The 143,646-nt window shown below is 39.6% G+C and overlaps 7 protein-coding genes, 1 long non-coding RNA gene, 2 other non-coding genes and 1 pseudogene across 20 annotated transcripts in view; 5 read left to right on the top strand and 6 right to left on the bottom strand.

Moving 5' to 3' along the window:
* Window positions 1-2,936, bottom strand: part of LOC105040622 (protein SAWADEE HOMEODOMAIN HOMOLOG 1) — a 9,185-nt gene extending 6,249 nt beyond the window's left edge. The window contains exons 1-4 of the mRNA XM_019852318.3: window positions 2,549-2,936; window positions 1,093-1,169; window positions 860-905; window positions 661-778 (exon numbers count right to left, since the gene is read on the bottom strand). Of these exons, the coding sequence (XP_019707877.3) occupies window positions 661-778; window positions 860-905; window positions 1,093-1,169; window positions 2,549-2,611 (304 nt within the window). The 5' untranslated portion in view covers window positions 2,612-2,936. The remainder of the gene's footprint in view (window positions 1-660; window positions 779-859; window positions 906-1,092; window positions 1,170-2,548) is intronic.
* An 8,944-nt stretch (window positions 2,937-11,880) lies between these two features.
* Window positions 11,881-25,056, top strand: LOC105040615 (kinesin-like protein KIN-14C). Its single transcript, XM_073252886.1, has 23 exons — window positions 11,881-12,122; window positions 12,347-12,530; window positions 12,656-12,813; window positions 12,939-13,052; window positions 13,257-13,515; window positions 13,988-14,115; window positions 14,212-14,295; window positions 14,469-14,546; window positions 14,624-14,716; window positions 14,808-14,837; window positions 16,627-16,968; window positions 17,032-17,122; window positions 17,251-17,346; window positions 17,448-17,627; window positions 17,825-17,931; window positions 18,066-18,245; window positions 18,548-18,711; window positions 18,795-19,048; window positions 19,238-19,401; window positions 22,258-22,447; window positions 22,546-22,732; window positions 23,920-24,017; window positions 24,764-25,056. The coding sequence occupies exons 2-23, from the start codon at window positions 12,500-12,502 to the stop codon at window positions 24,829-24,831; spliced, it is 3,096 nt and encodes a 1,031-aa protein (XP_073108987.1). The 5' UTR covers window positions 11,881-12,122; window positions 12,347-12,499; the 3' UTR covers window positions 24,832-25,056.
* A 3,283-nt stretch (window positions 25,057-28,339) lies between these two features.
* LOC105040608 (ABC transporter G family member 42) lies at window positions 28,340-42,333 on the bottom strand. The gene is made up of 23 exons (XM_019855523.2): window positions 41,972-42,333; window positions 41,393-41,602; window positions 40,697-40,781; window positions 40,465-40,624; window positions 39,917-39,993; window positions 39,706-39,759; window positions 37,495-37,585; window positions 36,285-36,586; window positions 35,312-35,593; window positions 34,895-35,211; window positions 34,608-34,768; window positions 33,786-33,895; window positions 33,360-33,510; window positions 32,287-32,391; window positions 31,960-32,138; window positions 31,434-31,766; window positions 30,854-31,144; window positions 30,652-30,735; window positions 30,278-30,411; window positions 29,863-30,090; window positions 29,594-29,765; window positions 28,960-29,214; window positions 28,340-28,820 (listed from the first exon to the last, which is right to left on the bottom strand). Exons 1-23 carry the CDS (start codon window positions 42,316-42,318, stop codon window positions 28,551-28,553), a joined length of 4,398 nt encoding a protein of 1,465 aa, XP_019711082.2. The 5' UTR covers window positions 42,319-42,333; the 3' UTR covers window positions 28,340-28,550.
* A 1,928-nt stretch (window positions 42,334-44,261) lies between these two features.
* On the bottom strand, window positions 44,262-44,334 carry TRNAF-GAA (transfer RNA phenylalanine (anticodon GAA)). Its single transcript has one exon. It is a non-coding gene; the product is annotated as a tRNA-Phe (tRNA).
* Window positions 44,335-44,494: 160 nt separating this feature from the next.
* Window positions 44,495-44,567, bottom strand: TRNAF-GAA (transfer RNA phenylalanine (anticodon GAA)). Its single transcript has one exon. It is a non-coding gene; the product is annotated as a tRNA-Phe (tRNA).
* A 3,784-nt stretch (window positions 44,568-48,351) lies between these two features.
* On the top strand, window positions 48,352-50,707 carry LOC105040599 (protein LATERAL BRANCHING OXIDOREDUCTASE 1). Its single transcript, XM_010917193.4, has 3 exons — window positions 48,352-49,050; window positions 49,249-49,600; window positions 49,988-50,707. Exons 1-3 carry the CDS (start codon window positions 48,524-48,526, stop codon window positions 50,213-50,215), a joined length of 1,107 nt encoding a protein of 368 aa, XP_010915495.1. The 5' UTR covers window positions 48,352-48,523; the 3' UTR covers window positions 50,216-50,707.
* A 1,189-nt stretch (window positions 50,708-51,896) lies between these two features.
* LOC105040571 (uncharacterized) lies at window positions 51,897-72,195 on the top strand. Of its 7 annotated transcripts, XR_003800826.2 has the most exons (4): window positions 51,957-52,126; window positions 54,216-54,974; window positions 67,576-68,381; window positions 68,486-68,703. It is a non-coding gene; the product is annotated as an uncharacterized lncRNA (long non-coding RNA). The 7 variants fall into 7 exon arrangements; XR_012139198.1 differs by lacking the exons at window positions 67,576-68,381; window positions 68,486-68,703 and adding an exon at window positions 51,897-51,950 and having other exon boundaries at window positions 52,048-52,126; window positions 54,216-55,211; XR_831180.4 differs by lacking the exons at window positions 67,576-68,381; window positions 68,486-68,703 and adding an exon at window positions 71,962-72,195.
* A 2,671-nt stretch (window positions 72,196-74,866) lies between these two features.
* Window positions 74,867-81,913, top strand: LOC105040552 (putative ABC transporter B family member 8). The gene is made up of 9 exons (XM_010917122.4): window positions 74,867-75,209; window positions 75,325-75,379; window positions 75,485-75,663; window positions 77,841-78,298; window positions 78,420-78,960; window positions 79,161-79,340; window positions 79,456-80,736; window positions 80,821-81,236; window positions 81,333-81,913. The coding sequence occupies exons 1-9, from the start codon at window positions 74,964-74,966 to the stop codon at window positions 81,682-81,684; spliced, it is 3,708 nt and encodes a 1,235-aa protein (XP_010915424.3). The 5' UTR covers window positions 74,867-74,963; the 3' UTR covers window positions 81,685-81,913.
* On the bottom strand, window positions 81,895-87,402 carry LOC105040560 (pseudo histidine-containing phosphotransfer protein 5). Of its 2 annotated transcripts, XM_010917135.4 has the most exons (6): window positions 86,376-87,383; window positions 84,819-84,949; window positions 84,647-84,715; window positions 82,894-82,965; window positions 82,193-82,265; window positions 81,895-82,099 (listed from the first exon to the last, which is right to left on the bottom strand). In XM_010917135.4, the coding sequence occupies exons 1-6, from the start codon at window positions 86,433-86,435 to the stop codon at window positions 82,049-82,051; spliced, it is 456 nt and encodes a 151-aa protein (XP_010915437.1). In that variant the 5' UTR covers window positions 86,436-87,383; the 3' UTR covers window positions 81,895-82,048. The 2 variants fall into 2 exon arrangements, with proteins under 2 accessions (XP_010915437.1, XP_010915447.1); XM_010917145.4 differs by lacking the exon at window positions 82,894-82,965 and having other exon boundaries at window positions 86,376-87,402.
* A 3,744-nt stretch (window positions 87,403-91,146) lies between these two features.
* Window positions 91,147-97,092, bottom strand: LOC105040543 (B3 domain-containing protein Os01g0723500-like; annotated as a pseudogene).
* A 7,125-nt stretch (window positions 97,093-104,217) lies between these two features.
* LOC105040528 (uncharacterized) lies at window positions 104,218-120,655 on the top strand. 4 transcript variants are annotated; one of them, XR_012139196.1, is made up of 12 exons: window positions 104,218-104,454; window positions 107,333-107,415; window positions 107,514-107,591; window positions 109,113-109,225; window positions 109,328-109,393; window positions 111,475-111,501; window positions 111,601-111,702; window positions 111,798-112,356; window positions 114,130-114,335; window positions 114,563-114,726; window positions 119,343-119,626; window positions 120,319-120,655. XR_012139196.1 is itself a non-coding variant. In XM_073252884.1 (12 exons), the coding sequence occupies exons 2-12, from the start codon at window positions 106,915-106,917 to the stop codon at window positions 120,452-120,454; spliced, it is 1,599 nt and encodes a 532-aa protein (XP_073108985.1). In that variant the 5' UTR covers window positions 104,316-104,454; window positions 106,808-106,914; the 3' UTR covers window positions 120,455-120,655. The 4 variants fall into 4 exon arrangements, 3 of the variants coding, with proteins under 3 accessions (XP_010915392.1, XP_010915397.1, XP_073108985.1); XM_073252884.1 differs by lacking the exon at window positions 119,343-119,626 and adding an exon at window positions 106,808-106,979 and having other exon boundaries at window positions 104,316-104,454; XM_010917090.3 differs by lacking the exon at window positions 119,343-119,626 and having other exon boundaries at window positions 104,220-104,454.
* The last annotated feature ends 22,991 nt before the right edge of the window (window positions 120,656-143,646 follow it).

The raw sequence follows: 143,646 nt of genomic DNA, 5'->3' as shown, positions 1-143,646 counted from the left end.
GGCAACAATAATAAAGATGAGGTTGAGATCCATTCAGTATGGAGAAAGGTTAGCAAAGCGGAGGGGAAGGACAGAGGAGTAAGACTAAAGAGTGGAGATGATTGGTGGTAGTGGTGGCAGCAACTATGATGATAACAGAGAGGAGAGTGGGATTCATATGGTGTGGATAAAGAAGATAAGGTTTAGGGGAAGCAAAGAGGAGGGAGAGAGTCGAGGGGATAGAGGAAGGAGCAAATGAAATAGTGGTGATGGTGGTGGTGCTGATGGAAAGGAGGGCAGGATCCATGTGATATAGAGAAATAGAATCGAGGAGTTGGAGGGAGGGGAGCAGATTTTCATAGAAATCTAAATTCAAAAGAAGAAGAGGAAGAAGAATTTTTTGCTTTCACTTTGTAAGAAATCATGATAATAGTTTCCATATGTAGAAAATAATAGTACACAATATGCTTTTGTCTCCATGTTCGTGTTTTTATTTATAAAAACAGAAAATAGGGGGGAAAGCAATGCCAAATATGGCTAAGCATGGCATTTATTAGAAGATCAACATGTTATCATCCAACACAAATCCCTTATGTCTTACTTGAGACTTAAATAACAGATGTCAGAAGCTTACGTGGTGCAATGCAGATCTAAAATAAGAAAGAATGATGTATAAAGCACCTTTAGCAATATCTGAAGAACTTTCAGGTGCACTGTTAATGAGTTCTTTTGGAGAACTAGGTGAGGACGTAACATCATTTGCTTGATGTTTCTTCCTGCTCTGGAACCACTTCTCCACCTGATACATGGTTCATAAGCAGACATTAATGTGAAATAGCTCATGCACACCAAGCACAGTGATTAGAGTGTGGGCAAAGACCTGTTTCATCTGTATAGTTCTGCTTCCCGTTCGACCTGAAGCAACACTGAAACAAAATTCCTTGAATAAGAAAGAACGTTGTCAACATGAAGCAAAAAAAAAAGTATATCTAGAAGAAAACATCTAGAAGTTCCCTCCAAGGATAACTGACTACTACAAATAATAAATGTCCAATAAAGCTGTGATCAATAAATAGAACACTTGAGAGAATGCTAAGATAAAGTAGAACTCACTTCAATTCTTCGGTAAGCTTCTGAAGGAATTCCTGCTCTACATCTTTTTTCTCGAGTAAATTCTCCATCTGCCTGATCTGTTAAGGAAAAGGGAAAAAAAAAAAAAAGTAGTAGGTGTTAACTATTGATGACTGGTAAGGTATTAACTTCCAACAAGCATTCTAAAAACATAAGAGCCCATTTATAATTGAACATACTACGAGACATCTCTGGTCATTTCAGTAAATAAGAAAGTAAATACAATAAGCATTCATTTGTAACTGCAAGAGGGATCAAGTTCCTATTATATATTGGCTCTAATCAGCTGCAAAATACAACCTTAAAATAAAATAGGAGAAAATATCAGCGCAGCAATGAAGGAGTTTCAGTAAACAAAAACACTCAACAAAGCATCGCACCAGTGACAAACCCTGGGAAAGGCAGTATTTATTCGAGTTTGCTTTCATGGGCTGCCATTTGCAGAGAAATAACATGTAATAAACGGGCATATGCAGTTTCTTCAACCTTGGGCATTAAAGGAATGAAAATTTAGAACTAAATGGTAAGAAGGACTGCAGAAGAGCATATATAACAGGATCTTCCATCAACAAAAGCAGGTTATTGCTGTCTACTACATTACGGTGGATTGCTGCTTCCAACTGATGCATTTCTAGGCTGCATAGTCCATAAAACTATGATAACATGTCAACAAAAGCACGCATTTATATCTTAGGGTGCACGTGAAAATTTAGCAAGAAGAGGCGGAGTAAAAACAAGCATGGAAAGGAAAAGAGAATAAATGGAATATTAATTTTCATGCTGTAGCCTTCTGCAGCTTGCAGTGTCCAAAAAATATTAAACATGGCGATTGCCAAAACAACATAACCAAGAACACAACATTATGGTGGAATTAGCTATAGAAAAAAGAAAGTCCACCAAACAATTTTGCTTGGTTGGATTACTCAACAAACAGAGAGAAGCCGAATAAAAATTTATGAAAATTTAGTAATTTACCTATTCGATCTTTATATATATATATATATATATATATATATATATATATTAATGGATTCGGCATTTCCAAGCTGGGAATTTTTGAACCTATTGAATAGCAAAATTCTTACAATACAAAGAACAAGACAAAAATCTCATAGAAGAACAGTTCCATCATCAACAAACATCTGCCGAGTAAAAGAAAGAAGTTCCTCTGTTCCGCTTCTCGATCACCAAACCAAAACCCTCTCCAGGTTCATACATTGATTGAGAACCACATTCCACTATCAAACATCTGATCAATCCAAGATTGCTAGGAAACTCCAAAACAAAAGCATCACAGCCGCTCCGAACAACAACCTAAAGCGTACGAATCAAATACAAATGAAAGAAAGCATCCATAAAAGAGAAGCGAAGCAGATACCTCGGAAAAAGAGATGGCTCCAAGAAACCCACCAAGATAAGAGGGAGACAGAGAGATTACCTCGGACCTCGTGAAGCGAGTCCGCTGGCTACGCGGCCGCCTGCTCCGACCCCGTTTCCCCATGTGATCGGAGACCCGAGGAGAGGAGATGAGATCAAGAACGGTCAGGACGTTCGGAAGGAGGGACTTTTCTGAGCTCTTGAACGCGAAACCTTCGGTTCCTTCGACGCGAAGGAAGAGAAGGAGAAGAAAAGGAGAGGAGATAAATAGGATAAGAAGAGGAGAAGGGGAGAAGACGAAGGCCAACGGATACCTGGTTTAAGAGAGTTAAAGAGGGTAGTGGAGGTCTCGCAGGGGTTGCATCGCTTGCCGTTTTTAGAAGGGGAGGGAGGAAAGAGAGCGCATTCAAAATCGAGAAAAATAATGAAGTTTTGGACGTGTTATAGAGAACCTGTTTATCTACGGATTTGATGTACGCATTGAAATCTCTAGAAATAGATGCGCGCAAAAGGTGGTTTGAAAAAATAAATGTCATCTAATATTTTGTCGAAATTATATATAAAGCCTTATCTTGTTATTATTTACAAATCAATCTAAAAAAGGTGGCCAACAAATTTAAAACAAGGTCCTTCTAACCATTCCACCCCTGGCTTCATGAGAAAAAACCTATTCCAAATCCTTTTCCTTTTCTTTTTGTTTTGTTCGATTCCGGAACAGGAAATGGCGAAGATTGGTGGATCCAAAGGAAAGTATCGAGGAGAAAGTGGGACCAGAGATTGAAAAGAGAAGCTTCGAGCGAGTGGCCGGGTGGCGAGGAGCCTCGACACTGCCTACTAGCAATTAAGTCCGTTGCCACACCTCCTCTTATCACCATCCTCATCGGCTGTCACGTTGTCAACAGCCCCATACAAGTCTTTGCATGTCATTGCCATCCTTTTCTTTGGTGGTTAAGAGACCCTCACTTATGTTGCTAGCATGCATAGTCAAGCATCCCAACACTACTAAGTGTCATGGGCTATCCAGTCTTGATGTTGATGTTAATGAGTGCACCACCAACATGGCAATACATAGCGTTAGACTTGGTAGCAAAACACCGAATTCATCATCCATCAAGTGGGAGGAGCAAGGATGGTAGGGATCGTGGAGGTCCTTGATGCATGGGGGAGTTGCAATTTGTTTCAAGTGGAGGAAGCACTGCAGTAATCTAATGCAGTGCCTTTATGGAGAACATGACTTGCCCAGAGTTGGGTGCATGGAAGTTGCCCAGCGTGCTTTGGACTTCATGAAGATGATGCCCATGCTAGTGATCTAGCATTCATTGTCGGAGTTTGGGAGCAATTTGCATTGTTGGTGGTGGATCCAAGCCTCGGCAAAGGGAGGAAATTATTTAGAATGTTGGATAATGGATGAAGACGGGTGGAGTGGCTATCGGGAAAAAGCTTCTTTGCAACAGTGCTATTACGTCATATTTATCACAATTCAACGAAAATATTTGTATTTCATCAATTATCGTGTATTTCATCGATTTTCATGATGATATCCCACACTGTCCCATCGATTTTCAAATTTTGATTGGGTTGTTATAAATTTGACATGATATCACCGTTGCAATGAAAACTTTCTCGTAGTTATAGGGGATAATAAAGGAGGTTGATGGTGATAGTACTGGCGAGATGGTCGGCAATGGCTGCATGGCTTAGGAGGGATGGAAGAGGGAGGATAGGAGCTAAGGTGTCGAGGAAGAGCGAGACTATTAAAGTCTTCGGATCGGAAAGAAAAGAGAGGAAGATGAATGCGTTATTTAGCTGTTTTTTTTTTTTTTTGTTAATTTGATTTTAAAATTACCCCTTATTTGATTGAAATTATCTAGTTGAACATCCAAGACACTTCAAATGGAGGGATAAAGGCAAGATGAATTTTACTGTAGTGCTTCAAACGGTATTTTAATTTTTTTTATTATTTATATATTTCTAACTGTCAGATTAAATATAAATTATTTGGATTTCAACTAATTGAAATGCTAACGTAGCTGATATGATAAATATTTCAAAATTAAACTAAGATTATTTTAATATTGAATTGATGTCAAGTTTCATAATTAAATTGAACTTCATTTTTCTTTCAAAAAGACTTCTCCATGGGCCACTGCAGTCGGAGGAGCCGTGGATGGCTCGGGGGATGGAAAAATGGACCGAGGGTAAAGGAGCCACAGGCACACGGGGGGAGAGAGAGTGATCGTGAGTGGGTGTGCAGGGGCAGGGGGCATGGAAAAGTTGTAAGCGGAGGGCCAGTGAAAAGGAGGGGGGTTGGCATGGAGAAGCTACATATGAAGTAGGTGAGTGGCATGAAGAAGCTGCAAGCACTGGAGGAGGGGAGCATAGAGAAGCAGTAGGCGAAGAGAGATGAAGGAGCCACGAGCAGAGGAGCTGCAGGTGGTCTCAGGGAGGAGGGGGTGGGCATGGAGAAGCTGTGGATAGAAGAAGATGAAGAAGTCGAGGAGGAGGAAGAAAGAAAAAGAATATAAAATATATTTTAAAAAAATAAAATATATAAAAATAATAATATATAATATTTTAAATGTAGCTTATAATGAAATATTATAAAGAAGCACCATAGCAAAATATAAGTAAGATTCATCGATGCGATACTGAATCCCATAACGATATCATCCTATATAATATCGATATACGGCTTGGTACAATATAAGACAGCACACCGATATGGATGGTATGAAAAATTATAGAAGATGGGTTTCATTATCGAGCATGAACTTCTAGATAGTAAAGAGGGTTTAAAATGGAAGAGAGATCTACAAGTAATTCCATCTCTAAACTTAGAATGATTCATCCAACTATTCAAACAAATGACCGTCTACTAATTAATTTATTAGAGTAACGTTAATTCAATATGTTCGTTGCAATTAAATCGGCATTTGGTGGAGCTGTAAATAGTCACAATGCAAGATTTTATCACAATATTAATAGAATATGGAATGCAATTTAAAAAAAAAAAAATCCTAAAAGAGTTTATAAAAAAAAAAAACCTAAAAGAATCGCAAAATACTTTTTTTTTTCTTTCTTATTTTTCTTTTTAGCCGGAAAGAAAGGTATTGATTATCACAATATTTCCATGCAAGAACGTGGATCTGTTTAGTGCGCGAGATAGTTACCACCTACCCGCGTCATGCGAGCATTGTTGGTCCATGCGTGCATGCTATATAACACGAGTGGTCACCCCGTCGTGGGCACAGAGAAGGAATCCGTAACCCTCATGAAATCACTAATTACAACTTTTCTCGATCAACTTGGGAATCTGGCTTTCAAATGTCTAGGTGTATGGCACCACTCGGAGAGGCAAGTTGTAGATTGATTTGTCTCCATAAAGATATGAAATAGCCATTCAATGGATGAAGCGAAAAATACGATATGCCTCATATAATAAGATCTAGCATACGGAACTCTTTAGGATATAGTTTCTTGTTTTTGTTTTTCTTTTCCTTGGCACCCCACCCCACAAAAATAAAAGTTTGAGGGAAACCCCGAGCTGATTGCCAATCGGCCCAATCCCAAATTAGGAAACACAACTATTATCCCAACTGTATGGACCATCAAAACCAACCTTAAAGGTTGGACACATATAAAGAGAAAGGTGTAATACTTGTTATTATTATTATTATTATTATTTATTTTGGATGACCATATAGTAAAACAATACATGTATCTTGGCACCAAGTAATGCCAAGGGTTTTCAATTCATGCATACAAAAAGGTTCTCATGCCATGTGGACTGAGAGAATTGGTAGAACCTGCGAGTATTTGGTGCAATGCCAGGACAACATTTATTAGCTCGAGAATTTTTCTCGTGTGCACTTAAAAGGCTGCAATGCATGCATCTTGTTCAATATAATCAAATATTAATTGAATGGCTATAATATCAGTAATTAATTTATACTTAAAATGCATTTGATAAATATATTTCCAATTAATTAATTGCAAGCCTTTTCTTCTCTCTTTACCCGTGTCAAAGATTGTGTGGATGAGTGTATTCGACGGGAGTGGGGATATTGAGAGGGAAGGGATAGGTGCATGTCCCTAACCATTATCTCTACCATTATAGAGTGAAAGGCTTGGAGTTGGGTCGCAGGTACTCTTGGACTTGGCAGCATTGAAGGTTTTGCCTTTTCTTTCAAGGAAAAGTCAATTTTAATTTTTATAGTTTTCGTTACTTGGAAAATATATTTCACGTATCGACTAGAGAATGCAGGCCATTCTTAGTGTAGGCCTTTCTATGTATCCTCGATGATCAAGTTAATAGCAAGTTCAATACCCTCCACCAAGGATCTAACCATATATGTATGTTCATAGTGTAAGCACGTACAAAGTTAGAGCAAAAATTGGATGGAATTGAAGTAGATCAAATAAATGTCGAATAAGTTGCGCTTGAAATGATAACAAATATCTGTTTGTGCTATTTAGTAAGTGATTGAGAGTATCATCCTGTCAGATTTCAGATAGACCATCTCAAGGTTGTGCAATACAAAGGATCTATTCCTACTCTTTTACTATGCACTGCGGCGGTCATCGAACGTGTCCGGGGAGAACTGCAACTTCTCCCTTACAACTCGAGCATTAGCTCAATAATGGCCATACCCCTCCAGTCTACAAGTAGAGGTCCGAGGTTTGATTCCTAAATGGGATTAGCTCTTGGATTTGTCCCCAAGTATGAGCGGACATTCCCCCCTCCAAGTGAAAACCATCAGTTCGAGTCTCAAACCAACCCAGATACTAGTATACAAATGGAATTCTTCTCCTAGCCTTAAAAAAAAAAAGGGGTTCCTTGTTGTTTTGTAATGGCTAACGTATCAAAACTGTAAACTTGCTCATCCCACGACCAGTTTCCATGACTCTCGTGATCCTTGACCTCAGCTATTTTATGCTCGTGATTCAACTCGCTTTTGCTATATATATATCTTAGCATATTTTACATCGTTGTCTGCTGATATATTTTTCGTCACTTGGTCCCAGTTGTATTTGGAGTCAGGCAGAATTGCCATGGGGCTGGGGATCATGTAGGACATGTTTATGGTTGATGCCTTCACTCCCAAGAAAAAAGAGAAAGAAGACGAAAATTCCGTTAAGGGGCGGCAGTTAGTTTTGTTTTGTTTTGTTTGGCAAAAAGTGATGGGCAGACTTGGACCAGAGCAAATGACCGGGGTTGGTCTCTTTGTTATTAATTGAATATTGCATTATCGTTGCCAATTGTTGCGTCCTTGCACATCACACCAGCCCATGTCATACGGAAAACTACCGTTCTATTGAGCTCGTTTTGAACTTGCAATCAAATAGGCCATTCCATTGTCTAAACACGATCATTTATTCCATCATATATTACATGTATCGTTGATGGTTTTATGTAAAATTTGTGCGTAAGTAGTTTCGTACAAAATTCTAACTTAAAAGCAAAATCAAAGTGCTCCAATTTTTTTGTGGATATTTGAGATCAAAACACATCTACTTACCGAGGATGCTGATGATAAATGCCTCTACATGCATGGCTACCAGGAGTAAATATTTATTGCAATGGTAATATCACGTCAAATTTATAACAAGTTAATAAAAATATTTTCATTTCATCCATTGCTGTATACTTCACTGATCTCTATGATGATACCTCATGCTGTCTCATTGATTTTCAATTTTTGATTAGTTTGTTACAAGTTTAATACGGTATCACTGTTGCAACAAATATTTATTCGGCTAATAGGAGCATTCTAATTAGACCAAGAGGATCATGTTCTCATATACAAGTAATCTCCTCCATTCACCCCAGATAAACAACCTTGTATATGTATTTTTTTGATGTATAAAATGATCAGGAACGAACAAAATTGTCTGCACTATTCAAAAAATATCGTAAAGTGCTGTGCATGATTAGATGCCATCTACCATAAAATGGATGGCCATCCAAATTATTCAAATATTCTAAAAATTTATACATTCTTTTTTTTTTTAATTTTTTTAACACGTGTGCGCGGTCGTCTATTTTAAGATAGACGATATCTAATCATGCACAACATCCTACGATACTTTTTGAGTACCGTAGAAGATTTGTAGTCAGGCTGAGAAAGCCACCCAACAATTATTGATAAAACTACCGCAGAGGATTTCCGCTCGACTTGGAAAGCCACCCCATAATTATTGATCAAGAAGATAATAAGATACAAGAGTGAATAATAATTTATGGCACACGTTAATCTGTGTTATCCTGAAGGTTACAGAGTCACATAGACGATAAACAAACAAACAAACAGAGGATTCTTCAAATAGAAAACAACATCCAAACAACCATGCATTATCTTATCAAAAAAAAAAAAAAAATCTATTGCGGCCAACTCTCTATCGCCTATCATCGATGATGAGCACCTATAAAACAGCATCCTCACAGATCGAAGTTGTATCCGACGAGAATCTTCCGATGCTTAAGTCAGAGAGGAAATTGGTGAACAGTAGATTTAAATATCGAGAGTAGCAGAGCTTTTACTCAAAAGTATCTTACCGATATTGTTCACTTATCCTTCTTTTATAAATGATTCTGATGTAACTATTGAGCACGTGGTCCCGCTTTTTATATCGCTAAATTATCGGACCATAATTGTGGAGTTAGTGGGTCGTTAATTTTCACTAATTACCATGATACGTAGTCGATAACCATTTATGACGGTTACAGTATGTTGTGCAGATTGGCCGACTATATATTGATAATATTGATATGTCGGTGGAATGTCCGAGTGATCATCGGCTAGTAGTTTTGATACGTCAACGGTCTTTAGGTCGGAAGTTATTCAAATTATCTACTGTTGATCGGTAGTAGTCGAATGTCAATTGATCAGCCGATCATGAGTCGGTATAGTTTATTCAGTCGGTTGATTTTTGTTGAGTCGAAGTCAAAGATCGATTGATTTTAGTCGGAAATCGATTAACTTACCCTAATAAAACCATACATTTGAAAAACAGCCCCAACATCTGGACTGTGGAAGACTGTACCTTATCAGTCACTTGAGTCACTTCTTTGAGCACATCCTAAATTCTGATATCTTGAAACTGATGATGGAGGAACCGAGAACCATCACCAAAATGGTATGGTGCATAATTTTGTACCCCAACAGTCGTCCATAATCGACAGACATAACCCGTGCTTCTACAAAAATCAGGCTAATTAATGGATATCCTCTGGACACCATAAATCACCCATGTGGAATTGAGAAACACAAGCAAAGCTTGCACGAGAGGCAAGGAATGTGAACGAGGTATCCTATGGTCGCAAATATAAGTGCTTTGTCTTGATGAAAGTGGAATTAACTGCTTCAGAAAGGGGGAGTATCTGTGAGTAGTTGCCCACCTAGTCACCTACTAAGACTTCGGCAAGAAAAGGTGTTGCCTACACAGTCATTGTGGGAGACATCATAGCCAGCAGATCGAGTGTCTTTAAAGGGAGAAAATTCCAGCTTATCCTTTTACCTTTTATTCATCAAACAATTAATTTAACTTGGTTTCTCTATGGATATTGGATACATATCATCTGGGCTTATTGATGAAGCTCTTCAGAAACTGGATTTACGCAGACTAAGAAATTATGATGCGATATGTACAAGAGAAACCTTGATGAGCAAGCTTGGTGGTTGGATACTGTTAACCAAGTGTGGACCAGAGAGATGAGATAACCGACTTCGCAAGAGAGTTTTGTCTCGCCACATTAATTGGAGGTACAAAGGAGATAATTTGGTCATTCAAAAGAGGGTCTGGAATTGCCCATAGATTTGGAACGAACAAACTTACGGGGTCAATTGCCATAGAGAGCCACCTTTCCAATCTTATAAGATGATGCATGTTTATAAGAGCTTAATAATATGCCTGAATGTACAGCGATATATATTGCTAATTATGCGGAAAACACCCTCTGATATGCTTCATTGGCTATTTCTTTAGTTTTTTCTTTTACATATTTTATATTTTGATTCATGCAAATGCATTTTCATGAAAATAATTTAATAAATCCGGTTCTATCACAAAAAAAAAAAAGTGCCCACTTGCTCATGCTAAACAAGGTGGGAAGGTTCTCATATCAACCAATGCAAGAAATAGAACTACACGCCAGTGTTTTTATTAGGCATAGCCAGCACGAGTGAGTTCATTTCAGCAAAGTAAAGTCCCGCTCGGTCCTTTTATACTAAATCAAATAGGTTCCTAAGATCCATTTGATTGGATTATGCCGGGTTATGGAGTAATTTTATAATTTTTCAAAATTATTTATTAAAAAAATAATTATAAAAAAATAATTTTTATTATATTTGATTGATTAAAAAATTATTTTTGAAAATAAAATTAAAAAAAAAAACGACGTCCGGTTAGACATAGATTTATATAGAAATATGATTAAATTTATAAATATATTTTTTAATATAAAATATTTTTTTAATTTTTTAATATTAAAATAATATAGTTATTTTCAATTAATTTTTATATAATAACTACAATAATACAATCCTATCTTTATTTTAATTTTTTGATAAAATTTTTTTATTAATATTTTATAATATTTATTTTATTTTTTTAAAATAAATAAGAAATTCATTATTTTTATATTTTTTTTGATATAAAATTTATTTTTTATGCCAGATCATCTACGGCCAAATGGACCTCCAATATCTTTTGGGACCGCCGTCTCATTAAGGTGCTGATCTGAACGTACTCATGCCAGCACGGTCCGAACCTATATAACACCTAAATCCGACCAGCTTGACCTGCACCGACTACTGACCAATTTGAAAAAGTTGCGGTGATCACACCAACGGTGTTTGAAGCCCATTAAGAAAGCGAAAGTAGCGTCCCATCGCCCCGTGGCCAGAAACCCTTAGGCGGGAATACATTGAAAAGGTTTCGCAAAGGCCAACGCCGTCAAACGTTCGTGCCGGCCAGCATAAAAAACGATCCACCAGATCCCCTTCTCGCCGTCCCCTACTCACCAAACCTACCGCTCTTTTACTCGTCACCCCTAGGATCTAATAAATTTACATACATACCACGCCCCGCAATAATCCAATGAAATCAGAAAGCATAAATAGTGGCAATATCGTCAATTTATACAAAAATAAGTCTCAATGTTCTCGCATTTGAAGCTTCAAAGCGTCCATGTTTTTTCCCAGTGGAGTCGTTCGGTCGGCCGTTGCGACTTAGCGAAACTACTTAACGCCGTCAAGAAAATAAAAGGCGAAAAAGAGGAGGGACAGTAAATGAAAAGCTCCCGTTTTCTCGAAAGAAGATCTAAACCCTCTCGCTTCCGTTAATCCCCAAACCCTTCTCTCTCTCTCTCTCTCTCTCTAGCGCTGAGCTCTGCCGACGGAGCTCTCCACCGACTACTATAAATACCAGCCGGCGGGAGTCGAGGCGAGGACGAAGGAAGAGACGAAGAGAAGAAGGAAGGAGCAAGAGGGGAAAGAACCCATCAAGCCCGGAGATTTCGCACGACTCCAAGAAAAACCCCGGCATTCTCCACCTTGCTAGGGTTTCCACGTTCCGAGCCCGGGAGCTGCCCGAAATTGGCGAAATCTCGTGTTTCCGCCGGCAAAGCAAGACAGGTGATGGTCTCTGCGAAAACTTTTGCCATGATTCGAGTCGTGTTTGTGGTTTTGATCCGTGGTTGGATCAAGATCCGATTTGATCCAGCTGCCGCGCTGATCCAGGCCTCAGTTGGTCGCGGATCAGTGAATGGCAGTTCTTGGAGGATTTTTTTTTCTTTTAATTAAAAGTTTTGGGTTAATTGAGAGATTGATCCCTGATTGCTGCGAGAATTCGAAACCAGGGGGTTCTGCATTGCTTTGAAGATGTTTGGATTCTTTAGGTCTAACCGTTTATTAGGGAGGATTCCTGTCTCCTGAGGCGATAGAATTCATGGCGTTGTCGACTTGGTAGTTCTACAGTAAATCTTGAAGTGGAGAGCCGGGCAAGATACGGTATGGGCAGCGAAAATCTTGAGGCCGAGGCGGGTAGGGGAATCTTTCTTCTTACTTTTGCCCAATGTCTTCTGTTTCCTTCTAGCTGTTTTCTTGATTTTTAACGGGAACCTGGTTGCAATCAAGATTACAATCTTTTTTTATTTATTTTGTATTAGTTTTAGCCAAGAAGCGAGCGGATGTGGTAGTATGGTTGAACAGCTTGTTCCCAGACTTAAACATGACCAAGGAATCCTCAGAAGAAGAGCTGAGAGCACGTTTATTTGATGGCGCTGTTCTATGTCGCATTCTGAACAGGATGAATCCCAGTTTACTGGTAGTAATTGAATCTTTGGCAACTCATTGCTCTTCCAAAAGTGGTCATAACTCTATAAAGATATTTTCGTCCTGGTGTAGTGTGATTCTGGTCTACATGCATTGTAATCCGAATTTTCGTTACAGAGTCCACGAGGGGTGTATGTTTCCTCGGAGCAGCGGTTGACTGATGTCAAGAAGTTTCTTTTGGCTATGGACGAAATGGGACTGCCAACTTTCAAAGTTACGGATCTGGAGCAGGTAATCTTGTACTCCCTAGAAAATTAAGGTTCATGTTCATCATTCTTGATGAACCTATAAGTATCTAAATTCTACCTATTAAATAATTAAAAAAAAAAAAAAACTTCATGTCCTGCGTTCACTGCACATGTGTATCAATGTAACACCAATTTACTTCCTCTTCAACTCACTTGTTCATGGTCATGCAACCCTTTATGGGTTCAGGGATCTATCTCTGCAGTTGTGGAGTGTCTTCTGTATCTCAGGGATCACATAAATTCTGAACCTGGAGAAGATGGTATTCATGACGTGGGCAAGCCTGGAAGCCAGTTAAGGAAGAGATGGAGACTTCCAGAAGGTGATTGGGCAGCTGCTTTTGGAAACCATATTCAACGTGGCCAAAATTCTATGGTTTTTGGAGAGGGGGGAAGGAGCTTTGCAGAATCAAAGTTACAGCATGTTTGGGAAAGTCCTGTTATATCAGGTATCATCATAGTCGTTGCTATTATAAGCTGTATTTTGTTTGAACATCTTTTCATGTTGAACACCCCATATAACCTATAATTTCAAAAGTTCAAAATAAACGATTCAGCACATTAAAGTATAGCAAACTGTCCTGGTAGTTTTCTTTTGTTTTTACCAATTTTTCTTCTTTCTTTTGCCAGTTAATGAAATCAATTTGTTCTACTAGAGGATCCCTGATGTTGTTACCTTATAGAGGGATTATACTGCTAATAACTCGTCTCTGAATGTTAATAATGATATTTCGTACTTTGTTAGTTTTTCTTGACCAATAATTTTCAATAGTTCGTAAACATTCCATATGTCATGATGAATCAATGTTCATCTCTATCATGCTTTAGCTCTACCATATTGCTCTGAAACATTTTTAACTCTATCCTTGGGTTATGAGAAGGGGGTTTAACAGTGATTTACTTTCTGATTTATTTGGGTAGATCCATCAACTGCATTGTCACATCAGGTCGGGGATAAGTTCCATGAGGTGTTTCAATTAAAACATGGGCATTATTCTGATCATTCCACCGCTAAGATTTCAGAAATGATGAAATCAAACAGTTTAGAAGTAAGTATTTTTGTTTTTTGCTTTGAAATGTCTTCAGTTCTATTGTGCTATTAATTTTTCTTTGAGCTCTTTATGTTCATCCTTTCTTGGTTGCAGAATGCCCCAACCCTGTCACTTTTTAGTGTCATCAATGGGATTCTTGATGAAAGCATTGGTAGGAAGAATGGGGAAACACCTCATGTATGTTAATTAGAGTGTATGCTAAAAATACATTTTATTTTCTGATTTTGAACTTTTGATCTGTACTTTCCTGCTTCAAACTCTTGGTTACTCTTGAAGATTGTATGCTCTTTTCCTCTGAATTGTTTTTTTTTTTTGCTTTGTGTAACATTATATTTATTCTCTTTCCCCAGCGCATAGCATTAATATTGAGAAAAGTTGTACAAGAGATTGAACGGCGTGTTGCAACTCAAGCAGAGCATAATAGAAATGTAAGATAAGATGCATCCAAAAATGTATTATGTACATTATTTAATGTTACACTTTTCTTATAGATGTTTGTCTGTAGCAAAATAATCTTATTAAAGCACGGGAGGAGAAGTATCAATCAAGAATCAGAGTGCTGGAGACACTAGCCAATGGGACAAATGAAGAAACTCAGGTGAGTAAGCAACCACATCCAATGAGTTGCTTTGCAATGCTAAGATAGTTCTGCTTATGTGACAAAATTAATTTTGTGCTTATTGTTTCAGATTGTTATGAACCAGCTCAAGCTGATGAAGGTTCATTTCTAATCTATCCATTACCTGCTTTGTTATTCGTAAAATTATATTAGAATATCCTGTCTCTTTGTAATTTTTTATTACTTAATATTTCATTCTGAGTAATATATTTCTTATCTATCTCTACTCACTATGTCATTCATTAGATTATTTTAGAATATCCCATTTCTTCATCAGTTTTAATTACTCATTATTTCATCCCATCACTAGCAAAGACATTCACACACTTCATGCCCCTTCAAAATTTTTTGTTAAGGCCCTAGTATGCTGCTTCATATAACAGGGGCAATTTGGATGCTTCATGTTTTCCACGACAATATCCAACGTGAAAAGGCATTAGACTGCAGATCTCATCCATTAAACTGGCCGACTGACTCGAGCAATAATAATTTGTAATGATTGGGCAACAAAGTGGAGAAAACTAGGAGTGTATTAGTTTAAGTTGATTGGAGGAGCAGCATATCTACAGTTTCCTGATTTGATTAAGAGGCAGCAGACTATGAATATATCTAGTCACTAAGTGGGATATGTCCTCTAATATTTATTATGTATTTACCTGTGATATCATGTGTCTCATCTTGCATTGTGGGCATGTGGCATGCATCCATGCAGGAGAAAAATCCTGGGTTGTGGTTCGAACAATCCTGGATTATGGTTATATCCACTTGTTGTGTTTATTTACAGTCCTCTTCGTGGCTGGGCAACTGCCAATTATGATTATATTCACTTAAATATTATAAATGAGTATTTATTAATTCTCCTAAATCTTGGACTTGTGTAAAAGGATGAAATGCTAAGGGAAGACACCTTATGCTTAATAAGGGAGAGAAATGAAAAATTGTGCTTTGTATGCATTATTTGTATTACTTATGATTCGGTTGGAACTACTCATATATCATACAAAATGGATTAATATCCTGATAACTGGTTGGCTACAGTTCAGGAAGAATGGGGATGATGAATTTTGATTGTTGACTGGTGGTTTGAGCACGTGATGAAGAAGAAAATAGGCTGAGTGGGCTATGAAAGTGGATGATAGCCCACAACTCATCTCTTGAATATCCGAGTTTCCAGGAAATTTCTGGAGCTTGTGGGCCCCAACAATTGTGCGTTGGTGCAGTTGATCTTGTGATAATCAAACATATTTTTTCTCACCAAAAAGCAAACATATTTTTTTCTGGGTTGGGTTATTAATCACTAAGGAATACCATGCATGCTGCATGCAGGATTCTGTAAATAAGTTATTTCTATCAATATTTCTCTGTTTTGAATTTTCTGCTGTTTACTTTGATATGCGTCCTCTTCAAATATTAAACTACATAAGTTTGGAATTTTGCTCTGCCTTTTTTTTTTTTTTGAAGGAATTAAGAGGGAAGAATGCTTTTCTTCCAGGTATTCTCGTGGTGAATATTATTTTCAAAGAACAACCATATTAGATAAATCTACAAATCAACTAGCAGTTTGTAAGTTCACTTGGTGCATGCATCAGATTATTGCCAACCTTCTGATATCTTAATAGTTATTCAATAAATGATAGGATGGAACCTATACAGCTTCCTTGATCCTTGAATGGTCAGTACAGGTGGGTCCTGCTTGTTGCATTAATGTCTGGTTCATGTTTCACAGCAGTGTTGGATATGTATCATTTAAAGTGGCAGTCCTGGGGCAATTCTTCATGGGCATTCCGTGCTATCATATTCGCTAATTTATATTCTTGCTTACTAGGATTTCTTCTTAAAAGTTATAACAATGTTCTCTCCTTATCTTTATGGCATGCATGTAATTGCAGATAGAGAAGTCAAAAGTCGAAGAGAAAATGAAACTTCGAGAGCAAGATGTAGGTAGGCTGATGAAGGAGAATGAAAATAAAGATCAGACCATTGCAGAACTTAAGCAGGAACTGGAGATGACAAATAAGATGTATGAACATCGTTGTCAGCAATTGGAGAGCAAGGCAAAGGAAACTAAATTACACTTAGATGAGAGGATAAAGCAGGTTGAATTCCTTCTAGCAGAGTCAAAGAAGAGGATAAAAGAACTTGAGTCAGCTTCAGAATCAACACTTCAAAACTGGAGCAAGAAGGAACACATCTTCCAGAATTTCATAGGTTTTCAACTTCAGTCAATGCAGGTTTGTTATGCTTGGTCTTGTCGTTAGTTGCTGCTATTATTGTAGTCAAATTGAGAAATACAGCTCTGTCAGGATTTGAGAAGGGCATCACAATCTATGAAACATGAAGTCATGAATTCTCAAAAGAGATGGTGGGAAGAAATATCTAACATAGGTAAGCATTCACAGATTTTTCTCCCACTCAAAAAAGAAACAGATTGTGCAGATTTTAGATTTTTTTTTTTTTTTAACTGGGTTTGAACTTTGATGACCCGTGGATATTTTTGTCCTTGTGTCATGCAGGGCTAAGGCTGAAAGTGTTAGTAGATGCTGCTGAAAATTATCATACAATTCTTGCAGAAAATCAGAGGCTGTACAATGAGGTTCAGGAATTGAAAGGTATCTATTGGTAACAAAACCGGCATATTAGGTAGATAATTGTTCTGTTGCTATCATCTTCACATTTTCTTACTTTGAATTGGTTTGACAATCTTTGTTAGGAAACATTAGAGTATATTGTCGCATCAGGCCATTCCTTCCTGGTCAAAATAAAAGGTCAACAACCATAGATTTCGTTGGTGAGAATGGTGAGCTTCTTATTGCAAATCCCTCCAAACAAGGAAAAGATGGGCATCGAATGTTCAAGTTTAACAAGGTCTACAGTCCAGCCGCTACTCAAGGTTTAGCTTTTGTAGCTAAGACCTTTTTAATGCTACTATGTGCCGAATTTCTTTCCAAAGTTGCACCTACTTATTTATCAGTTTCACATATTAAAGATGAATTTAGTAACTAATATAAGAATAGAAGTTTATAAATATAAGATGCATTTTTCTAATTTTGTAGTTCCTGCATCAATTTTTTTTTTGATTTTTGACAGCTGAAGTGTTCTTGGATATTCAACCCCTAATACGGTCAGTTCTTGATGGCTACAATGTGTGCATCTTTGCATATGGCCAAACTGGTTCAGGGAAAACCTACACCATGGTATGATAATTTCCTTTCTTTCCTCATCATCCATGACATGTTACTGTCAGTTTACCTCAAATTTATTGTTTCTGATGGAAATATGCTTATTTATATTTTTGTCTTGTTTCTTCAAAATTCTGCCTTTGCTTAAGAGTGGACCTAATTCAGTGTCAAAAGAGTATTGGGGTGTCAACTATCGAGCTCTGAACGATCTTTTTGACATCTCCCGGAATAGGAGAAACACTTTTTCATACGAAGTAGGAGTTCAGATGGTTGAAATATACAATGAACAAGTGCGTGATCTCCTCTCAAATGATGGTTCACAAAAGAGATATCCTTCCATGTGTATCTTTTATTTATCTTTTGCTTTCCAAACCTTTTATTATTTCTTATGAAAATTATTCAAGATTCTATTTGTGACATAATTTCTGAATATATTGGGAAAATTGATGTGCAAATGATAAAAAGAGATCCCCATTATTTTTTTAAAGAAAACATTATGTGACAAAATGTCACACGTTACATAGTGTCAATGTTGAGATACCTGTTGCCATCAGAGCAATCCTTTTGTTAGTCTGAACATGGAAAATTGACATTTTACTTGTGAGAATGTCTTCTCTTTAACATGCGTACACTTGGGATCTGGAGTACTTCCCAACCCAATGGACTTGCAGTCCCAGAAGCAAGCATGCTCTCTGTAAAATCAACGTCAGATGTCCTGGAGTTGATGCAAATTGGACAAGCTAATAGGGCTGTGGGTTCAACTGCTTTGAATGAAAGAAGTAGCCGGTCTCACAGGTCTTCCTTTTTGAATCTTTCTGATGTATGTGCTATTTCGAAAAAGAAATTTATGCTTGTTTTACAATTACTCCATGCTGCAGTGTTCTGACCGTTCATGTTCGAGGTGTGGAATTAAAGACTGGATCTACTTTGAGGGGCTGTCTTCATTTGATAGATCTTGCTGGAAGTGAGAGAGTTGAACGCTCTGAAGCAACTGGAGACAGGCTTAAGGAAGCAATGCATATTAACAAATCTCTGTCTGCACTAGGAGATGTCATATTTGCTTTAGCTCAAAAAAGTTCTCATGTTCCATATAGAAACAGCAAACTTACACAAGTCCTTCAAAGTTCATTAGGTATCAGCCGTCTTATTTGTTTCAACTCAAATTTCCTTAGGTGTCACCTGTTTTATTTGTTTCAACCATGGACAATTGAATAAATTGAGTTACTAGTGTGTCTAATTGCCAGCGGAGGTACTGAATTACATACCACTGACGCATTTTCAACTTGAAACTAATTTGATTTTATATTCCCTTGTACTGCAGGTGGACAGGCTAAGACACTCATGTTTGTACAGATAAATCCAGATGTTGAATCATATTCAGAGACTATAAGTACCTTGAAGTTTGCTGAAAGGGTATCTGGCGTTGAGTTAGGTGCCGCGCGCAGCAACAAAGAGGGCAAGGATGTTAAAGATTTAATGGAACAGGTTATTTTTCTGGATTTCTCCCATTTACTTTTCTATGGGGATTGTCTTCTGTGTTTCGCAACACTCAGTTTCTATCAAGGTACACAGAACCAACCTGCTGTCCTGTTCAGGGCATACGGACCAAACCAACACGGTATCAGGTCGAGGTTCAGCAGTTTGGCTTGGTAAAGTGTCAGAACTGGGCCGAACCAGCATGAACCTAGTGGAACCACCTGGTTCCGCTTGGTTTGGAGCGGTTCAGGGCTTTTCGGCCCCCTTATCCTATTTCTTTCCCCTTTTCATTCTTCTCTCTTTCATTTTTTTTCTTTTTTTTCCTTCCTTCTGTCCATCCTTTTTCTTCTCTGTTCCTTTCCTTCTTTCCTTTCTTCTCCCATTCTTCCTTTCTTTCCCTTTCTTCTTTTTTTCTTTCTTTCCTTTCCTTTCTTCTTCTTCTTTCCTTAGTTTCCTTATTTGTTTTTTCTTCTTCTTCCCTTCCTTTCTTTTCTTTTCTTCTTTCTTTCCTTCCTTTCCTTTTATTTTTCTTTCCTTCCTTTCTTTCCTCTTTCTTCTTCTTTCGCCTCATATCATAATGATTTAAATGCATCATATGCCCTGATTGATCTATAACCATAATATTACAACTTTGAGCATATAATGATGTGTCAATAAATGCAAAACTGCTGGACTTGAATGTTCCAAACTACTGCAAGATGTCGCAGTATTGATTTTTTTTATTTGACAAGTTGTTTATTAAACTCTCCAATTTATATGTATTTTGTGCTTTCACGTTGTTTTAACTCGAATGTTATTATTTTTCTTTATGCCATTGCATTACTTTGAGGGTCAGTGGTTGTACCTTAAAAATGTTACCAAGAGTGGTCAAAGTTCTTGATAACATATAAATCATGTCTTACCAAGTCTAATTTTTACTTGTTTGCTGTATGAGTCCTTTCAAGCTTAATGATTTTCTTGACATTTATTAGCTTGGTTGATCACAGTCTAACAGTTAATGAAGTATTACTTTTGGCTTGTTCCTAGAAGTTTTTGATACCAGATACCTATAATTGTGGTTTGAATATTATAGACATATGATGCAATAAAGTGTTCCTTAGAATTCGAATTACTGCCAATACTGTTCAAATTTCAAATTTTTAAAATGTCTAAATTTGCTAATAGGAAAATTTTATCTACAACCATGGTTTTAATAGTATAGGTGTGTAATTCCATAAAGTATTCCTTAAAATTTCTAATAACAGCTTGTGTTGTCCAAATTTCGAATTTTTAAAATGTCTTAATTTGCTAATAGAAATTTATTAAGTACTTGAACATCCATAAAACCTTAATTGGATGCTTGGAAATTTGAACTGTAATCAACGCTTGATTGGGTGCTCTAAAAGTACACTGTAGTAGTTTTAAACATCCATCAATGTTAAAATAATCATCAAAAACAAAAAAAAAATCAAAAAAAAGGAAAAAAAAATCCAAAAAATGCTGTACCAATAGTGTTCCACATTTGCCTACTGAGTGTGCTGGATGGTGCCGATCAGGTACTGGTACAGTAGCTGGTCCCAAAACTGTTGACCTTGGTTTCTATGGTAGTAGTTAGGAGTATTTCTCTGTGGAAGGTTCTCCCTCTCCCTCTAACAAAGAGACGGAATTCTCCAACTCATCTAAACCATGTTATATGCATTGGTGATATAACCTTTTAAAGCGAGTGCAATAGTGAGTATGCCATGTTACAAAAGCAACAAAGTCCCTCTAGGAGGAGATATCCCTGAGTCAAGAAAAAATATAGTTTACTTGTAAAGGGGAAAGTAGGAAAATGTGTATGGAGATGGTTGGTAGTCAAACAACCTCCATGCTAAGATTTGATCTATATATCACTTGAACATCTTTAAATATCTATATCTTCCTGATGTAAGCTGGGATTAAATATCACATATTGTGCGCGTGGGCTGGCATGGTGCATGCCATGCTGTGCCTGCAATTGGTATGGATTGACATGACACAATGCATAAAAAGTTTGAAAGTTTCATGATTGGTCATTTAAACACTCTATTCCCCCCAATATAAATGAATTTTAATTGCTTCATGCTAGTGCACAGGCAATTTAAAAAATTATAGACTATTTTTACTGAATATTAGAAATCTAGGATCACAAAATGATCATCAATATGTCTATGCATATTGAGACTTCCCATGGGCATCACGTAGTTGCAAATAATTCAGTCAAAAATGTCACACTAGACAACTCTTTGTACACCCTAATGCATTGCAACACAATTGCTCAAAAATGATGATCCATAGACATTAATAACAAATAGGGGTGTTGCACTTATTGCCAATTCTCAAGGAGCTTATTTCTCATACTATCGCTGAAGTCTTACATAGATCTTAGTTTGTTCAATTTGTGGATCAAGCCTTTTAGACCCTTAAAAAAGGGAAGAGAAGCTTAAGGAAATTAATGGAATCTTTCCATGTTATCTAAAATAGAAACAATTATAAGAGTACTTAGAATGATTCAACACAGGTTTGAATTGTTATAGCATGATATGAGCTTGTATTGCACCCATTGGTCTGCTCTGGTGCATCTCTCTCTGAAATACCACTTAACTGTGCCAAAATTTTGCTAGCATGGTTTGCATGTAGACATGGTACAGAAGGGACATGAATACTTTGATCCTTGTAGGTAAGTTAGCTATTTGCATACAAGATAACTGTAAAACCTAATATGCATCTGAAGTCGCCCTTTCTCATGCTGACATTTTTCATCAAAAAAGTTGACTTTTTTAACATTGAAATAAGTAAATAGGGTTCTTAAATATTTTGTCTATGTGCATTGTAGTTCCATTTGGTTCATTATGGTTGATCATTCAGGTGGCATATCTTAAAGACACAATAGCAAGAAAAGATGAGGAAATTGAACAGTTGCAGCTGCTCAAAGATCGGAGAACACAGTCTAATACAAATAGTGAGAGATATGGTAATTACTTATTATGTCACTCTTCTTCCACTCCTGGCATTCTGTCCCTAGGTGGGACCGACCAACAGGGTCGGCGATTATCAGGTATAAGGCCAGTGAAACTTAATCTTAGAGCTACTTCATGTTCTGGTAACTTCTAGAATTCAGTGATAAGTATTCTGATCAGAATGGAAGTGATACAGGTCAGAGTCTTCCTGCTGATGTTGATCTTTTGGGCCCTGGTGAGGCAGATTCAGAAGAAAGATTAAGTGACATATCTGATGGTGGTCTATCAATGGGAGCAGAAACTGACGGTTCTATAAACTGTGCCATTGAGTCTATTCTATTCCCTGAGGCGGGCAAACCTGCGGAAGTCAAAACAGAGAAGATGTATGTTCATTTTCTTAGGATAAGAACAAGAATCTAGTAATTTATATGATTGATTCCAGTGGTAATTTACTACCTTAGCTTAATGGTTAAAATTATGAGTCTCAACATTTTTGGTATCTGTTTTTTCTTTGGGGACTTTTCATGTATAACTCTGAAAGTGTTTGTTTCTTTACAACCCTTCAAAAAGTTTGAAAAAAATGTCCCTTTTGAAATCTATAAATCATGCATATGCACCTCTAAATCTGAAGCTCCTTTATGTGCCCCAGCATTTAGATGAGATCCTTCAAACAAAGAGCAATGTTACCACATTATTTTGCTCTTTATCCATATGAGGATTTTGCATAGGTACGCTTCAAACATGCTGAATTTCTTATTTAGTTGTCAAAAAAAAATACATGTATGCCTGTTGGTAAAACATTTTCAATGTGCCTGTCAAAATTTTTGGAAAACTGCATATACTAAGCTACAAATTAGACCTTTGGAGGGACATATATGCACTTTCTGCCTTTTGCAGGTAAGTACAAAAGTTTCTTTTTTTTTTTTTAATTTAAAAAAATTGTGTGTGTAGGTTTTCTTGGGGGGTGGGGTGTGGGGGTTGGATTTATGCAAAAATCTCTTTTTAATTTTTTAAAAAGTTATTTAGGTCTTTTTGATTATGAGTCCTTATATTTTATATTTGCTCTTTGATCTTCTATAACTGTTCTCTTGTAGGTTCCCTCTGCTTCTGTTTTCTTTTCTCCCACTTGTTATTGTCTATTTCTTGATAAATGTTACGACTCTTTATATTGAATGTGGTCAGAAATCCATATTAGGGTCTAGTGACAACAACTTGATTCCTTGTCTTCATGCACAAGGATAATACATTACCCAGTCATCGCAAACAAACCTCCCTTTTCTTTTATGTAAAATGTCTTGTAGCCTTCTAATGATAAATAAAAAAAATTTGCATGCCTGAAGATCCAGGATGCCTGTTTAGGTTGAGCACATATATAATTTCCTAATCTCTTCTTTCTGATTCCTCTATGTACAATAGACACCACTATCAATGAAGTTTTGAACTATGATCAAAGCATGCTGCCGAAACAATTGCCTGTATCAGAATTGGTTACACAATTTTCTTTTTTGACTGTTGAGATGCATTTATCAACATTTTATTTGTATTCATACATTATTCTTCCTAAATGCAGTCATAAAGTCTTATCACGAATACCAAGATCACTTCCAGTGAAGGGTGGACAAGCAACAATTGCACCATCAAAATTGAAGGATCCTTCTAAGTCTCCAAGTATGCATTTCCATCTTTAATATATCTTTTTCTGCAACCTGAAATTTGTCTTGGGTTAGGAACTTAATTTTGTGCGCGGTAAGAATAGATTGTTTCTTTGTAGAAACAGTATGCATGGATTCGTGAATCATATCTGCTCTGTACAAATGAACGATGTAAAGAGCTCATATTTATCCCGTATATGTATCTATTTTTCAGGTACAGTTAAATCTCCATATTTGAATTGGCACCTGGTCAACATTTTAAGCCTGATCCTCTCTAATTAAGATATCCTCAGCAAGCCACTGAGCACTTGCCTGGATGGTGTCACCCCTTGCCACTTGGACAATAGGATGGGGGACTTGGGGTTTGATTCCAATTGGGGTCAGCCCTCAATGGGTGGGGTGGGTAGTTTGAATGTGAGGATTAGCCCCTCGATCTCACAAAAAGAAAAAGAAAAAGAACGGAGATTTCCTCAGCAAATCCTACAACTATGAATCGTTCTACTATGTGATTAATACACTAAGTTAAACACTTTTTGCAACTTCTCATGCAAAAGAAATTGGTTTGCCCGTTTGGATGAAGAAAAGTTGACGTAGCACAACATTCATTGATCATTAAAAAGGTCTATAAGTGGCTTTTGATTGAAGATCAGCATTACTCCTGTTTTATTTGACATCCTTGTAGGAATCTATTGACATATTCTTACTTGCATTATATTGTTTAATGCTACATTTGCATATGATAATGCTTTCTTATTTCCCTAGGTACCAAGAAAGCCACAACCAGCCAGGCAACAGCATCATTGGCTAAGCTGCCAAGACATTTGCAGTAGAGCAAGATCTTTTCTAGAACTTGTTTTGTAATACTGCAGTTTCATTAAATTTTCCATGCTGTAGCTGAGCAGGCTTCAACATCGACTCTGATGTGTTTTAGTTATAGCTCAGAAAATTGCTATGCCTAGTAGCAAGTGCATTGGTGGAAGCCTGTAACATATGTAAATCATCACTATTTATTAATCAGTTATAATCTGTGCGCATCTCATCCTGTTTTTTTAAAATAGGATGCTGGCATGTTGCAGACTTGAGTTGGAGAAGCCACATTAAGCAATTTTGGCAATTACATGACGTTGCCAATTAAACTTTTCAACAAGATCTGTATTTCCCGGAAAACATTATTGGCATGCGAGCTTATTGGAGGGGAAAGTGAAGCTTGTTGTTATCATTACTGTTATCATTGTTATCGTTGTTGTTGCTGCTGCTGCTGCTGCTGTTATTTTTACCTTTTGTTAGTGTTAGTGGAAGTGGTGGCGGTGTTAGTGGAAGTGGTATTTTGGTGGGGTGGGGTGGTTTGGAAGAGGGGTGGTTTTTCCTTGGAACAGGAGGTGCTTGTTGGAAAAAGGGTTTTGCTATGGTGTTTCTTCTCTATGGTACAGAACATGTGCACCGTTAAGCTAAACTAGATGATTGGACAACTAGAAATCACCGGTAAGTTATATCAAGAGAAAAAGGTTCTGATGCGTTGCTTCTCTACTGTGCAAATATAAGGAATTACTGGTTTCAGATATTTATTTCTATTTCTTTTTTTATACAGGGGACTAATATGTTTTAGCACAATAGCCGTCAGGATTTATTAAAAAAATAAAAAAAATTATCAAAAAAAAATTTCCATTGTATCAACAACATCAAAATTTAAATTTAAAATTTAAATTTTTTACTATCAATCAATCAAAATTTAAAATTTTCAGATATATAAAATATTAATTTTAAAATTTTAAAATTTGAAATTAAAAAAAAAGATATCTTCATCGTTCTATTGGTGTTGGTGATGAGACGTGCAGAATGTTAAGAGGCTGAGAGCAGAATATCGTATAACCATCATGTTTGTGAGAGAGGAGCATCATCGATCATCACATCTCAAAGGAGAACATCATTGATTAAGCCTTGTCAGCAGTCTAGAGAGGAGAAAATGGTTGCACAACGATCAGATATGTTCGACATTTAAAAGAGGAGGAACATTGAGAAGGGCTGTGATCGATAATGGATCTGCGATCTATGAAGGCTGACAACAATTCATGTAAGGTATGGGGAGAGAAAGCGAGCTTAGCCATCAAGAATAATCAATGAAATGAAAGAAAGAGGAGATGGGAGAGTGGATCTGCACTCTGTTGAAAAACGGATCCACCATCGAAAAGGTTTGGTGAAGAGGAAGAAACAGAGGGATGGGGAGAAAGAGAGGATGGGTCCACCATCGTAAGGGACCGGCGAAGAGAGAGAAAGAGAGGGGTTTGGTTTTCAACCGTACGATGCCTGCTGGAGGGAGAGATCCACCTATGAAGATCAGAACTCAAAGAAGAGAGGGAGAGGAAAGATGGGACAAGGAAGGAGAGAGGAAGGAGAAGAGAGGGAGGGAGGGGCTCGATGTCAACTATCTGAAGGGACGAGAAAGGGGGGCCCGATGGCCGTCGGAGGAAGGGAACAGCCGATGATGATCTGGTAGTAGTATCGGGAGAGAGATCGATAATCAAGAGAAAATGAGAAAAGAGAGAGAGAGATCTAGAAAGAGGGATGTGGGGGGTTGAACACAGATCTCAACTGGACTCGGTGCTGGAATAGAGAGAGGAGAGAGAAATAGAGGAGAGAGGAAATGGGAAAAGAGAGAGGGGGGGAGAGAGAGAGGAAGAGAGGGAGTGAGAGAGAGAGGAGGAAAGAGAGAGGGAAGAGGAGAGAGGAGCCCACGCCAGGCTGTTAGAGGAAGGGATTTGATGGAAGGCTTCGGAATACGTAGTTAGAGAGAGGAAAAAATTTTTTCTCAAAATTTTTCTCTCTAAAAAAGAATAGAGAGAGAGATTTGATTAGATATTTATTTTATTTTATTAATTCAAAATTTTTGTATGAAATATTTTCTTTCTTCTTTATTGAGGTTGAGCTTTGATGCAATGGTGAGATTATTACATTATGATTTGGATGTTACGGGTTCAAAATATAGAAATAATATTTCTGCACGTGGGGTAATGTTGTGTCTAACCACCTTTAGATTTTGCAGCAGCGAGTTTCGTGCACTGCAGCACTAGGTTGTGTTTTTGTTTTCCTCATCACGTAGACATTTCTGCTTAACAGCATATGGTTTGGGTTGGATTGGTTTGAATTTATTTTCTGAAAATTTAAATCCAAAATGGATCAAATTTTTTTTATTCAAGGCTTCAAACCCACATCAGATTAAATATACATATAAAAAAATCTATATAATCCGAATTGAAGACACCGTTCAGAGCGAATTGATGGTTTGGCCGGTTTTTTGCACACGCTTAGCTCATTTTAGACGACACATTCTCCTTGCACTCCTGGAGGGAGTCATAACTCCTGATCTTGATGGCAATCTTGTGGCCAAAGGGGGCCGTCGAAGATGGTGTCGACCCTGCCCTCGCCGAGCTTGCGGTAAGGGGAGGAGAGTGGCGTGGTGGAGCTAGGAGTACTAGAACCGGAGGGAGCTTTGTCGAGGGGATTTTGGTTCGGCTTGGGCGATGAGGGCAGTGCAACCACAGGAAGGCTGTAGCAGTGGAGCACAACCAACACGAGGGAGATGAGCGCGGTCGCTGAAGCCACCATGGGACCAAGATCAGGATACGGTGGTGGTAGTGGTGGAGAGGGAGAAGGGAGATGAAGACAGAGATCCAGATCTATCGGTTAAAAAATAAGAAACATGGAAATTACCATTTTAGTTCCTACTTTACCCTTCAATAAGATTAGGATCATCCATGGTTTCCATAGAAAAAACCGTCAAGAAGAACCATAGCAAAACCCCGAGAAAAGCATTGCAAATTATAGGATGCCATATCATGCAGCTTGCATTGGGGAAAATGTAGAGTTTATGTTTCATCTGGCCGTATTCATAAACAAGCCAATTAAAGCAAGAACTACAACTTATTGGAGAGATTGTTCCTATCATGACACACACACACACACACACACATGAAAAAAATATACCATTTTAGATACTGTTTGTTAAATTTTGTAACTGGAGCATCCTTAATTTCTCTCGTCCACGGATATCCACAGGATGTATAATCCACGTAGACCTCTATTTTTCACTTCTAGATACTCCAAACCTGCTGCACTCTGTCCCCTCCCCCCCCCCCCCCCCACCAACACGAAAAAAAAAAAAAAATCTCCATCTTTCATCCACATCCACAACTCATCGGGCTCTCTAAAATTTTAAAACAAACAAAAATATTGATACCTTCTATTTGACCCATATACTTTTATCTCTCTTATCCTTCAATTCTTTAAAATTGACAATGCTAACTACGGCATTGATTTTACCAAACACAACCTCAAACCATATCCACAAGACAACGTTCTTATATTTGTTTGTGTATTTACAAATGGTAGGAAAGGAAACAATGCCTCCGAAATCCTACGTAAGCATGTCACAGTCTCTGTTGACAGTGAGGGAAAAATGAAATTGTTCCAGTGGAGGTACAGTCTAAAAAGGAATGTCCAGTGGTGGTAAATTTGATCTGCTATCTGAATTTCTCGGTTCCTTGGCCATTCTCTACCTTTGTTGGAAGTTCAATTTCTTGATGCCATAAGCAAATACAAATGCAAATAAGACAGTGAATCCAACCAGCATTGTGGCTACAACACCCATAGAATCAGAGTCATATCCAAAATGGTCCTTGAGGTAAAATTTGATTATCTGGTCGGGCTGACCAGGCACCTTGATAAGATCCTCTTGGTCACCATACTGTGTTACAACTAGCCCATAAACTGTCCATGATATCGGGCAAACCCAGTAGTACCATCTCCACCATACGGGAAGTTTCTACAATTTAACCCAGCAAGAAATATCAGCGGTTGATGCAACATGCTGATGAGAGAAAGTAGACTTGAATATAGTTTTATTTGATCAAAGAATAAAAGGAAATATCAACATGCATTTTATACCACTAAGATTCACTTACCGGTCTCGGGATGAAGAAGCCTGAGAAGAGGTTGAAGAGTGTAAAGAAGGTTGCAGCATAGAGCACAGCTACTTGAGAGTTCGGCGAGATTGAAACATTCATCATCCCATAATAAGTGAAATAGAGGAAGGAGAAAAATGTAACATAGAAGAACCAGAAGAACTTTGCAACCGTCCATTGGAAATCCATCATGGAGTATACGATGAGTGTATAGTACACAGTCTGAATGAGCACATATGGTACTTCCACAACCACCTGCATTAGAGCGAACATGGATTAAACCCACTTTATTTACTTCCTCGTATGCAAGTACCTCAAAATGCATGCACATATGCAATTCAAGCTGTGCATGTAGTTTACTCATTTTGCAGATTGAAGTAACTTTAAGAATGCCCTTAGATCATGTACTACAAAAACCTCACTTACGTTGTCTGCCTAAACAAGCAAATGTTATAGAGTTGCTAATGGATTTATGACCTTATTCGTTGAAGTTTCACCATCATGTTACCGTAGCCTCCTTACCTGAGCTATGGCATATGGTAAAGCAGTAAACAAGCAAATGTTATAGAGTGACTGATCGATTTAATTCCTTATTCCTTGAAGTTTCACAATCATGTTACTATAGCCTTCTTACCTGAGCTAAGGCATATGGTAAAGCAGAATACATCCCAGCAGCCCTCTCTCGATAGAACACAGTCCTCTCAATTGCTATGACGGGTTGCACTGTTGAACAGTTATTAAATCCCACGAACAAAACTGCAGCATACATGGCTCCCAGGCTGGTAATAAGATCGAATGAACTGTCCCTGCAGCACCGTGGTGCACAATAATGTCATATTCCAGCTAAGGATAAAATCCATTGATGGAACAGATGTGGCAAGATTTAGCAACACAAGGACATGCCTCTTTTGGGCAATCCTCCAAAACATTGTTCCAACTAGTAGTGCAGTGACCAATGTGAAAAAAAATCTAACAAGGTTGTAATCAGGGCTCCTCCAGTAAGTCCACCATTGCTTCCAAAGGCAGAAGTTGAATTGCCGGAAGGTGGACTCGGAATACTGTGTTGCGAAGTAGAGATCATTTGTACCTGGGAGTGGTTTACTCAGCTCTCTGACCAGCACATTATTACGCCTATAAGAAATGGTAGTAATTACAAGGGGCATGTCAGTTCAGAAATATACGATTTACCAACAAATGCAGAAAAATAAATGGTTGCTGCATATTGGTGCAAAACACAAATGACCAACATAGAAGGCAACTTTCTGGTATAACAAATGCACTGACTTCCTGTTTTCAATAGAAGTGGCATTTCACTTACTGATACAAAGTTGATGATTTGTAGTGCTCAGCAAAGTCAATTCCTAGTTGTACTTCGGTTGCCGTGGAACTCACTTCCAGCATCCATGTTGCAGGATTGAACTTTTCCCTGATTTTTGGAATTCCAGGAATTGCCTGATAAATGTAAAATATTTATAATTAAAGCCAAATAGTGTCTTGTTTGAGTTCTTTAAGTTAAACTTTTAACTTTTGATGTAAGAGTCCTCCATAATAGAATTATTGTTGTTGCTGATAAGATAAAAACAAAGACCAAGAGTAGCTGTACACTATAGTCATAATAATGAACCAAATGATCAAGCAAGACAGCTTCAACCATAGATAAATCAGAAACGAGTAACTGTAAAGACAACAAACCTCGAAATATTCAATTAGTCTGTGTGAGTTACGGCCCAAAGGTCCACCATATATTATCTGGCCTCCTCTTTTCAACAATAGCAACTGTTTTTAAAAAAACCAAAAAAAAGATAATGAGCATAGGCATGTACTTTTACAAGATAATGAATATATACATAATAACTTTAAAGTTACAGTTTTAAAAATAGAGTCGCATCATCACCTCATCAAAGGCTTCAAATATGTCAATGCTTGGTTGATGGATTGTACAGACGACTGTTCTTCCTGTATCAACAGTGTTTCTCACAGTTCTCATGACGATGGCTGCTGCCCTTGCATCAAGACCTGATGTTGGTTCATCCATAAAGATGATTGAAGGATTAGCAACAAGCTCTACTGCAATCGTCAACCTCTTTCTTTGTTCTGTTGATAACCCAGTGACACCTGGAAGGCCCACAATCGCATCCTTGAGACCATCAAGCTCTACCAACTCCATCACTTCTTCAACAAATTTCTGAGGGCACACAAAACCCAGTCAATCAACCTGACATATGGTCATGGTCATCAGTATAATCATAGAAATTTGAAGTGCCATGAGAATATATGCCCCAGAAGTCTGCACATCTATTCATTTCTTTCTTTTTTTAATTCCCTCCTCGATTCCCTTACTAGTAAGATTGCAATGCTGTCATGTACTTCATTAAAATATCTCAAAACCCTTCCAAAGTATTTTTTACTTTTTTATCAAATTAAATGACAGATAAAGGTCAAAATTGGAGAACAACAGAAGCACCGGTACTTACTACTTTCTCTTCATCAGTGACTTCCTTTGATAAGCGTAGGAAGGCTGAGAAAATCAAGGACTCCCTAACAGTGACCTGGGGAGAGTGGATATCATTTTGTTCGCAATACCCTGATATCCTAGCAAAAGTCACTTGGTTTTTTTGGTAACCAGAGATTCGGATATCACCTTCAATGCAGCCACCTGTTTTTCTCCCTGCTAAAACATCCAGAAGGGTTGTCTTTCCAGCCCCACTAACACCCATAAGCGCTGTCAGAACCCCAGGACGAAAAGCCCCTGTCACCCCCTTCAGCAGTTGGAGCTTATCTTCAGTCACTCCTTGCTGCTTCAGTTCCTGTCAAAGCAACAATAATCTCTCAATTCTTGTTAACCACAAAGACTTATATGCCTTAATAACAATAGAGACACAGAATTGCTGACTATAGGATACGAGAAACTATGGTCATCAACCCCTATATGTCATTTTGAAGCACAAGCTAGTTTCATTTTCAGGTAAATAACAGAGCTTAAGAAAGAAAAGAGCTCACCGCAGGCATGTCAACAAAGTAGTTTATGTCCTTAAAGGACATGGATAGTGGTGTGAATGGAAGAACCATTCCTCTCTTCAGAGCAACACCAGCAGCTGCATTGCTGTACATATCCCATACAGGCCCATTCTGTGAACCACTGATGGAACGGCTACTTACATGACCAATCATCATTTCCACTGAAAGAATCAAGCAATCATGGTCTTAAACCCTAGAACATGATTAGTCATAAGCTGTACTCTGATAACTAATTGATTTGGCTTAAATAAATCTTACGGGTCCCATTTTCATCTTTTGCCAATAAAGCTCGAGGTATATATTCTTTACCTGACCCAGTCCTTCTAAATCTCGGAGGTTCCTTGTTCCCTCCTTGGTTGGTTTCCATTTCAATGGCGGTTTCTTCAGATATAACAGCTTGCGGTTTTCCCAAAGCTATCATTAAACAACAAAAAGGAAACAATGTCATCCCAACATTAATGCTGCTGCCACACTTCTTTCCTTGCGAACAAAATTGGGAAGAAGATGATTCATAAGGAGAAAAAGTCGTCCTGGGACTTGGTGATGCTACGTGTCTGCTGGAAAGTTTGGTTAGCAAGAAACAGTATTACATTTTCCTACAAAGCAAAGAGTTCCAAGCAGATCATTCTGCCCCATGTTTTCGTGTGACTGAAAGTTGCTGTTCCAAAAAAGGAGTTCCTAAAGGGTGCTGATATTTTGAAGTCACTTCTTACAGTTTCTGGTCACAGCATATCTTCTAGTGTTCAGCGAGTATTGGTACTCAGGTTGCTTCTTTAATTGATGGATCAGATGATGATCTCTAGTCTGAGGTTCTCTCAAGTATGGCTTTTTCCTGCTCCTTTAGCTTGCTGCTGAATATGTTACAGTAAGGAGTCTAGACAGACAGAGTGTTGCTGACTGCATTTTTTGCCCTCAAAACCTTATTTCTTTGAGCATTTTCGGTTAGTTGTGGTGCTTATCTTGTGAAATTGTAGGCCCTTACTGGTTAGGCAGAAGAATGAGTGGTTATTTTGTTGTTTTCAAGAGGTATCACTTGAATGTTGTGCTTCAACCTATGCATAAGTATGGGTCCGCCAAATCCTTGCAAGCTCAAAATAAAAAGAAAGAGTGAAGCTTCATAAATCAATGAATCCAGGGGTAAATTTTAGGGCCAGAGGCCAATGCATCTGCAACCTTCATGGATATTCTAAAGCCAGAGGCAGATGCCATCGGCACCTTTTGTGGATACCCTGCCATGCCGGTTCTATTTTAAACCTTGTGAGTATCAATACGACAGCTTAAACTGATGGTAAGATGATTGGGCAAGCCCATGGGAAGAATATATGATCATATACTTATAAATAAAAAATATTTAACTGCTTACACAAAATCCAGTTACTTACAATTTAGATACACGAGTGAAAATGTGAAGAGCACATTGAAGAGGATGGTGAACCCTAGAAGAGTGCCAGCTCCAATCCAGTACCAATTCCTATCTGTGAAAACATTGAAATTCTCTAGCACAGCCACTCCTAACCTCCTACCATCAGGTGCCTGTTCATATGAAATAAACTTGTCAAGGAAACGACAAAAAATTGGCCTTAATGCAGATTTGAATCCATGTCTTCTAGCTCTGATACCATGATAGACCTACCACTAGACTCCAAGTTTAAGTGGCAACAATGCAAAGCAGGCTTTAACACTATAGCTTACAAGATATCAATATCTAAGAGGGTATTCTATTTATTCACTTCTTCTGATGTAATAACTGAAGATATACCTGTCACTATAGAAAATATTATGTGATTTGAAGGGAACAAAGAACTTACAAATTTATCCATCCACCTGGAAGCAAACATCTCATTTTCAGCTAAAGCATTAAATCCATAAGATAGAGGTGAAACCCAATAACCCCACATCCACCATTTTGGAATAACATCTGCCAACAAGGAAAATATATTTACCCCATCTTTTTCAAGAAAAAAACAAAAAATAGAAGGCTGAAACAATGATATGTTGGATTCATTAGGATAGCTGTGCCAGCTCTACACCATGTGTAGGTCAATAGCAATAATACATGCTGTGTACCTCGGCTATCCCTTCAAGTTGAGGGTATTCCAATCTAAGAAATAAGTGGGACCCACGCATCAAGTGAACCTGTGCTGTATGAAGTTAGGAGGCATCTTTCACATTTAGGTGTATGTAGCTCAAGCTTTGATCTTCTTTAGAAGCACTCAGATAAATCATCAAATTAAGAAGTGATTTGAGAATGAAAACCAACATTATTTTATTGCCATCCCAATGAATGCTACTGTGCTTTATTGAGTTTAATGGATGGCAACAGATGAAGATTGAAACGATTGTTGCCTTAAAAATTTTACAGAGTCTCTGCACAATCATTGCAAGTTTCCTATATGGCATGATCAATACCAGCAACTGCAATGAACCCCGCAGAAAATTTGGAGACTAAATGGACTGCTTTTTTTTTTTTTTTTCAGCTTTTTCATAGCCACAAATTATACCCTAAAGATTTTACATTTGACCAGTTTTACTTAAATGCAAGATATCTAATTCCTATATATTTTGGGACCTAGAAATTTCTTGGTGGAATATGGGCATGTGGTGAAGAATACAGATGACAAGTTGAGAACCTTTTGGTAAGATAAAACCCCCAAGGACAAACATGGAGAGGACAGCAATAGAACCACCAGTGTTGGCAATGATCATGGACCTGCACACTCCTGCAATAAGCCTGAAGAGCCCTGCTGCCGTCTGCTGGATCAAGAAAAATATGAGCAGCTGCTTAAAGAACCTGTACAGAAAGTGATGTTTCTTAGTAAAGCAAGACAGATCAGTAATTTTCTATGTTCACGTTTCTACATCCAAGTTTCATAAGTTAGAAAAGCTAGACAAGCCAGATGAAGATGATCAGTATTACCTACTGGCTTCAGGGGCAAATCCTATAAAGTAGTAAGTCATGCCAACCCAAGCAACTGACTCTAGCATGCTAATGGGAATCCTCAAGAGAAAATTTGGTAGGGTAAAGGTCCATGATGGATAGAAGAGGAGATCCCTATGCTTGTATAACACTGGGAGCCTTGTGATGGCCAGGGATAGCTCTGCAAACCCGTTAAACATATTGGTGATCAAGCCAAAGATAAGTGCTCCAATAAAAAGGGCACCGTCATCTTCAGTCCTTGAATGCATTCGTGTCCTTGGGAACACTGTTGAGGCGATTATTGCCACTATGATAATCTTCAAGATGCAGGTAACAAAACAATGAATGATTAATTGCCTTCGTAGTTATCTCATGATAAGAAGTGTAAAACCATCTCAAGATAGAATCTTTACTCACTTGAACAGTTTTGAAAATATAGATAAAGGAGTTCCTCTTTATAAGAAGCCACTCCTTGGCAAAGGAGGCTCTCATAAGCTCTAATGATGAAACAGACTGCTTGGAGAAGACCAGAGCTGCCCTATGACTCTTTTTCTTATTGAATGGGATGGAGAGCTCCTTCTGCAGATTCTGGCTAACATGAAAATTTTTGAATTGTGCGGCAAACTCAGAAACTGTTACATAGCGATAAGGCTTTCTCTGGTCCACCCAGTATTGCTCCTGGTCCTTCCTTGAGGTAACCTATCCAAATATCATAAAACAACTGTAACTGCCACTCTTCCCAGCAAGACATGATTATTCAGAACCTTAAGCTGCATCACAAGTTTCAGTAGTATGACTTTTACTTAATAAAAAACAGTCAATAACTAGAACCAAGTAGGAAATCCATATTAAGTATAAATGATGTGATTTCTATGACACCAACTAATAAGTATAGTAGCAGAACTGCAGTCAGCACTTGTTTAGTGAGTTACAGATGCATGACTTCCACTACATCTCTAGCAGGCACAAGCATTAGTCAAAAATCCTACAATCAACTATAGTTTTGTAACTTTTGACAGTAAGGCTTATCACTAATACAGGAAGTTATATGACTTCTGTAAAAAGCAAAACCACTAACCATTGGGCACCAAGTTGACAGATAACTAGAGCTCAGGAGGTCAGCTGGAAGCAGCGAATAGCTAAGGTTAAACAAGTCAGCTGAAAATCAGGGTCCTGGAGTAAGTTAAAATGGCAAGTTTTTTACACCCAAAGCAGCATGAAAAACTAAAAGTAATACATTTGCAGTCTACAAGCAGCAATGAAAAATCAGAGGCTACAAATTATTGAAGTTAATAGCCAAATTAGTTTCATCATTGGAGTTCTAAATTCATGTAGGTCAGGAACCTTTTAATTACGAGCTATGTACTGAAGGAGGATCATGTTGTTTTACCTCTTGCAAGAAATCAGCAGCACCTTTCCTCTCAGGACAATGGAATCCACAGCTCTCAAAGAAGTCGAGCACATATTCACGGGGCCCCTGGTAGACTATCTGTCCCTCAGAGAGCAATATGATATCATCAAAGAGCTCAAAGGTCTCAGGGGCAGGCTGGAGGAGGGACATAAGGATTGTGGCCTCGCCTAGGTGAACAATCTGCTGCAGGCATTTCACAATCTGGAAGGTAGTGGAGCTGTCAAGACCTGATGATATCTCGTCCATGAAAAGGGTCTTGATTGGACCTACAATTATCTCCCCTGCATTCCAATATCATAGGAGAGGATCAGATGAGCTACAGATAAAAAATATATGTTCCTTTATATAATTATCTAAGTATTATATGAAGTTTGATAGATATTAAAAATCAAAAAGATCATGCTACAAACCTTGGAAGAACCATCATACATAGAAATATAAAAGGATAGAAGTTTCTGACAGGGAAGGTAAGCGAGGTCTTGGTTTGTCTGGAGGGTTAGGTTAGTCCGGGCTGGGGCATGTGCTAACAAGGAAGATTCCTTAAATTGGAAGCTCAGATTTTACTGAACTTAAGTAGGTTGAACTCTGCTTTCGCTTGTAGACAACACTTCAATACAGCCCCATGTATAAATACAGATGATTCTTTTACAGGTAAAGAGCACAGAGAAGGACTGCTCTAGAAAGTATTAGAAAGGAGTTTCCTTGAAGCATCAGTGCAATATAGGTAGACTTTAGGCTTAGAAGATTGGTTTCAATGCACACATGATATCTCTGACTTCTTCATCCTTATACCTCTTCTCTTAATAGCTTTCCATTTGGCATGGTAATATCACACAGATAAACCAATTGTCAGTCCATATTTTAATTGCATCCCCTAGTTGTTTCTTTTCTTTCTCACCTGATGTTTCTCATGCAGCAATCGATGTACATGGCAATGATGATGCAAAATTGATTTATTATACAAGAGAAATGCTTCAGTAACAAAGAAATCTTGAAGGAAAAGTAACAAGGCTTGAGATTTATGCATTATGCTACCACTGCTTATTATACAATAAATTACAAATGTTAGGCTACAAGGAGGTTCATGAGCACTACGGCAGATCCAAATTAGATAGGTAGAGGCTCGTCCAATTCAATGTTCCATAATTTAAAAATTGTCATAATAATGGAATATTTGAAGGACGCAAACCTGTGGTGACACGCTTCTTTTCCCCACCCGATATTCCTCGCATCATCTCACTGCCCACAATGGTATCGGCACAGATGTCCAGCCCAAGTATCTGCAACCACCCCATCAACATTGTGTCACAATATAAATTCAACATCATTTCAGATAGTTGCAGTAAGGAAGAGAGAAAAAAAAAAAGAAAGACATTCTCCCTCAAAAGCTCCAGAAAACCTTTCTGCTAGGTGATACAGCTCATTGTGGCAGGTAAGCCACGCATTATTGGCAGCGACTATTATCCCATTTCTCTTGGGCAAAACAACGAACATCCCATGCGCGATCCTTTCGAAGCTAATATCACCATCCCACGCCGCGCGTCCAAAGACTCTAAACTAAGGCTGGGTCGAGTTTGGGAGCCTGGCTGCGCGCTTTTGCAACCCATTTGAATCCAAGACATTGTAGCGAGTTTTCTTCGAAAAACGACATGGTAACAAGCCTGTGAGCGGTCGGTTCGGGTTCGGATTCAGGTGCGGGTTTGGCCTGATCCACTCAGACCCGAATGGGCTTCGGATTTCATATGTGAAGACCCTGACCCGACACATCACCGGGTGGATCTCGGCGGGACCCAGGTCCATCATATCGGGTCTAGACTTTAGAAATTTTTTTGTCGGTTGTAGAACGGCCGTTCGGGTTGATCAAGGCACATCCACTTTTATAAGACTACGTATCCGGCCCATTAGGTGACCGCATTTTCTCGAGGCCCATGCCTGGCCCATGAGTATAATGATTCTTTATACACCACATGTGGTGTAAAAAAAATACATCATCTCATCTGATTGAATTATATAGTTACCACTTTTCAATACACATTTAATGCCCACAGTTCTCTTTTTTCATTTAAAATTTTGAATGACGAAAATGCTCATCCCTTCTGAAAAAATTATGACATCCTGTAGTGATATTATGATATCCTTTGGTGAAATTATGATTTCCTGCACAGGATGTTATAATTTTTTCACGGGACATCATAAAAAGGAATCATTGAAAATTTCATGAAATTTTTAAATGATGAAAATATCTCTATCAAAATTATGATATCTTATAAAAAAATTATGACATCCTATACAGAAAATTATAATTTCACCGCAGGATATCATAATATCTCAACAGAATGTCATATTTTTTTTAGAAGAGAAGAAACATTTTCATCATTCAAAATTTCAAACGAAAAAATAAAACTGCAAGTATTAAATGCACGTTGAAAAGTGATAGTTATATGGCCTAATCAGATGGGACGGTATATTTTTTTACACCGCATGCGATGTACAAAAAATTTCTCAATGCGATAGTGTATCGAACTCTTGGGGCTTTGATATGGGTATTTTGATCTTTTAATTTGTCCTAGTTGGTAAGAAGGCATAGGTATAGGACTTTATTTCCAACTATTTGTTTACCTGCAATTAGATATATTGCAGTTGTAAATGTTGTTATTTAATTACAGATATTCCAATTAGAGCTGCCAGTAAAATTTTTTGCAGTTACAATTACAAGAATTATTGTAATTGAAAATAGATTTAGAAAGAGCCCTCTCATCATTCTCAGATGGTTGAAATTTATAGGATCTTGATATGTTAAACATGTATTATATATTTTAATAAAAATATCATAAAACATAAATTAATTATTATGATGATATACATAATTATTTTAATATCAAATAATTTTTGTAGTATTAAACTACTATAATAGTTATTGTTATAACATTTAGTGTTATTATTATTATTATGATTATAATGACTCATACTGTCATATATATGATATAATAGTAAATATATTATAGTATATAATATTGAAATGTTATTAGTTATTACAATAATATATTATAAATATAATTTGTATAGCATCAAATTATTTTATAATATGTTTTTAATATAAGAGAGGACAAAGGCCACCGTATTACTGTCAGTAATTGGAGACTTTATGAACTTTGTTACTGGTACCTTTTGCTCGAGTCCAGTTTAGGGTATCAATTTTTCATATTAATTTGGAGGCTTTAAGTGCACATCTCTGTAATACTCTCGCACGATAGTCCCAGCGAGACTTTACTCGGCATACTCGATGAATCACAGCTATGTTTAAATCAGTACCATATGACCCAGAAACCCTTCCGCCAGCCTAGAATAGCAAAAGGCCAAGCTGGGTCCATGGAGCCTAGATGGAGATCAAGTGAGATACCCTCAAGGTGTAGTCCGTCTGGAGACTGCTCTTGACACCTTCCATTGCGGTCGCCTGACAGGAAAGAAACGTAAAGAATCACTTCATCACAAAAACAAAAAAGTAAAAAAAAAAAAAAGTACAAAAAAAAGAAAAGAAAAAGAAAAAGAAGCCCATGAAAGACAAAAGTAAATCCATTCCCCGTTTAAATAATTAATCCTTAACTCCACACCTTCATGAAGAGATCCACCTCAGGATCTGGCAGTATACCTTGCTGTTTCTCCCTCAGCGCTAGCTCACTTAGTAGCTCTGCACAAGATATGAGTTGGTAGTCATCAATTATTTAGTCCCAACATGATCTGATGACACATATACAAAAACTATAGTATCGATAGCACCGATTTCAAGGCTTAGAACAGTGCTCCTATAACAACATTGCCAGAAATTATATCCTATGGTCATATTGGTGTATATGGTGCAAGGTATAATTTTGTCATTAAAAGAAGGATCAAAATTTATGATCATTGAATTATGCTTTTAAATATACTTTATACTACACTCATCTGATTTAACTCTCTTTTATTTATCTTACTACAAATTTAGAAAAATATAATCCTAACAGCATGCACATTCACCCACATGCTTGTGAGCATCTCACTCTAACAATAGGAGGCTTCGGAAACCGCTACAATGGCCGTTTTTAATTCTAAATCCGAATAAATAAAAATGCTATAGATTCTCGGGTATGTAACTCAAAAATAAAACTTATGAAATTTATACCGTATTTGTTGCCCACGCCTTGACACCTGGCAGAAAAGTCAAGCGTCTCTTTGACGGTCATCTCTGCAACGTGGATGTCGTTCTGGCTAACGTAAGCCGCCGTCTTTTGTGGCACAAACTCGTCCAACCTGAACCCGTTGTATGCTACCTCTCCTTTCACCTACAAATTTAATGGTGTCTTAGAAAAAGGAAAAGAGCAGCACCGGATGTGAGCAAGAGCTGAGTTGCCAACCTTCAGACCTGGATCTAGCTTTCCGGCCAGAGCTAGTAGAAGTGTGGTCTTCCCGGAGGAAGGCGGACCTAATAGAAGTGTCATTCTACAAGGAAAAGGAAAAAAGAAAAATTAGTGCTAATTAATTTTTAATAAAACAATAAAAGAAATCTCGATATGTATGCAAGTTATTTTCCTTTGATCAGCTGATCATTTCAATTGTTCCACGATCGATGGAGATCAAATATCTCATAGAAATGTTGTCAATATCACCAGCTAACCCAACAATAATGGACAATCCATGTCCCATTCATCCGATGATAGCAAATATATTATTACTGAGTTCTTTATTGTCCATTCAGTGACTATATATTCAAAAAAAAAAAAAAAACATTTTATTGTCCATTCCATGATTGCGATGTGTTGTTCTCTTCTCTCTAGATAGAACTGAGCTGCAGAAGTCTATAAATTTTGGGGTATGAAGAGTAGATTGTTTAAAGTTTTGCGAATGATTTAAGAATAACCAATAATTTGCTTCCAAGAAATCATTTATCCTCTTCTCTACGCTGCCAATACCATTAACTCTTACCTCACTTCGGTGCAAGTTTACCTCATATATATGGTCCTCAATTTTGGCTAAGTTGCTCTTATTCTATTGCACAATTTCGTCTTCTTATAGGTCCTCAGGATTAAATAGGCCCGCATACTTGAACTTACCTTGAGGGCTTTATAATTCCATTTGCATCTTTGAGGATGGTGAGGTGGGCTCTCTTCGCAAGGCTTATGCCCAGCAGCCCCATGGCGGACTCGACAACATTTCTTGCCGCGTTGCTGAGTGTGGGCAGTGCTCGGTTCCCCACGTGGCACTCAGCCTCAACTGTGATGTCCTCGAACCTAACCTCTACCGTAGCAAGCTCAATGCCGACCCTGAAAGAAAGTCAAAAGAAAATTATGTACCAAAGCCAATCTTAGAGTTTAGTTTTTTTTTTTTTTTTCCAAATGGGAAAAGAAGAGGAGAAAGACAGCAGTAATTAACAACTCTAAACATGAACTCCAGATCATCCGAGCTGACTCAATTTAAAAGTATTGAAAGCATGATATCGTAGCTTTCTTCAACTGAGATGGAAAGTTGAAGAAAGTTTATGAGTAATATTCCAGATATCTACACACTCAAAAAGATCCAAATATCTAGATGCTATTCTCATCAAGAATCTGAAATAATTAGTAAGTAAATGCACTGACATTGTATGGTGGTTTTTGAAAGGTAAAAAAGAACTCAGTAGGAGAAGTACTCACTTATCAATCCGAGCTCGGAGCTTCTTCAAGAAGCGCTCGTTATCCTTCTCGGCGACCTTGAAGATCCTCTGTATGAACTCCTGGCGCTCGGCAAGCCCCAGCGTCCGTACATCGACCTTCTTGTGCTCATACTGCATTTGCCCGTCCTCGGCATCCACAACCGTCCGGAGGATGCCAGTCCGGAGGCGGTCGAACGAGGGGAGTTTCTCGATCGCAGCCCACCGCAACGCCTCCTCGTCGTCATCGACCATGGGGTTCCTGCTCGATAGCGACCGCGATTGCGCGTCCTCCATGCTCACGCTTAGGCTCCGGCTGATCGAGTCCCACGCTCTCTCCACACTCTCCATTCTGGACTGCTAACCTTTCGCTCTTCCCTTATCTTTTGCACCTTTTTGTTTCTCTATTTCTTTTCTATTGGCTCTCCACAGCGCCACGGAGAGGGAGGTGCCGGTGGAGAAGGAGGAGGAAGCTAATTTTTTTGGAAAAGTATTGCATTGTAATTTAATAGGGTTGCTCCGTGCTCTGTTGCTTGCTAACTCTTCTGTTTGTGAGCGGGGAACTAACATCTCGGCAAGACGACAGATAAAATGTTCTGAAAGTTACAATAAAGACGGAAAGGTATCTTCTTTTTTAAATGAATGAGGTTAGAAGTTAGCCACCTGATTTATGGGAAAAGAAGAGCAACAAGACAGAAAGGTATCACGAAGACGGAACTGGCAATAAAATTCCTTGGGCCTTTAGTTAAGGGATGTTTCGAGTTCTTTTCATTTTTTTTTGGTTCTTGGACTCGGTGCGACTCAGGACAAAAGCACAAGGAGGCACAACAAACATCCAACCTGGCAACGGACGCTCAGAAGCATGCTTACTAGCATAAGGCTCAACAATGATCTGCCGTCGACCCAAGAAACCACCAAAAGTTTGGTATCTGTGCCATTTGTAAAGACGATCCAACTTAAGATTCCACTGCTAACCCAATCAATCGATCTAAATCATCATTTATTCTGCCTACGGGGAGCATATCCATTGTCCGTCGATTGGAGGTGGCTGTCACACTACACGGTGAGGTGAACTGGCTCGCATCAAAGCTTATTTTTTGCATCAAGCATCGACTAATAATAATGTCATTAGTTTTATGTAACGGTCATGCCAATGGAACTGGTAAAGAGTCATAAAGGACACTAGCTAACCGGTGTGAATAATTTATCTTATTTAATATGAAGATGCACCTGCGTGACAATGCCTACAACAAAGATGGTGACCTTATGAGTATCTTATTTGAATAAGTAGATAATAATGTAACAAAAAATTGGAATGTAAATCATAAATCGGGCATCGGGTATTTCAGAGTATGAATCCATCCAAACCCAAACCTAACCCAGTAAAGGATTTGCATTTAATTTGAGAACCCATACACAATCCCATAGCTTATTTTGCGTTGGTTTCGGATGGGGCTAGCAGGTCATTATTGTCCATAGACAGTTCTACATATCATGTGGATTTTCCAATCATTCTGCAAGTGAAATCCTGTATCTGAGCCTTTTTTATGAATGAAAGAGTTTTCTTTCTTTACCAAAAAAAAAAATGTGAGACTTTCCTTTCACAGTCTCGAACTATAACTTTACCCTAGCAAGTGTGGAAATTTAAAACCCTCTGGTTTTCAACTCTCTCTGACTAAGGTACATGACAGAGTCGATGGAAGGTCAGCAAACAACTGATCTAAATAAAACAACAAAAAATTTGCACACAAAAACCTCTGGGGTAATTGCCCATCCAAAATCAATAAATAACAAAAAATTTGCACCCAAAAAACTCTTGGGTAATTACCCATCCAAAATAAATAAATAAAATAAAATATAACAACAAAAAACTTGCACCCAAAATCCTCTTGGGGAATTGCCCATCCACAATAAATAAATAACGAAAAATTTGTACCCAAAAAACTCTTGGGTAATTACCCATCCAAAATAAATAAATATAATATAATATAACAACAAAAAAATTGTACCCAAAAACTTCTTGGGTAATTGCCCATCCAAAATAAATAAATAACAAAAGACTTGTACCCAAAAACTCTTGGGTAATTACCCGTCCAAAATAAATAAATTAAATTAAATATTAAACATAAAATCAAGCATAATTACCCATCCAAAACCAAAATAAATAAATAATAAAAAATTTGTACCCAAAAACTCTTGGGTAATTACCCATCCAAAATAAATAAATTAAATTAAATATTAAACATAAAATCAAGCATAATTACTCATCCAAAATAGATAAATAAAATAAAATATGCGGTGAGCGTGGATCGAACACGCGACCTTCAGATCTTCAGTCTGACGCTCTCCCAACTGAGCTATCCCCGCTTGATAAATTATTTAAATATTATAGTAATATAATCTAAAAAATAATTTTAATTTTAATTATGCTATAATTAAAAAATTGCGGCTTGATAAATTATTTAAATATTATAGTAATATAATTTAAAAAATAATTTTAATTTTAATTATGCTATAATTAAAAAATTGCGGTGAGCGTGGATCGAACACGCGACCTTCAGATCTTCAGTCTGACGCTCTCCCAACTGAGCTATCCCCGCTTGGTTAAACCTATTGGCGATGGAAATAAAGATATTCATAAGGATGATGTAATTGAATTTTCAATCTCTTTAACCAGAAAATCCAAAGAAAATCCAAAAATCTGTAACTGTATTTTATTTTCATTATTTTAGGAGATCAAAAAAAGAGAATATTTACATAATGACTAACTTCCATCAAAAATTGAAGTAATACCAACTGCATCTGTAGAACACCAGGGTCCTTTTTCTTAATTTGTAACTGTTTTCATCGATTAATTTAGGTTTTTTTTTTTTAATTAAAAAATTTTCCTGTCAACAGAGTTAGCAATAGCATTTTAGCCTTAAAGATCCGGTGTCAGGGTGGATTCATCAACAGTATTAGAATCTGACCCCACATGCCTGGCTGGTGCCGGGAAACAAATCTAACCCAATATATGGTCCAAATTCATACTGATCCCAAAGTTGACCCCAATCTGGCACTTCAGCAAATAAATTTCTCGAATTAAATTTCGGCGAGTCCATTAGCACTATTTGTATATTTCAGCTTTCATTCTCCTTCGTCCATCATGAATTACTTTAACAGTCTTTCATCTCATACCACAAATGCGATGTAATGCTTCAGTAACCACATTGTAAAGAAAGGGTGCGAACATTATCACTTCACCAAAGTCTCTCAAAGGAATGACAATGACAACACTTCTAATGGTATTTAGTGAGCCAATGCAAAATCTCTGTCCACTGTCCAATCCATCAGTAACTTGAAGCGTTTCAGCAGAAATTCCCTTGTGACATCGCTCAGATTCTCTTTTTTTTTTTATTTCAGATGTTGCCCAGATTCTCAGAACCAATTTGCATGGTACCCTACATGTTCAGCAAGTGCACTTATGCACTCTCAAGAGCCTATTCATAATATATTACACCTTGCATTTGTACTAAAAGAAAAATTCCACGCTTCACCAAGTTCACAGTATCATCTCAACCTCCTTTTCTCCTTCAAGACTAATGATTATCAAGCGCAATCCATAATAAACTAGTTCCATGCCAAATGAAATTCCACAAAAATTTCCCAGAGAAATTTAACAAATTTATAAAGTTAAATCTATCAAGTCATTGGTCCTCAGATAAAATTATAGGAAAAACACTAGCATTTTCTCGTCCTATTCCATACAAAATGCTCTTGAACAGTTCATTTTATTTCTTCTCTAATTTCAAATATTCGCACACCAAGTTTGTGCCTCACTACAGTCACTACTGGTCACTTTTGAAAGACTCAAGCAGCAAGGTATTTAAACTCCCCAGCAGTGCTCGGATCATGTATGGTTAGAACAGTTCATTTTTCAATGAGAGCACATCCAACATTAACGACAAAAGCCTCAGAAGAACCTTTCACCTGCAAAACCTTTGACATAGTCCGAAGTTCCATCATCCACCAGCCAAAAAGCGCCATATCGCTTAAAACACATTTTAAAGGTGGGTCCTCAATCATAATTTTCTGTCCTTCAACAAAGAAGGTCCAAGAACCAAGATTTTGAGGCAGCATAGGACTTAATTGGGCTCCATTCATTTAAATAAAATAGATCAGTCTTTGAGCATGCTTCACAATATAGTACAACAGGAAAAAAAAGAAGGGTGAACGAAGACATAAATGAAATCTTGAACATATCATAGACTCATAGAACAACATATAACATCAGACAAAAGCACGCCTAGGTTTTTTAACAAAGCATCAGTGATGGTGGAATCTCTGGAATGCAAAGAAAGGCAATAAAAATTGTACCACAGCATACAAGAGGATGGAGACTTTACCAGTGCATTCTAGAGATAGTATGAGATGCTCTCATAAAAAAGCATGGTTTGATTAACATCTTGGAGATCAATCATCTTCAGTAAAAGTGACTTGAAGAGATAAAAAAAACCTGTCAAGAATGAAAAGGAAGCATGTGAGTTGAAGCCTGAATACCCTTTGGTCTTAGCTGGGTGAATACCATCACTGCAAACCAAAGGCAATGTAGAAAGAGTGATCAGAGACGAGTGAGAATACTTCTCCTCTGCCAGGGCATGTGGCAACAACTTTACAAATTGTTTTGATTCTTCAAATCTGAGGTCGTACTTCATCAAAAAAAAATCTGAGCTGGTACATGAGTTAGGTGTTAGGATTTTTTAGGTCTACCATGTATCCATTGAAGATCAGTGTATCTCTTGCAATAAGGAGAGAGCCTTAAATCAGTCTCTTAAAAACATGGTTTGATTAATGTCTTGGAGATCAATCCTCTTCGGTAAGAGTGACTTGAAGAGATAAAAAAACCTGCCAAGAATGAAAAGGAAGCATGTGAGTTGAAGCTTGATTACCCTTTGGTCTTAGCTGGGTGAATATCATCACTGCAAACCAAAGGCAATATAGAAAGAGTGATCAGAGGCCAAAACCAATTCCACATCCCCTAAGGTCAGTTTATCTCCTGCAATAAGGAGAGAGCCTTAAATCAAGCTCAAAATTTCCTCATTTTTCTTTTTCTTTTGTTTGATCCCTCACTAAGGTCTAAAGGAAACCACAACCCCAACTATCCATGTCAGCAGCATTACAATCTGTAATAGGAAAACTATCTACATAAATTTCCTTTTTAACTGCATTGGCACTGCACCAGACTACATAGATTCCCTTAAATGTACCAACATCTGTCAAACCTAAATATAGGGTATGGTATGTTTCATTATGGAGTGCGAGAGTGGGAGGTTTCCTGAAGTGGATATAGTTTGAATTAGAGAGTATTCCAGAAAATTTAACTCTGAGGTGGCATTGCTCATGGATAATGTACCAAAAATATACAACTTCTTGACAAAATTATTTTTTTATGAAAGCGGATGATACGTTTACTCTAGATAGATGTATAGGGATAAATCTATCTAATTGGAAAATGCATCAGGTCAATGTTTTATCTTCTGGTTTGATTGGGATAAACTTGTATGTTTAGGTTATAACAGGTGTGCTCTAATTGATGATGTCTTTTGTTACTTCTGTAGAAGTCCTTGTCAGTGAAATAAACTATTTCTCATTCACTGTTCCACAAATATCACAAAATAATTAAGCCAATAAAGCGAATTCTAGTAAAAAAAGATCGTTTTCTTCACCCACTTTTTTCTTAAAAAAATCTGCATAATGAAAAAATAATCTAATTCAAGTTTTCTCCACAGTAGAAAGACTCTAAAAAATAAAAGATAGAGGAGAAAAAACGCTTTGATGCATGGTTGCCAGAATAGGGAGTGAACGAAGGAAGCTAGGAAGTCAAGAAAAGAAAACCAGATTCTTGGAAAGAGTAAAAACCTTGTGACACAGGAAAAACCAACCTTGAAGAAATATTCTTCAAAAAAATATGATAGTAACATTTTTTTTTTAAAAATTTGCTTTCTCAGCTTCCTTACCATGACGCAACCATTTCACTTTACCAATCAACAATCTCCAAGCGATGCCCTATTTAAAAATTTAGATTACATCAATATGTAAGACACTGAGACATATCATAATCCTTCAATTAGAAAACTCATCAAGAACTGCAGGATTCACACATTGTCTCATATTTTTCCTACTCCAATAAATCAGATTTGCAGTTCATTATTTTCCTTTTCCAAATGAGTTCTTTAAAAACCCTAACAGAGTGTGAAATGTGAATTGAGATTCCCCGCAAGGCTGCAACAACGCTTTTCCTTTTCTTTTCCTTTCTTTTTCATAGGAAACTCCGGGTACTCTCTTCTGGTTGATTGACATTGAAATCTTTTAAAGTCCAGGAGACAAGATAGTCTAAAATAAAAGCTGAAAGAAAAAGAGCTCTCGAGAATCCTCACCTTGGATGTAGCTAGAGAGATTTTGGAAGACATGCCATCATTCCTCCGTCCCCCACTCACCGGCCCTCCTCTTTTCCTTTCCCTTTCCCTTTCTTTTACTCTCCCAGCGAAAACTTCTCCTCTCTCTCTCTCCCACCTTCATGGCTACATCTGCGAGAGATCCTCCAGACCACCTACCAGAATCCCGTGCTCCACCGCCGTCTCCGGTTGCCGGATCACCCACTGACGGATCGGAATCACAGGAGAAGGACGAGCTCACCGGATTTTTGACCCACTCCCTCCACGTCCCCAAACTAAACTTGCCGGACCGGATCTTCCCCCGAAATGCAACGCCATGGAATCCTCCAGAGATCAATTTCCAGGCATTGGTATCGCCGCAAAATGACGGATCGGCCATGGAGCTTCTCAAGTCGACGTGGTCGGCGTTTGGGTGCTTCCAGCTCGTGAACCATGGCATCCCGCGGGATCTGATCGCCACCGGCGAGGTCGCGGCAGCCGCGGCGTTCAGGATTCCGGCGGAAAAGAAGAAGGCGACGGCGAGGTCGCCGGAGAAGCGATGGGGATTTGAACTAGAGGAGGAGGAGGGAGGCGAGGAGTTCTTGTGGTATCGGAGTAGAATGAGAGACGAATTGGCGGGAATTTGGGCTCCAGGTTACGAGGATTTCAGGTAAATCTAACGTAAACTCTGATTTCCCGCCTCCTTTCCTTCACCTCTTCATCACGAGTGATGAATCTTGATCGTGATCGGACGGCTGTGAGCTGATGCTACGTTATAAAGTAATCAGATCACCAGTGAGTGAGGTTACCTTTATTATTTCTGAATTGCCTTTATTTTGTATTGAAAAATACCGAATTGCCTTTCCAGTGATAAAATTGATGGGTTATGGGTGGAGATTGAGAAGCTTGCAAGCACAATGGGAGAGATTTTGTTACAGATTAATGGTGCTGGTGGTGCTCATATGTGCAGTAAGAGGAGAAGGGAAGAGGAAATGGAAGGCTCCATTCTTTGCCTCCATAAGCACCGTCGGAATGATTTGGATGGTGGATTAAAGAACGAAGTATTACGAATGGCGGTAAGGAGCTTGGATTGCTTGCACAGCTTCTGCATGCATTTTTGCGAAGGGGCTTCCGAGTTTCACATCTACTCGAAGAGAGGTTGGTTTCAGTTTTATCCTGGCAAGGAGGCGATTATAATCACCATCGGTAACCAGATCAAGGTGATTGCTTTACAAGGCTCATTATTTCACACGAGCAAATTTTTTCTTTCTTTCTTCTCAAAAAAAAAAAAAAAAAAAAAACCTCAAGAGAGAACGATGCTAAAACAACGACGCCTTGAATAAAATAGTAGTGCAATTGATATATTTCTATCACTCCAATCTTTATCATGCAACGGAAAAAAAAAGAAAAAAAGAAAAAAAAAAAGCAACGTAATGGTTATAGACTAGTTGTTCAATTTTTTTATTTTGAAGTGTCTGTATTATTTTAGTACTGTCAAATCAATAGAAAATTCAATACACTAATTTATCATCGTCACACGCATGAACCCTTTGCCAACATTCCCATCATTAAACGGAGTTTCTGATCTCCCCACTTGTTTCCTCCAGGCATGCAGTGGTGGGCTCTACAAGAACGTGATTGGAAAGCCTATTTTCCAGGATGGTGGCCACCATGATTCCATCTCCATTTCTTTCCTCTACTCTCATCCAATCCGTACCTACACTCGCCCAACTGTGCGTGGGGAAAAAACCATCTCGCTCGCTCAACAAGTCATGATAGCAGCTTGCTTGATTCTTCTGTGTCACATTATAATTTATCTATACGGCAGCATCTGATACTTGACTGCAATAATTGTGTTTCCCTTCGAGTTAATATTGTTTGTCGCTTGTCAGAAAGGACTGCTGCATCCTCATACCTTCTGCATTGAGGAGCATTGCTTTCCGCGAGCACACTGAGTGTGAGAGTAATTGCAGAGAGTGAAGGCATGCGGACTGCATTTTGTTTTGCCCCGGAGATCGTTTTTGGAGATTGGTTGTCAGCTTTCCCGTTTGTCTTTTTGAACAATACTTTTGACCACCGTTTCTCATGGTGTAGATAACTGGATTTTGCATGATATTACATGCCACTTTTATTTGATGGAAAGGAAGAAAGATCAAAAGTGGGGAAAAAGAAACTGGATGTTGATATATTGGCAGCAAGCAACCTTAGAGAAAATTTGCTTCTATATTTTGTTGTTGTTGTGGAGAAGGTTTGATTGATTTCCATCTTATTAGAAATTTTTGTTCATTTGTATTCATTTGAATTGAATCGAATTAGACAGCACCTATATCTCATCCAATTTGATATTAGATCTCAATCTAAACTTAGATCAAACTCAGACTTCTTTATTATCTTAGGTCGGTTCTGCGAGCTATTTATCATGTTGGCTAAAGTTGACAAATTATTCTCAAGATGAACGTTGGCATTCTTGTGCTACTCGTTGGCAAACAAATAAGCACTTCAAAAATTAATTCATGTAAATAGATTTCTACCTCTTAACGTCTCTTCTTAGAAAGCAGGATTTTTTTGTCATCAAATCCCTCTTAGATTTGAATATTCTTATTTTAATTTTATTTTATCTTTTTTATTTAAATTTAGTTTGTTGATTTGGCTGCCATTTTATTAGCATTCTCAAATTTTCAGAATTATTATATAATAATAACCATTATTAGTGTTGCAATAGAAAATTATGAATAATAGTTACGTAGCATTATCATCAGAATCATTGTAGTTAATGTTGTGAAGAAAACATGATCATTGGATAGTCATCCTCGGCATGGAGTTTAAAACTTGAAAATTGCTATATAAATTTCAAAAATTGCTAAGGTGACAGAGTGAATTAGACTAGAGTAATACCACCATAGTTGTGCAGGTTGTTATCAAAACCAGGTTAGACATTGTTTGATTCAATCAAGGAAGAGAAGAGGAAGGCATTAAGGCCACATCAATAAGGTCTGATTTCCTCATCTTAGCTTCTACCCAATAATTCCTTTTGATAACCATAGTTACATTCTATCATATAAACCAATACACAATATTAAACGGCTGAGAAAGTGGGAGGCAGTGGTCACAGTCGTTTAACTCATGGTCCTGGCTAACTTGCTTTGATTTTTTTTTTTTTTTTTAAAAGCTTTGAATTTTATATCCAGTCTTTACCATGTCCACGTGATCATGTATCCTTTTGGGCTCCTATCGGTTGGAAAACTCTTATGATCTTGATCTGATGATCGTGGATAATCAAGCAAGCATCGTGATTCGGATTCAGAGTATCTGCAAATGGGTGCACAGCTATATTTTTGATGGCTAAAAAGCAGGATAATGCGAACATATAAAGCTCATGTATGTACTCGCGCAAGGAAAATTCTGTGCAGAAGGAATCGGCATAATAATGAATATACGGACATCCGCATCTGAAATGTTGCGCAGATATATATATATATATCCGTGGAAGCCTCACTGTACGGACACGAACATAAAATTTCTATGCAGACATCCCTAGGTCGATGGAAGCTGACCACCTCCCATCCCTAGGTCGAAGGGTGGCAGACATCCCTCCTCCACCGTTATCCCTTTTTTTCACCTCAATTTTTTCACCTTTCTTTTTTTTTTTTTTTTTTTCATTTGGAAGGGATTCGCGAAAAGGGAGCATCCGAGAGATTCTTAAAGCCTTTTCCAGTTCCAATTTGGAGTCTTCGTATCCATATGGGGTGCGTTCTAATTTTCACATGCTTTCCCCTTTTGATTCATTTTTTTTCCACGGAAAATTTTGTTCCCTCCACCGTCCGCCTTTATTACTTTCTTTTTTTAAAGCATGTTACCGTCACGAGATCGAATTTAATGTTATGTGATGCTCACAGTTGTTGCAACTACTAATTTTTAGCTGGCTTCAGTTCTAGATGGAAATTAATAATATGCTTGCCAAAGAAGTGCCTTTTGATTTTGCCATGCTTTCTTGTTTAAAGAATCCCCTAGATTTATTCATAGACTTGATGCTAGTTGCAGTTATTATATTATGAATGTATACTTCATATGTTTTCTGAAAATAAAAAATGTGGAGGTTTTTGATGACTTTTGTGAATTATGGCATGGGGTCTTGGTAGCTAGTGTTTGTGAGAAATGTTATTACTAAATATGAAGTGGCTGTGCTTAAGATGGTGAAAACTGGATGACTTGAGAAGAAATAACCATTCTGTTATGACCCAAGAATTTTATGCATGCTTGGCTTCTTTTGAGAGATAGCGTTAATTAGACGTTCTTAATTATTGAATTTTAGCGGTGAAGAAAAGTTCTTTCCAAAAACTTAACAAGATCATAAGTAGATGAAACAAACAAGTAAGGACTGTGAGAAAATATCTCAAATAAAATAGTTTTATGCAATGGAAATTTTAGTGATACGTACGTCCAGCCATAATTGTTCAGGTATTTGATTAGAGTTTATCCAAAAGAAACTTGAAGAAGGAGACTTTTAACCTATACCTCGGTAAAAGTCATTCACCGATAAATTTCACAGACTTGAATAGGCTAGGCTACGGATCCTTATTAGATAACCAAAATGTCGACAATTTCCTTCCATCAAGGAAACTATCTTAGCATAACTAGAGATAGTGGGTAGTTATGTGCAATCAAAAGTTATCTAACTACCGAGCCATCTATGTGGATATGTGTCTAACAAGGAATGCCTTCAAATGGTTATAACAAAGACAAATCGATGATCTTAATATTTCAGTCTTGGTTGTCATAGTAACGGGATTGAATACATCAGTTTGCTCCAGTCATCATAGTATTTGCATTTGGTCAAGATGTCTTTGACCTTCTTGAAGAAGGAAACAGAAATGTCTATCAACATTTTTTCTGAAGTATGGCTCTACAGGTCAAATTGAGTTGTTACTGTTTTTGCCATATCAAGCCAAATGATGAGAACACCCTGGGTCCTATATTTTTTTGCATGCCTGAGGAATAAGACATTTAAGTGGTAATCCTTGCTATGTCCATGAGCCAATAAACCATCTCTTTCAACCCACCTTGGAATATGTTCTAATGTGTAAGCCCAACCCTTTTCATGTGATGTACATATCCAGCTTACCTTATATGAATGGATGTGGTGATGAGATCAGTATAAACTGTTGACTTTAGGATGGTATTTAGGAGTTGATATCAGATTATATACTGGTTAATATATATGCACAGCCACATATACATCTTAATAGATGGAGTTATTTGGCCGTTATGTCGAAATCTCACTCAGTGCTTTATGTGGTCTGTTTTAAATGAAATATACAACACATATGGGAAATACATTTTTCTGGTTTCTGGGTTTTGGCTGCATTGTGTTATGAAAACAATGCTACAAGAATTGGGTCATTTAGTCGTTGCTTTACAAATCAAGTGTAAAATGATTCAGGAGGAAAAAAAAAGGACGAAGAGATTCATGAAAAGTAACGGAAACACCTGTTTCCACAAAACTAATTTTGGTTTGGCAGTACTATTTTCGTTCAAGGTGATACACTATGAAATTAAAATTCTGCTGATTAAGAAAAAGCATGTTGTGGCAGGTCTAACTGAGAGACAGTATGAATTTCCATTTGTTTTGACATGTCACATTAAGTAGGCAGTGTTGGAGATATATTAGCTTTATTTAGGAAATATTTTTGGCAAGTCATCATACTGAAAGGTGCAGTATAAAAAATGCAATAATTTATGCTAGAAGTTCTCTTTACATTCTGTTTCAAGTCAGCCTATGTTGCATTTAGACACACCATGGATACCTGCAAAATGTTCTTCCTTTTTCATTTACAGGTGCTGTTGATATGCTGTTCTTGACAATGCATGTTTTCCTGCCTGCATCATTGAAACCTACTGAACCATCCATTCCAGGTTCAGCAGCCTGGATCTGGAACTACGTAGTTTACAGACCACCTGTATGTTGTTGTAAAGGTTACGAATCTTTTGATTCTATCCAAATGTAAACACGCAAACTCTCTCTAGCCTTCTCTGGAAATAGAAGTATTCCGTAGAGCAATGTGTATCCCTTTGAAAAATCCAGACGATGTGGAAAAAATCTAGACAAGATACAGAGCAGGTGGGAATGCCTGTAAGGCACAGCTAGGGTAAGAGCCCATATCTGGAGTAAGAGTGGTCTTCTGATGAGAGATTGATGCCCAATCCAAAATGTTACATCTCCAAGGTGAGCATCCACCACTGCAAAACCACTTGATAGAATAGCCTCTATTCTTCTGGGACTCATCCTATGCCACCTGCATGTAATGTTTGAGGAACCAAGGGGTGCTTAATGGCCTCCTTGGTGCCAGGCAAAGCCCTTCTGAGGTACATCAGCTTTTCGGAAATTCTCTTCCGGCAGAGCCGCGGGAGTTCTTCCAGATGGCCAGGCGGTAGCCCGAGTGAATGAGGAAGTACAACAGCATTTTGTACTTGGAGAATGAAATCAAGTTCGGCGCAGTTGCTGGCAGCTCTCTGGGGAGGAGGAGAAATTGAGATTGCAGGAAAGGCCTATAAGGACACATTTGGAGCAATGCAGCTAGCTTCTCTCAAGTCAAGGTAACCCATGTCTACTTGGATATATTTCAGATTTTGTCTGTGTTTTGCTATTACTTAATTCGTGTGTGGTCTCAAGAGGTAATAAGTACTCAGAAATGGAGTCTTTCCATCTAGAACAAAGGCTTCAGAGAAACAGTTTCTGAGAGTTGGAGGATGCTAAATTTGTAGGTACAGGAACAGGAACGCTGAAATGACTAAAATATATCTGAGCAAAGTTTCAGTTTGAATTTATTAAAATACCAAGATTGGACACCGTCTATCCAACCATTCTCTGATTTTTTTTCGAGTAGCAAGCAGATTAGTATATATAATCATAGGTGGCTATGAAATGAATCAGACTTGAATTTTCTCCCTCTTTATGTTGGGTTCATGACCCGGATGCAGTTAGAATTTGTTCGATGTTTCCAGATGCGTAAAAACTTTAGTTTCCATTTTAAGATGAGGTCTTAGGTGGGGAGAAATCATTCTTTTTTGGTAACAACCACAAAAAATTGATTCCATTGAGCAAATAACATCTTTATTGCAAATACATTCTTTAAATCTTGTGGATCCTAGAAGGCCCACTACTTAAGTGGGTTTGCCAATGAACAGGTAGCTAATAATTCCGGAGGCCCAGCTCATGGAGATTTGGGTTTCGACAATTTTGTATCTGGCCCCGTGACTCTCTCTGTCAGCGGGTGGAAGGATGAATTCCTTCCTTTCTGGGTCGAACTAAGTCCTTGCATTTTATCTTGGAGTTCCGAATGAGAAGTTGTCAGTGAATCCAACATGTGTAGTCACGGTCAAACCAAGAATTATCGCTAAGGTATGTAACTAGTATTGCTGAGAGCTTGTGTATAAGCTCTTTAGATCATGTCCGTGAATAGGACCCTCTTGAGTCTTGTTGCTGTTATGCTCAAAATTTGAGATTGGGATAGATCGGACGAAGCCGAACTAGAGGTCGGTAGCAATCTGATTTGAAACACCTTCGAAAAAATCTGTAAAATAAATCAAAAATCGAGTGGGGATTCTTCGATTCTTGATCTTTTGATGCTTAAGTCAATCTTGAATTCGAAAATGATAGGTGGAAAAGAGTAGTAGAACATAAGAAGAGAGTTTGCATGGGACTAGAGAAATTTGATTTTGTAGGAACTAGCGTTCTTATTCAAGAACTAGTAAAGTTTCTACTGACGGTCTCATTCTAGTTTGAGTTTAGAACTTATCATTGGAGGATCTCTGATTTTTTTATTTATAGAGGGGCTGAGGAGGTCATTACAGAGTTTGTTAGACCGTTAGAGCTAACTGTAGATGAGCTATAGTATAGTTGTACGTATTAGTTGGAGGTGAGATCATATTTAGCTATATCTGTCAGCTGTATATAAGATCATGGTCAGCCGCCCACGTGGTAAATGAGCTGGAGTATAACTGGAAGACAGTTATGGCTGAGCTGAATGACAGCTGTCAGATAACTACTGTACTACTGATGGCAGGTCAGTAACAGACCAATGTGAAAAGATTGATATCAGTAAATATCTGAATGGGGTACCATGTCTTTGGCGTTAATAATCAGATCCGTCAGCAATCGAAGTCTATACACTTTGGAAGTTGGCAGATAACTGAGGCAAGTGTCTGACTTACTAGTAGTTACTGGACTAAGCCGACTTAGCAGATAATACTGGAGAGATAGGTCGGACATAAGCCGATGTAACCTGAAAGTATCATAAACTCAGATAATGATCAGTTGTCATGTACCCAGATGATGATGATGATCTCAGACTTTCGATGATGTCAGCTTTCTGATGAGATCGGCAATCAAGCTTTGTATCAGTATTCTGATCAATCCGAGAACTTATGAGTCTCGAAGACATCAATTGAGATGCTATAACCTCTACAATACTTGTCCTCTACTTCTGAATCTAAATAGATTGCTTTGGACGAAAGTAGTAGTTCATGAAAAAGAATTCTTAGCTTATTTGAGGTAATGAATCTGTGCTATTTGGTTCAAGTGAACCATTGCATCCTTCCATTTGAGCTTGAAGTAGACAGGTCGGATCTCTTTTTTGACTTTTTGGGGCTTAAGCTCTATCCGGGAATCGATTTTTAATCGATCAGAAGATCTTATATCCATCTTGGCCCTTCTGGGCTTACCAATCTGAAGAGAGAATTTTTATCGATCAGCAGATCTTATCTCCATCTTGGTCCTTCGGGGTTTAAGCTCGATTCAAAGATCAATTTTTCACCGATTAAAAGATCTTATCTCCATCTTGGCCTTTTGAGGCTTACCGATTCGAAGATCAAATTTTCGTCGATTAGGAGATCTTATCTCTATCATAGTCTTTTGAGACTTAAGCTCGATCCAAAGATCGATTTTTTACTGATCAGGAGATCTTATCTCCATTTTGGCTTTTGGGGATTTATCGATCTGAAGATCGGATTTTCATCAATCTAGAGATCTTATATCTATCTTGATCTTTCGGGGCTTAAGCTCGATCTAGAGATCGGCTTTTCAACAATCAGGAGATCTTATCTCTATCTTGATCCTTCGGGGCTTAAGCTTGATCCGGAGATCGATTTTTTTGCTTTTTACATAGTACACGATGTACAAAAATGAGCTCCATAGAGCATTTTTATTGATAATACTTCAAAATTTTTAGAATTCTAAATACGAGGAATAGAAGATCTAGATCAGCTCTTAACCGATCAAAATTGGTTGCCTCTTAGGGGATGGATCACCGGCTTTTTATGATACACTATATATCATATTGATGACCCCAGCTATTGGTCAGTTATGATTTTTGGGATTTTCTTCCGTCTGAGGCAGATATTCAATTGCTTTTGTTGGCCTTACGTATTTACCGAGATAACCTCGACGCATCAAGGCTTCTATCTGATCTCGCAGTTGTCTGCAGTTTTTGGTATTGTGGCCATAGTCTCGATGGAAACATCAATATTTTCTCTTATTTTTTTTTACTGGTGGGGCCTTTATAAAATCGGGCTTTCGGAGATATCCTTCTCCTTCAATTTTTATGAGAATCTATGCTTGAGGGATAGGCAAAGGAGTGTAGAAATCAAAGTGCCGAGGTGGGCTTCTTGACCTCGGATTTTTTTGAGGTCGGTTGGAGCCATTATTATTTTGCCGAGCTTCACCGTCTTCCCTTGGTCGTTTCTTCCTTTTTTTTTCTTTTCTCGCCTAACAGAATATGTTTTTTTCTTCTTCAGCTTGAGCATACTTTCGAACACGGTCAAGCATTTCATCATAGGTGTTCAAAAAATTTTTATTTAAAGAAAACACCAAGCGATTGCTTCGGAGCTCTTTCTTTAAGGCAGACATGGCAACAGCCTCATTCAAATTTTTAACTTCAAGAGTGGCTGCATTAAAACGAACCACATACTTTCGGAGGTCTTCTTTCTTTTGTTGCTTGATAGAGAACAGACTGTCCATATATTTCAAATGAGGTCGATTGTTATCAAAGTAGGTAACGAACAATCTTTCGAGTTGCTCAAAAGAAGAAATGGATTCCTGTGGAAGTCCAGAAAATCATATCCTTACTATCTTTTTGAAGGTGGCAGGAAAGGCGATACACAGTAGGACATCAAAGTCTCCTGTAAGGCCATGAGAGCTCTGTAGTCCTCAATATGATCCATTGGATCAATGGAGCCATCGAAGGACTTAATAGTGGGCATCTTGAATCGATTCAAAATCGACTTATTTAAGATTTCTTAAGAGAAAGGAGATCGAAGGTTAAAACTATTTTTATTTTGAGATCGACCTTCTATCTAAATCTCTATCAGGCGTTTCTCAAGATTTTGAACCTTATGCTCTAGATCATCCCTTCTTTGAGATTTTGTATTATTGAGAGCAGATTCACCATCAGCCTCATCATCAATGTGGTGATCATCTTGATAGGTTGGTTGATAGCTATATTAAGACACAATTTTCAGAGGAGCTTTTTTTTTTATGTCGCTCCTTAATCTTTTGCAGCTGTTGAACAGCTGCTGATAGGGCTTGAACTTGCTGAATGAGCAGAAAAAACTGTTGAGGATCAAAATAGCAACTGGTTGTTGCTGGGAAGCTTCTGGCAGGACATCTGGAGAGGATGGAGATGCTAAAGAATTCTTTGGTGCTCGTGCTCTGACCATCTTTTCTACAAGAAACTAGTCAGATCCTTCTTCTAGCATCAATCTGTTGCTGCTAGGCTCAAAATCTGAGATTGGGGTAAATCGGATGAAGCTGAGCTGGGGGTCAGTAGCATTCTGATCTGAAACGCCTTCGAAAAAACTTGCAAAACAAGTCAAAAATCAGATGGGGATCCTCCGATTCTTGACCCTCCAATGCTTAAACTAGTCTTGAGCCCGAGAACAGTAGGTGAAAAAAAAAAAGTAGAGCACAAGAAGAAGGTTTGCATGGGATTAGAGAGATTGGACTTTGTGGGAACTAGAGTCTTTGTTTAAGAATTAATAAAGTTTTCACTAGCCGTCTCACTCTAGTTTGAGCTTAGAACTTACCATTGGAGGATCTCTGGTCCTCTATTTTTAGAGGGGTTGAAGAGGACATTACAGAGTTTGTTAGGTTGTTAGAACCAGCTGTAAATGAGCTATAGCATAGCTATACATGTTAGCTAGAAGTGAGATCATACTTAGCTATATTCGTCAGCTGTGTATGAGATAATAGTCAGTTGCCCATATGGCAAATGCGCTGGAATACAACTGAAAAGCTGTTACGACTGAGCTGGATGATAGCTGTCAGATAACCATCCGTAGTACTGATGGTACGTCGGTAACAGACTGATGTGGAAAGACTGATATTAGTAAATATCTGAATAGGGCACCATGCCTTTGGCATCAATAATCAAGTCGATCAGCAACTGAAGTCTATATATTTTGGGAGATCGGCAAATAACCGAGGCAAATGTTCGGCTTATTAGCAGTTACTAGACTAAGCCGACTTTGTAGATAATACAGGAGAGGTAGGTCAGACATGGGCCGATGTAATCTGAGAGTGTCATTAACTCAGATAATGATCAGTTGTCATGTACCTAGATGATGATGATCTTAGTCTTCCGATGAGATCGATTTTCTGATGGTCTTGATTTTCTGATGAGATCGGCGGTCAAACCTTATATCGGTATTCTTATCAATTCGAGAACTCATGAGTTTCAAGGATATTGAGGTGGTATGACCCCTACAATAAGCTTATTCACAGGTGACTATGTTAAATATAAGTATATAACTTGGAAATGCATTTATTCTTATGGTCCTGATTCAGATCAGATATTGTCATAGCTGGATCTAAACTTTATTGCTTGCATTTGGATTCTATAAGTGTTTTTCAATCCTTACATATTGTTTACTATCACGATATATTGTTTGCCATCGCATCCACAATTTTGAGTCCACCAGCTTAAGGCCTGTAGACAGATTAAAGCTTGAGCTTCTCTAGGTGTTGCTAGTGCAAGACTTCTGAACATACAACCTCAGCTCTATTCCATCCAACTAGATTATGTTGCCCAATACTTTAGGCAATGTCAAATGCCAGTTGCTCGTGTCCACATGCAGTCACGTTCAAAGCTACCGACTATTTTTGCTTATAATTGGAGTTCATGATTCATATTGGCAAGGCAGATTGATTTAGTTCATAACCAAGCGAATTGTACGAGCTAATAAGAAAATAATACAGAGAAAAAGAAAAGAATTATAGAGAAATACCCTAAATCCGCCTATTAGTTCTTCATAAGGTTGGCCCAATCACTAACCGTTCGCTTTCCGTCCTTGCGTAACGGTACATACATGTGCCTACTTTATTTTTCCGTTGGTAACGGCCAAATGGACCACGTTTTATTCTCATGTGAAAAGTCTCAGATGCATCATCTTTTAATATGTCCCTGAACTACCTAGGTACCTTTCTTTTTTTTTTCTTCAAACACCTGAAATTAAGGTTGCAAATGGGTTGGGTTAATCTATGATCTGATCCAAAACCTGCATACCACTGGGATCAGAATGGGCTCACTTTATTTAAGCTTATAAATTCTGATTTAAGACTTATATATACTATATCTTTAATGTTGGGTGGATGTCTGGTCAGGATACCACCTCCCAAGATCTTTCCAGTACCACGCGATGCAGCAGGAAGAAAGAAGAAACAAAACAAAAAGAAAAACAATCAAAATATGTGGATCAGCCACAAAAGGGCTCGTCTCCACGGGGCATGCAAACTTCACTATGAAAAGAAAATTTTACAAGAGGAGACCTCATCCTCAACCCTTGTACATCCAATTCTCTCTCATCTGAAGTTTTCCTCACAAAAGCTCTCTCTCTCTTGGAGACCCTCCTGAACCCCTGAAGAGCCTGGTGACCGCTGTCCAGGAGCCTCCTGCTCCTTCTCTCACAGCGCTCTCGCCCCTCTCTCTCTTCTCGGGTTCGTACGGCGGCGAGAAAACGAACCACACTCTCCTCTGTTTCGTCACAGGCCTTTTTAAAGGCTTAAACAGAGTTTAAACCTAATCTAATTAGGTTTAAGAGTCCTAAACAAGCCAAATCAGCATCCCAGACCGTCGGATCAAGATCGGGAGCCACCTGGGCCGTTGGATCGCGCTCCGGTCCACGAAATAGTGCCGTGGACCGCGAGAAACATGTGGGAAACGTCCACGCGGTCCACAGGCCGCGCCGTGGACCACCCGATCCACGGTGGACCGGGGCAAGGGGGGCCAGTAGGCCGCTGGCCTGGGCCGGCCCGCGCGCGGGCCTGGGCCGCGGGCCTGGGTCGCGCGTCCCGCGCGCCACCGCCTGCGGCCGCACCGCTGCCACCCGCCGTCGGTCGCCGGCGGTCCTCCGCCGCCTCGATTCTCGTGCCGACTTCAAAAGCTCGTATCTCCTCCATCCGAGCTCCGTTTCGGGTGATCTTGGTCTCGTTGGACTCCGTTTTTTGTCGCGAACCTTGTTGTGGGCTCAATATGGGCTGAATCTTGAGACGTCAAATTCTAACAATCTCCACCTCGACTCGATATTCGGCCTCCTCCAAACTCCGAGAGCTTCTGGATCTCCGCACCCCCATGCCCTGGGGCAATCGCTTGCTGATCATGGATGGGCAAACATGGGAGTCAAGCCAGGCTGCTCGATCCCATCTCCGTCGTATGCTGTGCTCCTCTTGACCTGAGACCTGCTCGGGGCATCATCCTGCGGCAATAGGAATCTCACCTTGCGACGTCGCCTCTCGTCCTCCCGAGTCTCCTGTCTCGTGCCCGATCCGCCTCTTGGAGCTCCACGTCACTCTGGGCTCCGCCTGGCTCCTGAAGCTCCACCTCGCACTGAGCTCCCTGTCAGGTAATAATGTCCTCTGCTCCCCTTTTTTCCCTCCAGCACAATCCTATCGCCGCGTAACACCCTCAGGATTCCTCCACCAGCTATCGTCCTGTAGCCTCTCGAATCCAGTCTGCTAAGTGAGATAAGATTCCGCCTGAAGTCGGGTATGTATCGGATCTCCCCCAATCTCTTCGCTGCACCATCATGTGTCCTCCAGCTGATCGTTCCAATGCCTCTGATCGCACAGCTCGATCCATCCGGCAGATATACAGTGCCCTCACTGTTCTCCAGGGAGTCAAACTGCTCCTCTCTGCAGCACACATGATAGGGGCATGCAGAATCTAATATCCACTGTTGGGAAGAAGTAGATACCTCGTCAAATATCTCCAGGGCATCTCCATCTGAATCGCTGCCGGCCGTCGCTACAGCAGCCACCGTCCGATTTTTCAGTTGAGGGCAATCTCTGGCTAGATACCCCAACTCCTCACACCGGTAACACCTGATTTTGCTCAAGTCCCTCTTGGACTTAGACCGCCCTCGTTGCGATCTCCTGTCGCTCCGTCTACCACCTCCTGCACCTCCAGAAGCCACCAAAGCTGAGCTATCGACACCTGAGCTCGAAGCTGGGTTCTCTCTCCTGAGAACCTCGTTCTGGAGTATCGCCGCGGTGACCTCATCTATCTTGATAGTGCTCTTCTCCACTAGAAGAGCAGTCACTAAGGACTCGTACGAAGGGGGAAGCGACGCCAGCAAAACCAGCGCCCTGGTCTTCTCCTCAACGTTCTCGCCAACGCTGAGAAGGTCGGTGAGGATCTTCTGGAAGTGGCTCAGATGCTCCTGCACGCTCTGTCCCTCAGTCATCCGCAGTTGGTAAAACTGTCTCCAGAGGAAAAGAGTGTTGGTGAGAGACTTCGCCATGTACAACTCCTCGAGCTTCGACCACAGCACCGTCGGGGAAGTCTCGCTCAGCACATGGATCACCACCTCATCCGTCAGGTACATGCGGATGGTACTCACCGCCTGCATTTGTAGCCGTTTCCAATCTCGCACCTCCATGGTGGTCGGCTTCTCATCGCACAAGAGAGCATCGATCCACCCCTGTTGGATGAGCACGTCCTTCACCCTTGCCTGCCACAAGGAGAAATTGCTCTTACCATCGAATTTGTTGATCTCCATCTTGATTGTTCCTGTTCTCTCCATCTTCAGTCTTGCTCACCACCACTGCAATCTGCGTCCTTGTACCGCCTTGCTCTGATACCACTTGTTGGGTGGATGTCTGGCCAGGACACCACCTTCCAAGATCTTTCCAGTACCACGTGATGCAGCAGGAAGAAAGAAGAAACAAAACAAAAGGAAAAACAATCAAAATATGTGGATCAGCCACAAAAGGGCTCACCTCCACGGGGCATGCAAACTTCACTATGAAAAGAAAATTTTACAAGAGGAGACCTCACCCTTAATCCTTGTACACCCAATTCTCTCTCATCTGAAGTTCTCCTCATAAAAGCTCTCTCTCTCTTGGAGACCCCCCTGAACCCCTGAAGAGCCTGGCGACCGCTGTCCAGGAGCCTCCTGCTCCTTCTCTCACAGCGCTCTCGCCCCTCTCTCTCTTCTCGGGTTCGTACGGCGGCGAGAAAACGAACCACACTCTCCTCTGTTTCGTCACAGGCCTTTTTAAAGGCTTAAACAGAGTTTAAACTTAATCTAATTAGGTTTAAGAGTCCTAAACAAGCCAAATCAGCATCCCAGACCGTCGGATCAAGACCGAGAGCCACCTGGGCCGTTGGATCGCGCTCCGGTCCATAGAATAGTGCCGTGGACCGCGAGAAATGCGTGGGAAACGCCCACACGGTCCACAGACCGCGTTGTGGACCACCCGGTCCACAGTGGATCGGGGCAAGGGGGGCTAGCAGGCCGCTGGCCTGGGCCAGCCCGCGCGCGCGGGCTTGGGCCGCGCCTGCGCGCGGGCCTGCGCGCTCCTGGGCCGCGGGCCTGGGTCGCGCGTCCCGCACGCCACAGCCTGCGGCTGCGCCGCTACCACCCGCCGCCGGTCGCCGGTGGTCCTCCGCCGCCTCGATTCTCGTGCCGACTTCAAAAGCTCGTATCTCCTCCATCCGAGCACCGATTCGGGTGATCTTGGTCTCGTTGGACTCCGTTTTTCGCCGCGAACCTCGCTGTGGGCTCAATGTGGGCTGAATCTTGAGGCGTCAAATCCTAACATTTAACATAAAGATAGATTTAAAATTATTTTTATATTTTAATTTATTTTGAGAACAATATTGTTTGTTATCTATTTTATATAGTAATAGTAGTTAGTTATATGGTAACTAAAATATAGTTGGCTATATTTAATCTGAACTTGGTTCGGACTCGATTTCAATTCGAATTTTTGAGTTGAGATTGTGTCACATATAGACTTGATCTGATCCGGATGATCCATTGAATTGAAAATTTTAGTTGTGAATCTAACCCATCTCAATCCAATCTTTTATTCGATTGGGTCTGGTCCAATATTCACATCCAATCAATATGGATCATGATCACTCATATAATGCAGTCCGACCCGACCCATTTGTATCCCTACCTAAGGTATCCCCAATCTTCTAACATGAGAAGTGATCCAATTTGCTACTCAGCTTCCATTTTTTGTTATGTGTTGTAACTCGATCCCTATGGTTCCATCCATCATGGTAAGGCAATCCAGGATTAAGGTGTTGAGCTTAGAAGGGATGGACTCACCCTACTTGATGATAGCGGGCAAGGTGACACTCACTTCTAATGATCGCCTTCAGGAGACAGAGTTGATGAGTCACGAAGAACCCAAGTTTCTACAATCAGAGACAAGTCTAAGGTTTACATTTACCTCTTGCTGCCGTAGGTTGTCCGCTGTGATGTCTGAGGATCATGGTCGTCCTTGCTATCAATTCACCCAAGATTACATAAACATCCATAGGTATCTTAAATCAATTTAGAAGGGATGGTTCCCATTTTGATCATCATGTATGCTGATTCATATGGAATTTAAAGTACTCATTTCATGCACGAAACCTTCAAAATTATCATTCCTCCAGGCTCTTCGCTGTTCTTACAAGAGCATAAGTTTCAAGCTTTCTAAATAAACCATAAACCTATAGCAAAGAGAGTCTTACCCCATTCGGAATTGACATTATCAGACCAAAAGAAATCATCTAACAATCTCCATTCAAAATACAACTCTATTATCTGGTTGCCATTCCAACCAGTGAAATATGATTCTACCAAAAAAAAAAATACAGTGAAATATCACGTTCCAAATTCTACCTAACCATTCATATAGGGCAAAAAGTGTTTGAATCCTCCGACATTAGGTGACAATGATCATGTAAGATTTTACGTCTTGACTGGATGGAGTGCATTCCGATCATTCTGTTATGTTTCTATGAGAAAATATGACAGGGATGGATTTGAGATTCCGAATCCCATCTATTTAGGAAGAGATGAAGAAAGAGAAAAGAATGGGAGAAATGGAAGATGAAATAAAAAAAATGGAATAAAAAAAATTTAAAAAGAATAGAGAAAAAAAAAGAAAAAAGAAATAAAGGAAAGAAGAAGAGGAATGAGATGGAAGATATCTATCACGGTGCATGATCAAGATTGTTATTAAAAAAGAATGGAACAATAGTGGGCCATTCTATGAAGAAATTAGGACATCTTCGTCCCACAGGATCATGAGATAAGGAAAATATACTCATCTCCAAAGTTTTGTAGGTAATCAAACGTGCAATATATGTTTTAATATGTGGAGTGGAGAAGGCGTTGTAATTGTCCAGCTGCACATCTTCACTTCAAATCACTAGTGATGCTAATCCCTAAGAGTTCATATATGTTTTAATATTTGGTAGATAATATATATAACATATGCTGGTGCATGTTTCACGTGCACATACAAGATTCTACATGGGGGACTACTAATCCACATTGATACTAGACCAATTAATTCATAACGGGTCTGAGGCTCTGAGCTCATCAACATGATCATTAACTTATAGCTAGGTGGTCCAAAATACTAGTTCGCTATGTCTGGATGCATTTTTAGTCCTATACCAGTTTAAGAAGCTAAATTTGTCAGTGCTAATTATGAGAGGGGTAATGTCATGCTGATAGCCGGTCAATTTTAGATTATGCAGTATAGCCAGCTCCATATTTAACTGAAAAGAACTTGGATGATGATAGGCAGCATAGATTTAGTTCCATCACCTAAATTTGAACAGTGGGCCTCCTCAAAAAGAAAAAAAAAAAAAAAGAACAAAAAAGAGGGAAGTTGACGTGTTCGAAACCGGTTTCCACGTAACAGTGAATGATTCAACTTCGTGCACCTTTATGGCTTCTAAGCTGCAAAAGAACCACTACAAAGCGAACCACATCCTGTTTCAGAGCACACCACCTTTTACTTTCCAATGGAGAAAGCAGGGAGGCTAATGATGCATAGCTTTTCTCTCCCACTCGTTTATTGATCAGCTTTTCTTCATCTTTTCTTTCTTCTCTGTGTACCAGCTTCGGCTGTAGTCCTTGGACGTCGCCTTAAGCTAAAGCAAAGTGCAAACCGCCAAGCACCGCCCCTGGACGCTATCCAATCCAAGCTTTCGTAGATCAAAGGAAGATCCTGTGGTACCACGTAATCTATTCTCTTTAATTTCCTGGGTATCTTCTAAGCAGTCCTCATACCTCAAGTCTCCCTGCTTTTAATTCCTTTACACGGTATACTTGGGGCCATCTTTACGTGGATTGTGATCCCTCAGCACGTTTTCTCATCCGTCCTAATTTGTCTGTCCAGTTTGAGGCTGCCATAATGTAAGCCATGATATGAATGGTACGGGTATGAGAAGTTGACTCAAGTCTTTCATGTTGGGATGATAGATCTTGAACAAGTCTGGATAAACATCCCATCTCCTTGGTTGGTCGCTTTCAAGTCGTAGATATGTTTGCTTTTTCCTCAAAAAGTTGTAAATATGCTCGTCGGATTTTTTTTTTTTATAGTAAAAAAATGGGTCTCTCTATTTCTTCATTTCATGAGATCATGAAGTCGGAACAATTACAAATTTGAAGCATTTTTGAAGTAAACAAAGTCATCTATAGACTTCTAGAATAATTGAAGAGCTCTTGAAGAAGAATTTTACAAAGCCAAACTATCTCCAGTAATTCATGACTGAACAGTTCTTAAACTATTCAACAAGCATTAATATACACACATATGTATGTCTGTATTGTTCTTCAGTTGGTTCTTGTTAATTATTCGTTCATGTTTCTACTTTTTGTTTTTTTTTTTTTTTTTAATCATTTTCAGATCTCAATGATTCTTTCCGATCTATGAAAGATATGAGCCTTTTCCTCTTTGTAATTGTATAGTCTCCTAAACAATGTTTATCCCTTATAAAAAGAATGATTTTCTTATATAGTAGATTCCATGTTGTTTTTTGTTGTCTTTGTATAGCATGTCTAGGCATCAGACAAGATTCTCTACTAAAAAGATGAATTATCATTTTCAAATAAGATCTGAGTCCAAAGTTTCTGAATCTTTGATCATTATTATTCTCTATATATAGTACTCTATCCCCACCATTTTTCGTTGGCCAATCTCCACAAGTTTGGCACTTTGGCACGCTCACCTGCACGTTTGCGAAACTTTATCTTGAATTTATGTTCCCACTCTGGCCTTACTTTTACAACAATGATCTTTAAATTTTCATATTTTCAGATGGATTGTCTCAAGTTCATTCCTTGTTTCATTTCAAGATCATTGAAGCATCTTAAATGTGCTTAATACGTTGTGCAAACAAATATTAAAGTAATCACTTGATTAATCGAACCACGTGCATCTATAGTTTTAATATTCAAAATTAATGTAAATGTGATAGTTTTATTGGATTAATTAGGAGGCACAATGTATGGGCCAAACAATACTTTTTCTTTCTCTTGAACACATGTTTTACGGAGGAGAATTGCGATGGTGGGTGGGGATGGGCTGCCGAGCGTGATGCCTAGGATTGGTTTGACCCCTTCGTTGAAGTTGCTCATCTTTGCGATGGTGGGTGGGGATGGGCTGCCGAGGGGACCGTCTGGTGCTAAAGCACTGAATGAAATATAGTTAAAGTTCGTGAGTACGACATTAACAAATTATTAGTCTAATCAAGCATTTTTAAACTATATCTTTAAATATAATTATAATTGTTGTCACTCAAAATATGATTTGACAGGTGGATTGATGTGTACTCTGCTCGATTTGATTGTAGAAGCATTATATGGCATTGGAGCTGCTAATGTAATTACAGAATCATACAATTCACAGACGTTCGATTGAAATCTTTTCTTATCCATAGATCATAATGATTAAGATATTCCTTTGCAGGCATGTTGAGATCAAATATTTTTCTTATCCGTTGATCTGATCAGTTGCAATATTTCTTTTCGGATATGTTGAGATCATATTAGGTTATAGACGATTGTCCCGGCTGTTCAGAGATCTGATTGGTTATTGATTTTATATGATACATATCATTGTTTAATTGCCGGACTAAGCTGTCGAACAAGATTTTAAGGATGATGAATCTCGATCCGACAAATAATAGCTCATGCTTTCTTTGACCAGTTTGTCACCTAACCTATGGCTTTCGGTAATGGCCGTCAAAAAAGTTCATTAAAAGCCATATAAGTTCAACCATTGATGCAACATTGTGAATATTATATAAGATTAACAATGGCATAATTATACCAGAAGAACTGTTTAGGGACCATTGGAGGTGGTACCTGTGGTCGCCCATGGTGGCTACTTCGATCAGTGGACCCCCTCTGGGCTCCCTTACTGCCTTTATTTTAGATGATTGCAAGTGGGGTGTGCCATATGCTTTGAGCTTTCTTTATTTAATTGTTTGGGGAAGGCAGGAGGCCTGTTGAAGCAGTTTAGTCCATCATATTATACTTTATGTCATAGAAGTCTTGGCACATCTGGCGTGTGTTAGTGAGAGTGAGACCTGCACCATCCCTTGTTGCACTGTATTTGGATTTTCCTTTATTTTTTTTCTTTGATGCTTTTCTACAGATCAGCTCATAGGAAAGCAGCGGTTTGAAGAATAGGAGTAGCCCTTCAACGGGCCGGGGTTGTATCTTTCATGCAAAAGAATGACTTGCCTTCCTTTACACGAATCCACCACCGGACCACCCAATACACAAATCTCAAAACACTCCAAACTCTATCATTTATTCAATTGCATAGTTCTCAAAGAGACCGGTGGATGATCCAACGGTGAAACCATATAAAAGAAAGTAAAATCTTCTTTTGCATGAAAGATCCAACCCCAACCCTTCTCCATTGGACCCAATTAGCTGCTTGGCACTCATGGCATGATAAGGAGTAAATTTTGCGCATTTACCATGCCACCACAAGACTCAACCACCCCAAGCATTATCAGCATCCACTTCATTTTCTTTGTCACTAGTCCAATGTACTTGAAGAGAACAAGCAAGTCTAATGCATGCTTTCTATATATCTTAGACCACTTATTTTTGTCGGAAATAATGGTGGAGCACAACAAACCATTTCATAGATGTGGAAGAACAAACCCTGCATGATGTCAGATATTACTGAGAAGTGTGCATCACACACCACAATTTAAGGGTCAATCTTCAACGAAAGTTTTGAATGTGTTCTTTGATTATGTTGCAGTTTTTAGGAAAGCTAAAAGAAGTCCTTACATCCAATAAGGGTGGCTTAAGTAAATGATGGGTGATTGATCAATAATAGATTTTTGTGGGAAACATCCTTTTTAGGCAGTTATTCTTCCAAAAGTTGCTTTGAAACAATCACGGGTAGAAAGAGATGGTAGACATCTCTCTTTTGGTGAAAGGTATAAATTATATCGGCTCGTGTGAACTTGAAAGGAATTTACTTTCCATTTCCCTTCTCACCTACCCATCCTACCATCTTGCGTACAAGATCTAACAATCATACTCTAATTTATGCATCCAATCTTAGTAAAAGATGCATAGGCTTTTTCTTGCATAGCTTATGATGTAGTGCATTTTATTATGATAGTCCTAATAATTACCGACCAAATGAGTATGCGCATATTCAAGAGAATCAGCACATAAAATATTGAACAATGGAGCAGAGAGATGTCTCCTAGAATCTTATAATGTTGAGATTGTACGATCGATCGTATAAAATGCTATTCAGTTAGCAGTACTATTAGTTTACATATATATATATATATATATATATATATATATATATATATATATATATATATATATAATGTAATAATTATCAACAATCTAAGAGAAAATAATGAAGTTTGATTTCAATTAGCAATGGATCAGAAAGCCAACTAATAATTATTTAAAAATCTTTGATTTCAGCTAGCAATGGATCAGAAGGCCAACTAATAATTATTTGAATATTTTTCTCCAAATAAATATTGATTGTCTATGATATTTGAATAGCATAAGATAATTTTTTCAATGTTGCATGCAGTTATATCATTCGAATGGTTTTATCATAGTTTCTAACACCATCTACTATAAAAATACTATCAATACTTCGTAACGAAGCCTACTCCAAAATCACCTCCCTTTTGCACATTTATGTAAAAGTTGATCTTCAGGAAGAGGAAATATTTTCAAAAGGCAATTCCAAGAATACCTGCACTCTAGAAATTAAAAATACATTAGAAATAAATTTTGATGGGTCATGATGTATAGAGTACCATCATTTAAATATTGCTCATAAATTTTTTTTTTTTTTTTTAAAAAGAATAGCACTAATCAAGCTACAAGAACACATGTCACCTCACGCATGGCATAATTTAAAGACATGCCAGCATGATCTAACAACATGGGATCTAGGTCGTAGCTGGAAGAATTGTGGTACATGCTAGGGTCATGTGCCTACGTTTCTGGTGGAGTCCAATAGGAAGCATCTCCCGCGCATGATTCTACGAAATGCCTCAAAGGTCGCACGGCAAATATAGCAGGTACGGGGATGCGTAGGCGTTACCAAAACAAACCATAATTAATTGGATGGGACTTGCGAGCCAATTGAATTAAAATAACTAGCTAGGATTCCATACAAACTAAAAATAAATGATTCCTAGTAGGTTAGCATTGTGCTACGAATAATAAAATGTAAGTTTTTTAAAAAAAATGATACATAACCTATATATTAGTAATGATAATACAATTGACTCAACCAGCTGGCAAGTCAAATAAAAAAGAAGATGCTTTCCATCTGGCCACTTGGTCTGGCATCCATGTCCTGGTTAGCATCAAGTTTATATCCATGGATAGCATGGGTTAGAGACAATATCAATTACAGATATTTGGAGGCAACAAATCAAAAGATATCAATATCTATAGCGAATCTGTAAATCATTTGGATTCAAATTAATATAATTTTTTTTAATTGATAAATTAATTATATAAATTTAATATAAATATAATCATAAAATTATATATTACAAATGATCGAAAAGATTAAATCATGATTGATTTGGATCCCAATAATAACTCAAAAATGTGAATGAAAAATAGATCAGATTTTTAATATTATGATTCACATATTCCAATGAAACAAAAATTATTATCTATACTGCATGCTAAGACCATTAATTTTATGATGATGTATTGAAATGCATGTTCGATGAGTAAAACGTTGGCAATAATTTTTCAATGGGAACAGACTAACGGAACGTCTCACTCACCATACGTGCGCTCCGACCTTGCCACGCGGCTGGTAATCGGCACGTGGAATGAAAGGGGCCGGTACGCGGCTTACGCCTTGCTTTCGGGAAAGGCTCAAGGGACCGCATCAACGGGACCAGAAAACGGGACCAGGATAGCGAAGGTTCGGGGGGACGAAGGGGCAGATCGCCTGTCACGTCTCACTTGCGGACAAGGGTGTGAGTTTGTTTGTTTATTTTTCTTTAAAGAAATAATGGACGAGTGAGTTGGAGATTATATTTATATAAGAATTTCTGGAAAAAATATTTAATAAAATAAATAATTAAAAGGGGACATATCAGCTTAAAAAATAGCCAGAGACAGTTAAGAGGATGTATGGCTGGCTTAGCATTTATATATATATATATATATATATATATATATATATATAAATTTATTTAGTTAAGAATGTTTTGATGGTAGCTTTATATTTCTTGTTTTAAAGATTTATGAGGGCATATGCCTATCTAATTTTTTAATAGCTTTGCAACCACGACTGTGGGATCTAGCTGGGAAGAAGCCACTAAAATATAAAAATTTAAAAAAAAAATATCCAAAAGTTCTATTGACCCGTCTCATATAATCAGTCTCTTGGAAGTAATTATTATGCAAAATAAAATACGGACATATCTCGTAATTTTTATTTTTTCGACGAAATGAGAGGTAATCCATCTAGTAATAATTATATTAAAATAGAAAAAGATTACATGACAGTTTAAAACCAGAACTTATATACATGAATCGGTGTAACCCTGGCTCTTGCTTTTAGATGAAGCAAGGTGTTAAGGGAGTTACACCACACCAAAGCGGGGTTTAATAAAAGATTAACAACCAGACTACCATTTCTGCTAACGAATCAATTTTTTGAAGGAGATTAATCCCAATTGACTTCGCCTTGGCGCCGAAGCAGCCGCTTTAGCCTCAATTTTTTATATGATTTCTGATATTGGCTACTTGAACCTACTGGCATACGTAGTGGTCCAGCTTCTCATTTTATTTCTTTTTAAGTACAAATCCAGCTTGTCATTAAAGCAATGCTTTGCTTCGTAAAGTTGAGAATTTGTTTCAAATGGAAGTATTCTGCCGTTCCGTTCTTTCCACGGGTTCCAGAAAATATGGTCATTTGTCAATGTTGATTGTCATATCATAGAAGATTGGTCGCTTTCCACTTATGCTTGATAAAGAACAGTTTTGTTAATGGCAATAATTGTCGTTGGATTAGATAGTAGAGTAGTTCCCTAGATTGGTTTGGCATTCATCAGGCTTTTTGATTGTCCAACTTATAGCACAATTTACTCGAGCATTACACTACATAATTCATCATCGGATTCATAGTTGGTCAAAGCAAACATGTCACTCATGTTGGGAATCCAAGGGAATAATTTGCAACTAAAATTGTGCATTAAATAAGCCGCTTCTCAAAGAAAATGAGCTTGTACTGAAGAAAAAAAAAAAAAAAGCAACTCGTGACTATGTTAATATACACAAGTAAAAGAGAAATTATTGTCAATTAGCCAACCATGGTTAACAACAATTTTTTTCTATTCAAAATTTTCAGTTAAGTTTGGATAACATACCTCTTCTTCCAATAATAGGTGATGCCACGGAAGGTCTAAGGTACATGTCGTAGGGTGGTTCTAACTAATAATTATGAGAAGTAAAATATGTAGACAACTTTTATAGCAGTAATTTTATGCATTTTGATTGAAGAAAAAGCTATCCAATTGGAGGCAAGAATTATGCATTCTCTAGAGAGATTAAGGTTGGCAGGAATTCCCACGGCTTTTTTGTTACTTGGATGCGTTCACGTGGCTCAAACAAATGTTCCCACAAATTAGAATCCGATCTACCCAAAAAAGGAACCCACCACACAAAGTGCACACGATGCCACATGTTAAGAATCGATTTCATTGTCACGACACCATGGGTCCGGCCACTCTCGGAAGAACTAATTTTTGTTTCTGTTGAACCATCCTCACCATGCCCATACTTAGGCCAATAGTTGGGAATGGATCAGGGCATGATGCTTTTGGTAAGTGCGGCCACTTTGGCCACCATGAAAGCTTATGGTGTGTCTGCTAACCCCAAGTAATTAGAAAAGAACATCAACTCAAGTCTCAGTGTCAAACAATTGATTGGAAGTACTCCATTTTGTTTGCTACTTTACCCACATGATCTGAATTTTTATCCTTAGAAAAATTGGCGAGGGGTTAGCCGTAGGCCCCTATAAGTTGATTAATAATGGAGCTCAATTAAACTAGACTAACTAAAACCAAACTTCCCTATTGTAGGTCATTTTCAAGGCACACTCGGAAAGGTACATGTGATGAATGACACGCCACCTCTCTCTCTCTCTCTCTCTCTCTCTCTTTGTGATGTAACCAAAAAAAAAAAAAAAAAACAGAGATAGAGGAAAAAAAGCATATAAGGTAGCCTAAGGTCATCTATACGTATAAATTGGTACAATATCGGAATATTAGTGTATTGACCACGTGATTTAAAGACCACCAAACGCCCTAGTTGAAGAGGATAACTGGTGTAGGGAGAGATATCGATAGGAACATGTAAGAAAATTACCAAAAAGAAAGAGAAATAAGATGACTAGAATCCACAAAGGGGAGAATGGGAACGTTGGTGATGGGTAGCTATAGCTTTATCGAAAGCACTGCAAATGGCTCTTTGTATCTTTACATTAAGAAAGCAACCCGCACAAGCCATTAAAGTAATGATCAAACAACCTCATGCTGAGGTTACGACAAGAAGGTGGTAATACAGAGAGGGACCTTTTAATTTAATGATATCGGCCTTTCTTTTTTTTATATGAGCATGAGGAGAGTCCACTTGAGGCACCAACAGTCCATTAAAACCAGCCAAGAACCTTCCTGGGTCTGGGGCTATAAATATAGACCCAGTGCTCTCAAGTTCCTTGTGTGTTCCTTCCTATTATTGGAGACTGGGAGGATGGATGCTCTGGAGGAGGGAGAAGCAGGCACTGAGGGTAGGAAGACGAAGAAGAGATATATGCATGGGATGTTTAGATTCGCCGATGGGGTTGATGTTGTTCTAATGTTGCTGGGCACCATAGGATCTATTGGAGATGGGTGTGCTGTTAACTGCCTTCTTCTCTTTGCAAGCAATGTCATGAACAGCTTGGGTTATGGCAAGGCTCAACAAGGCCAAGTAGGTTTCATGCACGAGGTTGAAAAGGTTAGTTGACTATAATCCTTCTTCTCGTTGTTTTCTTACATGTTTACTCCAACTCTGAAGTATTTTTTGTTAATTTTGTCTATCTATAATATGTATTTGTTTCTTTCTTTTGCAGTACTGTCTCTACTTTGTGTACCTAGGATTAGCAGTCTTGGTAGTGGCCTTTATGGGTAATTCTTATAGCCCAAACTTCCTTACAGCTTGTCAACTTTATAAGGTACTATGTGGCATGAGCTTTTAGCCTGTGATTCTAATAATGTTGTGTGTGACTGCAGAAGGGTATTGCTGGAGTAGAACAAGCGAGAGGCAGGTGCTGAGAATTAGATACACATATTTGGAAGCTATTCTCAGACAGGAAGTTGGGTTCTTTGATTCACAAGAAGCAACGACTTCGGAGATCATTAGCAGTATATCAAAGGATACTGCACTCATACAGGAGGTCCTAAGTGAGAAGGTATTTATCAACCCTGTGTGTATTCAAAGTTACCTGCAAGCTTTTGATGGAGATCATCATTTTATTTTTCCCATAGTTGTATAGAATATGTACCTATATTAGACTAAGTCATTTGTTCCTCATCAGAATCAACTTAGCTACTCATTTCATATGATTAATGAAGTGGTGGTGACCTAATCACCTTCTTCTCAGGAAAAGAAGGGGAAAAAAGCACCATCTTGGTAACTTTGATACTGATGTATGATAAAATGATTCATCGAGAATGGTGTTTTATTCTTCTTATCCATCTTCACAAATTGTCGGATGAAGTCTAACCATATTCGTATGATGTTAATCAAAGTATTAATTCACTGAAGGCAAATGATGCAAGTAATTTTCTTCTTCTATCTGTTTGGATAAAAAGTATTGCATTTAAAAAAAAAAAAAAAGGTTTATAGAGAAAGTAGCTTCAGGTAGGGCAAAGTTAGTGTAGCCTTTTCGTTAAGAATCTGAAGGTTGATGGAATTACTTCCCTTTCTACTAAGGGACTCCATCATGGATGGCACTTGTCCGAATGCTTTCAGTTTTTGAGTAGATTTGTTACAGAAAAGTTTAGTCTTTACCTTTTTTCTTTAACCTTTTATTCTGTTAAATTTAATTTCTACGACCAGATACTTGGAAGGAAGATTGTCCTCTCATTCTTGCTCATCTTGCAAACAGAGCTATAAGACAGACAGGTTAAATTATGATTTCAAGTCATAATCAAAATTGTGCATGCACTTGATGAATAATCCTTGCATTATAGCCTAACCTTTTGTCTTTCTGGTCAAATCTAAATTACAAGGAAATCCGATTACTTGTGGCCCATCTAATGAAAGGTGGTCAAACCCTCATGACATTAGCACATCTCAAGGCAGTGAACTCCTATGTAACTACGACTGAGAGAGCATGGTGATTATAAGGCGACACGTTCCAAACAAGTGGAATCTAAACTACGTCAAAAATCTTTGCGACAAGGGAATTATTCGGGCTTGACCTTATAGTGGGCCACCAGTCGTTGTCTCTATGATTCTTTGAAAAATATACGAATTGGCTATGAAGTTGAACACGGAATCAATTATTAGAATCATATTCTTGAATGTCCTTTAGATAACATTGATCAGGAGAGAACAAAGTAATCTTGGAAAAGATAAAAGAACAGGGTCCTCTTAAAACAATAATAATTAAATAAACCTTTCAACATCTAAGTTTTAGGAGATCCACAAGACTCATCACGGCATTTATGCACTTTATATGAACCACCAATATATTCGATATGTTTCCTGTTTTGATATGAATAAAGTTTAGGCTAATATATTCTATACTAATCAAATTAACGATGACACATTTCCAATCTCTTCTCTCACTAGATGCTCTTTCACTCGTAGCATTTGGAATGCAATCAAAATTCAATTAAATTTGAGAAGTTGGCCATCGAATTTTTATGATTTATAGACTAGCTGGAGATTTAAAAAATTTCAACCAGCATCCAGGAGGGTGGGGATAAATTAATTGCAGCAATTTGTTGGGAGGTCTAGAAAGAGAAGAATGAGAAGATTTTTCTTAGGAAAACAGATTCTGTGTACTCTATTCTTCAAAAGACCTTGTATTTCTTTCATTTTTTGAAGCACTTGTGTCCACCAAAGATGCTAGATTGCCATGATTAGCTACGAAAAATGTTAGAGATACTAGTCTACCACTATCCCGCAAATAATCTGGGATAGTGGTAGATCTTCATCAAGCAGAAATCTAGGATGCCTCTTCTTTTTCTATGCCCTTTGCATTTGTGCTGATACCTTAGATCCTTGTTATTTTGTTAAATGGCAGGTTAACACCTTTCATTTCCATTTATAAATAGCGTATGTAATACTCTGTTCCTTCAAAAAAATTGGGCGGTTATTGCCTCCCTATTTGTCAAAAAAAAAAAAAAAATGATGGGATATTTTGCAGGGCAGCCATATATATATATATATATATATATATATGACAACTAGAATACATATTAATAAATTTTCCTTCAAAGAACAAATTAAATTATATATGCCAATTTCTTTGGAAAAATGTTGAATGTTGTAATACGCTTAGGTTTTAAACAAGATGTTTTCCTCCAAAATTTGTTGAAACGCCTGACATTTCTTTTTTCGTTTCTCCTCCCACAGGTACCTATCTTTCTGATGAACTCTTCAGCCTTCATCTCTGGACTCATATTCTCCACCTACTTCTCATGGAGACTTTCCTTGGTGGCCTTCCCACTTGTCTTGCTTCTGATAATCCCAGGCCTCATCTATGGCAAATATCTTCTCCGCCTCTCTCGCAAGTCCCGTGGAGCTTATGCCAAAGCAAATGCCATAGTAGAGCAGGCCCTGAGCTCAATCAAAACTATATATTCCTTCACTGCAGAGAAAAGGATTATAGAGAGGTATGGTGCTATTTTGGATAGGACTGTGAAGCTGGGGATCAAACAAGGCATTGCAAAAGGCCTAGCTGTAGGGTGTACCGGCCTCTCCTTCACCATATGGGCTTTTCTCGCCTGGTATGGGACTAGATTGGTTATGTACCACGGTGAGAGTGGAGGAAGGATCTATGCGTCAGGGATCTCCTTCGTCATGGGTGGCCTGTATGTCGTCTTGTTACCGCTTCTTTTTCCAGTGCATTGCTTATATAATTGTACAGATATTAGATTAAATTTGCTAGTTTCTTCTATGTTTGATTGGTGTATACTCACACCCATGGTGCAGATCCCTTGGAATGGCACTCCCTGAGCTGAAGCACTTCACCGAGGCATCGGTCGCTGCATCCCGGATTATCAAGAGAATCAATCGTATGCCACAGATCGATGCCGAAGATCCCAAGGGAATAAAATTGGACTGCGTTCAGGGAGAAATCAAATTTGAGTCAGTCCAATTTGCATACCCATCAAGACCCGACTCACTTGTCCTAAAGAACTTCAACCTCGAGGTCCCTGCAGGGCAGACTGTTGCTCTTGTAGGCACCAGTGGGAGTGGAAAGTCCACAGCCATTGCATTGGTACAGCGGTTCTATGATGCGAACGAGGGAGTCGTGAAGATCGATGGCGTCGATATTAAGAGGCTGCAATTGAAATGGATCAGACAGAAGATGGGGCTTGTTAGCCAAGATCATGCACTCTTCGGAACATCGGTCAAGGAGAACATCTTGTTTGGAAAGCCTGATGCCACCATGGATGAGATCTATGCAGCAGCCATGACAGCAAATGCTCACAACTTCATAAGGCAGCTTCCAGAGGGATATGATACAAAGGTAAGGGTATTCCAGTAAACTTATCAATTTGAATGTCCAACGGTCGCGGTTATTTTGGAGTTATATCACCAGTCTAATTTGAAAAGACTGTCTTAACTGACAAAAATGCCCTAAACAATAATTAAATTTACTTTGTCCTATTTTGTATATACTTTTCATGGGGATGACATGAACAGCATTATGTAACCATTCGTTCACAGGTTGGGGAGAGAGGGGCTCTTCTATCAGGGGGCCAGAAACAGCGCATTGCCATCGCCAGAGCTATCATCAAGAATCCTGCAATTCTCCTCCTCGATGAAGCCACGAGTGCCCTCGATTCTGAATCAGAGAAGTTAGTACAGAATGCCCTTGATCAAGCTTCCATGGGGCGAACAACACTGGTATAGCCACCTTCCCCTTGTCTAGTTTTGACATGTAAGAGCAATAGGAGACTTGCTGCAGCTCACCATTTGATAGGCTAGTCAGCTCACCTCTTCACTGCGGTGATTTGTTCAGGTGGTAGCTCACAAGCTCTCAACCATAAAAAACGCCGATCAGATTGCAGTGGTTGATGGTGGAATGATCGTCGAGATCGGTACACATGATGAATTGATCAGCCAAAATGATAGTCACTACTCAAGACTGGTGAAATTACAGAGGATAGCGAGCTCTATTGATCAAGAACCAGAATCCTACAGGCCTTCTTCGGTTGCAAGGAGCAGTGCGAGCCGCCTCAGCCTAACAAAAGCCAGCCCGATGTCCTTTGCATCAGCTTTCTCTGAAGAGGCGCCTCCTACCATCTCCCATCCTTCTCCATCCTTCACTAGGCTTCTTGCTATGAATGCGCCCGAGTGGAAACAAGCTCTAGTGGGCAGCCTCTCGGCAATTGTTTTTGGTTCGATCCAACCAATCTACGCCATCTCCATTGGTGGCATGATTGCAGCGTTCTTCCTTCATGACCATGAGGAGATGCAAGCGGTCATCCGCCGCTATGCCTTAATATTCTCCTCCCTCTCGGTGCTGTCTCTAGTCGTCAACCTCTTGCAACACTCCAATTTTGCATACATGGGCGAGCATCTAACAAGAAGAATCCGATTACGAGTGCTGGAGAAGATCCTAACGTTCGAGGCAGCATGGTTCGATGAAGAGTCTAATTCGAGTGGTGCATTGTGTTCTCGGCTAAGCAATGAGGCTTCTCTTCTCAAAACATTGGTTGCTGATAGAATTTCCCTGCTAGTTCAGACTGCTTCAGGTGTGGCGATCTCTTTTTCAATGGGTTTGATAGTGGCTTGGAAGCTCGCTCTGGTCATGATAGCGATCCAGCCAGCGACAATTCTATGCCACTATGCTAAAAAGATTGTGCTATCGAGTGTATCACTAGACTTGGCAAAGGCACAGCATCGTAGCACTCAGTTAGCGATCGAAGCAGTGTACAACCACAGGATGGTTACTTCATTTGGGTCCATAAGCAAGGTTCTTCAGCTCTTCGAGGAAGCTCAGAAAGAGCCACTGAGGGTTGCAAGGAAGAAATCTTGGGTCGCCGGCTTTGCGATGGGATGCTCTCCATGTCTCTCTTTTATGTCATGGGCTTTAGACTTCTGGTATGGAGGGAAATTGGCTCAATCTGGTCAAATATCAGCAGGAGATGTCTTCAAGACATTCTTCATTCTGGTAAGCACAGGGAAGGTGATAGCCGAGGCTTGTAGCATGACATCAGACTTGGCGAAGGGAGCAACTGCAGTTGCTTCTGTGTTTGAAGTGTTAGATAGACAGTCCCTGATTCCAGGGTCTTCCCATGTAAGTTCTCTCTAAATCCAGTCCTTTCTTTGTGTCTCATGTCATTGTCGCTCAGAGAATAACATGCTACATTTGATGACACAGGTGGATCATCGCAATGGGGGAACTAAGTTGCAGAGGATCCAAGGAAAGATTGAGCTGAAGAAGGTGGATTTTGCATACCCAACCCGACCACAGTGTCTTGTGCTTAGAGAATTCAGCTTGGAGGTGAAGGCAGGCTCAAGCATTGGGCTAGTTGGTAGGAGTGGGTGCGGGAAGTCAACCATCATAGGCTTGATTCAAAGGTTCTATGATGTTGATAGAGGGATTGTTAGGATAGATGGCATGGATGTCAGGGACTTGGACATCGTTTGGTACCGGGGATTCACAGCACTTGTTAGCCAAGAGCCGGTGATCTTCTCAGGCAGCATTCGTGACAATATCGCCTTTGGCAAGCCGGAAGCCGGTGAGGATGAGATTGTGGACGCTGCAAGAGCAGCTAATGCACATGACTTCATATCGTAAGTGTTGTCTTTATGAATTAGAACATGATAAATGAATATAGTTTTGAAGGATATCAGTTTAGTCACTCATAATTACAAGGTATTCTGGTGCAGATCACTGAAGGAAGGGTACAACACAGATTGTGGTGACAGAGGTGTTCAATTATCAGGAGGGCAGAAGCAAAGGATAGCCATAGCTAGAGCAATCATTCGCAACCCAACCATACTGCTACTAGATGAAGCCACAAGTGCACTTGATGTGCAATCAGAGCGAGTGGTGCAGCAGGCTCTTGATAGAATCATGGTCGGGAGGACTACCGTCGTGGTGGCTCATCGCCTTAACACCATTAAGAAAGTAGACTCTATTGCTTTCATTGGAGAAGGTAAGGTGGTGGAGCATGGAAACTATGCGCATCTCATGAACAAGAAGGGAGCTTTCTTCAACCTAGCTACTCTTCAAACATGATCATATCTTACTAGAAGCTGTGTGATGTAACTAGATAATACTCCTAGTTGCTGAATATGTATATCTTCCATCTGCATCTATGGTCTCCATTGATGAGACTGCAGCGATCTAGGCTGCGATTCTACTAAATTAGTGCAAGAACAAAGAGGGTCTCCAAAATTTATGGATGTAATAGAATTGTACGCAGGAAATCATATGCTGGATCAACTTGCAAATCCATCACAATTTCATCTAATACAAGTTTTCTAACTCTTGATATTTCTAGTTCAAGGTATTACAACATAGATTATATTACATTGGAAATAGACTTCTATATGTGCTTAAGACCTCACTGAACTCCTGCATACCATAGCAATATGTCATCTTACATGCTGGGGCGAGTGGCTTTTTCCGCAGGACCGACTTGCCTTAACAACTGAAATAGTGTACAGGAGAGCGACAAAGGTCAAGATGTTTGCATAAATAAAAGTAGGTCAAGTAATGAAGCTAAAAGTGTTTGTGAGGGAACCTGGAAATATGACTCCAACTTCTGCCTCAAAACAGCATGCTCCCTCTTCATCTTTTGAAATGATTTCAGGCATCTGCATGCATTAGCATATGGACAACTAAGTGGACAGATGAATGTGTAACACATAATCGTAATGCAAAGTTGCATTCGGTTTGGAGGTTTTGAGGGAGTATAGAAGCTAATGGAGGTCACTAACACTAGATATCTGAAATTTGGCTGTTTCTGTTTGACCTAAATGCGCCCGCATGGCCCCATTAGCGCATGACCCACCTTGTAAACGTTAGAATACATGCAAGCATGCATGCAGGCATAATGCATAGATGCATGCATATTTAAAAATAAAAATCTCATCCCCGCCTCCTCTTTTTTGGAGAGAATCTTATCCTTCTAACGTTATCATGTTACTTTCTCTTCTTTGCTGAAAGTGTTACAACCAGTTGCATGTAAATATCTCTTGGCCAGGGTTCCTCTGAAAAATACCTTGAAGCCAGAATGACCTAGTGATAAGATTGCACTACTAATCTTATTTTCTTTTGATGTACTTCCACTACTAATCTTCAAAAAGATAAGACTGCACTACTAGCAGCAAGAATCAATTATTGGACCTTCCAATTAGACAAGACAAATTAAGTGGTAATGAAAAAGATGTTTTTACCAAAAAAAAGAAAAAAGTTAGATGAGAGAGAGAGAGAGAAAGAGACCCTTCAAGATTTTCTTCGTCGCAATACTGTCTGAACAATGTGCACTCATTCTTCACCCTAGAAGCACCAATGCTGCGACAAACCAATCCATATCATCAATTAGTTCACAAAAGCTCGAGTTGCTCATAGTCACCAAATGTTTCATTCTTTTTCCAAAAATGACTTTTGCCTATATGCACCCTTTAAGCTTTGAATGATAAAAATCAACATATCCATAACAACATATGACGCAAGCAATTTTGAGTTAACGGTACACAACATTTTCGCTTTTGCTGAGGCAATAGGCAACCAATTACCTTTTTAGAAGTGTATACGTTGAAAATCCTTGAACAGGCGATATGCCAGTTTCTTTATTTTCTTTTGAAGGTTTCATGTATTTCAAAATTCCATTTTGAAGGGAATAAAAAGAACTTGATTTTAATCAACGGTAGGCTTTTTCATGCGGTGGACCCCAAAAGGATCCACAATGAAACATTCAAGTGGCACAAGATTCATGGTGTTTGGATTCTAGAAAAATTTTTTGTGCAGAACCGCATGTACCATCCATGGTGATTGTCTCACGCACAGAATCGAAAAAAAAAAAAATTTTTTTCATACACCATGCTTCAACTCCATACGTGAGTTAATCATCATGGATAGTGCGCACCGCTTGCAGTGCGCAAAGAATTTCTCTTCTTTGGATTCCAAGGGTGAGCTGTTTCCTTGGATTCCAAGGGTGAGCTGCTTTAGTAGGCCCATTAAGCAATGGGTCCAACCTGCTTGAAACAAACGGTCTACCTCACTGACAGCGTGGTACCTCAATTGAGCAAGATGCATATGGTCCATTATCCAATCAAACCAGCTCATGATGGGCCAAAAAGGACTCGTAAAGTTGATAAGGTTTGGAAGACTAAAATTTAGGTCAGTCCTGGCGAATCCTGATGCAGATTGACGTTTGATAAAGGTTTAATCCTCGTTGTCTTTTTCTTCCCCCTTTTTCTTTGAGAGAAGCAGGTGGAATATTTGGACTCGACTCAAACTTATGTCACTAGTCACAACTCCAGGCAACATTACCAACTAAATCAGTTGGTACTGATAATTAGTCACAGCTTATTCAAACCTTTAACTGTACGAATCAAGGCCTGGTATGGTTCAAAAATAAAAGAAAAAGTGGAAGAGTAATAGTTATCGTTTTTGTTGTCACACGGAATTATTTTTCTTTATTACTGCCATAACTCTAGGAGGAGAGATAAAAGAGGACAGCGAACAAGGAGGTTGACCAGTACTATTAGTCTTTTATTCCCAGTATTTTAGCCTGTTTGGCAGAATGTAAAGCTTATTCCTGTTCTATTCCAGAACTAAACAATGTGAAGTTAAACATACGCAGGGACCATTAAGAACGCTAGTGCATTCGGTGGATATGCAAGTCCAAGACAAACAGAAAAAAGATCAGGAAGGGCTATTCCCACTCCCTACCCTGCGCCTACCTCAATCCTAGATAGCTGACATCAACCGAATTGAACCTACATCCCCTTGCCCAAGTAGCACATCAGCGACTTTCCTAGCAGCCACCATTTTTGTTTCTTGTAAGAAAGACTTGCAACGAATTAGTTATATTGGACAGGTTGGAAAGGTAAAAGATAGTGGGACTTCACAAGAATTCTATAAAACGCATCTTCTATATTATCTAATCAAAGCACTACTTGACGAGGATATATCTATGTATGTATGTATGTATGTAAAGTTTATAATAGATACAAGCATTCACCGATACCTGGAACTACTACCCTTTAACTGATGCACATATGCGTTCAACTTGCTGAATTCTTGGGGGCATTTATCCCTGCACGAGTACATAAAATAAAGGTTGTTTGGTACATATTCACATATACCTCTGTGTTAATTGGGACTTACAACTGTTTTCCTGAATTGTATTTATTACTCACAGAGCCTGCTCAATGTTACTGATCAGTCTGGCTGAATCCCTGAAGAACAAGGTTACAACTTCTTCCACAAAATTAGGGCTAACATCATCCTGTAACTCCTCCAGCTGATAAAATTGTTCATCCAAGTATCCCTGCAACAAACTTTAAATTATAAGTTTCCATCTAAGCCAATACTCTAATGATTTTGCTTACATATGCATCGACTCCAAGATTCATATCGTTACACTGTAAATAACTGTATCCAAGGAATTTTCACTTCCTGAAAATAAGATTGACAGAGATATAGAAATCTGAGGCTGCTGTTCAAAGATAATGAATAAATATTTGTTTTGCTTAAATCTGCGTTAATGTTTATCATATTTAATATGTAGAACATTCTTCATCTTTGGAAACACCATCATGTACAAAATAACAAGCCAATGATGCCTTTTTATAAGGGTTACAAATGCATTATAAAATCGTATATATTGGCTTGACTGAAAAAAAGGAATATAATAATGAAAGAGAACTTAGAAGTAGCAAAAATATCAGTTCAGCAGCAATGTCAGTGCCCAGGTATCCTGTTCTCAATGATGATACATTCGGGCAGTAGAGATACAAGGATGTCATTGTTTGCTCAGTTGTGCTCAATTAATGCATTACATGCTCGCCTGCATTCTTTTTTTTGATGTAGGAGGCAATGAGCCACCTGGATTTTATTATAGAAAGAAGCAGAATCGTATACAGGAGATGAAAGATAATATGAAGGGAAGGTGGGGTAGAGTCAGACAATCAGATTACAGCTTCTGTATTAAAATAGAAACAAAAAGCCAAAATGCTTGATAGACTCCAATAGGAAGCTTGCCTGCATTCTTACACAACAAAAATCTTCCACTTTGATGTTCTTCAGTTTGAAAAACAAATGGGATGTGGCTGGATGCACTTCAAAATATATCATAGATACTTTCGCATACAATTATATAAAAACTACAGAAGTCTCGAGTTAATCGTAAGGTACAATATCTATGATTTCCCTAATATTTAGATTCCTTCTCTTAATTAAGTCATAAACCCTAGAGTTGAGAGCTTCTCTGTTTAAGAAGAAGAAGATATTTGATACAAGAAAATAGCTTCATCCTTTTCAAAATATATAGAAGAATAAGGACGAATGAAAATATTCAATCTGTATAAGTTACCTTGAACAACTCTGAGAAGAGCCTATCTTTAGATCAACTAGTCTTCATGCATTAGATACTTAATATGAGAAGCACATACGTACACACTCAAATATCTGAATTATCTCAGCTTCAGTTTGAGGTAGTCACCAAGTATAAGATACAATATATGCATGTATCTTTACTCAGCAAACTACCATTGAATCGGTATGAAATTTCCAAGGCTGCCAGTCTTTTTCTTTTCTTTTCTTTTTTTGAGGAGACTAAGGCTGACAATATACACTGGGATAAAGGAAAAGGGTAGAGGCAATGTTTCCAAGAAGACAAACATTATACATGACAACATCTGTTCCTCTTGGATTTTAGCCACATTATAGAGATTTAGAGCTAAATGAAGACCAACCTGATCAAAGAGACTCTTCTTCATATAAGCAGCCTGGCGTCGCAAGTTGGAATACTCCATCTAGTTCTTGCGCTGAGAGAGAGGGAATGGAGTCGGGTTGCAAGATAGATGGACTGATGAGATTTCCAGCCCTTCAGATAGGCGTCCTTTATATAGCAGAGGAAAGGTAGGTTGGCATGCCCTGTACAAAAGGTGGGTGAGAGAGAGAGAGAGAGAGGGAGAGCATATCCGAGCAATACTACTCTCATATTCCGTGCCACTGAAATAGAAAAAAATAAAAAAAAAAAGTGGGTATGTCGTTCATGCAGCCAATCTGGTTGCCAGAGTATGCAGATATCTATCCATTTTGGGATGGCGATTGATATGCTTGCAGATTCTCTTAACGTCCACTTTGTTGGAGTATTGCATTGCACTCAATCAGCAAAGGATTCTCTCCTTATCACCCAAACAAACTTGTAATTTGGTCTGAGTGTCTGCCGTAAAAAAGAATCCCTAGTTATTCCGGGACAAAAAAGGGCCACATGCAATCAATTAAGGTCCGGATGAGTTTAAGTGGTACCGGGCCTAGACCTAATTGACATTTAAGAGTGTAAAAATTCAGATATGGACATAATTCGTCTGACCCTATGTTGTTCAAAACAAGGTAATGTTTAGCTTGGGTTGGTTAGACCCACTTGTAGGCCCTTATGCAAATTTTAGAGCATGACTCTCACCAGCTTACCAACAATCTTCATGTAATCCAGTAATTTATATGTCACCATTCTTTGTCCTAGTTGTTGAACACAAACTCTTCTCCGGTAACTCACTTTCAAGTATTTTTATTCAGATATGCTTTAGAGACAGAAACAATGAATATGAAATTATAGAAAAGGGAGGATGCATTTATTAGTTCAATTTATAACCACAACTATGTCATGTCAGAGGTTACAAACAGACTTAATTCCATTGTTTTTTTAAGGTTAACTTTGGATAGTAGCTGAAAGTCCAGACACTCAAATGAGACGTTCAACTAACTAAAAAAACTCAAACTCTCGTACATTCAAATTTTGAATATTAGGCATAAAAGTATGCTCATAAAGCTTGAATCTCAAAAATATATATATTCTGGAATAGTCTTCACTCTCTCAGTCAAGGCAAGTAGAAATATCAAACACACTGTGTTTCACAAAGCTAGGAAGCAATGAAGCAGGAGTTTTCAACAGATGAATTAGCGGCTCTTACATCGAGAGCAAACTCTGACAATTGAAGGGGGGAAACTAGAATTATTTACTTAACCCTGACATGAGCTGCAGTCTCTGTTTTGCTCCCAGATGAACCATATTATCAATTTCAACCTTTCAGACAGGAGTGCAGTATTCATAAGATTAGTCTCATACAAACATACAAAGCTACTAAATCTTCTCACAGAATGAAGGAAAGCTATCTTTCAGTGAACTTGCTCTTGAAAGATAACTGATTGCAGTCAAAATAAGATTTAAACCCACCCCAAATGGAATCCTCATCTTTCATGCTCCAAAAGAACACTTGCTGCACCTAGATCTCTTTCCTAAGCTTTTCAGGAAATATTTTTACCTAAAGAGAAAAAGATTGAAAAGATAAGATCTCAAGGTAAAGGCCAATTCTATGTCACTTTCAGTTTGTTCAGAACTATTTCCACCTCTTGCATCAAAAAGAGCTAAGTTAGAATCTAAACCATCCCCTCCCTCAAGAAAGTCGCTGTAGGATCCAATACCTCAGATATAATACCATGTCCATTATCCTATTTCCTATTGCCAATTTTCAATCATCTACAATATATTTATCTGATCAATTACAAACTTGAGAACTGATAACTTTCGAGCATGAAATATCAGGATCGGCAAGACATCAGCTATTTTTGCAAGTCGGTACTCAAAAACTGTAGAATATCAAGTAATATAAGAAAAGAAATAAATGCGAAGAATCAATATCAGAATCTAGACAACACCCACCTGTGAAATCATTTACAAAATGCGTAAATCTATCAGATTTTGTCAAGAAGCCTATATTATTAACTTCCTGCTGCGAATGTATTGCCTTTGAAATTTCTTAGCAAATCTTATCCTCTACAAACAGCCACATTAACCCCTTATGAAGAGATAAAAAATTTTGTCTCTCAGATTTCCAATTTCAAAAGGTAGTCATAGACTTTATGAGAGCAATTAGATGTACTCATTATACTTCTCTAAATCACAGAGAAATATACTCTCCTTTTCTTCTCTTTCCTCCTTCAGAAATCAGAAGTTCATTTCACTACATCAATTTCATAAATCGCACTAGAGGTAGTTTAAGAAGGAGAGATGTTTTCCTGGACAGATTGTCTCCCATTATGTGATCATCAGTTGAATGATTTTAAGTTTCACACCTTTAATAACAGGAACATCTTTTTCTACATAGGTTTAGTTTAAGAAGCCTTAAATTTTTCGCCTCAAACTGACAAATAATAAGAGTATCTGCAATTTCATTGATAATGATTGTCATTCCAATTAGTTATTTAAGTAATATCTCATTGTAGAAAAAAGAAACATGATATTGAAACTCGAGCTGCCAGATTCTATTGCTCTAGAATAGACCAATTGATGTACTTCATAACCATGGATATTTGGCTGAAATATCATCCAGAAAATGCACTTGTATTGGATCTAAAGGCATTATTCTGAAAATGAGAAATGAAAGTCAACTTTACTATGTGCCCTCTCAAACTCCCTTTATACCAGCTATTGTCCTTAACTAGCATCACAACTATAGCAGATCTCCTGATATCACACAGTCTACTATATTTATTCCCTTGAGAAGAAAAAGATTTATAGTCATCAGCTCATAGTTGCCACATGGTCTAGTGGTAAGGACTCTAAATATGATCTTGTGCTTCAAATTAACATGTACACTAAAAGTCACCAATCCTGCCAGAACCTTCTTTTTTTAACTAAGGTATGATGATGTCAAATTTGATCCTCTTGAGAGACAATATCTTGTAGCAGTTCAATAAATCAGGGCAACCATTCTTAACCAGCTTGCAAAAGTGTTTTGAGCAAAATTATGGTATATCATCCAGACAGAGTTCTCTCAGCCTCTAGGTTAATTTCTGATGAAATAAGAACCTAAGACAGTCAGAGTTTTATTCTCAAACCATCTTTTTTCCCCACAGATTTTTTAATCAGTTACTAAGTTTTCTAATTTATCCCTTTTGCTTTCATTGACTTAGCAGCCAAAAAATCTTCGGTCATAATCTTCTCTTTAAATCTGATAGCTCTAGAAATTTTATCCTATTCATGAATTTGGTATTTCGCCTTCAGATTGCTTTGGATGAGAAGCTGCCCACATTAAATATAACGGCTTACGCAACTCCTTGTTTCTCACAAAATTCCCTTTTTATAGAAAGAATTAAGTTACAAAATTCCATTTTTCTTCAACAGAAAATAGCATTCCCTAAGTAAGTTCTATTCCGGAACTCCACAGAAACCTAAATTTGAATAATGGCTTAACCAGCATTTCTTAACCTTGATACAAAAGTTTTTGGCACACAAGATCTTCAAACAATGTCAAGGGGTATTGATCCAAATCAGCACTTCAAACTCTTAAGTAACCAATGATATCTTCTAACTTTATCGATGAGAATGAAATTTATTAAAGCTAGATGAACTATGCTGTGTACATGTTGGATGTTGTTATTCAACCAAATCAATCATCATCAAAGGTCATTTGTAATCCATCCACGAAGATTGTGCTAAAAAATGAACATGACATGAAGCAAACTATGTTCCAATAGTACACCCTCATGTTTTATATGATTTATTCATCCACTCAATCTTAATTTTGACCCCCAATAGACAATTTACTTGATTCTGAAGCATAGACTACTGGTTACCTTAACATCGTCAACAGCCATGCAGATTTAATTAAAAAAATCTGTCTTCAAATGTACTGCAGCTTCCTATCCCATGTGTTAAATAGGCATATTTTGTCAAGACAGTGAAAAAAGCATCCCTTCTTTTGGCAAGTTTGGAAAGAATATTATCTGAGGCAATCACACACAAGTAAAAAAATCAACAGATTAAAAAGGGAAATGTGAACCTCAGCAATAAAAACAGTGGTCCATGCTACGCCCCCAAGTCCAAGAACATGGCTAAAAACATTGACAAGAAAGACAATAGAATGAGAATAGGCATAAAAGATGCTCCCTTTATTCCCCAACTCCAAGTGCAAGAGTTAAGAAAACATAAAAAGGAAAGAGAGCTGAATGAGCATAGGCACAAGAGATGCTCCCTTCATGCCTCAACCATTGCCAGGTAGGAAGGAGAAAAGGATTTCCAGTAGCTTTCTACCAATGATTCTCAGTTTTGGTGATTGCATGGACCTAGCCACACCTTTGCTGAAAAGGAGCAAAAGTTGTTAAATGCATCCAATGATTGGTTTGATGACTGCGATTCCCCATGTTGACAGGAGAATCCCACCTGGATAGATAGACCTGAATGGCGAATTTGGATAAGAAAAAAGAGGGAAAAGGCAAAAATTTCAGCTGGGGCTATCCATAAAAGGAAGGATTGATCTGAATCATATCCATTCGATCAATAAAATCTAAATAAGCTCCAATTAGAGAATAGATTATGAATATGAATCAGGAATTATGAAATGTTTAATTCATATTCACATCTAAATTCAACCATGTTGTTTTAAAGGTTTTTTTAATGTAATAAGACACCAATGCAAATCCATAGTGCAATATCACCTTTTAAAGGCTTTCACAACAGGGGAAAAAAATCAGCATGAACATTAACATGGGGATCAAAGGCAAGGATACTGGTTACATTAAGCTTGAGTTGGTAATATATGCAAGCATGTCCAACCAAAGAAGCAACTTGTGAGGAAAGATGCTAGAGAATACATATCAAATGATAATTTTCTTCATCCTTTCCTACATTGACTCGTTATATTTCATCCATAGTGGACAAGCTCCATGAAGCTAACACATCTTCTGCATCCCTGGCATCCTAATCAAAGTAGTGATCTCCACAGCCACCCTGAAAATGTGGACATGCATTTCAACTGGACCCACAAGCTCGAAAACACAATAATCTCCTTCCTCCAGGTTGTTGACACGTGTGAACGCAGACCAACCTCCAGATAAAAGGTCCCTTGAGCTTGGAATGCAAACCACCAACCAAGCCTTCCCAGTTTGGTCTCGGGAGGACCACATCAGTTCTTCTACAAGAAAGATCTGCATGTGAAAACCAAATAGGGAAGCACTGCATTTAGTTAATAACAAATCAAAATCAATGTTCTTGGAATTCTTAACTGCCACAACATTGTACAGGGAAGCAGTCAATTAGACAAGCCAATTTTTTTTTTTTTAAACGTGACATGAAGTCATGAATCCGATATTACAGCAATGCTTCCAACAGCTTTCCTTCGATAGTGTTGAGGAAAATTAAACATAGTGAAAAATAAGTACAAACAGAGAACGCTGTGCCATGCTAGTTGAAAGGAGGAGAGTACGGCATGGAAAATAAAAGGAAGACAAGCAAACAAAATTTATCTAAAGGCACCTGACCCGTCAACTGGAAATATTGAAAAGTAAATGTCCCATATTCTGAGAACAGAATAAGAACATAAGATATATGTACTATAAGTCTATAATGGAAGGTTAAGCCCTAAACAACACCTGCCCTTGAGTGAAAATAGATTTAGTACAGGGCAACAGCCTGCATTCATGCAAAATATGTGCTCATTTATTTTTAATACATATGTAGAGTAAAATGTATATGACTCGCCAGCATATATGGCCTGTAAACATTCATTGCTGTCATGCGCATAATCATATAAGGGAATATAGAGGTGAAAGAGTTGGCAGCTTCCCTTTCTTTTGGTCTTCTTCTGTTGTCACATGTTGTCTTCTCGAGGCATAGCATTTATATTGTCTGGTGGATGGACCAATCATACAAATTGGGAGGACACTATCTTCTGTTTTAAGTTTGACATCCCAGCAAGGTATACGAGGTGACATGCATCTTCCTGTATCATCATAACATAATTCTTAATTTCTTACAATGTGAGTTTGGATCTAACTACAAAGCAAAATTAGCACTTTTAAAATTATATTATGTGCTTCAAATCCCAATTAAAACTATAAGCAGAGATAGTAATGTGAAGATTCATTGTTGCTAATGCGAAACGGCCCTTGCCCCTTGATTCTATTCAATGACAGAGGTATCATTTCTTGGATACATTGCTACAAAGTCATGGCCATCTTATTTCATGCATTAAAGAACTGTTAGGTGCAGCAGAGTTGTTACCACTTTGGCATCTTCATTTTGTTCAAACAGAGGAATCATGCTTCCTAGGAAATACACTACTAATGGAACATGTGAAGAACAAACTTAAGGGCTCCATCTCTTGATTTTCAATTAATTTCAGATTTAAATTTCTCATTGGAGCTATTTATAGTCTTGGAACCTTTTGTCACTCCATACATGAGCAAGTTTGCAGCTTTTGTTGATTTATTCTTATTTTCAAGATACGGCTTATTACTGTATAACTACTTATTCTATATGCTTTATCTACTTAGATGCTTTAACAAAAGGCAACCCTTTTTCCAGAACTTATGATCTTCATCTTGAAAGGAAATTAACCGTTATGCATTGTGACTTGGTCTTGCATGTGGACCTGACCCCCCCATCTCTATATGCCTAACATGCAAAAACCTAAAGGATGCAGCCTCAGAGGCAGAAAGATAACTTCTCATAGCTTGTTATAGTCATTTTTTCCCAAGGCTAAGGCATGCCAACCTAGTCTCCATAAACAATTTCCCGATAATACACACAAGTATAAGGGCCTCAGCAATTCCAAAAGTTTACTTGTAAAGGGCATAGAACTTCAAAAGATCACATTTACAATTAATAGAAGAATATACAGAAGGTACTAAACTACCTTTAGTTTGTAAATTAGAATGTCGGGACCTGAGTAGCATAATCATAAGATGAGAGTAGTACACTTGCGGAGGTTAAAGTGGATTAGTAGCATCAGGGGGGTGGCAAACAAGGCTATGGACTGGTGGTCAATGAGTCAAGTCTCACGAGATGGGGCCATCCCAGTTTTTCCATGGAATGGGATACGCCACTATCCTACCCCATCCTGACACCAAGGGAATGTCATGGAATGTGCCAAAGGGATCCTTGGAAGCTCTTGTCACAAAGCTTGGGAAGGTAGCCCATCCTAAAGTCCCTAGGACTTGAATCCTTGGTAGTAGTTGTGCTTTTCAAAATATTTGACATGGTTGCTAATTCTTTTATCCTTTTGTTGAAATGATTAATGGCGCCTTATCTCAAAAGGGGAAGGAATGAAGTTAGAGGGATAGAACTAAAAGTAGCACTGCTAGAGGCTACAAAACAAAGGAAACTGTGCTTGATGCTTGAGCATCTGTCATCTCAAGCACATAATGAAGGCTCAAAACAGAAAGGCAAGATATCAGGTGATAAGTAATGATCTAGTTTGCTGGATTTATTCAGCATGCCGGTATATCTTCTTTCTGAAATTTTGGATTGAGGTTTACTTAACTTGATCGTGCCTCATTCATTGGGAAAATTCTGCTTTTTGAGAGGTTTCAAAACTAAGCTTTGTGTTCAAAAATAAAGACTGAGGTTCAGGTTTAGGTTTTGACCTTATGGAAAATATAAACATCAAAACAAAACACTGGTATGGAGCTGCTTCCTACATCACAAACTCATGCTTCCTCCCATTGGCTTTGTCAACTTGAACATTAAAGACAATAAAATTATTCAACTATTGATCTCCTTTCAGTCCAACTACCACATCCATTGCAAATCCTGGTTTCTGTTACAATCTAATAGGGATTTTTATAGAAGCTGAAAGGAATATTTTCATTTCTGCCCACACTTGTGAAAGGAAAAAAATGCTTCATACTGTTATTTTTATTCTTAATCAAGTCAATCCACTCAAAATACATGTTCACAACTTGCTACCAAAAACTTGCGCTAAAATAAATGTCATATCAAAACAGAAATGGCTAAAGTATAGAAAAATTTCACAATGATGGATGTCAAATTATTTCAACTGCTGCATCCAAAAAAAAATTCAACTGTTTCAGGAAACAGTTCTACGTGTGCAATTATTAATGTAGTGACAAATAATCCTTTTAATACTTGTGTTCATTCTAAAAACAAATTCATCAATTTCAAAGAGAATTTTGTGGTATTGCCGATGCATCCACAACCATATCCTAGCAATTATATGCACACCAATAGAATCCTTTTTTCTCCCACACGCAAATGTAGCTATGGTTTGTTGTATACATATAAACCAGATCAAAAATAATGCTTGCATTTACATTCGATTGTATTAGAATAGTGAACTTGTAACTGATTGGGTGCATGATTGTCACTTGGAAGGTCAGTCAACTCACTTTCACTTGCTTCATTCTTAACATAGTAGCGAGCATCCAAGGAAATCCTTGGTGGTAACCCCTTTCTTTCCTCCGATTGCTGGGTGTGGAAGTTCTATGAGGTCTTACTGTGAACACAACTTCTCTCTCACATGCAGTTGTATCAAAAATGAAAATAGTGAAGTGCATGATTCCATCAGATTGGAAACAGGAATTCATGCTCCTTTAATGAGTGGTCTTTGACAAACTCTGGCCATCCAGCAGTCGGGAATGTGCCTTTAACCATTTTGCCTAGTTGGACATACCCTTTGCTTCCACTGGGACCCTGAAGGGTCACTCTTCTAGATGGCTTCATAGAGATATGTTTCAAGAAGTTTTGCAGGATCCTCTACAGGGGTGAAGAAATAAATGAATATAGCAAAATTGACAAATACATCATATTGTCATAACTTTCAATAAATATAATTGTTCTATAGTTCTATCTAAACCAAGGATGAGTGATTTAAGGATAGGAGTTGAGGGTGGATTCATTAATAAATATCCATCCACATGCACTTCAAGATAAAAGGAGCATGCATATTATGCATCTGCTCCCAGGCATGCACATGCAATTACAAGACCTCCATAACACTTCTCAGAATTTGCCATGAATTTGAATGTCTGGCTATTTACCAATATCACAGTTGATGCAATCGAAAAACTTTTAAATAAAGCAGATCTCATTATGATTTAGTTTTACTAAACATATCAAGACAGTATTACACATCTCGATTCACTTCTACATAGCTGCATTTCTCATGTTGTCTATCTACTTCAACACATTAATGCATGAAATTTATTCAGAATAATTTGCTCATATATAAAAATTATTGAGTTGTTGCCCCTCAATAAAATTATAAAATAATTAAAAATTATTAATAGTTGGAATATGATATTATTTTGAAAATATAAATATATAGTATAGGTTAAACAGAATATTTTAAAACAAATGGTCCCATTAATGCCACTGTCACAATGATGTATAAAGAGCAAGGCTATGATGACAAACCTTCATAATGCTCTTCCAGAAAGAAGCTCAATCCCTGGCAAGTTGAAACATTTATTCACATTAATATTTGACTCCTGCTGTGCAGGTAACATCATGAAGTGCTATTGCATGAAATTACTGCCATTCTGCCAACTTAGCATGTGTTTCTTATGATTGTCAACATGTTTTCACCAACATTTAGGTGCATGCAGTTTATGTGCACGGTGAACAGGAAACTAAATTTCTGCTAGGGCCCACCTGCAACGCAGCAGACTTTGAGATTCACATTTTGCTCCACAATAACTTCTCAATGCATCACTGAACACATGATGTCAAAGATGATTCTCAAAGGCTGCAGTGTCCTTATCACAGCAGACCAAAATCATGCCCAAGAAATGGATTTATAATTGACATCTTATATATTAGGAGACACATCTCAATTGTCGGAGCCTTCTAACTTCAAAATGAGTTCAATGAGTTGTAGCTCCCACTGAGTAGCATTCAATGAGGATGAGACTTAGATGCAACACAGATGGTAGCATCATGATGCTAGGCAACCTAGGTAACAATATTGTCGTGTTACCTGCATGAATTGCACTTACATTGACATCAGATGGCTCCAGTCGCTGACAAGTTTCCCCTAAATTACAGGCTGTTGATTGTTAGTTTCTTTACCAAACATCAGCATGCGTGTGTTGATGATCGACAAGTTGGCAGCAATTTCACCAGGGTAGCAAATGTTACCATGCAACATGTATCCTGTTCTCCTGTTATCATATTATTACTTATTAAAGAGCACTAGCATTAGGCACATAAAATGCGCATGATAAGAGGCATTAATGGCGGTACTCGATAAAGAAAATGTGGAAGACCGCAATGGAGAACTAGCCATAGTTCTGCGAGCAACTGGTTGGAGAGAATCATCAAGCTATCACGAGCAACCAGCTCAACAACCATTTTCCCTCTCAACAATGAACCAGACTGTGAAGCTCGAAAATTATCCACCATCTGCATCGAAGATTACAGTGTCTTATTGGCATCTGCAATTTGTGCATTGCCCACTAGATTCTTGATTCTTGCTCCGACATGCCATTGGTTCCCCACCCGATCTCCGGCCATCTCCAGCAGGCTCCGCCGGCAGCTGCCCCTCTGCAGGGATTTCAGCCTTCCTTCCCTACAGAACCATGATGCCCTGCCTCTTCACCAGTCATCTCTTCAAGTTCCACTCCTTCCTCTTCGGGTTCTTCCTCCACTTCTTCCTCGGCCTCAAATTCCAACTCGAAGAAATGAAGAAAATTAGGGATACAATTCTACGTGACGTGACTAAAATTTCGCCCCTTCCTTTTTTTTTCAGTTCTTTAGGATAGGAGGAGGATAGGAAGGAAAGAAAAAAGAAAAAGTGTATTGAACCTCGACAAAAATCTGGTGAATCTAAGATCGAATTTTGGGGAACAGAAATGGAAATGTGTATCCAGATCTAGGGCAGAATCCACGAAATCATAGCATAGAAAGAAGATACTTAAATGAAATATTGGGATTTAAGATAGGAATAATTGATAGTTAGAAAGAAATTGTATTACTTAATTATTACTTTATTATTAATTATTACTTTATTAATTATTACTATCTTCCTCCGCCCCGAATTCCTCATCATCTTCGAACCTGACCATCCGACTCGCCATCGGATCCAATCACCAGCGTTGGGTCCCTCCCCCGTCCGACCCGTCCCCGTCCTCATCATCGCTCGCCTCCCTCCGCCGCATCGAAGGAGTACTCCACCTCCCCCACCGCATCGAAGGAGTACTCCACTTCATCCCCATCCGCCGCATCGATTCTATCCCAAACCCTAACCCCCAACCAAACAACAAGAAAACCGCAAGAATTCAAAAGACGAAAGCGCAGAGCCCCAACCATAGTCCAATCGACGAATTTCCCCGGATCGCGAGCGAGCAGAGGCGACGAAGATCGCGAAGGGAAGAATTAGGAATTTGATCGAGCGCGATTAAGGAGGGCATGGAAAGAGATCAATGAATCAAGACATAGGGGATATAGAAAGAGGAACCTTATCTATAGCGCCCACAGAGAGGAGAATGGATGATAGGGAGGGATTGTGCGAAGATGTGAAGAGAGGAAGGGATCGGAGCTTTTAATAAAATGGGTATAGCCTTCCCTTCAATTTTTTTTTTCAAACAAAAAAAAACAATGGCGGTATTCCATCATCTGAAAAAAAAAATTGTATTATTTATGTAACTTCATGAATCTCTCCCATTTCAATCTTGCACGCTTCTTGTTTCCCTCCTTTGTTGAGAGAGAAGCCTGAACACGTGGAGGGTCGTATCAGTCCATTTATTTATTGTGAAAATCCGCAGAGTACATCGTCCACTTTGCATTAGCATGGGAGAAATTTATATTGTAACTACTAAATATTTATCATATAGGATGATTTTTATAGTGGGCCTCTTGACACCTTTCAATCCAGATTCATGACTGATCCTTCTTCAATAAACCTATCAATGGGGCAGCCTTCTTGGAATAACCAGCCACGAATTTGTGATAGTAGTTAGCCAAATCAAAAAACTTCTTAACTCGATAATTTTGATAGGTGCTATCAAATCCAAAATGGCTTGCACCTTTTTTCGATCCATCCTCATCGTGTCATTGCCCACCACATGTCCAAGAAAATTGATTTTTTTCCAGCAGAATTCATACTTTTTTCTTTTTACATACAACTTATATTCCCTCAGTCGATTGAATACCAACTTAAGGTGCTTTCGGTGTTCTTCCAAAAAATCACTATATATGACTATATCATCCAGATAAATAACCACAAATTGATCGATATATTTTTAAAAGACATCATTCATTAAGTTGCAGAAAGTTGCAGGTGCATTTGTCAAGCCAAAAGGCATGACAAGGAACTCATAGGATCCATACCTCGCAACCATAGTGGTTTTAGGCTCATCTCCTTCAGCAATTCTTACTTGCCAATAGCCTGATCGTAGATCCAACTTGATGAAATATGCAACCGGGTACTTGTTGTTGATGGTGATTTTGTTTAGGCCTCTATAGTCCATACAGAGCCTAAGAGAACCATCCTTCTTCTCCTGGAACAATACAGGGGCACTGAAAGGGGTTTTGGATGGTTGTATATTTCTCGCATACAGCAGTTCATCCAACTGCTTCTTTAATTCAGCCAACTCCTTAGGCGACATTCTGTAGGAAGCTTTGGCAGGAGGTCTTATGACGGGCACAAGATCAATCTGATGGTCCACAGTATGTCGAGGCGGCAATCTTTAGACAACTTCGAAGGCATCACATCACCAAATTTCTACAGAATTTTAGCCATCTCATTTGACACCTCTGCTGTCTCATCAGGGTCCACATCAATGAACGCAGCAAGATAAGTCATTTGGCCTCACTTCCATCCACAGGCCAACTGCATGGCGGAGACCATCTCCACCTTTGATTCGCAAACAATAGCATCCAAGGGCATGCTGCACCCTGTAACAAAACAAAGTTTCTTCTCATCATGAATCATTAGTCCAAATAAGTGTGGTAATATCGTCACTTTGGTAGCGATAAAAAAGTCATTGCCAAGGATCAAGTTATAGTCGTCCAGTGGAACCACCATCAGATTCATGCAATCATCCCATCTGTCAATAGTCACTTGGACGTCAAAGGCCATGCCTTTCATGGCCTGAGCTTGAGAATTGATTGCCTTGATACGGCTCGGATGCTTCACTACACTCAAGTCTAAAGTGGGTACGATCTTTTCAGCCACAAAACTGTGAGTGGCACCAGTGTCCACCATGGCTGAAAGCTGATGTCCATTGACTCTCATACACACGAACATCAGTTTAGGGCGTTCCTTGGCTTTCTCTGCCTGAATTGCTCCAAACAATTGTGATGGTGCAACTTGGTGTGTAGCCTCTGAATTAGAGTCATCATCACGGGCTTCTTTGGCAATAATGACATTTATTTTATCTTTGTTGGGATAATTTTGGGTAAGATGAGGGCCATTGTAGATGAAGCAACCAGGATGAGGGTTGGCTTGATCCCTCATTTGGTGGGAACCCTCCACCTTCGTCTTCCCTTTATCAGCATCCTTGGTCCGCTTCTCCCTAGCATTCTTGAACTTTGGCTTCTTCTTGTGAGTCTTTTCAGCAAATTATGGCTTGCTTGTTGAAGGCCCATTGCTGGGTTTACTAATTCGCAAATCTACCAAGGCATCAACGACAGCCAATGCAGCAGACAAGTCTTTGACACCTTGCCATCGCAACTCCAATTGCGCCCATGGTTAGAGGCCAGACAGAAAATTGAATAGTCTGTCTGCCTCCGATATATCCTTGATGTCCAATATAAGAGAACTGTACTCCTTCATATACTCTCTTACCGAACCGATCTGTCTCAACTTTTTTAAGGAGTCCCTAGCAACCCATGCTGTATTGCAATGGAGGAATTGATCCTTCAATTTCTGCTTCAACACCTCCCAAGTATCAATCTTTTGCCTGGCAACATCTTCCATTTTGGTTCTCCATCAGAGCTTGGCATCCCCCACCAAATATATGCTGGTGATAGAAACTTTCTCCTCTTCAGGAGCATGCGCAGTCTTGAAATATCGCTCCATGTCCCATAAAAAATTCTCTAGATCTTTGGCACTCCGAATGCCATTGAAGGGCTTTGGGTCAGGAATTTTTATCTTGATGGCACCATCTCCTCGCGAAAGATTTTGCAGAACCGTCTTGAGGAGCCTGACATCAAATGTCATCTCCTCCAAGTGTTGCTGTGCCATTGCGAAGGCTTCTTGCAGTGGAGTCAATATGGCCAGCGAGTTCTTTACTTGCGACTACAAAGGTTCAGCGACTTCATGTTGAGGCATCCTGATCATTGCCTTCAATCGGAACAATCTTTCACGGATAGCTTCCATGTTATTGCCACTTGTTCGCATGAGCGCCACTCCAGTGCTCACTATTTTGGCACTGAAATTGGCTCAGATTTTATCAATAGAGCTTTGAAACAGGCTCTGATACCAACTGTCACAGGACTGATTCTCATCCAAAAATTTTTGCAAGAATATAAGCCTCGTGCGGCACTAGACTGTTGTCTAGTTCAGCCTCTCAACACTCCCCATCCTATAAATTTTTGCAAGAATACAAGCCTTGTGCGGTACTAGATTGCTGTCTAGTTCAGTCTCTCAACACTCCCCACCCCATAAGATGCATACACCAAGTAGAATGGGGACAAGATATCAAGACACATAGAGGAAATATTAAGAATTTTCTTTATTCCAATTCCCACAGAATTTTAGATAATAGAGATCCGCTCACAGTCTCTCAGAATATCCCACGCTCACCCACTCTTGCCTGCTATACGCCAGCAAGCATGGCATACATAAGCGGTGGACAACTTTCTCCAACTGCTGGGAACCAACTTGGAACAGTCCCCCATCTGTTTGGAGGCAAACTACTCCAAGGAGTTGGAAGTCAACTGCTGAAAACTCCCCCAAACTACTGCTGGAAAGCAACTGACCAAGGCAATCGAAGGCAACCACCGACCAACTCAAAATTTCGTCCAACATGTCAACTGTACGCCCAAGCCCCAGGCTGCGCGCGCCCAAATGCCCGGCTGCATGTGCTCGGGTGCCAGGCTATGCACCCTTGCAAGCTCATGCGCACACGCGTCCGACCGTGCGTGTGCATGCTGGTGCCGCGTGCCCTGCACGCGCACTACTGTCCGCCTCTGCTGTGCGTGTGTGCTGCTACCGTGCGCGCCCTGCTGCCGCGCACACCCCATTGCCGCGCGCGGGCTGCCGCACGGGTGCAGTGCTTGCCGTGCGCATCCTACCGTGGCATCTTGACGTGCACTGCCATGCGCACCCTTGTGCGCACCATACCATGGTGCCGCATGCTGCTGCATCTTGGCATCCGTCTGCTGATTCCAATACTTGACCTGGCCATCTGAGCATCAGGCCATGTCTTTTTCTTGCAGAGCTTCCGTCAGTCTCTGCATATTTGGGATTGGCATGATAAAGGTATCAGCCCGTGCCATCCCAAAAGCCAGCTAATAAGACTGTGACTGCTACCATGGTGTAAAAGATGTGTGGCTCGTTGAAAGAAATCCTATAAAGACCATTTCATCATTCAAGACATGGTGGAGAAAAATAAAGACTTTTTGGTAGGGTAAAGCTAAAAGAATAAAAATTCTAACCTCGGAGTGCAAGGCCAAGAAGAAAGCCTCTCTCGACTTGGATTCGTGGTGTCATCCGATTACCTTTTTAAATGCATCCCAACCATTGGGAGTAGACGATCATGTCAGAATTTTTGGATTGTGAATCAGCTTCATAGAATAAAAAAAAATATTTTTACATATTGAGAAAGGAGAATAGATCAAATATCCCTTCCCATAAGAAAATAAGGAATCCAGCTAGAGGATGATGTTACTTTGACCAGATTTAACAAGCACACCTTTATGAGAGTGATTTTGATTGGTCTAAAGAAAAATGCCAAAGAACTAGTCTTAGTGTCAAAAATAAAGCTCTATTAGAATGTCTCACAAGAGGGTTGGTGCTTTCTATTAAAATCCCGTCTCTGCATTATTCCGTTCTTCTAAAATCAATCAATCTGCTCATCCAAAATGTCATAGAGATTTTTGGATAGCTTGCTTGAGACCCAATGTAAAGAAGTTGGAGATTTTCCTAAACCATTGCACAAGCTTATCTTTTCAATCACAACTATTATTACATCTAACATACGTAGTAGCTAAGGGGTTTCCAAAGAAAATGTTGAACGGCAATAAAACCACGACGGTCCAAAGGATGCTTGCTTGGTCATAGTCTAGGAAGTACTCCTAACTTTATCAATAGGAACATATAAGCGTTCTTTTTAAGATGATGATCTTGAGCAAACATGATAGTTTTATAAGAGCAAATTAAATAGCAATTATTCATTCTAAATAGCAAATTTTTAGTGTATATCCAAAGGTAGCATTGTGTTTGAGCATCAAGAGATAAATCAGTTTTTTTTTTTGTCTGTAGGTCATCAAATTACATATATTGTCTATCTTCACGTCGGATGTGTGTTATCCAGCGACAACAATCCCAATCATTCAGGAGCTGCAAATAGAAGTGATCTTACGAAAGAGAAGTGTCTAAATAGATCTTGGTGTTTGCAATGCTCCTAATCAAGTTTGGATATAATATTGATTCGAAAATTTGCAAAAGTGATCGACATACTTGGAAAGATGTGGCTCCGGAAAGGACATTGGCATGGCTCTCGACAAATTGGGCGCAGCATGTGGTAGAAAAAAGCTTCTCCTTGGAAATCCTACGAAGACCATCTCATCATCAAAGGAAATGGTACAGAAACGTAGGAGAGTGATAGACCGAAGGCAACACTAAACTACTCAATCATAGGGAAATTCTTGGTGCATCTTATATGATATAATAAAATTAACGTGGAGTGCACCGTGCCATCTTATTGAACCATGTAGCCATCGCTTTTCAATATCCATTAAATTTCTACAGATCTATTTTTTAATTTGAAATTTTGAATGATGAAAATATTTTAATATTTTGAAAAAATTACAATATTTTGTGGCCTGTTTATGACATCTCGTGATCTGTTATGACATCTTGAAGACATGATTTTTGAAAAATAGAAAATTATAAAATTTTTAATGACGAAAATATTTTTTCTTCTTATAATTTTTTATTTTTAGAAAGTCATAAAATATCTTCAGGATGTCATAATAAGCTACGGGATGTCATAAACTGATCACGGGACGTCATAATTTTTTCAAAATAGAGAAATTTTTTTGTCACTTAAAATTTCCAACCAAAAAGTGGACCTATAGATATTTAATGAGCATTGGTAGATATTTAATGGGCGTTGGAAGGCATGGCTACATGGTCCAATAGAAAAAGGTGATGCACTGTTATTTCACCGCATGCGGTGCATAAAAAATTCTCTACAATCAATAAAATGCAAGGCCCAATGTCTCCCAATCTGACAATTATTTGGGTAAGGCTCCTTGGGAGTTGCATATGGGCTGGTTTGGATCGAAAATGTTAACAATTTTAATAATCTTAGCCCAATAATGCAGATCAAAAAATGTCAAAAAAGGCCTCGGGCAGGCCCATATGTTTGTAATTGTGCACATACCAACGTCCCTGCTTACCCTGGGTCTTGGGGCGGTTCATATTTTTGTGAACATCCTGATGGCCCTAATTACTTTGCATCTTTCATTGATGACGGTAAATCTGTCTCCCCCTCTTATCGGGTCGGTTTATGATCCGAAAACCTTCTAACTTTTACCCGATATCGAGTTTTCGGGTTATCAGACCGTTGGAATCCGTACCCGACCGACGAGGCCTTGTATCACCAAGCCACGCGTCATGTGCAAGGGGGTAGAAACATAGGAGCTATGCATCAAGAAACTTAGTGCGGCGAGGCAACCGAGCCTTCGAGACGAAAGCTTATTAATCCTCGGCGACGGTGAGCAATGGACGACGACAGCGTCGAGAGGATGCTGGAGCGCGAGAGACTCCAGATGGAGCAGATTAGAGAGCTCGACATGGAGGAGCTCCAGATCGAGGAAGTCGACGACGATCACTCTTCCGACGACGACGTCCTCATCAGGTTCCTTTCTTTTCCCTATTCCTTCCTTTATCAGAATCTAGGGCTTCGATCGATAGAGAGAAAGAAAGAGTTTTCTGACCTTGGAACCAGTTCTTGATGCTTGAGTCTGCGATTCTTGTGAAAAAGAAGGGGAAAATCCCTAATTTTAGTTTGGTCGTGTGCAGGTTTTGATGCCCTAAAGAAAGAAATAAAGAAAGAAAGATAGAAACAGACCCTAGATGCCCTAAATTTCTTTTTAAGCGTCTTCCATCGCTCAGGCTTTGTGCTTTATCACAATAAACAAGATGCGCGGATATGTTGACCGTGAATCCCAAATTCTAACTTTATTACCATGTTTTTAAGCAACGGTCAAACGGATCGAGATAAAAGGATCTCATCTCACACTTTATCGTGAAATCATTAGTAGATGCGTCCGAAGGCGGAAATGGTATTACGGTATCAGTCGAAAGAAAGAGGTTTCTGATCTTGGAACCAGTTCTTGATGCTCGAATCTGTGATTCTTGCGAAAAAGAGGGGAAACCCTAATTTTGGTTGGATGCGGGCAGGTTTTGATGTACGTCATTTGTGACAATGAAGGAAACAAACCCTAGATGCCCAAAAATTCTTTTTAATGGTCTTCTATCGCTCAGGCTTTATGATTTTAGCATAATAAAGATGACGGGTGGATACCTAGATTGTGAATCCCGAATTCTAAGTTTACTACCTCGTTTTAAGCAACAGACTAAGGTTGCATTTGGTGCATTTCCAAATAATCTTAATCTGAATTACCTGCAATCTGGATACGTTGTCAGTAACGTTGATTACTGTATTGAGTACACGCAGGTAATGTTGCAGTAAAATTATTGAGAATCTTAATTAACATATTTAGTAGGATAATCAGATTACTAGTAATGTAACATCAAATTTTCAAAATATCCTTAAATCAAATTATTAGTTTAGTATTTTAAACTATTTATTTAAATTTTTTAATGATAAAAATTATTATATAATTTTTTTAAATTATTTTTTAATACTTATTATTATTATTATTATTTATTTTTTTCTCCTTCCTTCTCCTTTCCCTGCATGCCACACCCCGACCCTCCCCCCTCCCTCCCCCACCCCTGGCTGTCTGGCATCGCTCCCTTGCGGTCCTGCCTCCTCCCACCCTCTCGCACCGCCCCTTAGCCCCTCGGAGAACCTGCACCTCCACGGCCGCCTCCATCGTTGCCCTCACCCCCCATGCTACCGTCCTCACCCACCCCATCAGAGGCCGTGCCGGACCCCGATCTCCACTGTCAAGCCTCGAGGTGTCCCCAAGGCTTTTAAGTGCCGCCACTCGGTCGGCGCACGAGCCATGCATCAGGGTTCGAGCAGCTCACCCGGTCGGTCCCTGAGGATGCTACGAAGGGGGCCACCATGGAGGCGAGCACCATCGGCGAGCCGGAGAGATCGTGGACGGTCATTGATCACCCCTTGCGTTCTTTCATCAGCCGTCTCATCCAGCTCCATCGCCTCCTCACCCCACCGCCGCCCAACGAAGAGCATCAAGGAGACGACGGCAGCCCGTCGATCGGCTGGTTTTCAACCGCCGTTGGTCGGATTTTATAGAGGAGGGCATCGGTTTTGGCCCTCCTCTTTCTGTTGCCCATCATGAGGAAGAACATCGTCCAGATTTTTTGAGGGTATTTTTGTCCAAAAAAATTATTACAAGATTACCAAATATGTGGTAATTTGGATAGCTACCCCTCTCGAAGGTAATCCAGATTGCCTCTTGTGAGGTAATCCAGATTGCCTTGATTGCCACTTAAAAGACATACTAAACGCAGTAACATGGTGGGCCCATGTTAAATTGCCGGCAATCTAGATAGATTGCCAGCTACCAAATGCCACCTAAAGATAAAGGGATCTAATCTCATGCTTTTCTTGAAATCATATTGGAAATCGTTAGGTACATGCATCTGTAGTTGGACATGGCGTACACGGTGGTGTTTTAGTATTATGCATGTATAAAACATGTGTGGTTTTTGTGCTGCATGAGATTTTAATTTTTGAGAATTTTATAGAGAAGCTAAAGAAGATAGAAGAAAACATGCCCCCTTTCCCCCTTTCTCAAAGAAAACGGGCCATTTTTTAAACAATTTTTTATGCTGTAGCAACACTTGGTCAATGAGGCTGCTTGCTGTGCGAGGCTGAGAGAAAAATCCAAAGGGCAGTGCGTTTAGTATCTAGTTAAGCAGAATACTGAGTATAAACATTCTCTATTTCACATGCTCTCCTACTTCCACTAGGAACTTGCATAAGAGAAGTAATAAAATTAAAAATTTAAAATGCTCATGCATTGCCTGATGTTCTGGCTCATACACGATAGCAGGGGTTCCTGTCTCATGCAGCATTTGAATAGGCCCAACAGGCCTTTAACCGACTTGTCCATGTATTGAATTATTCCATGGAGCTATTCCCTTGTTACGTGATCAAAACATGCTCTGTATCGGTGAACCTTCAAAGCTGTTACTCGTCAAGACCTCACTGTGCGAGCCGCATATGTAAGTTGATGCTTTCTGATCAGCATATCCTGGTCTGCTGTAGCCTATTACTCTTTGATACTTTAGCTTGGGAAGTTCTGATTTTGGCTGTCCCTCTGTAGTTCTTCCTGGTATCACAACTTTTAATAATTCTCTTTGTTAGGATTATTTCCCCTCTGTTCTTTAAAATCCACCAGGAGAAATAGGAGGCAGTTGATGCATATTATTTGATGCATCTTTTCCTTTTTTTTTAAAAAGAAAGAAAGAAAGAATGAACCAGTGCCATATAGTTGCTGACTAGTTGGCACAGAATAATGTTTATTATTCCATTTGTGTCTGATCAAGTATATTGCTGTCCGTTGTATGGGTGAAAGTGGCCGTGGTGATGGAGGGGCAGGTCCATCTGGTGGCTTTACCTTCAATACATGTTTGGCTTCATTGCATACATATCTTGGTGGTAATTATCCAATGCTTTTGCTCAAATAATTATTTTTATTTATTTATTTATTTATTTTTTTGGCGAACATAAACTTTACGATTGCTGTTATGTAACAGAGGTTGATGATACTCATGGTAGGCTGTCTTTTTTGGATGGGGGTGCAATCTTAAATTTGCCAATGTTCTATCTTGAAGGTAAATTCTGTCTTTTAAACTTATTTATCAAAATACCATGTCTGGCTCTTCACAGACTAGCTTTCTAGTGGCATAATCTTTCTCAGGATTAAGTCATTCTATCTGCTTACATGTCTGGGCATTTAAACATAGTTCTTTTGTTATTGTTGATAGTGTTACGATTGCTACTGTTGTAAGACCATGTTTTTTTTATCATCTACTGATATTTTCTGTGCCAAATTCGCATGCAATATGCATGTTGGTCCAGGAAAAAGATGAGTGACACAACAATTTTGACATAGTAAAACCATCTCTGTGATAGACAATTAGGTTCAGTTTTCTTGATAATTCAAATGTCAATCATTAAGATGCTTCACTGGATGTATTATAAGATCTGATAAATGATTTTGCAATCTTTCTGACAATATGAACCATTTAATGAGCTTAATGTCAAGCATTTAAAATGACACAGTTGGGCAAAATAAATTATATGCCTTACATCCCAATATATTAACCATGGTAATGCTCAACTTCATAATGAATGACATAGGTTTAACAGTTCTGGGACATTTTCTTCTTTTATGAAGTTGCTTTTGGATCATCCACCATGGATCTTAAAAACTCTACCGTCTTTTATGTATAAAAAATTGTTTGAGCTCTTATCTAAGGTCTCAATTTACCAGACTAATTTCAGCTGTGCACTTGGTGCCTGACCATGACTTGATTTCTTGAAAGAAAAAGATAGAGAGCGTGCAATGAATATGTGTCATGGAAGTGTTTACACTCAAGATATTTATCTCTTTTTTTCAATATCTGCACTAAGCTTCCGCATGTTACCACTTATAAAACCATTCTCTTCATCTTCTGCTGGATAACATTAAAATTGCTATTTCTATAACTTATTCTGTTACCTCCAGTTGATTAAGAATGGCCTGGTTCTAATTGCCCATGTCCAAGACTTTATTTTATAATGGCATCACTTTTCAAAATTCATAGTGGAATTTCTAGTTATGTTGCTATTGGGAACCAGACAACCAAAAAACACTACAAGGAGAAGAAGAGTCATCCTGGAAATTTGTGAATTGAAGACTTTGGAATGACATGATTTTGCGCTTCTTTTTGATATAGCACATAATTTGCTTGTAATGATGGTAGGAGATTTTAGTATTAGTTAATGAGGAACTGAGGTTGAATACTGTGTAGAAAGATCTTTTAAAAGCCTGTACATAGTGAGAGATTAAGTTTCCAGGAGTAAATTCATTGGGAAAGATTCTTTAAAATCTGTACCAAGTGAAAGAGATAAAGTTGCCAGCGAGAAATTTGTTAGTTTAATTGCTTCTGTATTGAGTATGTATTACAGCCTTTTTTTTAAAATTCACATACTTGAGCTTCTAGTGTTTTCCATTTTTTCCCCTCCTGCACGATGAAAGAAAATGAAGTGCTCGGTAAAAGCTTCCATTGGAAAGCTTTTGCAAACATCTAGACTTGTAGCTATGGCTGATTGGTATGAAATGTAATTTGGTTGTATTAAAAAAATATCAGGAGTAGTTTTGTTCCCTGAAGCGACCCTTCCTCTCAGAGTGATTCAACCTAGATTTATAGCTGCTGTGGAAAAAGCTCTGAACCAGGTTGATGCTCCGTTCACAATTGGTGTGGTATGTTGATCTGCCACCTTCCGCCTGTTACTTGATAGCAGTCTCAAGATCTAATACCTAGCATTTTCCCTGGTTAGAATTATAATTTGAATCTTAGTGCAGGTTCGAGTTCATAGGCACCCAGATGATGGAAGGCTTCGCTTTGCTTCAGTTGGGACAACTGCAGAGGTGTGGCTTTCTTGTCTTAAAATGTGTTTTCATAAGATTGCAATCATAATATGCTAATATCCATTCCAGTAACATAATGTATTAAGGGAATGCCAGTTTTTTCTACGGGATTGTAGCTTGTTGATTGTCCATTGCAGCTGTTTAATCAATACTGTGTTTTAGACTATCTAAAATTGACAAGAAAGTGGATATAGAAGAAAAGCAAAGATAACTGTTATTTGGAGCTGCATAGAACAAACGGAAGAGGAACAGTCAAGCCAATTTTGGCTGCATATGGCCTGAGATGAAAGTTGAGCACAGTTATATGATTGCTTTGTGTGTTTCCACATATGCGATGGGTTTGAATTTTGATTTTTCATAACTTTGTCAGGCATGCTTGCTAAGAGGGATGTTTTTAAATTGGCATCTTTTTGAAGAAACTTGCATTGGCATCTCGTAGGTGATGATGCTATGGTCTGAATCATTACAAGGCTAAGAAATAACCCAATTTCCAAGAAGTTTGCCTTCCTTCAGAATTGAAAATTAAATAATTTAAAAATTGCTTTTGGTAAATACAAGGGGCCATAACGGGTGCTTATGAACGTAAAGGAGGAGAAGATTTAATTTAAATTGAGGTATATGAGAGAGTTTAAATTTGCTAATTGCCTAAAGTAGAGGCCTAAAGTTATTAAGTTCCATATACATGGTGGTAAAAATGCTCATTTTTTATAAAAAAATCAGAAGGGCCTCTATGGGGGTGTATGCATGTTCATGAAAGACAGAAGCGAAGTTTGCATGCCATTTTCTGGTCAAAGAGAGAATTTTCAAATATGGAAACTCATGGCATAACCAATGTGTTTGTCTTTTGCCTTCTCCAGAAACTAGTTATGCAATTTTTCCAGGATATTGTTTATTCTAGCTAGGATAATGTGAAACTTACCTAAAGACTGTATATTAATGCAAAATGTTTCAGCATAGTATATTCTGTGGTTCAGGAACTGTTTCCTGTATTGTTTTGATCACAGCAAGTGGCATAATCAGTCTCCACACTGTGCCATTACCATTTTTTTTTACTTCTGTAACCTTATTAAATTGGATTGGCATATGGTTACCTGTGGAAGTTGAACTCCTCATATAGTTCCATGGTTACTAAAATATAAGGAGGTTATGTTATTAATAAGTAAAATTATTATATGCTTCGTCTATGTGACATGTCTAGTCTAGTCATAGCAACCGAACGCTTCATTTAGAATCATTTAGAATGGCCCCTCATGGACAAATGAAATTGGGACCATGCCCCAAAACTTGGTGATATGTTTGGAGCATCCAAGATGCCCTTTCATTGGTTAGTGATTAGGTGGAGCTTGGAAGTACTGACTGCTTTGGAGCACTCCTGATTTAGTGATGAATATTGTGGCAGAAAAGAGGGGAGAAGATACTCATGTGTGTACCACAGCGGATGGACCCCCTATGCTTGGAAAATACATCTAAAGTGGAAACTGAGAAAATAAATGAAAAGGTGCATCTCTAGGAGAGGCAGACCTTGAGGGTTTCTCTTTTTCAGAACTTCTAGAAGTTCTTGGAAGACAGCTGGCTAAGTGGACCCTACCATTAATGATTGAAAAGAAATTTCATCTCATTACTTGAGCAATGTGGCTCCAAATGCCTTGTTTAGTTAGCATTTGTCCCTCTCATGACTTTCCACTTTATTGTCTTTTTAAAAGACTTTTGAGTACTATCATAACTAGCATATGAGATATTTTTAGGTATCTTTAGTTGTGAGAAAGGTTTGATTGAAAACTAGTTTTAGGATTGCAACTAATATTATTTATTGAAATATTGTCACTTAGTGGAAGTAAGGAATCTCATATAATTTAATTCAGTTTCGGGATCAAATTTGAGATATGTCTACTTTGCATCTGTTTATCACCAATCTTCATGCCAGGTATGCTTGTGATTTTTTGCAGCCATTCTTTTACTTATTTATTCTCTTTACAATTGATCTTCTTTTTGCTTGATTTCTTTTAGTTTTTGTAGTCTTTACAGTAACCATTTTAATGGGGTGATGCTTAATGTTAATTCTTGATTATTTTTTTTTTCAGTCAAAAAATGTTCTACTTAACCAGTCAGTTGAGTTATCTTATCTAAAAGTTGCTTAAAAAAAATGTTTTCTGGTTTTATATGTATACTGTAACAGCCCCTTTATTAGGTTCAATTTGTCTTTCTAGATACGGCAATATCGGCGATTGGATGATGGTTCGTTAAATGTGGTTACTCGTGGTCAACAGCGCTTTCGCTTGAGACGCCGTTGGATAGATGTTGAAGGAGCAGTGAGTTCAGTTTTTTGGATTCATGCTACTCAGTTATCTAGTGGATGATGGTTTATCAATAATACAATGTCCTTTTCTGTAAATTGTTGGAACAGCCATGCGGTGAAGTGCAAATAGTTCAGGAAGATACACCACTGAGAACACCAAAGGATGCATTTGCGCAGTTGGCTTCAGTTAGTAATTTTCGGAAATGTAGTTTTTCACATGCAGCACTTTTAGGTGCTTCTCCTGCTAAACGACGTGCATGTGTGGATATAGACAATGATTGGGAACGTATGTCTGCTGCCAGCATTGTAAGTGATCATTCAGCTACTGATTCCAGTGATTCGCCCCATAGATATGGAGTTGATGAGTCCTTGAGTGGTGATGAGGATTTTATGGATGGGTGGGATCAGAGGAGGAGAAAATTCCATTCGGAAGGGTTTAGTAGATCAGATCAAGTTCATAAGTGTGTGAAGTTTGATGAGGATGATAATCTTGGATGGGACTCTGTGGAGGACTTTGCATCAGGAAAAAGATCTGGTGATTGGGAAATAAGGGAAAGGCATAGGGCTGTCCATGAGAAAAAATCGGTGTTCTGCGCTCCATTGTCTTTCTGGCCTCACTGGGTTTACCAAATGTACGACTCATATGCCCTTGCTCGAAGGGCTGCAGGTAATCAAACCTTCATTGGTCTGTTTGTGGGTCACTGCTTTTGCCCATTGGCAATTAACAAAACATTTCTTTTGTACATTCGTATATGTCTATGTTACATTTGGACTTGTGTTTGATAATTATAGGGTTGTTTCTTGCTAGAAAGTTGGCACATATTTAGTACTCTGCCTGTCTATATATTTTTTTCATCCATTTTATTACTCTGAACATGGTTTATACACGAAATGGTTCTGTACTCATTTTTTTGCTCATAGGGCAATATTCGTATGTCCTTTTTTCTTTGGCAGATTAGGCCTGTAGGCAAAGCTATGTAATCAGTGGTGCTCCCAGATACCATAAAGCCTCCCAATCCTGATGAAAGTGATATTTGATCCCAAGTCTCCGTTCCTACCATTAAGAGATTTTACCAGCTGACTATTTGATACCGGTAACTCTTGTATGTCTTAACAAGATAGTGCATTCACTTCAACTCTTGCCCCGTAAGTTAGGGCATGGTTTTCCATGGGACTTATTTGAAAGCTTTTGAGGCACTAACTGAGATCTTCACCTTTGGGATAAATTGCTGAATTGTCCTGTCTCCAAACTTTACTAAGCCCCATGCTAGAAGAACATTGCAGGAAAAAATAAAATTGATGTTCACCAATTGAAAGTCTCTTGGAATAAGCAAAGATGGGGAAAAAACTGTGGCCTACTCTAAGGTGATTCTTTTGCTAGTTAACTTTGGGCCTATGTCTTGCATCATCATCTTCCTGAACCTAAAATGTTACACCACTGAATCCCCATTCTAGAGAATCACTTTCTATCTGCACTTTGCTTAAGGCTTCATTTAAAATGTGGGGCATATGTGCGCCATCTACTACTTAATGTTCTTACATGTTCCTGCTTCCATGGTTTTCAAAATTGTGTCATCTAGCTCATTCTGATACCACCATAAGTCACCTTTGTACCTGCACGACCAATATCACTGCTTCATTCTTTTTTGCTTCTCTGCCACTTTGATGTCTTACGTTCTCTTGATTTGTTTAACACTGTTCATTCTAGCTTTCACATTTTTGTAGATTCTGTACCTTCTCTATTTATAAAGGTACTGTGCTATTGCACTGCATCCTTTGTGCTCTTTTATTTCCTTGATAATTGGTAAATTTCTTGTATGTTGCATGGTAGATTCATCCTGACAAACTCTTGGAGTTAATCCACCTTGAGTTTCAGTAGGGGTGGTAAGGGACCAGGGTAGTTTCAGTAAGGGGTGGTAAGGGACCAGGCTTATCGGTAATCAATATCATCACTAAGAGATTGAATGAATATGTCCTGACCGACAAGCATGTCAGCTAAACCCTGGTGCCTATGCATTAACTTCATGGAGGGCTAGAAAAAACTACCTATCAACCACCTGACTGAAACCAACACTGTTTTAGCATATTAACTTTATATTTGAGCTTTTGGTAGGGAAATTGGACATGAGAATGAATAGTCCATCAACTCATTCTTTCTTTCTCTGGTCATTTGCCTTATCATGAACTTATTTTATTTTATGTTTTTGGGACATGCAGTTCTTTTAGTGAAAAGTTGGCAAGTTTTTGCTAGATTGTAGAAATCTACTTTTAATTGCAAAAAAAGCTATTTGTGCTTAGTGCTTTATTCTTTTATTTTTGAGAATTGAAATGTCACTGGTAACTTTAGAGAGCCTATTTCTGCTGATCTCTAAGCAAGTATCTACCCCATGGAGCACATATTATTGAAGCTTTGTCATGACTTAATGTATCTATGTTGCAGATTTGTGGAAGCAAGTAATAGGAAGTCCAAATATGGATGATTATATAAGAAAGCCAGACCTTTTATCATTTTATATTGCAAGCAAGCTTCCCATGTCAGAATCTACAAGGCAGGAGCTGTTGGAGATCGATGGAATTTCTTATCGATTGAGACGGGAAATACAGTTACTGAAAGGCTTTAATCTTATACGTTGTAAAAACTGTCTGGTAATGATTGGTTTTACCTCTCTTTTGATATATTTCTAGATGCAGATACTAGAACTAATGTTGTGCACTTGCTGGTCTCTTTCTTTCGTTTGTCCTCAAAAGATTAATTTGGGGTGCTGCTTCAATTCTGCTGCAAGATGATCAACCTTACTGCTTTGCTGAAGTGAAGTGCTTGATATTCTGATGTTGTTTTATATGTATATTTAACAGATGTTTAATTTTTGTAGACTTTAATTGCAAAGCGAAGTGATATGGTGGTGATGTCTAGTGATGGACCCCTCAATGCTTATGTGAACCCTCATGGTTATGTGCATGAGATCATTACCGTTTATAATGCAAATGGGCTAGCACTTCTTGGTTCACCTGCCAAAGAGCATAGCTGGTTTCCAGGGTATGAACTTGATTCTTATTTACGTGATTCCTTTTTCTCTTTTGTTTCAAACATATTATGCTTTTACTTTTAGAAGTAAGTAAAAGATCTTGTGAAATGTTATTCAAACTTCTTTTTGCTCTCTCTATAGACGGCAATCCAACTGTAATGTCTGGTGATAATATAAAGCAAACAGTAGTTTTTTGTTTTTTGAGCATCACCAAGTACGAGAACTCTGTATATTTTCATCTATAATTTTATATTTGTTGAAGTGTACTGGAAGTATAATCCTCAAAAAGGGCTCTAAGGGGTCAGATTTAATCAATGAACTGTCAGCAATAGTTTGCAACTATATTTATACAAGGATCATCATCAATTTTGAGTTTAATATTCAGGGTTTGGTAAGTTTGGAAAAATTGATTTTTATTCCTGGGAACCATTCATTAAATGTTATGATTACATATGGACAGTTTTTTCCCCCTAGTTAGAATGAATTTGTGACCTTGACAATGAGCAACAATCATTACACAATCAACTCAGTGAAGCCCAAGAGCCTTGCTTTTATCATTACTTTTAACCAAGACTCGAGTCTTGGTGGGATGTCTTGCGGGACGCTGGGATGGGGTACCATCCCGAGTATTGGGACAAAGCCATCCCACCATTGTCCCATCAACCCAATCAGTACATCTTGGGACATCACTTATCCCAAGTGTCAGGACAAGATGGCGGTGCGCCTTGTGCTTCATTGGAAATCCAAAGTAGACCCATCCCTTGGGGTTTTTAACCTTTATTGATTTTCACATTTCTATTCTTTGAGGGCTTCCTTCTGCACAGAACCATACAATTTTGATTATTTATTAATTTATAATGCAGGTTTAATGAAAACAATGTTACCAATTAACTACCATACGTTTTAGTGCTAAACATGCATCTGTAGAGCTTGTCACACAAAACTTTCTTTAGGCTGGATGCATATATAGCTGATGCCAAAATGATTTGATCGGTGCTTATTCGAAGTACCCTCAATAGAGGCCGCTAGTTGACTGCATGTTTACAGGAGATCATTTAGAAGTAGGCTCTTTTTAAGTATAGAATCAAGCTGTGTAGGCATATGCTGTGCATGTATACTTGGTTGAAACATCTTGGGGTTGAAAGTATATGATCTTAACCCTTTGCTTGGTGTGAAGGATGGATTGGAGGATGGATGGATTAGAGAGGAAGGATGAATGAAGAAGAAGATGCATGGAAGATCCATTCATCCTCATGTGTGTTTGGTGAAACATGGAAGGATGAATCGGAATGATTTTCTTCTCTATTTGGTATAGAAGGAATGAATGGAAGGATGGATATACTTATATGATAATTTTACTAAATTATCTTTTGATAAAAGTATTATTATTATTATTAGTTTATAACATTTATTTATACTAAAGAAGTTGTGCAATATATAAATTTGTAATCGTTATAATTTATAATTATATAAAAATATATAGTTTTTTAATTTTAATTTTAATTTTATTAAATAAATAATTTTATAAATTAAGTATATATGGATTAGTTCATTTATTTATATTAATTACATAGTAACTAATTAATTTATTAATTTAAATAGTTAATTAATTTTATATAAATAGTTAACTAGTAAAAAAAATAGAAGACGATTCTAATTATTTACTTATAGAAATATGTACTAAAATTAAAATAATTATTAATTAATTTAGTTGGCCTAGTCTGCACCATTATTGATGGGGTGGAGCTCGACCCCCAAACCATATGTGGGTGGATGAAGATATTGTCTCTATGGACCCTATTGAATTTAATTCAGAGGGGAAACCCTGTAGAGATCGTTAAAGACGTGTTTAATTGAGGCTATTCAAATCGGCATATGTCAACTAAATGGTATTCCTGTAGCAATTGGAGTTTATGGATTCTAAGTTCGTGGGAGGTAGTATGGGATCTGTAGTAGGCGAAAAAATTATCTATTTGATTGAGTATATACTAGTAATTGATCTCTATCTATCATTATATATTTATTTAAATGATATAATATGTGCTTCTTGCCCCCGAAGATGACTCTTTAATTATATATGGATTTATTTATTTATAGATATATGTTAATTATATAAATAACTAATTAGTTTATAATTAAATTTAAATAGTTAATTAATTTTATACAAATATTAATTAAAAAATAGTGAATATAAATAAAAAATAGAAGACAATTCTAATTATTTACTTATAGAAATTATGTACTAAAATTAAAATAATTATTAATAAAATTTAATAGTATAGGATAAACAATATAGCTAAAATAAAAAATATATGAATAAAATGAATGAAAAAGTGAACGTGTTAGGGTTTTGTCAAAAAATTAATGAAGGATAATTTTATCGACATAGAAATCTATCCTTTACATGCTTCATCCATCCTTTCTTGTATTCTCTCAATTTGAGAGGATGTAAATTGGTGGGCCAGGATGGATAGACAATCCCTTTTTTTCATCCATGCATCCTTAAAATTTTTTATGGTAGATGGAGGCCGTCCATCATTCCGACCTCATCTATTCTTCCTCTTATGACCCTAACCAAACATAGGGACACTTTTAAAGATACTTTGTAAGCATCATTTGGGAGCATTAGTTCGTATTATTTATATGCGATGATAACAATGCTGCTTAAAGATACTTTTCAAAATTTTTTTTTTAATTGTTCAGCATTGATTTTTGTATTTTAATTCTAGAATATGAATTTATGATCCTTCTAAATATTTAATGCAACTACAGTCTTATTAATTCAGTCTTTAAATAGAGTAATAGGAAGATGCTTATACAGTGTTTGAAAAAATTATTTTTGATAATAGAAAGTGTGAGGGATAGCTCATTTCTTCATCCTATAAGAAATAATGGAGGGTGGAAACAAAAAATGGATATAATGTTAGCAGTGTAAAGGCAGTAAATCGAAGGACATAGCAGCCTCCAGAATTCTAGGCACAAAAACATGGCATATTATATATATTATTTATAATATAGTATGCATGATTGTTTGGATATTTGTCTGTATTTTGTTTATGTGATTTGATACTTATTCTTAAAAAAAAGAGAGAGATAAATCTAGAATTGTAGATGCTGTACAATAAATACTGATGGAAAGCCACAGTTTACAAGTTGTTTGATTTATTTTCTAGATTCATTTAAGATGTGTTGAGATACTAAAAATGATAATCATGATATGTTTATACTTAAAATATAATGATATTAAATGTAACGATGTTTCACTTGAAGTGTTTATATAACTATGATAACTTTATATTGAAACATAATAATACTTTGTCTATAGTATCAATATAATCTTGATTACTTTATATCAGAAATACGAGGGTGCTTTGCTTGAACATATTTAGAAAAGCTAAAGGGCACTTACAGTATTCGAAAATTTAACAACATTTCAGTTGTGTCCCAAAAAAAAAAAAAAAAAGAGAAACTTAAGGATAATTCATTGAAAGTGTTCAACACTTAAACTACAAATATGCTACATGACACTCCAAAAAATGCCAAATATTGGATTCTTTTGCTGATGTCAGCAGAATGCTTCAAAGTGGAGTCTTTAGCCTGATCATGCTGTCTTGTTGTATCCAAGTGTCCCAAAGTGTTGATATTTTTAAACAGCTTAACAATGGAGCATGCAGGTAACGTAATCACCGTTACTTGGATGCTATCAAGTGCCCAAGTGCCTTGATGTATCCAACATGGCAAGCTCAAAAAGGGGGACGTAAGGACATGGCTAATATTAATGTACATACGTATATAGTGGTATTTGAATTTGTTTGGGCTCAGCAATGTATGACTTAGAGCTTGTTGACAAATTTTTCGGCTGCTGACTTGGGACTAAATATATTTTTCTTAGGTCCATCATCCATCGTTCTCAATTGCTGAACCATAAAACTCTGTAGTAGGCCCCACTGTGGAGAGAAGATTGGAGATGCCTTATTTTGTTTAACCCATCTGATCACATTGACAGATCTCTAAAAAGACAACTTCCTTCTCTCTCCTCCCCCCTCCCCCAATCTCTCGGACAACCCTTGTTGGATGGCGTGAATCCTCTCCACTCTAAAAGAGGAATAGGTACTCTAGCTCTCATCTGCATTCTCTTCCCCTTCCCCCCTTCCTCTCGTAAATGCATGCACAAACACGGTTGTTGCATTGCTTTGTACTCTAGAGGTAAGAGGAGCAAGGTATGAGAGAGGGCAAGGCATCTGAACAATCTGATCACATGATCAGGTGGTTTAGGGTCCGTAGCCTACCTGAAGTAGCATGATGGGAGTGCGGGCATGTCCAATGAGGAGGAGACATAAGACGCATGTATCATGTTGTGTTGAAGTCAGGAAACAACAAAAGCTCCTGAATTTGCCATTTCTAGGTACCACTTCATACCATGTGTCTCTTGTATTGTATGGTTCCTTATTGCTATGGTATGGTATATGGACCATTATGGTCTGCCATGTAAGGTATATCAACTACAGATATTCAATGTAGAAGTTAACAAGTCAAAAATATGTGTGGTTTATTTTCCAAGTCTCTGCTCTTGTAGTATCCGTTGCTGCCCAAAACCTGAGCTAATGGAGTTGGTGAGCGGGTGCAGGTCAGTTGGTCAGCTCAAAGTGGAAGTCTGCTCGGGGATGAAGTCTGCATGGACTGAAAGTCTGACATGCAAGCAGAAAAAAATCAGAGCTGGCCGGATTTGATCCGGTGAGGGGCTTTGTAATGCTTAAGTCAGGTAGAGTTTTGGAAGAGTAATAGGAGGAGATTTGTGTACGAGCAATTTATGGAAAGAGTAGAGAAGATGAGATGCATACCTGGCCTCCTGTGCTGTTTATATAGAGATGAGAGCGGGGTTTTGTTACTCCCCGACTCCGAGACTAGCAGGTGAGCTGTAACCGCTATTCCTTAACTGTGACTTGCCCAGCGGTAACTATTCTTCACATTCTGCCAGGTATCTTGAATACATGTGCCATGGGTTGCCTGGCCATTGGGCAGTGAGGTCGAGTGGTAACAGTTGTTTGGGCATTGAATTCGGGCCACATCAGCATCCATTAATTTCTTTCAATTTTTTTTGGCGTACGGTAGTAACCTTGTGGATTGGTTAATATGGTAGTAGTATATTATATATTGACCCAGAAGGTGATTTCTAGTAATCTCATTATGTTCCCAATTTTTGGTCTGTTTATACTTGTGAACTTGGTGAACCACCTAGTGTCCTTCAGGAAACTATCTGATAAGACGCCTGAAGTGTGTTTTATTTGGATATTGAGTACTGCTGTCCCGCAATGCTCAAGGAGCTCAATCGCAGGTAACAAATGATTGCATTTTGGAGGCTTGGTTTTAACAGTTGTTCAGAAAAGTTTCCTCTGCTCAATAAGAGGAGATTTGATGATAGTACAGTAGTAGTATTTGCTGTTCTGGTTGTATATGCTGTCTGCCATAGATTGATTAAATTGTCAAGAATACATTACCTTGCGTAGCTTCGCTTTTGAATGACTGGTAGAATGTATTTGATTGTCATTATGAGATGAATGTTCTTATATCTACTTGGAGCACATTCTCCATCTAAATTGCAGGTATGCATGGACGATCACCAACTGTGCTGTTTGTGAATCAAACATGGGCTGGTTATTTACAGCTACAAAAAGAAATTTGCTACCAAAGTCATTTTGGGGGATCCGTAGTTCTCAAGTTACTGATGATACACAATGAGAAATGAAATGAGGAAGGTTTTTTTCCTTGTTCTAGCCAAGTGTAATATGTGTACGGATGCATTTTATATACCGAGAATATGCTGTATGCTTGTTAAGCAGTTTGGCATTACCAACCTGTGATTTAATGCATCATGTATATGAATAGTTGTATTTGTTATGATATGCTATTGAGAGGGCTAGTTTTCCTTTATAACCCAAATAGGCTGTTTCTGAACTTGATGATGTGTGTGTTGGATGGTAATTGTTTTCTGTTGGTGCACCAGCTAGAAGCTTGTTATTCCGATCAGGCAAAAACTTTCAGCATTCTTAGGTTCAAAACTGCTTGGCTCATTACTTATGAGGTTTGTATTTGCTTTATTACATGCGGATTTCTAGATTAAAGCTGAGAAAACGTTTGAAAGTAGACAGTTTAGACTTGGCTTCAGACTTTCCGACCTTCGTTTTGTCAGCAGGAGAAATTCTTTGTGCACTGTGGGCGGGGCAGAACCATGCGCATCGCCCGTGGTGATTGGCTCATATGAGGGGCTGAAAGAAATTTTTTTTTTTCGCATGCCGTGCTCCGGCCCCGTGTGCGAGCCAATCATCGCAACACGCGCACCGCCTGTGGTGCACAAAGAATTTCCCTTGTCAGCAGATAGATTTTGGGTTGGAGAGTTTTGTTAGCACCTGTGGAACAATTAAAGTCTTTTTCTTTCTTGATTTGTCTATGAGTCTAGCGTTGTACATCCAATTCTTGAAGGGTCTTTAAAATGTGAGATCCTGGCCATGCTTGGTGGGGCCGATGCTAAGATGAAGTGTGAGATCTTGGTTTTTCTTGGCTGAGTTGGTAAGTTGGGAATAGAGGGAAAGAGTTTAAATATTCTGAATCTTGATTGAACCTACCCAGATTGAAATGTTGATAGGTCGGCGGTCTTGGCAAAAAGAATAATTATCATGTTTTGGTATTAATTTAGTTTTTTTTTTTTTGCCTTGAAGAAATATTGATAAATTTTGGCTGATGTGTTTGCATGATACTGGCTGATATTCTTGGATATGCTGGTTTATATTAGTGGAGGTAATGGCGTCCTATAATACTGTATCAGTAGGTGTGTAATGCTAATACAAGCTGAGATGGAAATCTTGGTCAGTGACAACTAGAGTAACTTGATAAATGTAATTAGATCAAACTCTTCACTTTTGTCATGCTGCAAAGGGTGCTTGCCTCTGCAGCAGTGTGGTTTCTATGCCAATGGAGGAAATCACCATGTTGAGGCTCATTTTGAATATCTGTGAAAGCTTTCTTATATGCTGGCTTCTTCGTTTATTTATCTGCATTATACTGTTTGATGTCAATAAATATTTTTTGTTCCATCTGTATATTTTTATATGGAGAAAATCCCTCCATTTGTGATTTTTTTTTTTTTTTTTTTTTTTTTTCATTCCTACTCTCTCTTTTCCCAATACGTCTCTTTTGTAAAAGTTCCAAATAAATTTGATTCTATGTATTTTTGTAATTTGACTAATAAATAGTTTGGACTTTTATGACTTCTTTTTCCATTGCACATGCCCGGTTGCCGGTATTCTAATAGTTTCGAGAAATCAGCTTCCTTTCAATTGTGCCATCACCTTCAAAATAAAATGGTAATATTCAATGATGTAAAAATATCCACCCAGAATCAAGTCTCCCTCCAACTGTATTTATAAACGTAAGGACAAGCCCTTCTGCTTCTCTGTCTTGTTTCGATATCAGCTATCCCTGTGACCAGGTTTCTTCCCTGAATGGTAGTATGGAAACAAATTTGAGATTTTAGAAAAAGGAACGATGAGTTGTGAAATATTATAGAAACCAACCGATAATTCATACCTCTCGAAGTAATACTTTGGGATGGAGATCGACGGTAGACATCTTGCACAACCAACTAATGTACTCGACAATTGTAAGACTAGAGGCCAAGGCGTTATTAAATGATTTGTCAAGAGAGCTGGATCGCTAGAACTAGAATAAGTGTGAGAAATTTGGCAACAGCTGTATTTTGGTATTCACTATTGACACTATAAGCAAGATTAAAGCGAGGGTACCATTGTAATACCATACAGTTACCTCAGCAACTACTATTAACTGTTACAATACTGATGATCCTCATCAAACTGTTATAATGGTTATAACAACTACTATTTGCCTAATGTATTGTGAGCTGAAATTATTTAATATCAAATTAATTTAAAATAATGCCTATTGTGATGTCATAATGTAATGGGATAATAATGACATTATTTTTGAAAACTGTTCGCTCAATAAAGATTTTTTTTTAAAGAAAAAACTAGTGCCATTTCTTTTGGAGGGAAACTTGATATAAATTTGAGTTTGGCAAAACAGCAGAGAGGGGATTGCTAGGCTCCAATTGCAGGATCTAGGATAAAAAATGGAAATGGACTAAGAGTCAAATAATGGCTATTATTTAAATGGAAATTCTTTGTGCACCGCAGGTATTGTAGATAATCTGACGTGAAGTACACTGCTTTATGTGATTCATTTACGTAGTCATCGCTTTTCAACACGTATTTAATATTTATAGTTTCATTTTTTTGTTTAAAAATTTTGAATGATGAAAATATTTTTATTTTTTGAAAAAAATTATGACATTTTATATCCATATATAACATCTTATGTGCAGGTAGTCATAATTTTGACGCATGATGTCATAATATACTATAGAATGTCATAATTTTTTCAAAAAAACAAGAGTATTTTCGTCATTCAAAATTTTTAAACGAAAAAGTGAAATTGCAGACATTAAATATGCATTGAAAAGTAGTTGAACAAAAATATTTCTTTTATATTATAATATCCTGGGCCATATTATAACATCTTGCATATAGGAAGTCATAATTTGACGCAAGATGTCATAATTTTCTGTGCCATATTACGACATCCTGTGTGTAGAAAATCATAATATACCACAGGATGTCATAATTTTTTTAAAGAATAGAGATATTTTCGTTATACAAAATTTTTAAACGAAAAAGTAGAACTGTAGGCAATAATGCACATTGGAAAGCGGTGGCTACGTGGAACAATCAGATAAAGCAATGTGCTCCATGTCGGATTTTCTACACTGCCCGCGGTGTACAAAAAATTTTTGTTGATATGTATAGTGTCATGTAGACTCCCCAACGTTGTTACAATGTCTATTTTATTGACCATTATTTATATTATACTACATTAAAATTTATGCCAAAAAGATAGCAAAATTACAATTCATTAGATCTTTTATACTTGCTCAAAGCTGTCCTCAAATGAATGTATAATTCCTTATTTGATAGATAACATCACTTCTGGTTATTTGTACAATTAGTAGTAGGACATGAATGTTGGTGATTGCACCAGGCCTATACATGCTTGCACAAAATCAATTAGTAGTTGTTATAATTTTTCTGAACTTATAGTATAGCTGATTTTATGTATTTTTAATACTGTAAAATAACAATTAATAGTATTACATGATTTTTTGTAGCTATACAAAATATAAACTAATTTGTACAGGGTCTATTAGTATTTGTTATAAATTTTATTTATTTGTATTATGACATTTCATGGCTATACTAGGTTCCTTAAAATTATAATTTATTTTCAATACCGGTAAGAAAAATTATCATTTGTACACAGGTTTTAAAAGATGTACAAAGTCTGATCAAAATTCATATTTATTTTCATGAATATGCTTTTACAATGTCCATCAGAATTCATTGTAAGTTTTCCCACCTTGTACGGTAATATTTCATGCTTGTACTAGGATTCTTTGTAGTTGTAAGTATATTTTTAAAATTTGTACAATAAAATTTGTAACATAATTTTTAGTACTTATGTAAGATCTAAACATTTACAAGGTCCACAAGCATTTGTCATAGGTTAACTTATATTATGATGTTTCATGGTTGAAAGGTTTCTTATAAATGTATCTTTATTTTGGATACTTGTACAATAAAAACTACTAGTAATACATTTCTTTTAGTAGATTTATAAGCTCTACATATGCTTATACAATGTATATCAATATCCCTTCTAAATTTTCTTTACTTCTATGACAACATTTCATGGTCATACTGGGTTCCTTGTAATCATAAATTACTTTCCATATTTATACAATAATATTTTGTAGTAGTATATGATTTTTAGCGGATATACAAGATATAAACATGCTTGCATGAGCTACATTAGTATTTGTCATAGGTATTTTAACCTATACTTTATTGTTTCATGCCTTTGTCTGTACTATGGTTTCTTAGATAATTTTAAACCTAAAGATGGGCTAGGCTAGTTTTATTGATATTTGACTAGACATGACATGAACTGACCCAACATATGCTCTTCTCCAAGTCATTGGTTTTGTGCATTCATGAGATCATATATAATGCTGTATTTAATAAGCATGGCTATCTTTGGGTACTTCTCCAAATCATATATTGTGAAATATCACCAATGATGAGTGCGAGTATTCGGTTTGTTAAGTGATCCTTCATATAGTTCACTAGAATGCCGATCAAAAGAAATGGAGTGCAAGTCTCACCTTTCTTGTATCGGATATGCTGTTCTTTGCGTTCCATGTCATGGCGACTCCTAATTTGATGTTCAGACTCATCGAATTTTATTTTCTCCATTAAAACTCTAGTCCAGAGATATAAAAAGAAATAAAAAGCATGGAGGAACACCCATTGAAATCCTAAGTCGAAAACCAAAATTTTCTTAGGAAAGATCTCCAAGAACGATCTCGAGAAACATAAAACAATGATCGAAGCAGAAAAGAAAGATCAACGATCGGGAAATAAAAAGGAGAAGGCCAAGAAGTCATACCCCTCGAGAAGAAGCACCAAGAAGAAAGTTCCGAATTGGGTTTTTTGAGGGTTTTCTTGAACCGTAATTAGGCTTTGTTTTATTTGCTTTTGCATGATCCGTAATCAGGGTTGTCTACATACAACAGAAGCATTGTGCTTTCCAAAAAAGGAAGTTTGGAGAATATGGAATGAGATGCTGTTATTAAAATTCTTAATTACCATGTGTTTATTATTTTTCTTTAAAAGCAGGGACATGAGATAAGTGGGAGAAGCAAGGACCTGATGACTCTGTTGGAGTCTGCTTAAGCTTGAAGAATAGAAGCAAAAAAAAAAAAAAAAATCTGAAATTCATATAGCAAGCAGCAAGGTATGTCTTTGATCACAATTGATGGAATCAATTTACAAAGATGGGGTCTAATGTTCTATAAGTCAACATTTTATAATAAGAAAATGCAAATGATTTTCTTTCTTAACAGTGGAAGCAGCTTGTTGAGCAAATAAAGCATGAAATTGAGAGTGTTCCAGTGTATCCATCAAACCAAATTCATAGATGATTGACTGTCATTCCTTCCAAGTTCAGTCTGCAGAAATCTTTTCTGCTTCATGTATGTTACATATGATGTAGGTTCATGCAGCCTCCACTGAAGGAAATGGATGAGGATGCCCTGGAAGAGGAATACAAAGCTCTGTTGGCTGACAAAGCTGGAGAAATGGAATACCTGCGCTCTCTAGAGGTGTATTCTGGTCTGAACTTCTGTTATATTGATTTGATAGTTGACTTGTGTTTATTGCTGACAATAGTATCTTTTACAAAGGATTTTACTTTTTAGGGATCACGTTTACTGAAGAGTTTGTTTTCTATATATGCCAATGTTAATATCAGTCCTTTTATGGTATTAGTGGTCTTAAATTGTCTGATCTTTTTGCAATGTCTTTTTTGTTGTGAATACTTTAACGGCAATCAATTTCTTTATGGTATCTGTTACTGGAGATTTTCAATAAATTTTCCTCCAGAACCTGGCTTGTCTGCTGTATGTGTGCTGATGTTGTGAAGTATCATGTTCTGTGCACTATTGGTTATCATTCTGATATTTTTGTAATTGGATTCTTGGTCATGATTATCATGTTGTGGCATGCAAATCAATCTTATAATGATAAACTCCTGTTTATGGTCCTATATTGAGCTCAGTTTTCTTTTGACTTCTTTCTTGGTGCCTGAATATTTTATCACTTGCCAGGCTGAGCTATTTAGTTACAATTTTCTTTTCTTATTTCTTAGTTTACTCACTTTTGGATATGAATTGGCTGTTGTATACCACGTGAGATCATTTCAGATTCACCTATTTTGTCTCTGAAACATTTACATTGTCAAATGATTTCAAGATGCAGTATTATTCACTGCACATCATTGACTCATGGTGATAGGAAGTTGTCATTCATTCACAGTTTATCTTCATGGACAAGTTATCTTCCTTTTGAATTGTTGGATATCTATTAACCGATCTCAGTAGAATGGATTGGACTATTGCATTCCCACCCTCACTATATTTTCTCTAGAATAGTGTTGCTGATTATCGACCCATATTCCCTTGACTGTTCCCTATGGTTTTATAGTTTTGTTACCATCCTATTAAACAGAAATAGTGTTTCTCCATTACAAATATGAAATAGAAATCAAATGCAAAATGTTAGGGTCAGCTAAAGTCTCGTTTCTGCAACATCCGGCTGTATGTATAAGCCTTGACTTATGCTTTATTTGATCTGTGTGCAGATGAGTCTCCGCCTTGACTGCATTTTAGTGTATGGGTGCCTGGATAACCAAATTTTTTGGGCAATTATCTTTCTTTCTATTTTTTCTTAACACATGTTTTCTACATGTGCAGTAGTTAGAGAGCCAGTTATCTGAATAATTTTCGACAGCTTGATCTGGGTTTTGGAAAACATTGCAATTCCCTCTTTTGGTGCCTGAACATTTTGTACTGACCGGACTGATCTATTTTATTGTAATTTTATCTCTTTTTTACAGTCTTAATTTACTCATCTTTGGATATGACTTGGCTCTCATATACCACTTGTTATTGTTTCAGATTTATATGCTTTTTCTCTGAAACATTCATTGTCAAATGATTTCAAATGCAGTGCTATTTACTTCACTTCATTGTATCATCATGATAAAACACTGCCATTAATTTGTAAATCGTCTTCATGGACAGATTGCACTGACATGTTACATTGGATGGGGGGTTCCAGGTAGTACGTATTTATGATTTCAAATGCTGTGTTATTTAAAATCATTGTTTCATTGTGATAGGAAGTTGTCATTCATTGTGTTATCTAAAATCTTTATGGACAAATCACACGAAAATGTTACAGTGCTGTATCCATGATTGCATTTTAACTTGTTTGCAGACTCCTGTAAATATATTTTAGCCTAACATCATTCTTTTTTTGCTAGCTTTGGGGTGCAGGGGATGAAATGACCCATGTCTTTCGGAAATCAATTAAAAAAGGCAAGTGATGACCTTTTAGCTTTTCTTATTTCAATTGTGTGTGCTATACTATTTTTCTATCAATTTCCCCAGGAATGCCATGCATTTTTTTTTTGGTTATAAACATCATTGTACAGCTGATTTAATCTGTTGTTGTTTTTTGGAATTGCTGGTTGCTGCCGATTTACCCGTTCTTGGAGTTTGATATACAGTAGTTTGACTTGGGGCTTCCTAATTTGTGATGCCACATATGTTTAAGTTGCAATAGAAATTGCAGAAGCTACTCTTAAGTAGGCGCAGCATTTTAAAGTTGCAAGATGACTTCAATGCCTTTGCCTAAAATGGAAAAAAGAATGCCTTGCTAAAAACTTATTTTCATTCCTTTTCTCATGGACTACTGTTTGTTCATATTTTGGAGCTTCTTTTTCTTCCCTAGCTCTACTTTGTTTGTGGAGTAAAGGTTAAGGCTTGTGTATTTGGTCCATTAATGCTCTTTGCCTAAAATGAAAACAAGAGCTTGCTAAAATCTTATTTTCAATTTTTTCGCATGGACTGCTATCTTATTATTCATACTTTAGAGCTTCTTTTTTGTCCCTAACTCTACTTTGGTCTATAAAGAGTTGCTAATGATGGTGTTAGATTGCTCATGGTTATATTTCAGCAACCTACTTGACTGTTCCCCATTATTCTGTAGCTTCTGTTTGATCATGTTGAACAAAAAAAATATAGTGTTACTCCATTTCAAACTAGCAGTCAAATGCGCAACTGTCACTTTGGGTAAAGTCTCATTTCTGCAATATCCTGATACATTCAAAAGCCATGGCTTAGCTCTGATTAATATATCTATGTACACTGTACAGATTAAGCTAGGGTTAACAAGTTTAACATGGAATTCATTTGGCAGAGCCGAAATGGGAAAATCAGGGTATTTTAAAATTTAAATGGTCAGATAATCTGCATTCACTGAATATTGAAGGTCAATAGCGCCTGGGTAACCATATTTCATTTAACACATATTTTTGCTACGAGTAAGATGAGATCGTTATTGGTATTGTGCCTGCAGCAAATCTGGTTTGCTTGTCCATGAAAATCCTTGACTTTTTAAGTTACTAAAATAAAGTTTACTTTTATTCAGGCAAAATGGTGTGACATGTGGTAGCACTTGAAGCCCAGGTAGTCTTAATGTGCTTGGCAGAATATGCATTAAATATAACCATGTGTCCGGATCTCAGAATATCTATGCATATTTGTGAAGTTTTTATGAGAGTTTATATTGTGGGAAGTGGGAACTGCTTTATACTGTGCTTTCATTATTTCTCATTTTAACCATTTGAGTATTAAGTCTTTATGGTCTGGAACTACTTTGTTTCACACTTAACATGATGGTTGCCTGATTCATTGTTTTCTTGTCTTTGAAATAGCTTTATTGTAAGGCCATAACATTCCAGGAAATCAGTTTTTTGAACAAGAACCAAACTACTGACTATGCTCCTGGGAAAGAGATGCCTGGTCATACTCATTATGGCATCATGAATCTATAAATGTCCATATTGTAGTGCTTTAGACATATTTTACCTCTTACTTTGTCTGGTTGCTGTACGTGTTCTACAATACTCGTGCTACTGGTGATGCTTACTGGAAGTTTAATTGGCTTCTTCATTTGTTCTAGGTGTGTCGTGATGGAAAAGCCATTGAAGCTAAAGTTGCACATGGTACAATAACCAGCCAGCATAAATAATATTTCTTATATTTTTCCTGAATGCAAGGGCTTGGGCAGGTATTTTCTGCTTTGCTTTTGATTATAGCAATGGTTCTAACTTGAAAAGTGACCAGGAAGTTGACTTTTATTTGCCTTTCGCATTTGATATTGTTCATGATATACTTATATAAATAAAGAATTTATGGAAGGCTTTTACTTTTTTTTGTATGTGCTAAAATAATTTGATCATTATCCTCAATTCTTCATCATAATTTTATAGAGCACACTAGATTCATTATTATGATTTGAATATGATTACAATCATATGATTTTTAACACATCTTGATTGATTATGTTTTACTTTTACCTAAAGGCCAAACCCAATCACACAGCTATTACAAATTTACAATTGTATCTAATATTGATTAATGAGAAATTCGTTCCCCCTTTCTTTTTGATTTCGATCTTCTGTCCTATATGGTAAAATGCTCTCGCTGAGGAGATGTTGTAGCCCTCATCTATGGATTGGTTCTCCTTTTGATTTTGATTCCATTCATAACCTTCTTTGAAAAGGTTATCTTTGTCTTGATTGGCCTGTGTGGCTTTGATATAAAACATGTATAGGTTCTCAGTTTTACTATGAACTATAAATGAATAATGATTATAATTCTTCAACGTTTCTATTATGGATCTAGTCATGTCATGCAAATCATGATTTAAATCATGCACTAATCTACTTCTAGCCCCACTATGATTGAGATGTTTAGCTGTATAATTAACTTAAACTCTATCAGGTGGTTGTTTTTATAAATCTTGACAACTGCAATTTGAAAGTTGATTTCTCTTGTCACTTTAAGTTCAACAATATTATGTAAGATTCTCTAGATCGTTCTTTCTTAAATACAATATTATTATGTAAGAAGGTCGTGTAGAATGTGTCAGAGCACGTTGTAATCTCATAACTAGATACATTACTGATACTTGATTTTTAGTTAGGATTAATCAACACATGTTTAACTCATGCAATTAATCAACCGATCTATGTATTATGCTTTTAGCACAAGCAATACTTTGAGAAAGAAGTGACAGCAGCAGCCACCTTAACTATTGAACTGCAATTGTGGAATAAGTGATTCATTACCATAAGGAGCCTCAATCACTCCATATCCTATGCTAGTCAAGTCTCACAATAATTGCTCAGCAGCCTCAATCACTTCATATCCTATGCTAGTCAAGTCTCTCAATAATAGCTCATCAAGATAATTTTAGCCATGCAAATGGTAAGAGAACAGGTGACTGCAAGCATAATGATATAATTTAATTTTCTCTGACATCCTCTGTTAGAATTCTTTTGACTTGGAGACCTCAAAGTGTAGAAATAGCATATTTTTTATACGCAGGATTTCAAGAAGTCAATATGTTATGCATTATGGAGTTGATAGTCTCTAAATGCTTTAGATGATGAGGCTGATCTGAAGTTGATTGTAGATTTGAGTTCTACTTCTCGAAAAATTGTGCAATCACAGTTAACTGGCCTCTTCCCAACTATTTTGGTCACCTTTATATGGTCTGTTTTGGCATTTCTTCTTCCTAATGGAAAGATATTCCTAGTCATTTTATTCTTGTTATTGGCAACATGATCTATCATTCTAGCTTATTGAAAAATAACTTCCATCCCTAATCTTGTAGGTATTTCTCTCCTCTTTCTTGACCTTGTGATTTCCTTAGGAAAGGCTAACCTATGTTCATCCATTGTAACATTTTGTTGAGAGTTTGAGACTTTGACAACCTTTCTCTTAATCTGGTAGCTGGACAGTGGATGTGTATCAATATTGAAAGGTTCATAATTGCCTGATAATGGTTGTCCGGTCATGATTGGATAGTGGTTATGTATCAGTTTTGTCAGGTCTTAGTAAGTCTTGGATGGATTTGTAGAATGGATTGGGCATTCCAAACTTTGTTTTGCTCCAAATAGACTTGCTGATGATGGTATTTGATTGTTCATTGTTATAATATTTATAGTAACCTATATTCGCTTGGTTGTTCCCCGTTATTCCATTGTTTCTATTAATCATCATTTTGAACAAAATACGGTGTGGTTTCATAATTTCATTGCATATATAAACCGGCAATCAAATGCACAGCCTCAGCTCCTGGTTGAGTCTCATTTCAGCAACATCCTGCTACATGCAGATGCCATGTCTTATATTTGATTTGATTTATTCATGCACAAATGAAGCTCAAGTTGGTGAGTCCAACCTGGAATTCATGTGGAAGAACCCAAATTCACAGCACACGCTTTGCAGAATAGTATCAAAGCTCAAGGCTCTGATACCAGCCTGCAGAATAGAATCAAAGCTCCTGTCTAAGGTGCTCTGATACTACTCCAGACCAGGATCTATGAACAGGATTTTGTTGACTCTAAGATATCAGAGAGTTAGGCCCGCCAAGACACTGCTATAGGGTGTTCTATGATCTAATCCTAATACCTTCCTAGTTGCAACTAGGGCCCGCTAAGGTATTGGGTTAAACCACAACTTTGAATTGATTATTGATTTTTTGAGAAAAATAGTAAAATTGGAATAGTAAAATCAAAACATTGCAATAGTAAATTGTAGAAACAGTATTGAAGATTTCACGAAAAATAAAATTTTGAGAGAATTTAAAACATTGCTTACAAGATTGAAGATTTTGAACCAGTGGAAATTGGCAGCTGCGAATTGACAAATAGGAACAAAATGATGTTAACACATCAGATTGATAAAATTAAAATTTTATTGATAATTGAAATTTTAAAACATAAAAGATACACTCAACCCTTCAAGTTTTGAGGCCATCCAGATTGGACTTTTGAGGCTTGAAGCTACAAACTTGGTTCCACAAAGTTGGAGCTACAAGGGTCTTGGGTTTTTTGATTGAAGGGAGAGGTTTTTTGGGATACAAGGAAGAGGTTTTGAGTTACAAGGCTACAAAGAGAGAGAGAGAGAGAGAGAGACTCTGCTTCTTGGTGGAAGAGGTTCTTCTAAAGGATGGGATCTCTCAAAGAAAACCGATGCCTTCTTCGGTTGTCAAAGGAGCTTTTAATAGAAGATTTTGTGGACTTCAGCTGCTTTGGAGTCCAATCGGGTTAAAATTTAAACTAGTAGACAATCTTTCTTAATTGCATTTTAAATATCACTTTTTGTGTAAACATGTCTTTTTGCTACATGTAAAGTGCTTAAAGAGTCAGTTGTATGTAAAAACATTGTTCAACTCATTCTACGCATTGAAAAGTCATGCGGTGTCATGAACTATGTGATTGTAGCATATATATCTGTCTAATCCAATATTTGTTGTTTTCTATATTGACAAATCATGTATATATATTGGAAATATTGTGTTTGGTGATCCGTACTAAGTAACCAATGCAATTTTGACAAAGTTAGGTTAGTATTTTTTATGATTCATATTGCATTATGAAGAAATTTGTGTGAAGGTAAAAAACTAGAGTCTCAGCTCCATAGGGTGTGAGCTTCATATTTTCTTACTTTCGTGGAACTACATTGAACGATTGCCTTTTAACTTTTGATTGCATTCCAAATTTATACCTATTGTCCTTTCTTACTGTTGCTATTCCGCATTTAATTACATACTCTGAGTTTAAGGATATTCCTCGAGGCAATGTTCGTCGAACTGGTATTGCAAGTTGTATTGGTCAGCTATTGATATGGTAAGGGTCGGTACAATGTCATACTAAAGCATATCGAAATAGAGAGGGAGAGTTGGGGGGGGGGGGGGGGGGGGGGGGGGGGGGGGGGGGCGCAGGATAGAGAGGAAGGGAGAGAGGGGATCAAGGGAGAGAGAGATTTATTGGATGAGGGCTTCGATGTGGGCGACTGACAAGGGCCTTGAGATGAAGGGAGGAGGAGAGAGAGAGGGGGATACAGAGGACTACCTCGTTGGTGAGTTGGTGTCAAAAGAGAGAAGTCGGTGGAGCTAGGGCACGATCCGAGCATCTTAGAAGATGGAAGACCTTCGAGAGTTTGGGTGGGGTGGGGGGGGTGTGGCGGCGGCGGAGTGCGAGGGGAGAGTTTATAGGCCGAACTGATCTACCGGAGCAAATTGTTTTGGCTTGGCATAGGTTCGCTTTGGTATGGCCAAATCACCCAGTTCGGCATTCCTTAACCAGAGGTCTATGATGTTGAACTAAAATCCAGAGTAGGGCTTATTAAAATCCCATAAGATGCAGTAGGATGGACCAAGGAGAGTGTGGGAGCGAAGGAAGAAATGGAGCAGGAGAGCGAGGGGAGAGAGTAAGGGGGTGTGGCCTAATCTCCTTAGCAAGAAAAAAAGACCTCAAGTGGTCCTTTTTTTCCTTCTTGCCAGGATCAGACCTATGACTCCTATTACACTTCCTCCTCTTCGGTGCCCTTCGTTCCACTCCTTATGCTCTCTCCTAGCCCATCCCACTAGATCCTTCCTGATTAACCCAAACAAGCATTTAAGGTTGCGGAAATCTGATGAGCCGTCGTCTCCAAGTGTTTAGCACCAGTGGTTTTTCCCATGGCATGTTGATGTTAAACAGGTATGGATTATGAACATTATCTCATTTATGATATGAATAATATGATTGACGATGCACTTATAAGTTGGATGTTTATTTACTTGTTTGTAAGAGCTATGATGAATATGTACGAATGCATTTCTTAGCTCAACATTTGAACTATTGCACCATCATCTAAATAGGCACATTTTTTTTTTTATTGCAAAGAACATAAATGTAATTTTGATAATATTGGTTGTTAGCTTTTGAAATCCCTATTAAAAAATTCATATTGTCTAATTACCACACACGCACATGCTCTTAGCAGACATAAGTATTGGTATTGTGCCTGTTGGGTATAAAATACCTACAGTCGGAACCCACGGCGGAACCGCCATCAGCAAGTGCGGCTCCGCCCGGACCCCTACGGGAGCCGGGCTCCACCGCCATCAGCAAGTGCAGCTCCGTCCGGACTCCTACGGGAGCCGGGCTCCACCGCCATCAGCAAGTGCAGCTCCGCCCGGGCTCCTACGGGAGCCGGGCTCTACCGCCATCAGCAAGTGCAGCTCCGCCCGGACTCCTACGGGAGCCGGGCTCCACCGACGACATCAGCGCAGCTCCCTCCGGACTCCTACGGGAGCCGGACGTCGCCGCCAACATCGGAACAGCTCCGCCCGGACTCCCACGGGAGCCGGGCTCCGCTCTCAGTATCAACTGCTGGTAAGCTCAATCCGGACTCCTATCAGAGCCGGACTTCACCCTTAACTTCGTTTGTAGCGCAGCTCCGTCTGGACTCCTACCGGAGCCGGGCTCCACCGACGACATCAGCGCAGCTCTCCCCGGACTCCTACGGAAGCCGGACGTCGCCGCCAACATCAGAACAGCTCCACCCGGACTCCCACAGGAGCCGGGCTCCGCTCTCAGTATCAACTGCTGGTAAGCTCAATCCGGACTCCTATCAGAGCCGGACTTCACCCTTAACTTTGTTTGCAGCGCAGCTCCGCCTGGACTCCTACGGGAGCCGGGCTCCATCGACATCAGAGCAGCTCCGCCCGGACTTCTACGGGAGCCGGGCTCGGCCCACGACCCCTACCGCCAGGAGGACCTCATCCGCACCTCAACAGAAACTGAGCTCCGGCCATTACCGAGCTTCAATCGATAGATCCACGACCCCTGACAGGCCCTCAAAGCGGCCACGACCCTGCTCCACCTCCTGTGGCGGACTCCGCACAGTATCATCATTCCCTGACAAGCCGCAGCAGCCATAGCCGCCCTGCTCCACTTCCTGTGACGGACTCCGCACAGCTCCACTATCCCCTGGCAAGCCACAGTGACGGCCACAAACCTGCTCCACCTCCTGCGACGGATACCATGCGATTCTCCTGACGACGGACGCTGCTCCACCCCTCATAACAGATTCCACGTGGCAAGTCGAGGTGATGCCCACGTGTCTGCTCCATTATTTTTCGCAATCATTTCCCCTGACCGTGGGCGGCCCACTACCAGGCGGTTACAAACGTCGCCATCAGTCCGTTGCCTCTCCCGCCTATAAAAGGGGGGGACTCAGATACGTTATTCCTTAAGCCCTTTCGCCTTATCTCAAAACTCTGCTAAATTCTCTGTTCGAGCACTCCATTCTTGTTGAGGCAGAGAACTGACTTGAGCGTCGGAGGGTCTTGCCGGAGCAACCCCACCTCCGATTTAGACTTCCCTTGCATGTCCCGGCGGCGACCGCGGCTTCCTCAACTCCAGCTTCTCCGGCGCAGGCGGATTTCTGCACCAACCGGATTGGCGCTAGAGGAAGGGGGCCTGTGTCTTCGCAGCACCCTTGTTCTTGAAGGAGCGCTCGACGGAGCCGTCTCCGGCCATCTCTCCGTCATCTACTCCTAATCCTCCCCCGCGAGATCGACACCCGATGCCTCCGCGCAGGGCGTCCACCCGGCGGTCCACGGCCTCCGCGGCCAGGTCTCAGGCTCCGGCCTCCCCTCCCGTCTCTCAGCCAGCTCCTCCTCCCCCTCCGGCGACGGCGGTCGGCGCGGAGCAGTTTGACTTGCTGGCGCAGCAGGTCAAGGGCCTCGTCGAGGCCGTACAGGCAATGCAGCAGCAGCCGCCGCAGGCGTCAGCGCATCCGGAAGGGGCATCCCCGGAATGCCAGAACCCGGCGGTGGGGCGGGCCACCTGGGCCAGCCGCCCCGTCCTTCCCGGGAAGGCGAATCCAAGGGTGGAGAGCCCTCAATCGGACCACGACTCCACCCCTGGGAGATCCCTGCCCCCGTTCTGCCAAAGGACCCTCAAAACTCGGAGTCGAGAGGACTTCCTGGACCGGAGGCTCCAGGAGATGAACCGGCGGATCGAAGAACTCCGCCATGCGCCTCCCGCTTACGGTGAGGATATCTGCACTGACCCTCCCTTCTCCCAAATGATTATGCAGGAACCGATCCCGCCGAATTTCAAGCTCCCCCAGTTTGAAAGCTACGACGGGACGTCGGATCCGGTGGACCATCTGGAGGCCTTCCGAACGATGATGCTGCTTCATGGTGCTCCCGACGCCATCTTGTGCCGGGCTTTCCCGTCTACTTTGAAGGGAGCGGCAAGGAACTGGTACTCGGCCCTGAAGCCGGGCACCATATTCTCCTTCGACCAAATGAGCCACCAATTCGTGGCCCATTTTGTCAGCAGCCGACGTCCCCGGAAAGGTTCGGAGTCCCTCATCAACATCAAGCAGAGGGAAGGGGAGTCCATACGGGCCTACATCAACCGCTTCAACATCGCGGCGTTGGAGGTCCGGAACCTGGACCAGTCGGTTGCCATGGCCGCCCTGAAAGGCGGCCTTCAGAAGAATGATCTCTTGTACTCCCTGGAGAAAAAGTACCCCAGGGATTTTGCTGATCTACTGGCTCGGGCTGAAGGATACGCCCGAGCGGAAGAGGCCTTCAAGATGAAGGATGAAGAGACGGCGAGGGAGCGCCAGGCGGGAGATTCTAGTAAGCCCGCAGTTGAGAAGAGGCTAAAGGAAGTCCGGCCTCGCTCTCGGTCCCCTCCTGGACATAAGCGCGCCCATACTCCCCCCGGGCACGCAGGCAGAGGAGCCCGGACAACAGGTTTCGGCGGGGTTCCCCGCCAGGAAAATTCCGCAGCTACGCCCCCCTCAACGCCTCAAAGGCCCAGGTACTGATGGAGGTCAGGGAGCTGCTCCCAAGGCCGGAGAGGATGCGCACGCACCCCGGGAAGCGCAACCCCAACAAGTTCTGCCTCTACCACCGCGATCACGGCCACGACACCGAAGAGTGCATCCAGCTCCAGGACGAGATCGAGGAGCTCATCCGGCGAGGTCGGCTCGACAGATTCATCCGCCGCCGGCCTGAGGGTAGAGGAGACCGGCCAAGAGCCCTCCCACCGCCCGAACTGCAGAAAAGGGAGGAGCAGCCCGGGGACCGGCCTCCTATCGGGACCATCGACTCCGTCGCCGGAGGGCCTCAAGAAGGAGCGGAATACTGTAAATGTATCGCTTACTGTTTCGCTTTGAATCTACCTTTCTTTTTAGCTAACATGCTCCTCCCACCTAGCATGGATGTATTATGACCGGATATGATTTCTCCAAAAGCACGGCCATGTCAGGAACAGGAGGAGAACCTCGTCCTGACATGCGCAAGGTCAAAGGCCCGGTTCTTTTAGACCGGATGGGGGGAGAGGCCTTACAACGCCCTAATGTGCCCCCACAGCCCTGTTAGGGACAGGAGGAAAACCTCGCCCTAACTTGAGCAAAGTCAAAGGCCCGGTTCTTTTAGACCGGATGGGGGGAGAGGCCTTACAACGCCCTAACGTGCCCCCACAGCCCTGTTAGGGACAGGAGGAAAACCTCGCCCTAACTTGAGCAAAGTCAAAGGCCCGGTTCTTTTAGACCGGATGGGGGGAGAGGCCTCGCAACGCCCTAATGTGCCCCCACGGCCATGTCAGGAACAGGAGGAGGACCTCATCCTGACATGAGCAAAGTTGAAGGCCCGGTTCTTTTAGACCGGAGGGGGGAGAGGCCTTACAGCGCCCTAACGCGCCCCCACAAGCCAGGCTGATAACGAGAACCTCGCGCCGGCTCAAGCAAAATGGAAGACCCGGACTCCTACGGGAGCCGGGTTCCGCCGCCAAGGTAAACTTCACCCGGACTCCTATGGGAGCCGGGTTTCACCGCCCAGGTAAACTTCACCCGGACTCCCACGGGAGCCGGGTTCCGCCGCCCAGGTAAACTTCACCCGGACTCCTACGGGAGCCGGGTCTTACCGCCCAGGGAAGCTTCGCCCGGACTCCTACGGGAGCCGGGTTCCGCCGCCAAGGGAAGCTTCGCCCGGACTCCTACGGGAGCCGGGTTCCCCGCCAAGGGAAGCTTCGCCGGACTCCTACGGGAGCCGGGTTCCGCCGCCAAGGGAAGCTTCGCCCGGACTCCTACGGGAGCTGGGTTCCGCCGCCAAGAGAAGCTTCGCCCGGACTCCTACGGGAGCCGGGTTCCGCCTCCAAGGAAAGCTTCACCCGGACTCCTACGGGAGCCGGGTTCCGCCGCCCAGGTAAACTTCACCCGGACTCCTACGGGAGCCGGGTTCCGCCGCCCAGGGAAGCTTCGCCCGGACTCCTACGGGAGCCGGGTTCCCGCCAGGGAAGCTTCGCCCGGACTCCTACGGGAGCCGGGTTCCGCCGCCAAGGGAAGCTTCGCCCGGACTCCTACGGGAGCCGGGTTCCGCCGCCAGGAAAGCTTCGCCCGGGCTCCTACGGGAGCCGGGCTCCGCCGCCAAGAAATCGGGCTCCATCCGCTACTTCGCCAGCAAGGGTTAAGGATGGTGGCGAGGCTTGGCCACATGATGAGATCGGATGGAAGGGAAGAGTCCCTTCCCACGACGACCTCTAGGCCAAACAGGCCAAACGACGAGAAAGGGTCGACGAACGACAATATTGGCGCTACGCGCGGACAAGGTAACACAAAATGCTTTTTCCTCATTTCCGATATATGTACTACAGGGCCAGGACGGCCAGAGAAAAAGGGACAAAACGACAAGAAAAGAAAAGGAGGCAGCTACAAAAAGGGGGTGACTACAAAAGAACTCTAAGGAGGTCCTGCTCCCCCTAACCTAGGGTGATCACCTCCATCCCTCGACCAGGACTGCCTCAGGCTCTCCACTGTTTCCTCTAGTTCTTCCTTCTTTTGCAGCATATCCTGGAGCGCCTGACGAAGTCGCCGGCTCTCAGCCTCCGCTTCCCGATGCCACTTCCGCAAAACTTCGGACTCCGCCTCTGCGTCCGCGACGGCCTTCCGCTCGAGTCCCAGTTGATTTTTACTTGTTGAAGTTCGGCTGTCTTCTCCCCAAGGGAGACAGAAATCCTTCGACAGTGCCTCTCAGGGCTTGGAGCTCTTCGTTGTCTTGGGCGTTAGCAAGCCGCGCCCTAGTAACCAACTGCCCCTGGAGACGAATCACCTCGTCCGCCGATCGACGGAATCTCCCCTTGTACTCTTCTACCTGCCGGCGCCAGCTGGCCCGCTGCACGTCGTGGCTCACCTCAGCATCTTGAAGCTGCCTCTGGAGGTCGAAAACTTTTTGTGACCATATCTGCTCATCCCGCGCTGTGAGCCGGGATGAGTTCCCCTCCAGTTGGCCGATCCTCCTCTTTGCAGCTGACAGCTCCACCTTAAGGGCGCTGATCCTGGCTTCTTGAGCCCAAGTTCGGTCGCTGGCGCTCTTCGTGCATTCTTCGAGCTCCTTCGCGAAGTTCGCCTTCCTCCGGCTGTAGTCCATGATTGCCTTCACTTGGAGACTCCTGAAGTGAGCGGCCTCAGCGGCAGCCTCGGAATAGCATTTTTTCGCCTGGCGGAGCTCGCCCTCCGACTTTTTCAACTTCTTCGTCAGGTGGAGGACCTCCTTTTTTAGCCGTTGGATAGTTGACTTCAGCGGGACCCCCAGGGGCAAGGGAAGTGCTTCGGCGGGACACTGCCATCGGAGGATGCAAACGTCAGAGACCAACTCGTTACAAGAAGAAAGGCAGAAAAGAAGAAGCAGGGGGAAGGAAAGGCCATCCACAATAAGAAGTTCGACTTTATTGATTAATTTTGAAGACAAGCGGAAAGGAAATATGGCGACAAAAGAAAGATACAAGGTCGGAGGTCTCAGACCTCGGGGGCAGGGGTGGAGAGCCCGGCGCGGGGGGTGCGACTGCGGCAGCGGCGGACGAAGGGGCGGCCTCATCGTCAGACTCCTCCAGAAAGCCGAGTTCAAGGTCGGGGTATCTGCAGGCCACCCTCTCTCGGCAGAGCTCGAACCCCTTGGTGAACGCCTCCAGGCCGAACTGGACGTTCAGCTCCCTCATCTCCGCGGAGGTCTTGAACTCCTCCACCGCAAGGGTCCTGGCCTCCGAAACCAGAACCGGAGTTTGCTCGGCCAGATGGGCGACCTCAGCCTCCGCCTTCCTTGCCGACTCCTCCAGGCTTCGCCTCTCCTCCTCCCGGATTCGTCTTTCCTCTTCCCGGTCTTGTCTCTCTCTCTCCAGGGCCTCCCGGAGGGCGGCCACCTCGGCCGTCTTCGCTTGAAGACGAGCAACCTCGTCTTGGCAGCGCTCCTCCGCCCGAAGAAGATCCCTTCTCGTGCGGCCCGACGCCTCGACATAGGCGAAGAGCTGGTGCCCGATCTGCAAGGACAAATGGAGAATTACAACAAAGACCGAGCAACTGAGCAAATAAAAATCCGCTTACCTCAAGGAAGGACCCCAAGGTGTCCCAGGCCCGCTGCTCGGGATCGGCACGGTCGATCCTCTCCACGACATCGGGCAGAATACAACCATCGAGCAGCCGACGGATCAGAGCCTTGTCGTTGAAGGGTTCTCCGATCCCCCCTCGGAGCAGACGGACTCGTCTGCGGCGGCTCGGTGGCTGCTCGGCCTACGGGCCACCGATTTTCTCCTCCTCCCCGTGGCGGGCGCCTCTGCGGGACGGACCTCCGAAATGGGGACCTCGGTCGGCGGGCTCCTTGGGGGAGCCCGGGGGGCCGCTGGCTCGGCATCCGAAGGAATGTCGATTGCCGGAGTAGCCTGGACGGGCACGGCCAAGCTCGTCTCCTCCACCCTGGCCCTCTTCGCCGAGCCAGAAGTCGCCGCGCCCTTCCTTTTCTGGGCTCTCATGGCCTTGGCGAGCATCCGTGTGGCTTCGGCGTCCATTGCTAAAAAAAAAAAAAAAAAAAAAAGAGGAGGAGAAGAAAAGAAGAAGGAAAAAGCGGCACCAATCAGTCCAAAAAAAAAAAAAAAAAAAAAGAAAAAAAGAGAAAAAAAGAAGAAGAAGAAGAAAAGAAGAAGAAAGAAAAAAGAGGAAAAAGGAGAGAGAAAGAAAGAGAAAGAAGAAGAAGACAAGAAAAGGAAAGACGTGTACTTGCTGGATCCTGAGGGCTCAGGCCGATGTTGAAGAGAAGCTGCTCCCTCAGTAGGTTCGGAAGGGAAGGAGCGGGGTAACTCAGGAGCTTCTGGGCGGCCTGAAGGTCGTCCTCTCCCAGGCTGGGAGCCCGCGGACGGAATCCCTCAGAGACCCCCAAGGGGGCAGGCCCAGTTCCAGGGTCGGACAGTAAATGAAGAGAAATTTTCCCTTCCAGTTGTGAATCGAAGAAGGGGCGCCCTTCAGCAACCCCTTCTTACCGAACTGGGGGAGAAGTACCACCAGTCCTTCGCTGAAGGATGGCGCTTGAAGGTGTAGAAATGTCTGAACAGGGAGAGGGAAGGCTGGACCTCGGCTATATGACAGAGGGAGAGAAACCCTATCAAAAACCTAAAGGAATTCGGGGCGACAGAGGCGAGAGAAATGTCTAAGAAACGAAAGAAGGCGGCAACAAAAGCAGGAAGCGGAAGCCGGAGTCCGGCACGGAATGCCTCCTGGTACAAACAAAAGCGACCAGGAGGGGGAGCGCTGGCCCGGTCAGAGGGGCCAGGAAGCTCCAGGTCGTACTCTGAAGGGATCCCGTACCGAGCCCTTATCAGAAGAAGTTCGTCCGGAGTCGACGAACAAGGAATGGCGCCCGGTGCGAAAACCGGGCGAGACCCTGCCCCGAACGCGGGTTCGTCCGCAGAGACAGGGGCCTGGGGGTTGGAAGCAGAAGAACTCCCAGAACTTACGGGGGCAGAAGAATCGGAAGACATTTTTCTTTGAGGGAGAACCAAAAGGACCCTAGAAAAGCAAGCCGAGAAGGGAGGGAGACGCCGGAGGTCAACTCAGGAGAAGACACAAAAGAAATGGAAGGAGGAGAGGGCCCTAGGCGGTAAGAAGAGGAAGGTGGGCACTAACCTATCTTGCTCTGGGGGCCTGGGGAGCGAGAAACGGAAGGCGCCTACGGCTCGAGAGGGCGTTCGCTAGGGCAGACTCTCGGGGGGATGACAGACGCCAGCAAGAAATCAGGAGCGGAGTGGGACACCTGAAGGGGGGAGGACGGGTTTAAATAGACCCTGGGGTCCGGCGCCATAATGATCTCGAATCCCCCCGGGCCAGTCCGCATCCGACACGTGTCCCACTCCCCGTGGCAAACGGCTGAAGGCGGCTGGCGGTTGGCAGGGTCATAATTGCGCCGTACCTAGGCCAGCGTACCTGCGGGGTATTCGAAGCGTCCCCTCGTACCGCCCCAACTCGAAAAGACTCCGGCACGCGCTCATTTAATACCAAAATATCTGGGAGCGGCGGGGCACGGGATTCGAAGGGACGGTTCCGGCTGTACTTCTGTGTACTTCCTTCGTTTGAAATTCAAAACTCGGATGTAGGGGGACTGGTGTTGGGTATAAAATACCCACAGCCGGAACCCACGCGGAACCGCCATCAGCAAGTGCGGCTCCGCCCGGACTCCTACGGGAGCCGGGCTCCACCGCCATCAGCAAGTGCAGCTCCGCCCGGACTCTTACGGGAGCCGGGCTCCACCGCCATCAGCAAGTGCAGCTCCGCCCGGGCTCCACCGCCATCAGCAAGTGCAGCTCCCCCGGACTCCTACGGGAGCCGGGCTCCACCGCCATCAGCAAGTGCAGCTCCGCCCGGGCTCCTACGGGAGCCGGGCTCCACCGCCATCAGCAAGTGCAGCTCCGCCCGGACTCCTACGGGAGCCGGCTCCACCGCCATCAGCAAGTGCAGCTCCCCCGGCTCCTACGGGAGCCGGGCTCCACCGCCATCAGCAAGTGCAGCTCCGCCCGGACTCCTACGGGAGCCGGGCTCCACCGCCATCAGCAAGTGCAGCTCCGCCCGGGCTCCTACGGGAGCCGGGCTCCACCGCCATCAGCAAGTGCTGCTCCGCCCGGACTTTTACGGGAGCCGGGCTCCACCGACGACATCAGCGCAGCTCCCTCCGGACTCCTACGGGAGCCGGACGTCACCGCCAACATCGGAACAGCTCCGCCCGGACTCCCACGGGAGCCGGGCTCCGCTCTCAGTATCAACTGCTGGTAAGCTCAATCCGGACTCCTATCAGAGCCGGACTTCACCCTTAACTTCGTTTGCAGCGCAGCTCCGCCTGGACTCCTACGGGAGCCGGGCTCCACCGACGACATCAGCGCAGCTCTCCCCGGACTCCTACGGAAGCCGGACGTCGCCGCCAACATCAGAACAGCTCCGCCCGGACTCCCACGGGAGCCGGGCTCCGCTCTCAGTATCAACTGCTGGTAAGCTCAATCCGGAC

Source organism: Elaeis guineensis, chromosome 2 (genome assembly GCF_000442705.2).
Source record: "Elaeis guineensis isolate ETL-2024a chromosome 2, EG11, whole genome shotgun sequence".
NCBI classification, from domain to species: Eukaryota; Viridiplantae; Streptophyta; class Magnoliopsida; order Arecales; family Arecaceae; genus Elaeis; species Elaeis guineensis.
This window is presented reverse-complemented; position numbering and strand designations above follow the sequence as displayed.

Bases quoted from the DNA above. Each gene is read 5' to 3' on its own strand.
- LOC105040615 (XM_073252886.1), top strand. From the start codon at position 12,500: ATGGGCAGCGAAAATCTTGAGGCCGAGGCGG. The intron at 13,053-13,256 runs GTAATCTTGTAC...TTATGGGTTCAG, and splicing joins AAGTTACGGATCTGGAGCAG to GGATCTATCTCTGCAGTTGT. The intron at 17,123-17,250 runs GTAAGCATTCAC...TGTGTCATGCAG, and splicing joins GGAAGAAATATCTAACATAG to GGCTAAGGCTGAAAGTGTTA.
- LOC105040608 (XM_019855523.2), bottom strand. From the start codon at position 42,318: ATGGAGAGTGTGGAGAGAGCGTGGGACTCGATCAGCCGGAGCCTAAGC. The intron at 34,769-34,894 runs GTAATACTGATC...CTTTCTGTACAG, and splicing joins TTTGCCCCTGAAGCCAGTAG to GTTCTTTAAGCAGCTGCTCA. The intron at 32,392-33,359 runs GTAAGTAACTGG...GTTTAATGATAG, and splicing joins TTCACTCGTGTATCTAAATT to CTTTGGGAAAACCGCAAGCT.
- LOC105040599 (XM_010917193.4), top strand. From the start codon at position 48,524: ATGGCTACATCTGCGAGAGATCCTCCAGACCACCTACCAGAATCCCGT. The intron at 49,051-49,248 runs GTAAATCTAACG...TTGCCTTTCCAG, and splicing joins CCAGGTTACGAGGATTTCAG to TGATAAAATTGATGGGTTAT. The intron at 49,601-49,987 runs GTGATTGCTTTA...TGTTTCCTCCAG, and splicing joins CCATCGGTAACCAGATCAAG to GCATGCAGTGGTGGGCTCTA.
- LOC105040552 (XM_010917122.4), top strand. From the start codon at position 74,964: ATGGATGCTCTGGAGGAGGGAGAAGCAGGCACTGAGGGTAGGAAGACG. The intron at 75,380-75,484 runs GTAATTCTTATA...GTGTGACTGCAG, and splicing joins CTTGGTAGTGGCCTTTATGG to AAGGGTATTGCTGGAGTAGA. The intron at 75,664-77,840 runs GTATTTATCAAC...CTCCTCCCACAG, and splicing joins AGGAGGTCCTAAGTGAGAAG to GTACCTATCTTTCTGATGAA.
- LOC105040560 (XM_010917135.4), bottom strand. From the start codon at position 86,435: ATGGAGTATTCCAACTTGCGACGCCAGGCTGCTTATATGAAGAAGAGT. The intron at 84,950-86,375 runs GTTGGTCTTCAT...AGTTTGTTGCAG, and splicing joins AGAAGAGTCTCTTTGATCAG to GGATACTTGGATGAACAATT. The intron at 82,100-82,192 runs GTTCCCTCACAA...ACACTATTTCAG, and splicing joins AGTTGGAGTCATATTTCCAG to TTGTTAAGGCAAGTCGGTCC.
- LOC105040528 (XM_010917090.3), top strand. From the start codon at position 104,318: ATGGACGACGACAGCGTCGAGAGGATGCTGGAGCGCGAGAGACTCCAG. The intron at 107,416-107,513 runs GTAATTATCCAA...GTTATGTAACAG, and splicing joins ATTGCATACATATCTTGGTG to AGGTTGATGATACTCATGGT. The intron at 109,394-111,474 runs GTGTGGCTTTCT...TTTTTTTTTCAG, and splicing joins CAGTTGGGACAACTGCAGAG to TCAAAAAATGTTCTACTTAA.